The sequence below is a fragment of the Dermacentor andersoni genome, chromosome 3 (genome assembly GCF_023375885.2).
Source record: "Dermacentor andersoni chromosome 3, qqDerAnde1_hic_scaffold, whole genome shotgun sequence".
Taxonomy (NCBI): domain Eukaryota; kingdom Metazoa; phylum Arthropoda; class Arachnida; order Ixodida; family Ixodidae; genus Dermacentor; species Dermacentor andersoni.
The window spans coordinates 37477246-37621424 of record NC_092816.1 but is presented as its reverse complement, the minus strand read 5'-3'; the positions used below and the strand labels follow the sequence as shown (position 1 = coordinate 37621424).

The following is a 144179-nucleotide window of genomic DNA, read 5'->3' as shown; positions in this document are numbered from 1 at the left end:
CCTGGCCACGGCGGCCTCATATCGATGGGGACGAAATGCAAAAACACGCGTTAGTGTGGGTCAGTTTTATATACCTGGCTTCGGCTGGGGAAGGGCTGAATTCGCAAAGCTATTGGTTGGCAAAAGCTGTTTTCCATTGACCGGCCGCCTGCGCTAAATGTGCGTCCAACATTACAACTGGAGCCCGGATGCTGTTACGAATGGCGGTCGCGTAAAAAACTTTTAATGAACACAGGCGCAGATGCCAATGGTGCTTCTTCAACGCTTTGTAATAAACAATGATAGCTCATAAAAATCAAAAATACTAACGTTGACGGCCAAAATAAAATAATAAGAGGACGAAAAGAAAATTCACAGATTTACAAGTGGCAATATACACGTACACCAACTTAGTTCCACTGCATGGGCTTCGTAGTCTCGGAAACTATGGGTTCTAAGTAATATTGGTTTCTCAGCGTCACGCAGAGATGCCGAAGTAACCAGCTCGCTTAGCAGCAATATTATCTTCGCAATTATTGCTGCCTTTACGTATCGGTGGTAGCTTATTTGCTAACTACGCCCCAAACTCGAATGCGTTCTCGCGCTAACCGAAAGTTGTCTGCGAACATCAGCGCGAAAAGTATACGACTATCCTGAAAACCCTGTCGTAGTGGAATACTTTAGTGCGTCCTCAGACAGTGCGTTTATTATTTTTCGAGCACGAGCGGCGACAGCGGAGCTAACGCACGTTTCGCTTAAACAACGCTGCCTCCATAGAAAAAAAAAAGAGATAGCAAAGTAATACGAGAGAAACAGTGTAGCTAGGGTTGTCAAAGCCCGGCTCTAATCTCGCGCATCGATCGATGCCAGAGCCCCGGAATTTTCGCGCTCGATTACTCGGTGACACTAATTACCGCCCGAGCCCGACGCCGGAAAGTTGTTCCCCAGCCGGCAGAGCGATGCGCGGCGCGTGTTTTCGAAAGCATGCCTGAAGTGCTGCGAGCGGTGCCCGATTTATATTGTTTCCTCGGCACGCGCATATCACGATTCAATCACTCGTGCGGCCTTGACACGTTTCCTGCTTCCCTCCATCCGCTCGTGCGATGTACTTAGTCACGCGACACAAACGCAGCAAACAATGGACTAATTTTTTTTACTAATAAGCGTAGACTAAAGTATTAATGATTTTACTGCCGCGCCTGGGTGAACTCATCCGGGTTCCATGAAGTCTTGCAAAACGATCACTTGTTCCGTGGTTTGCTGTAGCTCAGCGATGCCGCTTTACGACCGATCTGCGTTGTGTGGCTCACCTATTTGCTGCTAGTGTTCTGTCAAAACAATAAGTGCACCGACTGAGCCACTGCCATTTGTTGAGGATTCATCATCATCATCATCACTTCTTCTGTCCCAGTGGTGCACGTTCTGCTGCCGAGCACGAGGTCATGGGTTCGATTGCTTGTCACAAACGCGCTGTATTATATACGAAAGCAGAACGTGAAACGCTGGTCCATCGGCATTAGGGTTCACGCACTGAGGAACAGCGGGTTTTGATAAATTCGACATCGCCCTGCCATCTGCTAGCCGCCTGGTTAGCTCAAATGGTAGAGGGGTTGCACCGGAAAGGCGGTGGTCCCGTGTTCAAGTCCCGGACCAGGACAAATTTTTCTTCAACTGCGAGGCTTTTTCTCGAGGAACCCCTACGAGTTTCCTTTGTAGCAATTGCCACGATTGGGTGGATATCTCATTTTCCCTTAATCAGTTACTTCTCTCCCCCTTGCGAGTTGACGCAGAACTATTACGTCAGATGCGGGATATACGTTTAGCGAAGCCGGTCGGCCCAAAAGCAAAAATTACGAGTGAAAAGCTTTGTGAATTCAGCCCCTGACTTTCAACAGCGCGATGCAGAGCAAAGCAAAGGAGCGCATGACGGAGCATTGAATGTAATTGATGTTTCTGGGAGAGCGGCTGCGTCCTGTACGTGTTGCTTTATTTTCTTCTTTGTTGGAAGTCGCGCTGTAAAATAACAACAAAAAATACGTCTGTTGTTTTACGTTAACCCAAGTATACGTCAGTCAGGACGTCAATCACTGCATTAAACTGCCACTTTGTCAGTCTGCCTTTTCTCTCTCCGTTTTGTCGAGACGTAGAGAGAGAGAGAGGAGTCTGCGTCGAAGCGGTCAAGTTGTCGAACCATGCGGAATGTCAATGTGCATAGTCGTAAGGAGCGGGAAAGCGTGATTCGCAGACGGCGGCGTGAAACAGCCGCGCCGACGACAAGGAAGACGCGCTGCCCGTGCAAAAGCATGTAATGACATTAGAAATTACAGTGCGACAGCTTGGCCTGCCATTGAACACTCCGGTACTACTGTCTTTCGGAGCGTCTGTGCTTGGGCACTCACACAGGAATGTGTGCTTCGCCTTAGAAAAATTTATTATTGAATAAAACCGATTTCATTGATGACCGTATTATTCTATTCATTCCTCCTCTATTGCCTCATTGATATATTATAGATAATTATTTTTTTTCCACTACGTAGCATGACAGTCTACTGAACCGTTTCGATTTTCCCTCGCCTAAATTCATGTAACAAAATTTTAGATTTTTACCTCCATTTTCTGAACACATAAGCAAAGTCTGCCCGACTCTTGGCCAATCCCCGCGAGTGGGTAAGCGCCAATCTCATCAAGGACATCATCATTATCATCATCATCATACGTCGAGGGTGGGAAAGCGTTCACTCGCGTCGCCACCTTGATCGGGATTGATTACGCCGCACTCGCCGGGAACACTTGACGCGCCGCGCGTTCCTAGCAGCAAGTCGGACCGCGAAGTGACTCCCCGTCGAGGTCGCTCGCTTTCGATACCCTATCTAGCCTGCTTGCCCATTTCGGTGCAGTGTGCTCTATCCAGCGCTTCGCCCGTGTATTTCCGCTTGAATGAAGATGTTTGCATGCGCGTGCTATGCTAAAGATGGGTTGCTGATTTGCGCGACAGGCGAAGCATCGATTACGATAGCAAGTTAGTAGATAGCTGAAGTAAGACAGTAAGAAGTAAGAGTAGTAGTTTTATCGGCCGTACGTACTTGTAAATATTCCCTTACTAGCTAAATTAACAAGCGTGGTGCCACGCGCGCACGAGCTAACCTGAACACATCTCCCTCGATGGCGGTGCACACGCGCTGTCAGAACGATGGAGTGAGAAAGCGCGGCAGCAGCTTTCTCCCTCAAGCGAGAGGCAGCACCCTTCGTGTTGCTTCTCGCTTCAACGCGAACTAAGCGGCGATAACACAGGGCGCACGATGCTATCAGCCATCGGCGCAATCTGTTCCCATCGCAAATCGCTTTAAAGATAGCGCCTACACAGCTGCCGCCGTCGTAGAACGCCCCCTTCGACTCCCTCACCCACCTCTGCGGTACCTTGCGTGTGACGGAAGACGGCACGCTTCCTCCACGCTTTTCTCCCGCGCGCGCTCGAGATTGAGCTAGCATCCGTGGCTCACCCTCGAAAGCTTGCACTCGCACATACAGCATACGGCGCGCGGCAAGGATATTATCGCCCTTGGACTTTATACGGAACACCACGCCGACGCAGATCGTGATGACGACTGAACAAATGCGCCTGGTGTGCCCATATTATCGCTATCCAAATAATAGGTATCAGGTCTACCACACCTGACTGAGGCCAGCTGACTTCAGAAACTGCAGCAGATGTGGGGAGGAGTGGATCATAACCACCCGGGCGCTGTGTATTAAGATCCTTCCAGTGCGCAAATGGAAGGCATGCGTGCTATAAACTGAGGCGGGAAAATATCAGATGACAATATTTGACCGCCTCAGGAGATGGCTCGAAAGCGGCTTCATGCCATTCCTGGTTTTGGTAGCAAGAAGTCTTTGGAGAGAAATAGATTGTGCGAATCTAGTAAATGCCCCCATCTTGGGGTTATCTTGGTTACAGACACTTTTGCCATCGCCAAGCACAGATTGCCAAACGACAGCATTTTCGCGCCGCGCGGGTCAACTGCGCACGATTCACAAAAAAAAGGTGCGAAGTGCTCTCATTCATCATCGCATGCTTGCGACGCGAACCGGCTGCTTTGTCGAGCCAGACTGCCCTCCCACGGTGCTTGAACATTCCCCGCCACCAAGGAGATAAGCGCATTAGACCTACTCAATCTTTCAAAACGTCCTCTGCCATCGATCTCATATCGCGCGGTTGAATAGATTGCGCGTCATCGCAACACAACGCGCATGTCGTCGCTTTCGTCATCGTATAGCAACACGCACTCTCCTCATGCCACTTCCCGCCACAGCCGTGAAGACCGAATAGATCCACTCGAGTGCCTCCAGCAGCTAACGTATTCTGCTGTTCAGCCCGATGCCACGTTTCTCAGTCTGGTCCATGGCGGTTGCCTCGCTACGCGTATGCAAATGCAATGATGTAACAAGGATTATGTCAATATGAAAGAAATTGACGTGGTGATATTTAATCCGCAGCGGTTCACTATACTGTCCATAGGGCGTCATCTGAAATAGTCATCGTTTTGCTTTGGAAGCGTTGAATTCTGTGAACCATGAAAGTAGCGCAGGTGATTTTCCGGAACGTGCTCCGACGAAAGTTCTTTCTTCGGCAGCGATGGTAGTTTTGCCTGCTTGCTTGACAAAAGCTCGGCTCAGCAGACGCGAGGTGTAGTTTATGGGGCACTGACTTTGGGCACACAAACAAACAAATAAGCAGAGAAACAAACAAAAAAGAAATAATCAAACAAAAAGACTTTTGCTGCTAGCCTGTCATCTGCCTTGTTCATATCGTTTCGGATTATTAGATAGATAGATAGATAGATAGATAGATAGATAGATAGATAGATAGATAGATAGATAGATAGATAGATAGATAGATAGATAGATAGATAGATAGATAGATAGATAGATAGCAGAAGTATTCTGCCGGTTTCTCGACCACTCGTAACGGTTGTATCAATTGGATGTGAAGTCAGTGCTACCAGTTCAATGCTTTTTGTTTGTCCCAATTTGTTTACCTCCGGCTACTCGCAGTGCTTCTTCCGCATTTAGCTGCTTCATTGAAATGGTGCTTTCTGAGACGAAGAGATTTCCGGCGATCTGAACAGGACAGATTCACGCGCAGTCACTCTTGCCGCTGCTTCTACCTGACCTGCGTCCGAGAAGCCCTCTGGAGACGCCATCACCCGGATATAAACCGCTGCATAACGCTCACGCGCTGTGTGGATCGGTGTCCTCTCAGAATGTACAGTTACCACCCTGTAACATTTATTTTATTCAACCCAATATACTTTTAACGCACCGTCATTTTCACCGGCAAAAATGCATGATGTAACGCAATACATAAGCATATAGGGAAAGAAAAATTATTGCCGAGGTCTTCGTTTCAAATACTTGCATTCATCCCCGAAATACTAATTTGGGATACCTTTTTACTGTACGCCATGCCGGGCATTCCATCAGATAGAAAGCTAATTTATTCGAGTATATGCGTCATTTCAATTCGGAGATAGTTCCAGTACACGCACAAGGCACGGGAACACAATAACGTCCAGCGCTTTGTTTTGTGATGTTTGGTATAGTTTCTCCGTTTTTTTTTTATTTTTAAACCCACTATTTGTCTGCACTCACTTCATTGCCTCGTTTGCTCCCGAACCATTCAACTCATCGTCGAAAGCCGTCACGTTATGGGCAAAGGAAGGAAAACTCTTCGGGAATCATCGTGGACGCGGATAAAACGAGAGAAGCGCAACAAGTCTCGACAGAGGATGTTCTATCAACGCGAGCTGTTTCGACCTGCATATCCGCAAGCTTCCTGCTACGCGAGCGCGCCGCTATAATTCGTCCAGCTACGCGCCCCCGCTTCGAAAGAAACAAGCTACACACTCTTCTCAGATGAGAGCGCGTATACACGTGCCGTACATTTATAAAGCGGAAAACAGGCACAACGCGGGACAAGATGCAGCAACGAGCGCGTGCTCGCGTACGCCTGCTACGGGAAATTGAATTCAGCGTCGCGCTGGCGGCGACAGATGTTGTCGCAGCCCTCTGTCGTCGTGTTCTTCCCGTCACTGTAAATGTACGGCGAGGGCCGCTCCCGTAGCAGACGCAGCCTGGCAGCTCGCACGCAAGCGCTTCTGCTGCGGCAGACAGGGATGGCGAGGGGAGGATTGCGGGAGGTTCGGGAGGGACGCAGTGCGTCTGCACCCGTGTGTAGGAAGCGCGGCCACCCGGCCAGACGAACTTACCGAAGCAAGGCGCGGTGCTCCTTATCGTCTCGTTACTTATAGGCGTTTTGTACAGGCATTTTTTTTTTGTACAGGCGTTTTGCATAGGCGTTTTGGACAGGCGTCAACGACGACTGTCCAAGTTGGGGCATCTCTCCTTTGTGCCTCTCTCACTTTCTGTTCAAGTTGTGCATACGTTCGGAATGGCGGATGACTTTGGCTTTCGTGCACCCGTCCAAACAAAACGAATGAAGTTCTTCGTCGAGATCAGGCCATGATGGGAAAACAACGGGAGTTCGCCCGGACCGCGCACCTGACTTTTTTTCTTTCCTTATTCCCTCCTTTCGTTCTCTCTCTCTCTGTGTCTTAGCCTCATTCCTCTTTCATTCCTTATTTTCTTCACTCATTCATTCTTCTTCGTTCGTTCAGCTTTCTTGGTGTTCGTTTTTGTCGCATACGTTCTTATCTTTATTCCTTCCTCGCTTCTTGTTGCAGTGTTTCCCATATTTCTTTTTCTTTTTGATTTCATTCTTTGCTTCCTTCCCTTGTTTCTCTGTTTTTTTTTTCACCCTGCGTAGCGGCTGCAGACGCAGGCTCCACCTCTCTCCGGTCTCCACTAAGCGTATAGTGGCGAGCGAAGCTGCAGTTTTCCACTTTGTGTCCTCCCGCTTTGCATTTAGTACAGTGTTATACGGACCGTTTGTTCTTGCCCTTCTTTTTCTTTTGCTCTGTCTCTCGTCTCCGTCGGGTCTGCCCTCTCTGTCGTCGTTTCTGCGAACGGCCGTCGCCGTCGCGACCTTCGCCGAATTCATCTCCCTGGCGATCTTCCACTGCAGGCGGGTCGCACTCGCCCGTCGGCGCTGCCGCTGGCGTGTCGGTATTGCCTCCCGCGTCGACCGTGCCAGGATTATGCAGCCGCGGTCTCCTCGTACTCGCTGTCGCGGAATGTGCGCGTGTAAGCTCAACTCGCGAGGAATGCCCTTCGCATGTACCCGGTTTCCTTCGCGTTGAATGCGAAGACGTTATGAAGGCGCGGTGCAAGTAGGTCAGATCGTGTGTCGCTGCTGTCACAAACACTGCACTTCTTCTTTTTTTTGTACTTTGGGGGGGGGGGGGGGGGGTGTCTTGTTTTGGTCGTAGTTGGCTCTATAAGTATCATTTGACGTATCATCGTTCCCGCTGGACAAGCGTACTAGATGGGCCGCCAGGTGAATCTGACAGGTTTTCATTAAAGGGGTTATCTCTCGTTTTCAGTTTAGTTTAGTCTTTAGTCTTTTCAGCTTAGAGCGTACCAAATTATTTGCCGACTTGAAGTCGCTTTCTCTTCCCCTAGTGCAGGATAGCAAACCGGAGGTTTTAACTCGTGTTAACCTCCCTGCCTCTCTCTCATTTGCTTCTCTCTCTTTCTCTCTCTTGCCGACTTGATATTTTCTTTTCTTTTGCTGCTTCGCTCTGAGCATAGTGCTTGTGAGCACGTAAATTTCTTTGCCAACAGGAATCTTATAGGTGTGAATATTCGTAAGGAATTTTTCCATTCCTTTATTGACATACCATATTACGTCACCTTAGCACCGATATTAAGTTAGCTGTTCTTGTTACTGTGTATTGTGCATATTTTTCTTGTCGGCTCCATATTTTTGTAAGTATGCAGTTTTGCTAACTTCAATATAACAGTCACTTCTTCGACATATAAGGCCCTGTATTGTTGCTTTCTCCTTTCTTTTCTGGAACGTTGTGATACGCATGCCTAAGACAGCGCAGATATCCTCGAAAAGTATTCAATCTGCTTTGGTAGGCAGCTCTGCGCTACAATGCTTAACTTTGGAAAGAATTATGGATGCAAAAAAATATCAAGAAAAGCAAAAAAAAAAAAAAGCATGCCGGTCGCGGTCGTGGTCTTTTCTCCAAGACGCGCACACATGCCGACAAGAAAGAGACGTTGTGTGGGCGCCGGCATCAGCGATAAAACCGCAGAGGACGTTGTTGTGGACGCTCGCGCCGTTATCTCCGCAGAGGCCGTTCTGAGGTCGTGCGGTCTTGCATGATGGTGGAGGGGTCAGGAAGCTGTGGCGAAGGAAGGCATTGTGTGTGACGCCTGTCCGGCACGGCCGGTTGCCGGATCGAGTCATGCGCAAGGCGTATCCTGTAGAGATAACCAGTCGGCGGCACTGCGCTGTGCGCATCCCCTAGACATTTGCATTCTCAAGCGAGGTCAGCGATAAGATCGCGCCATTGCGCCTTTCTTGAGGCGAAGACCGTTGACACATTCTAAACGTGGAGGGAACACTGCAGCAAGAATGAGTTGCTGCAAATGTTGCATGCAATAAATTGTTGTTGTTTTGAATTTTTCTTGCTCCGGGGATTCGGATTTGAATTAGAAATGCGTTAAATTGAATTCTAGGGCTTTACGTGACAAAAACCACCATATGAGGCACGCCATATAGTGGGAGACTCCGGAATAATTTTTGGCCAGTTCGGGTTCTGTAAGGTGCCCCCACTGCACGGGACGCGGGCGTTCTTGCATTTCGACCCCACCAAAATACGGCTGCCGTGGCCTGGATTCGATCCCGCGACCTCGTGCTTAGCAGTGCAACACTATAGGCGCTAAGCCGCCTCGGCAGGCGAATTTTAACTGCACAAAGATGTTTCACAAATAACGTAATCAGCTGAAGAGCGATAGACAACTGTGCAAGTTGGTACACGTTTTTCGTTATATTCGTGGTTACAATGCATGCTACAACAAAGGTTCATGCTTGAACAACACACCGTCAGTGCTGGTGGGTTAATTTGAACTTATGCGCGCTAACTGTACGAATTCCAAAAAAAAAGAAAGGACAGCACACAAGAGGAGACATCGAGCGCTTCGAGCGTGCGCTACCGACTGGTCTATTCTGAACGCCACAAGGTATACCTGCAATTGGACTCTGTGCGTACCGTACAATGGTGAAACCGCGAACAAATCGTTATGATTGCATAGCTTATCAAACTAGCCGCTCCTCACTAATGTGTTTCCGCTTCAGGTGCTCTTTTTACAGAATCGCGCATTTAGTTCCATATTGCTCTCGTCCGCAGTAGACGCTGTGAAGGGGCTTTAGTGCCCACTGGTCAAAGTCTCACGGTTCTTCGCAGCGTTGTTATCTCTAACATGTTCAGCCGACTAGGAAAATTCAGTAATCTGCTGATACGTGTCGCCTGAGCACGTCATGGGTTATTATGATGTCATTGGCTGTTTCAAGCGTGTAGTTGACGTTTCAGCAGGTGTGAATGGCGGGTGTGGCATGGTATTATAAAACTGATTGGTTTATCTTTATCTAAGTGTTGTCATTTTATATATAACTTTAGACATGCATGCTCGAAATACGTGTTGAAAGTCAGCGCAGTATGTATCTTATTCGTTTCGCCTTCATGAATATTGCTTTCGTTTAAATAAGAGCTAGTTAAACCAACCAACCCGCAATTTGAAGCACCAACGTGTCCTTTCTTTCTTCTTCATTTAATGGACTTTGTACTCATTGATAAATAGTACGAATTGACTAGGCCAGGCTTTGTCAAAAACTATGACGTTATTGTCGGTTGCTGCGGTATTTTGAAAGTGGTATCGCCGCCTGTCTTTCGCGTACTCGTCCTCTCTGGAATACCGAGCCTCTGCTGTCGGCCCGCAATCGGTCTCCTCTGGAGCTCACGCGGAAGAAACTGCAAGCAGCACGTCCGCCGTCCTTATAGAGTGTGCCGTTTAGTTGCTTCTAATATTCCGTCTCCTTTTTATTTGTGTGTAATGTGCAGCTTGATACTTGTTGCCGGCTCACAACGGTTTCGCGCAGACCGACCAACCACTCGCATGATGTTGAAGCTAGTGGTCGGAAGAGCAATGCGGCCTTCGTGCAGCAGACGATCGGAGGTGCAAGTGCAGGTGCGGAGTTGGCATCGTGCCGTCGTAGTCACGCGGTCAGGCCATCTACCAACACCCGCCGGCAATAATTTGTGTCGACATCGTCAAACACCGTATTCTGGGCAAACAGTACACTGCGGAAGTATAGCTGTGTGTGCAATTGATTTCTGCGGTCCTCATAAGGGACCCGCTTACTTTCACAAATGCGAAAGGTACTGGGACCGAATCCAGATGCAGCCGGAAACCTTTTCTAATTGGTCGAGATGCAAGACCGCGAATACAAGACCGCGAAAAAGGAAAAAAATCGCATGACATGCACCACTCATACCTGCTCTTCTCCCGTTAACCTTCCTATACTCGCGGATAGCTTTTCTTCGCTATGAAGCGAAAGGTACGGGGGCGGAGCTTTTGTACATGACTGTATTCGTACGCAATGCAGTCTTTGCGCGCTCGCCAACGGTTTCGGTTTCATCAACCTCGCACAACCTCTCTAGTGAAGGCAGATACAATAACTCGGTGTGAATCAATGTTTAGTCACATACGACGTGTACAAACTTCTGTCTGAACAGCCAGCCTCGCAGACTGAGTCGGAGCTCCGAAGCAGCCGTATGGCGACGCGCCACCGACGCTGCCGTCGGTAGAGCTCGCGCAGCAGTGAGCTCGCTCGCTCGTTGGTACGTGCCGATGGTTGCGATTTCCAGAGGGGCTCGCTTGGTTTCCACGCAGACGCTGGGAAAACTTTTATTGTGTGCGTCAACAGTCTTTAGTTAATAAAGTTCGTCAACGGCCTCTGGGGGGAGTTGATTGGCGGGACAGCAAGCGACGAACACTCACCAGAAGACACGGACGTCATTTTGCGTATGATGAATATGCAAAACGTGTGACGCTCTAGGGTGCACGAAAGCTCAAAAGAGCAAACTATAAGTACAATAAAATATCAATATTTGACTGGTGAATGTTACGTATTGTTTCAATTTAGGTGCTATGAAAAACAGGAAAACATTGTTTCCTATTTCCCTCGTAAGAAAACGCAAGAAAAACAGTGGGACTACTTCCAGCAGCGGTGAAAGAGGCGCGCTTAGTTTCCGTATCCTTCGCTTCATAGCCAAGTATACCTTTTGCTCTTGATATTATCTCTAACTCTCGTTCTCGTCTATTATTTTACACCGCGGCTTCTGCATTGCTGTTCTCTGGCCCTGCTTCATGGTCTTCGCCGTGGCTAGTCAGTAAAGCTGCCGTGCTTGTTTACATACAAGACCTCATCACGTGGTTCATTGGTTATAATTGCAGTCGTTTGCTTCCCTACAGTGTCCTTCCTCTGCTGTCTACGTAGACAATCAATTAAAGGGAGAAAAGGCGGATGGGATCGATGGGAAGGGGTGGGTGAGGGATGGTTTCACCCGAATTCCCTTCGTCTCCGTCCTCGCCGCGCTGTCCGTGACTTACTGGGTCCCGCTGTGTGTGTGTGTGTGTTGCTTCCAAGCACCGCTCGTTTTCCCACTGTGTACATCGTCTCCCCGCTGTTTGCTCAGCTTGTTAGCCGAGTTCGTGGCCGAGACGGCCAACGAAGATAGATAGACCAAAGAAGGATGTGACGAAAGAAGAGAGGCGAGACCAAGCCAAGAACAAGGGGAAAAAAATAATTAAGCAAGGAAAAGAGGTCGCGCGTGTACGTTTTATTGCCCATTTTCGCCCTTTTCGTCACGATAAAGCTGGCCTTTGTTATTGGTTTCCTCATGTTATTGTTGCGCCCATCCTTCGATCTCTCTCTCTCTCTCTTATCGCTGTTTATCTTTCTCTATCGCTTTTATCTCTCTTTCATCGCTCTTATATCCGCACAAGTCTGCGCCATTTCGAGGATGCCAGAAGAACTGGCTATGACATGAATAAAATGAAAAGGAATAAAAAACAGCGGCGAAACGGAGCCGTCTCCCTCTTTAACGGCGGGTCGTAAACGCCGCAATAGCTCGCAATGAGTTGGGCTGCACGGATCCCACGCACAGCGGCACAGCTTGGGAGAGCCGTTCCCGTTCAGTGCCTCCTCCCCTCCAATCTCCCTTTCTCTATCTCTACTTATATTCTATGTCCCGCTCTTTATGGGCGTTATTAGATCTCGCACTTTAGTTATGGGCACTGCTTTTAGGTCTCGGCTGTACGCTGCTTGGCGAAGGGAAAAACTGAAGAAGTGGGCAGGACCAGGCACACTCTTGGAGGCCGCAGGGGAGGGTGGGGGTCATGCCATGTCAGAGAGCACGCCCCTCTCCCCCCCCCCCCCCCCCCCCCCCCCCCGCTTCATTCCCAGGGGTGGTGTTCACTCACCATAATTTCCTACATGTTTTCATTTCTCTTATGCGCCGCACAATGTCTTTTCCGTTCGCGGTTACATTTATATTAGCTATCTGCGAGGAAAGAGTCATATCCGAGTCGCTTTAAAAGCGTCGTCGTGCAGTTTTGACGGAGTGTCCGCGGGAAAAAAATAGAAAAATAGCTACTCCATGATAGCGGATTCCGTCATCCGCTCGGGCTCTTTATAATAATACATGCGGTATATTAATGCACGATATCCGTTCCATTCTTCTGGCTGAGACATTATTCTGGCTCTGTCGTATAATAGATGAGAGGCAAGAGGGAGAGAAAGAAGGGGTCTTCAAGAAAACTAAGTCTAGCAGTTATGTTCCGGGTGAAGTGCTTCTGCGAAAGCGAGGAAGTCTTGGTAATTTATGAGCTGACCGTAGTTTTTGTTGTTTACCTCTCACGATACGTCGAAGGACAGCCGAAAGCGATCTTATGTTGTGTTAAAGAAATATTTAACTCAACCGTACTGCTGCTCCTTTTTGCCTGTAAGTTGTGCCATTTTAGTGAGGTCGTTACGTTATATATGCGAGCTTTCGCGTCGCAAAAAAAAAGAAAAGGGAGGCAGGCTAAGACAGGACTAAGGGAGAAAGAAAAAAACAAAGAAAAAGAAACCGGGCGGGCTGCGCCCGATAACAATCGTAGCTGCAAGGGCAGCGCTTTTGTGCCCTTACGGTTTTACATTGAATGATATGTTACGACTAAATTTGGTTCTTGCATCGGGGCGCAGTATTGGCGATACGGTTGATAGTTGTCGACGCACGTAAACAAAAATACGGCTGCAATATATATATATATATATATATATATATATATATATATATATATATATATATATATATATACGCTCGTTAATAATAATGTAGAGATGTTAGCATTCTGTTATTGAAAGGATGCTTGCGGTTACAATATCAAATGCTGTGTAAAGTGTAAACGTCTCCTGCATGTTTCGTTTCTTGTTCTTCCTCGCAAAAATCACCAACCTTTCATCGTCTGCGTCGTTCCTCTTTGTTCGTGTTCTATTTTTTTCCTTCGCCTTTTGATTTGGGTTCCTCCTTATTTTTCTAATACGGACAACACCGAAGCAGAGCCTGCGTTGCAGACAATACGTGTATGTCTGTAGCTTCCGTTCCCTTTCACTAAGTTCTGCTTTCTAGAGGAAAGGGCAGCTCGACGCACGAGCCTTTATACTACCTTTACTTGGACAGCAGACGCCAGACAAAACAAGGATAAAGAAAAAAATATGTGCGCCGTAGCCACCGCTGCGGCGGAGAAAGACGGCCCAGAAACGGCGATCCAGTTCCAGCAATGCGGGCGGCAGAATGGCCTTTATCATCTATAATACCGGAAGCGCCATTTTCTTTTCCCGTCTCCTCTTCAGCGCAGCCCGCATATAGGAGGAAGTACTTCCTTGGTATGACGACGTCGTTCGAACTGACAATCTCCACAACAGCGCGTCGTCGCACTATTTCTTCTCGGCGGCCATTCTCGTTTTATCGCCGTTTCCGTGGTGACCGCGCCAGCGCTCGCACTGACAACCGGTCGTTTCGATGCCGTGATTTATTATGCATGTAGCCGTCGCAGTTTTTACCTCGACGGGTGCTGCTGAGCGTGCCTCAGTTTCTCGGATGAAGGCGATGTGCACGTCTATCTATCTATCTATCTATCTATCTATCTATCTATCTATCTATCTATCTATCTATCTATCTATCTATCTATCTATCTATCTATCTATCTATCTATCTATCTATCTATCTATCTATCTATCTATCTATCTATCTATCTATCTATCTATCTAAAGCTGCAGTTCTCAATTTTTTTTTCTCCCTGCGTGCTCCTTTTCACGTGCACGTTGCGGCTTCTTTTCTGATGCGCAATCACATTATTTCCCGTCTTCGATATCAGCCTTTTTACCTAATCCGCTACAGCACGATCGCTGGGAAACATTATATGACCCTCCTGGAGATACACAAGTTACACCTGTTGTGTGGTCAAGCTAACAGCAGTGGCAGCGGTAATAGTTAAGCCAATGGCGGAAACTCGCTTTGATGAATCTTAGTGCCGTACCGGATCGCGACGCCCAACGTCCCGGCAGTTAACGGGGAAACGGAAGCCGCCGACCACACCGCTGCACGCTGTCGCTCGCGTTAAGAATGACGAAGCTCGTCGCGCGAGCTCCGTTTATGAGCGCACGCGCTGTTTGCCCGGTCAATAAAGCCAGTGACTCGCCTACTGCCCCTGAAAGAGAGTGTAGCTGTAAACGCGCTGTACTTGGCAGCTGAATCGCGGCTCCATAAAAACTGCACTGTCGTAAAACGCGATCGCTGCGACATCTTAAACCGATGTCGTTTATCAAATAACGAAATATTAAGCACGCTTTTCCCCTTGTTGCTAAGAGAGCGACCAAGGGTTATACGGTGTGCACGACAAACTGTTGTCGTGAAGCTTTGCGCGCTAGTGAGGGACTAGCAGCGCTTAAGAGCCTGTCTGTGTCACGCGTTTTGCGTTAATGTTGCCCTTAAGGATATACGTATAATGTCTAGAGTATACCCCTGCTTGGAACGAGGTCCGTCTTGCCTTCCTCGTTAGTGATCCTTTGGAGGTCACAGGTTCGACCTCCGGTCGAAGTTTTACCGTCGTCATCACTTCAGTAACCTAATCCCAATGTCGTCATACCGCCTTCGTCGTCCCATCGACGTCAGTCCTTAGTCATTCTACATTAATCATGCATGCCGCCGTCCAGTCATCATTATCGCGCGCTTGTCGTGCCATCGCCGTCATTGTTTCGTCGTGAGAAAGTCGCTATCACGCATCCGCTGTGATACCGTCGTAGTCGTGCAGTCGTGGCCTTGCCATCTTCGTCATCCTACTCTGGTAATACCATCGTCGGCACGCCACTGCCCTCATACCCTCGTCGTATTCCCACTGTTCCTGTACCTTTCTCAAGCCATCGTCGCCATTGCATTTTGTTCATACCGTCATCGCGATCCCGTCGAGGTCGTTCCTTCGCCCGTCATACACAGTCATCGTGGTACAATTAATTGTTGCCATGCCGTCGTCACGCTGTCGGTGGACAATCGTCGTAACTTCAATAACGTTATCTCATTGTCATCGTGCCGTCCTCATCATATATACCAATTCGTTGATCCATGAACGTCAATCCTCCTTCGCCATTTCACCTTAATTATGCCGTCGTCATTCAATCGCGATTATCCGCCGTTGTCGCGGAGTCGTCAAGTGGAGATCCGACCGTTTTCATTCCAGCTCATGTCATCTGTTTCTCGTCATACCGTCTCCGTCACGCCATCGTCGTACGCTCGTCATCATTTCGTGTCTTCATGTCGGAGTCGTCACTCTGACGTCATTACACCTTCGTCGTCTATTAAGAATCGTCATCGCATTGTCATGCCGGCGTAGTCACACCGCTTTTTCCATTCGTTCTCCGTCATTCTATCGTCTTCACTGCGTCGGCGTTATACAGTGGTCGTTAGGCCGCCTCGTTCATGTCCAACCTTGGCAAGGGAGTGCCGTAGCAAAGTGAAACGCCTAAGCAACGGAAGTCTCACAATGACTTCTACCGTTGTTAAATGAGCTTCTTCCAGAAATACCACGGTGTCGCAACACCGCTGGAATGCTAGTCGCATTGCCGTCGATAGTCATCGTGACATGCGTTATGCTGTAATCTTTTTTATTATTATTCGTTGCCACTCTTTCGGAATGCGTTGGCTGTACTAACAACACACGGAAACCCGGGAAGAACACGACATACGCTCAGAGTTGTTTGTGTGCCACGTTTCTCTTGCGCCTGACACGGCTGTTATAGCGGTGCTTGCTACTTTAACCCGTTTTTTTTTTTTTTTTTTCAACACAACACAACATTTGGCAACATTCGATCAGACGTCAGAGGATCCTTCGTGGACTACGCGAAGGTTGCGCGAATTGGTCGTTTCCGGAAAGCGATCGCGCGCGTGCCCCGCTGCCAATCTCGCGAGAAGGGAACGCCAGCGAGCGAGTCAGCGCTGCGTCTCACTGCGATCCTTTCGCGAGCGCGCCGGAGGTCAAGGTGGCCGGCTGAGCGAGCGTGGGGAGGCGAAGGACGCCCAACGTCCTTCTCCGTTTGGCGAAACCAAAGAAAGCGAACGAGAGATGCGCGCCGCAGCAGCTGGATCCCAGACTCCGCGCCGGCGCAGGCGCCGTAGCGAAAGCGGCTGGCGACGAGACAATCGTGGAGCAGCAGCAGCAGCACTTCGGGGGGTCCCATTACCGGGGGCGAGCCATGGAGGCTGGCAACGCGCAGAGTGCGCTATTTGAACGACGGCTTTCTATTTCCTTTTCTTGCGTGTTTTAACGTTTGAACGACGCTTGGCTCGTCGTATACTAGCGTGCGCTTTCCGCTCTCGGGCGAGCTGGCGAGATCCTGCCCGCGCGTCCAACGTTCTCACAGTGAGCACTCAGCGTGTGCTGATTGTTATATAGGGGGGGGGGGGGGGAGGGGATGAGCGGACACGAAGATTTTCCTTGAGCCTGGCGTGATTATTCCGATATATCGACCAAGCTAATATAGGGTTATACCCAGTATGCACGGAGGACTAATTATTTAGTGTCAGTAGAATCTGCGCAAAAAACGCCTGCGTGTTTACAGAGAAGCTGCTTTCGCTTATGAAGATATATATATATATATATATATATATATATATATATATATATATATATATATATATATATATATATATATATATATATATATATATATATATATATATATATATATATATATATGTATGTATTGTATATTCTTCCCTTCTTTACACAATACAGCTGGTGGAGCCTGTGAGGCTCTTTGAATAAATAAATAAATAAATATCTGAGCACTTTGAGTCCAACAACCCGAAGAAGACTTCACGGATTTGTGAGTGCGTCATCAAGGCTGCTACTGCGGTGAATGATCATTTTATGCAGGCCACATGAACCAGGCACATCAGCACTTACTCCTCATTGTTAAAATGCATTTAGATGCAGTCATTGTTAACGCAGAAGCGTGACACCATCGATATGGGGCGAGCGTCGGTAGTCTCGAACGCACCTGCGCTCTCAGCCCTGAAAAAAAAACATCGCGTTGAAAGGAGAAACTACGCATGCTTTCTTACCAGCAGGGCTCTATGTTGTATTTGCTGCGCCACAACACAGCCCGTGAGCCTCGAGGTCTCCCGTAAGCTTCCCGTGTGTTCTGTCGGCGAGGCATCGGGGGGACTTGGACTGCTGCTGCGAACCACCATGCCTCGAGAATGATTTGCACGCATCTCACACCTCGAATGTCAACGTACTATATGAGACGTTGTTGTGTGCGGAGCGTTCAATAACCCTGGTCGTTGTCGACGCGAAGGCTTGCCGTATTGGCACTTAGACGGAACGCGCGGTAGTCACCGTCGCCGCTTTCTCAGGCTTCTATCGTTTCAGAGAAAACATGGCGTATATCCTAGAGACTGCAGTAAAGAGACGCGGTCTATTTGATACGCGTGAAGCCTCGCGCTCAACCGCACAGCCTCTCGTATAATAGTCGCTCGCCTGCGCGTCGGACACCGGAAGACCTTGAAGCTAGTTCCACGGCGCGTTTGCCTTCTGGGATCGACTTGTTCGTTGGCAATGTTTAGCCGCTCGATGCGCGCAATATCCGTTCTCTTCTTCTGTCTGTTTCGAGGATATCGCTTTCACCGGACAGTGATTGGGTGAGCTGGCGGACGAAATGCGGGCCACTCCAGTGAGGCACCACGCTGCGCCAGGCTCTACCACGGTTCCTGAATGGCTGTTATGTTCTGCTGCTGAGCACGTAGTTCGGGGCTCGATTGCCGACAGCGGTCGCCGCGTTCTAGTTAGGAGTGGAATATGATGCAAAAACAGAAGTGAGCTTAGATTTTGGTGCGCGTTAAAGAACCCCGTGTTAGGTTTAGGCGCGCGTTGAAGAATCCCATGTGGCCGAACTTAATCTGGAATCCACCACTACGGCGCCACTCATAGCTCCAGTGCTGCCTTGAGATGTTGAACAGCATGAGTAGAATGCACTGAATTTTATACATTATGCATATGTGAACAGGGGAGTGAAGGACCCCGGTTGGTAGTACAGTACTTAAAGCGATGCTTTTCTTTGCGAACCTCGGTGGGTTTCGTGGCCGTGGTTGCTGCGACATGGCTGTTCTTTTGCCGATGGGTCAACCAATCACAGCGGAGTTCGCGCGTAGCGCGCACCGTTGGGTTCCTTGCACCAGGTCCAGATGACGCTCGCCTTCGCGCATCCGGGGCAGCGGCGCCGCCGGCCATGCGCAAAAAAAAAAAAGAACCAGAAAGCTCGCCTTCGTGCTTCCGCGGCTGCACGGTAATAAGGAAGCAAATACTTCTGGCGAATAAAATGGATTCGAATTATGCTACGTACGTTTGCGCATGCTGTATTTAAAACCACGATGTGTTCAAGCTGTACAACGTGTTCTCTTGCAGTCAGCAACTCCGCTTAACAAAAGGCTTGGGATTATAATGCGCGCCTGCATGTGTGTGTGTGTGTGTGTGTGTGTGTGTGTGTGTGTGTGTGTGTGTGTGTGTGTGTGTGTGTGTGTGCGTGCGTGCGTGCGTGCGTGCGTGCGTGCGTGCGTGCGTGCGTGCGTGCGTGCGTGCGTGCGTGCGTGCGTGCGTTGCACCTACCCGTCTATCGACTTATTAAGCACTCAAACAAAGCCTCGCTGTATATAGATTCTAACTCGTTGGATCTGCAGCATTTTGTGGTATTGTCGCTCGATGGCTACATTAAAATATTTCAGAAGCGACTGTACATCGCTAACCGTAATTCATTGGGCCATCGAACAGTCGAGCACACGACGAAAGAACCAACTGACGCTGTCGCATCAAGCTGTCGCATCATTCTTGAGGCCTTGTTCCAAGGCCTCAAGATCTCGCCAGAAAAATGCGCATTGGTCGCGTTTAGCCGAAAGCCAATGAGATCATACGATGTCTCTATCGACGGCCAAAGCATACCTTACGTCAGGACGCACCGATTCTTAGGCGTAATCATTGATCGTGACCTTTGCTAGAGTCCTCATGTGGCCTACCTAAAGAAGCGCCTGACGGATATCTCTAATGTGTTTAAGTTTCTTGGAGGAAATGTTTGGGGTATTTCAGTACATGCAATGATGCAGCTGTACAGGACGCTCTTTCTTGGATATTTGCGATACAGCTTGCCTGTGCTGACCAACACCTGCAGAAGTAATATCCGTATACTCGAAAGCGTCCAGGCCCAGGCACTCAGAGTGTGTATTGGATTGCCGTGGTGTTCGTCAACGGCTGAAACAATTGCCATTGCACACGATTTCCCAGCCAAGACCCCTATAGTCATGGAAGCGCTCAGAGCACACGTAAGACACCTTGCTCGAGCCCCTGCCCATCATCTAGCCTCACTTCCAGAGGATCGACCACGTGCTTCCTTTTGTGAAACAGTCCTGCCTTATCGTGCATACCTTCCATCAGGTTATACAGCTCCAGCGAAAGTTCCGTTTCCACCATGGTGCTAAGGCTCAAGCAAAGGTTCGACTAATAGTACCAAGAATACGAACAAAAGCACAACTCTCGTCTCCAGCACTCAAGCAGCTTTCACTGCTCTTGCTGTAGGAGACGTGCAACGAGCATCATCATATATATACTGACGCTTCAACCACGGTGAATGGGTCTGCAGGATCAGTGATCATTCCTGCAAAACCTTCCACCATAAAGATTCGACTATCTCACCAGACTACATCGACTGCCGGCGGATCTTGCTGCTATTCTTGTGCACTTCGTGTAATTTCTGAAGAACTACCCAAGAAATGGAGCGTGTTCACTGACTCCAAGGCTGCTCTTCATTGTTTGGTTTCTGCCTTACGCCGAGGACCCCACGAACAACTAGTTCTAGAAATCAGACTGCTGCTTCACCACCTCGTCGAGCAAGGACACGACATCAGGTTGCAGCGAATTCCAAGCCACTGTGGCATAATGGGCAATGAACATGCCGACGCAGCAGCACGATCTGCACTCGAGGAGGGCTTGCAAGACTCCATTCCATTCTCAAAAACAGACGCTGCAATGAAAATTCGTGTGCTTGCAAATGAAGCCATCAAAACATTATGGAACACACCAAGCTTAAAGCATACACGTCTACACCGACTGGACCCATCCCTTCGACTTCGACCCCCATCTGGACTCTCTCGACTCGAAACAGCAGTACTTTGCCGACTGTGGCTTGGTGTCGCCTACACAAGATCCTTCGCCTTCCGAGTCGGTATGGACGACAGCGCGGCTTGCAGACACTGCGGCGGCGAGGAGACCATCGAACACGTGCTTTGCCACTGTCCTCAATACAGCGAGCACCGGCTGTCACTAGCGACCGCGTTGGCACGCCTTGACGACAGGCCACTTTCAGAACAGTCAGTTTGGGAATGCCGACGTGAACTGTCGTCGCAGCAAAGGTCGGTCAAAGCTTTGTTGACTTTTCTACGTGACAGTGGCCTATTAGAAAGACTATAATGACCCCGTTTCGCCCCTTTTCATATTTTTTTTTCTCACGCTTTTATTTTTGTGACGCTCTTCTTTCCGTCTTTACTTCCCCTTTCCCTTCCCCTAGTGCAGGGTAGCAAACCGGTGGTTGGAAGTCTGGTTAACCTCCCTGCCTTTCTCTCATTTGCATCTCTCTCTCTACTTGGATATTTGCCCAAGACTGTACGTCCATTCAATTTTTCTTGCCCTGTTGGGAAAGCGATGGCGTTGTGCTCAATATAGCCCTAATAATCTGATATTCGTACTCCACCGCCTCTGACTACATGAAATTGTTGAATTGTATTTTGTATTTTATTTTTTTATTACAAATAATTTCATAATTAATTATTTGTTCGTTAAATAACCTCTAAGGTATTATAATCACTGTCAAGTGGTGAATCAAAAGACTGTAGCCCATTATGGAAAAGTCCCCATCCATATTTCTGTTCCTCCATACGTGCTACTTAATCTTTTTTTTCAAATTTGAAGGAAGCCCGCAAAAGCACGGGAAGAGGTCCGCGCGACTAGTCGCGACCTATCCCAATCCTACAAGCGACCGAGTGTTTGCAGAACAGTGCTCAAGATTGGTGTTCGCTTGAGCCCCAATCTGTGAACTTCCCAACAACAGTTGTCACTTTACACCCCTTCCAGCGGGCAAAATCACCCACTACGCGGGCGTTTGGTTTTTCGATGAGAGCTGCTGACGACTGTAGTAAATCGTCAAGGCGGAGATAAGAAGAAATAGGTGGCGTCCAAGTACAGCGACCAGCGCACTGCTTCCTTATAGAACAAAACACAAATCTGTAAGACGATACCTTTGCATACTGGATGCGCCGGAAGCAATCGCAGGGCCAAAAACACGTCATGGCCGCCGTGTTTCGGCCACAACCTATAAAAAAAAAACTCTACTCAGTAGGCTTGAGAAACTGTGTTAGTCATGTGGTGTTTGCGCCGGATCATACTCGCGTATCCAGCGCTTTGCTCGCTCACCTCGTGTCCCGTTTTGTGTTTTTACAGGCTGCCACTTCGGCAACCTGACGTACGAGCTGGAGGATCGATGGCGTCCCGACCTGAGTCCGCCTTTCGGCGTGCTCTACTGCGTTCGCTGTGAGTGCACCCCTGGGAGTATACACGCACGGTTTGTTTCAATTATCGCTGCGCAACTGCTGCTTCTGACATCCACGTGCAGTTTCCAATCTGCGCCTGTGGATAAACCTGTGCCCGACTAAAGGTTTTTGCATGAACAATCATACAAGCCAACGAAAAGAATGAGGGCCAGTTAAATCTGGATCTGGGCGCGCACTCTTGAATGTAGAACAGCGAACACGCAACTCCAGCCCGACGAGAGTACTTCAGTTTTGGGCCAGTCGGTGCGACACACTGCAAGTTTAACCAGCGCAAATAAGCGAGGACGCGACAACAACAGCGCTGGTCCTGTGTATACGTGTTCTTGCGCCCTCGTTTGCGTGCGCTGTGGTTAAATTTGCAGTATTGCAGCCTGACCTTTCCAATGAGAAAACCGCAGCGCGCTTATGTTTTTTATTTTCGTTTCGTTCTTGACCTGACAAAATGACTTCGCGCGAGCATGGCGCACGCTACTTCTTTTATGCTTCGTCTGAATGCCACTCATCAATGGCGGTAAAATCCGCAGAGTATAAGGCCTAAAGTTAGGTCGTCGGCAACGTTCAGCCCCGTTCGGCGACGTTCTTGCATCGCGTGAGAACTCGAGCGATTGATATCGCGCAGACTCTCAGGAGGGAGTGCTGAATTCAGACCGAGCGTGGTCTCTTCTTTGCAAGTTCGTCGTTCTGGCAGTAAAAGTGTGTTTCTTTTTTCCTATTTCGAGTAGCATGCGTTTCTTGAATATTTTTGAATAAGGGGTCGCAGCAATGCCGCACGCGCTACAAATATGCATTACCGATACTGACCCATACCGACCCAGAAAGAGGGCCTTCGGCTGGACGCAACGCAAGAGCAGTAAATATCTTTTCGTGATCATTACGGCATTGCAAATCCTGGCAGCTATTACGTCGTCGGTTGCTCTAACAATATTGCTGCATATGCACGAGAAGGTGGTGCAAGGAGACGTGAATTCTTAGAGCGACGGGTTTTTAATTTTAGTATATAAGGGGCAGGCCGCTGACCTTTCTGCGAGTAGCTGCAGAGCCGAGTTCGGACGGGTATCCGGTGACCCAGCGAAGGGCGCGAACACACACAGAGACAAATAAAAGAAACAGAGCAATATAGGAACAAACCTTTTTCTCTTCTACTAGAACCCAGCACTGAAGTCACGCTCCCGGAGAAAAAACTTCACTCGAAAATTTGATGGCGACGGTGTCGGATGCTCCGAGCAATACCTCGCGTATGACTCGGGGGTGTTACGTTTCGCCTACAACGCGCGGTAATGCCGGCGCGGATGCAACGGACGCCGGGGCTTTGTTCAAAGCGGCGGACATTTTGGCCCGTTCAACGCCGCCGCAACGCCCACCCGCCAAGCGTGTCCAGGCGTGTTTCAGTGCCACGTGTCTTCGTGTGTGCGTGTGTGTGTGTGTGCCCACGCTTGTCAAAGCGCGGCAGCCGGGGAGCGGAGCTCCCCAAGTGAGGGTTGGCGATGCGTCACTACACTCGGTTCAGCAGGTCTCTCGGCTCGACCGTGCGCGCCGTCGTGGGCTCATGCTCCGCCGTCCCGTGACCTTCATCCCGTGACCTTCATCCCGCGACCTTCCCTTTTGGACCGCGACGCCGAGAGTATAAGAGCAGCTGCCCCCGGACGCCAGGAGAGAGGCTCCGATTTGTACTGTTGAGTTACGTGCTCTCCCGTCTCTCCACTTCGGTCGACCTGACCGGCCGCTCTTTTGCTATGTTAGAATAAACAAGTTGTTCTGTTACCAGTCTTCTCTTGCTTTGCCGGGACCTTCAGATGCTTCCAGTGCCCCAGGCCGCCAGGCCAACGCTACCCTTGGGGCTTGCGACCCATTGGCAATAACGGGCGTCAGCACCGAGACCCCAACAACTCGTGCCAGCGGCGCGATTCCTACATCTGGTTGCCAGCGGTGAGATCGCGACAACGGAGGCCAGCAGCGAAGAGATGCGGTTGACTGTATGCTGAGCAGCACAACGACCATCCGGGAGCAGCGCAACGAGCCCTGTGTGATGGCTGGTTGCCTGCAGCGGAACGACTGCGCGGAAGTCTTGGCTGCAAGGTTTGGTGAGTGCGGGACTTTCTTCTTCTGAGTTTTGCCAGGCTTTTGTTAGTGTTAGAAACAGAGCTGGTAATTGTGGTTGTCGTTGCTACCGGGTTAGTTTGCGGCAAGACAATAGTAGGCAGTAGAGAAAGCAGCATTCAGAGCAGCCATGGATTTGAAGTCGTTGCGCAAACCGAAATTGCTGGAGCTTGCGAGAGAGTTGGGTCTGGATGTCTCAGACAAACTCAGAAAACCAGAACTGCTAAGGGCTATTCTTGAGTTAGAAGCTGAGGATGACGAGCTGTCGGAATGCCTTGAGACCATTGAGGAGAGGGAGACGGCAAAAAGACAGGAGCGTGAACGAAAAGAACAGAAAGAGAAAGATGAGCGCGAACTTAAAGAACAAAAAGAGAAAGAAAAAGAAGAGCGCGACCGTCAACACGCTTTGGAAATGAAGCGTCTCGAGTTAGAGATGGAACGCGCTCGTAATGGAAGTCAGGCACACGGTGCAGGAGAACGAGTATTGTTCAAAATGACTGACCTGATGCGGCCGTTTAAGCTTGGAGAGGACATTGGTTTGTTCCTGGTTAACTTTGAGCGAACGTGCGAGAAGCAGGGGTTCTCTCGGGAAACGTGGCCACAGCGCTTGCTCACTTTGCTACCCGGCGAGGCGGCCGACGTAGTCGCTCGCTTGGAGAGAGAGGAGGCAGAGGATTTCGACAAAGTGAAATCGAGTCTGCTAAAAAAGTACCGGCTGTCAGCGGAGGCGTTCCGTCGGAAGTTTCGGGAAAATGAGAAAGGCAAAAGTGAGTCATATACAGAGTTTGCGTACAGGCTTATGTCAAACATGCAGGAGTGGCTCAAAGAAGAGAAAGCGTTTGGTGACCACGAGAAAGTTCTGCAGTGTTTCGGGCTAGAACAGTTTTATAGTCGGTTACCTGAGAACGTGCGGTACTGGGTCTTGGATAGGCCAGACGTTAGTACGGTGGCTAGAGCCGCTGAGTTAGCCGAGGAGTTTGTGACGCGTCGGGCTCGTGGAGCTAAGGACGGTCAAAAGGGTGAATTTGGCTCCAAGTTTGAGAGGCCAAAGTTCACGCCCATGAGAGCAAAGGGGGACACACGTAGTTCGGATGCGAGTGAAAGCAGTCCGACCGAACGTAAGGAGACGGCGGCAACCGAAGCCGAACGCAGAAAGCGGTTCGAGACGAGGCGAGCGCGCGTGTGTTATACGTGCCAGAAGCCGGGACACTTTTCGGCGCAGTGCCCAGAAACAAAACCAAAAGTCGTGTTTTTTTCATTAGGCAGCACTAACGAGAACATGAAGCTTCTCGAGCCTTACATGCGAGACCTCCTCGTGAACGGGAAAGAGTGCCGAGTGCTTCGCGATTCCGCAGCTACAATGGATGTAGTTCACCCCTCTTACGTAGAACCCGATATGTTCACGGGCGAGTGCGCATGGATCAAGCAAGCAGTGGAAGCTCATAGCGTGTGTCTGCCGGTAGCAAAAGTGCTTATTGAAGGACCTTTCGGAGCACTTGAGACGGAGGCCGCAGTGTCATCTATGCTGCCCCCCCAGTACCCGTACCTATTTTCGAACAGGTCCGATCACCTCCTGCGCGAGAAGGGGCTTTTGTTTGGTGAGGCTAGCGTTCAGGCCTTAACCAGATCGAAGGTTCGGGAGCTCGCTGCAAAGGCGGTAGTTGCGGGGCCGACGTTGTTGAACGATGAGAAAGGGTCAGAGGCGCAGCAAGCTGGTATTCTGAGCACGCCCGAACGGGATAAAATCGAGCCTGTAGCGTTAAAGGCACCAGATACTGGAGAGGAAATTCCCGATGCGGGAAAGTTAGAAGAGCTTCCGGTCGAGCTTCCGGGACTAGGCTCAGTGACGAACAGGAAAGACACCGATCAAGTCATTAGTGACTTAATAAGTAAAGCATCGCTGTCGCCTGAGCAGAAAACCGAACTACACCAGCTCTTACAAGAGTTTCAAGGTCTGTTCTCTGAGAGGCCTGGTAGGACTTCTGTCCTTACTCATGACATAGAACTTACCTCCCCAGAGCCAGTACGATCCAAGGCGTACCAAGTGTCACCCCGCCAGAGCGATATTATGGAGGCTGAGGTAAAGAAAATGCTACAGATCGGTGTTATTGAAGCGGGTGAGAGTGATTATACCTCCCCTTTGATTTTAGTTGAGGTACCGGGCAAGGAACCTCGTCCTTGCGTCGACTACCGCAGGCTTAATTCCATCACTAAGGATCAAATTTATCCGATCCCTAACATCGAGGAGCGCCTTGAGAGAGTGAGTAGCGCTCAGTTTATTTCCACCCTAGATCTTGTCAGGGGTTATTGGCAGGTTCCACCCACAGAAGAGGCTAGTAGGTATGCGGCGTTCATTTCACCAATGGGGACATTCCGTCCTAAAGTTTTGAGTTTTGGTTTGAAGAACGCGCCATACTGCTTTTCAAGCCTCATGGATAAAGTGTTGCGGGGACAGCAAGAATTCGCTTTACCGTATCTAGACGACGTAGCGATATTCTCCGCATCCTGGCCTGAGCATATGGCGCACTTGCGGGCAGTGCTAACCCGCCTGCGCGATGCGGGCTTGACAGTCAAGGCTCCCAAGTGCCAGTTAGCACAGGCCGAGGTTGTCTACCTCGGACACGTGATTGGTCGGGGTCGACGCCGCCCCTCTGAAATAAAGGTGGCCGCTGTGCGAGACTTCCCGCAACCGCGCACGAAGACCGATATTCGGTCGTTCTTAGGTGTCGCCGGCTACTATCAGAGGTACATCCCCAGGTACTCTGATATCGCGGCTCCCTTGACGGATGCTCTAAGAAAGACAGAGCCGCAAACAGTCGTCTGGGATGAGACAAAGGAAAGAGCTTTTAGCGCCCTAAAGAGCGCCCTAACAAGCCAGCCGGTGCTACGATCGCCCGACTACACAAAAGGGTTCGTTGTTCAGTGTGATGCTAGTGAGCGAGGCATGGGCGTTGTACTGTGCCAACGGGAAAATGGAGAAGTAGAACACCCCGTCCTGTATGCTAGTCGTAAGCTGACGAGTCGTGAGCAGGCGTATAGCGCCACCGAGAAAGAGTGTGCGTGTATCGTGTGGGCCGTTCAGAAATTGTCATGTTACCTAGCCGGCTCGAGGTTTATCATTGAAACGGATCACTGCCCTCTCCAATGGCTGCAGACCATCTCTCCCAAAAATGGCCGCCTCCTGCGCTGGAGCCTCGCTTTGCAACAATATTCCTTTGAGGTGCGTTACAAAAAGGGGAGTCTCAACGGTAACGCCGATGGCTTAAGTCGAAGCCCCTAACGTGGGAATCAGCCTCAAAATTGCTTGTTACTGATGTTTTTCTTCCTGAGGCAGGATTTTTAACCTATTGCTTTTGTGTAGTGTTTCAAAGTGATGATGTGCTTTTTAGTGCAATTTTTCCGATTTGTGGACGCGTTCTGAGTGCTGCTAAACTACTGTAAGGAACTAGGCAGCAGTATAAAAGGGGAAAGAGCCTGGCAGGGCTTAGTGAGGGTTTTGCCGTGCTTGCTGACTGAGCGGTTGACTTTCGGCGTAGTTCTAACGCTTGCCGGAAACGAGAACAAAAATGTCAACTCTCCCGAAGTCACTTTGCAGTGTCCTGTGTGCACCTGAACGTGAGAACGAGGCCTTCTCTGTGCGCTGCGCTCAAGAAACGCCAAAGGACGCCCGACTTCGGTTATGAGCATCATCGAGCGACATCCCTCCGGACAGCGGATGCAGTCCCCTGACCATCGGGATCTCCTTCCCTCGGCGGGGCGGTCTGTTACGTTTCGCCTACAACGCGCGGTAATGCCGGCGCGGATGCAACGGACGACGGGGCTTTGTTCAAAGCGGCGGACATTTTGGCCCGTTCAACGCCGCCGCAACGCCCACCCGCCAAGCGTGTCCAGGCGTGTTTCAGTGCCACGTGTCTTCGTGTGTGCGTGTGTGTGTGTGTGCCCACGCTTGTCAAAGCGCGGCAGCCGGGGAGCGGAGCTCCCCAAGTGAGGGTTGGCGATGCGTCACTACACTCGGTTCAGCAGGTCTCTCGGCTCGACCGTGCGCGCCGTCGTGGGCTCATGCTCCGCCGTCCCGTGACCTTCATCCCGTGACCTTCATCCCGTGACCTTCCCTTTTGGACCGCGACGCCGAGAGTATAAGAGCAGCTGCCCCCGGACGCCAGGAGAGAGGCTCCGATTTGTACTGTTGAGTTACGTGCTCTCCCGTCTCTCCACTTCGGTCGACCTGACCGGCCGCTCTTTTGCTATGTTAGAATAAACAAGTTGTTCTGTTACCAGTCTTCTCTTGCTTTGCCGGGACCTTCAGATGCTTCCAGTGCCCCAGGCCGCCAGGCCAACGCTACCCTTGGGGCTTGCGACCCATTGGCAATAACGGGCGTCAGCACCGAGACCCCAACAACTCGTGCCAGCGGTGCGATTACGACAGGGGCAATGAGTGTGCAAGCACCGGAGAAGGTTGCGTTGCCGGAGGTGTGTTTGGACACGGCGCGCTGCCACCTTCTTTCTTTGTCACTGGAGCTACGCTATGTCACTGGAACTACGCAGTGTCCGCGTCGAACTTCTGTCTCTCGTCCCTTTTCGTGCGCTAAAAACGCAAAAGTTAGGGAATACCAACATGCCCAAAGTTACGCTCTTACGTTATAAACTTTGCTGGTTTCTTCGACGTCTGTGCGATTCTTACGTGCTGGAGACAGTTCAAGAAATAAAAGTAAAATGAGTGGCAAGAAAAGCAAAAACGATTACAAAAAGCAAATAAAAATGGAATGAAGGAAAAAAACGATGGAGGACGTCGTATATAGTAAGGGCGCGATGTTCAACCTTTTTGCTCTCAGAAAGTGACCTGATTTGGTTTTCAAATAGGGCAGCGTGCCTCAGTGGACCGGCATGCCGGGAAGAGTCGGCAGCATTTCGCTCACTTCACCCCTTCTCCTCCGATTCCCATACCAAACTCCTTTTTTTTTCAAAAACATATCGCAGAAGGAAGCACGTTGCGGGATCTCGTCCTGGTGCTTCGAAATAGCGCCAGCACTTGAACCCTTTCTGTGTCTCTATTTACTGTTTCTTTTAATATGCGATGTGCCCTCGAATTTATGTCTTCTTTTTTTAGCGTTTTCTCTTTCTGCGTCGACGAGCACTCGTGCTCTCGCTTATCGCTGTAGGAGCTCTCGCTTTTGTTGCATTTTTTTAGCCTCGATATCTCATTCCACTACCTCGCCGCCTTCACTCCTCTGTTTTTCCCAGAGCGCTGGAATCATAAGTCGTGACACATGCCGAGTTTCCTTCGAAATAATTGGACACGTGCCAAGGCTGTAACGCGCTGTGTGTTGCTGAAATGTTGCTGTTCTGCATCTCTCGCGTTGCTTTTAATCGTTTCCTGCCGCTCTAGCCTGCTCGGAATGTCGGAGCCTTCTTTTCTTTCTACATTTTCGCGGTTCTAGAAACTACATACCCGTAATTTGTTTGTTTGTTCCAGCATCGCGACCTGAATTGTTTGGCGCATGGGGACTTGTTTATAAACAGCGACTGCATGCCAGGAGTTGCTATGCTTTTCGGTCACTCATAACTAGCCTGGCCACTTCCGCCGCTCGATTTTCGCAGCCTGGTCGGTTTATGCCTCGTATATATATATATATATATATATATATATATATATACCCTTATCTTGGCTACTGACGCACAATGCGCTGTTGTCGCCTTTTTCTCTTGCCTCGTCCACAGTTGCCGTTACTTGGCCGGCTTCACTTCCTAGTTTGGCAATGTCCCCGACGACCCCTCGCTTGCTTGATGTTTATATTTTCGGTTGCTTGCGACGTGTCGCAACTGCGCCACTTTGTTTATCCGTTTCTGCGCCGTGTTGTGCACACTCCAGCAGGAGTATGTTGTTTCAGCTCGCTTGTATGGGACTTCGTCCTGGCGAAGGAAACAGCGGTTCTCCGATTCGCTTTATTAGTTTTTCTTGCTTTATTACATTTACGTTATTTTTCCTCGTTTTTTGTTAACTTAATACGTTTGTACGTGTGTAGCACACCGGTGTGCTTATAATACAGGAAAACAAGGGAGCTGTCTATATTTAAGAAATCTTGTCTTGAGATAACCGGTTCTAATGTAGCACACCTTCCGGTTTGTGTACAGTTATGGGAGAGCGAACACGCAAGAACAACACTGCTGGGATAACTGCGCTTGCTTTGGTGCATCGAAATCTCGAGCAGAAACGTTCTTTTTCTTTTTGCAGAATTTATGCTTTGTTCTTGTAGTTCTTGTTTTCGTGGAACGCCTTCACTGTTTGTAGCAGTACAAAAGTCTAACGTGACTGGAGGAAAAAAAATCTGGGGACACCTAAGCACCTCAGATGAGTTCTTAATATGCGAAAACATAATTTTCCAATGGAACGCCGCCAAGCGGTTCTTGTAAACTCGTCGCGGGCAAGCGAGCGCGTTGACACGCTTGGCGCGTTTTGATTTGGCCTTGCCAAGGCGCAGTTACAACGCGGCGCGAGCTTGCGCGGACAAGGAACGCACGGATGGCACAGGCTTCCGAGAGCGAGAGTGAGGGTGACGTGGCGTCGCAGCAATGCCCTTTCCCCTCACGCCGCACCTGGTGCGCTATTGCTACAGCTGTTCCCTTTATCCTGCTCTGCTCCGTCGGGGCTGCAAGGTAAATATACCTGGTAGTGAAGCATCCGCAGAAGCTCATACGTTCAAAACATGGCGGTTCATCCGCTGTTCGTGGGGCTTAGCGCCATCTGTGTGACGAGGGAACACTGCGGCCTTGGTTTCGCAGCCAATGGGAATTTAGGTGCCGTTTCGCTTCTACAGACGCCGGCTTTTTAATGCGAGGCCAGTACTTGATTCATTGTGCGACCGCGCCGTCATCGGGAAGCTGTGGCAAAAGAAAAAGGCGTCGCAGGCACGCAGATTCCGCCACCTTCATCTCAAAATGAAAGAAAGGCCGCCTCGCTCAGGATTCGATCCTGTGCCCCGCCGCCACCGCTCCACCGCAGAGCGCGCTAACTACTGCACCACCGCTGGATTGCGTCACCGCTGCAACAGGCGACAGTGATGAATATCTTCCGAGGATGCGCGCGTGGTTGAGCTCTGCCTGGCTGGCGATTCACTAGACGACGCTGCAGTACGTCCATGCTCGTCGTAGGAGACTTCAATCGGGACGCACGCTCAACGTCAACGTTCATCGGCGCGATGCGTGCCTATCACAACCTAACGCTCGCCTCTCTAATAGATGGAATCACAACTTCGCGAGGCACCGGAATCGACTTGGCGTTCGAGAACATGCCACGAACGGCGCACGAAGTAAGGTACGCATCCACATATACTACTCCGATCCCAAGGCTGAGCTACTGTCGATCAACTTGGACCCGCAGACGCCGTTGCCGGAGGCCATCGAGGACGACGACGAACAAGATGCGACGCGCTTGAGGTACACGTCGAACGACGACTACGACATCACCCCTAGAGTATGAGGTGGAGTTCGCCTACGAAACCAATGAAGAAATGCTGTGTCGACACCGTGGTGCCGCTCGCAATAGTACTGTCATCGCTTGGAAAAGTGGGGCGGAAAACACTCAGTGTGTGGAAAACACTCAATGCAGTGTGCGTGAAACAATGCGTTAATGGGAACGCCGAAAATGAAACTCAGCTGAGAGATCGAAATATGGCCGGTTTGTCATCTTGCGTTGAAGCGGCTTCATAAGCAGGAACATGACACTCGCAAGCACAACGCAGCAGCGCTAAACTCGGCAACATTTTGCCGCAAGACTAAACTCAGCGACACACTCAGCGACAACTAATGCTCTCGCATTTACACGTCACAAGAATTGCTTGGGTGCCCCCATAGATCTTTATCGCTGAATGAGCCATTTGACACTATCGCACAAAAAAAAAGAAACAAAGAAAAAATAAGGAAGTTGAACGCTTTTCGTTCTCACTCCCTGAGGTTTTATGTTACCGCGTACATACTGTCACGAAAATTGTCGAGTTGGGACGACAAAATAGCATAAAGAGAAGCCGGCGCTTTATTTCTATTGTTATTGTAAGCAGGGCTATTGTATTTAGTGGACGAAACGCAAAGAGAAGAGCATATCTGTCGTATCGATAAACTTCTGCAAGCTTTGTCGGTGTTACATATTTAGAGCTTGCGATTATTTGGAAAAGAATCATTAAAAAAAAGAAAAAAAACACCACGGCTGAGACAGCGCTCGACGTTCTACTGTTCGATTGTGACGCTAAAACACTTTCGCCGCTTTTATTTCTCGTGACGTTGGCGTTGCTCCATCTTACTGCCTTTTCTGGGTCAATGGCGTTCAGCGTACTAAAGCAGCGTTTGGGATCGCCCAATTATTCCTGGCAGTGGAGAACACGAAATTTTTATAGCTTTAAAGAATATACGATCTTCGCAGAGAGGTGTTGGTCAAGCTTCATGTTGACTTTTCGTGAGCAAGTGCATTAGGGAACGACTTAAAGGAACCACTTGGCAATGTATTCCTTCCTCTTACTAGCTTTATGAACGTGTGCATATTCGCACGATGAAAGAAGACTGTAGCAAGATAAAAGGCGAGAAAATGGGTCGCTCCGCTTATCAAAACGCCCGTAACCCCTGCGAGAAAGCAAGCGGTGCCAGGGAGGAGCTCTTATCGCTAAGCGAGGATAATGTATCAAACGCATGCTTGTTGTTTACTGGGAGTAGCGAGAGAAAGATAATGGAGAGCGGCGAAGACGAGTGGAAAGAGAAGAAGAAAGGAGAGAAGGCGCTTACCGCACGGAAGACAATTTCTCCGAGATATGTACAGGAAAACAGCTGGGGCTCACGTTAATGAGAGGCGAGGCTTATCGGGGAAACAGGCGGGTCGTTACCTCTCGGTGCTGCTTAAAGTGGCGAGAGAAATTTGGAAGCCTGCTGAGGGATATGAGAGAAAAGCGAAATAAAGATAACACGTGGGCCAACTTCTGGCCTTCGCACTTTCTCTTGCTGTCCAGTTGCACCGATATTCACTTTCGCTTTAGTGTAGTGCAGTTACTTTACGATCGAAGACAACGCGTTCAAAGCGTATGCGTCGTTTGCGGTGCTCATTGAACTGGCGTTCTTGCAGCCGTATTGGAGCTTTACGCTCCCTTGTGACTGCGCGAAGTACGCGCCTAATGGGAACGGACAGATTCAGTGAGAGACGCGAGGGCAAACACACACACACACACACACGCACACACACACACACACACACACACACACACACACACACACACACACACACACACACACACACACACACACACACACACACACACACGCACACGCACACACACACACACACACACACACACACATGCGCAAACTATATGCCCTATCCTGACGAAAGCCGTGCTTCGACCAAAAACGCATATAACTTGCAGAGGCGCCTAAAATGCTCGAATACAACATAGGTATCCCGTTATGGGAATATATATTAGAGCATTGTGTCGAGGATAGTGCGGCGCGCAGGCATAGGCCGCCAGCACTGCTTATTGAATTTGTGCCACCGGGCCATCATTCACGCCAGCCAGTACCGTTGCCGATATGCAAGGGGGAAGAGAACAGCGTCCGGGGTAACGGCTTTTATTTAGTTATATCAACGGCGCGACGAGGCTTAGGTTGAAGGAAAAACCACGGCCTTAAAAAAACGATAAGTGTACGGCGCGAGATGCAAGGAATATTCTGCACCACGCGTTACAGGCGTTTCGCCGCAGAAATGGGTTATGCCTGCCACGTACCGCGATTTCAACAAAACGTCAATCACTAAGAAGAAAGGCGTGAAAGAAAGAAAAACAATAACGACAAGAGAGTAGAGCTTTGTACAACAAAAACATATGAGATTCGTGAAGGCTAAGACTAAAGAGAAAGAGAGAAATCAAGATAGAGAGAGAGTGAAGCGAAAGAATTAAACGGGGGAAAATATGAAATTTGACTTATAATGAGCCGAGGTGAAAAACGGCGGGCGGAAATGAGACTGCTGCTTTCGGAACTCCAGTGGGGGGTGAGATGATCGATGGTTGAGGTGTGTGCGTGTTTGTGCGTACTTGTTATAATACGTGTACGCTCGGCGTGGATACGTGGTGGAGTGCATTTGTTAATGTTTTTGTACTGTATGTGTGTGTGTCTGCGCGTGTGAGCGTGCGTCAGAATTGGAGAGTGCGAGGTTAAGAAACAGCGGTGATTTGCAGGAGGGGCAAATGGAGGATGTTACGAAAAAAGAAAAGAAAGGAAAAAGTCAGAGAAGAGTGGTGCGATGGCTGAAGATTTATGATTAAGAGAGAGAGAGTGCGGTGGTGGGTGGACCGATCAAGCGGTTATAGCTAATTATCGGAATTCATCTAACTCCTGCCGAATGATCGCTCCCCCCTACATACGGTAATGCGCTCCCAGCGCATTACCGAAACACAAAAACGAACGCAGGGTTATTTGAGGCCTGTGTGGACGCCGTAAAAGAAACCTGAAAGTGAAGGGGGGGGGGGGGGGGTATAAATCAACGTTGTGATATATGAACTGCGTGTGGATGCGGGGTTATTGGGGCAGGAAGAGGTTAGTATGCAGGGGGCGTGTTGATAGTGTCTCTCTCCTTCTCGCTTCCCGCTGAATCGCTAGTTTCTGGGAGCATGGCGCACTGACGATTGACGATGCGACGGTGGCGAGCGGTCTTCATGGCGAAGCTAGAATACCCGAAGGAGAAGCCGCCAGGTCATCTTGAGTCTGTCGCTTACTATAGTAGTGCATTCACGTAGGATTATTATTATTATTATTATTATTATTATTATTATTATTATTAAGCACAAGAAGAACTGTTTTTAACTGTCGCTGAATCAAAAAGCAGTCGTAAGAACTCTCATTACGGACAAAAGGTTCACGTGATCGCAGCGAGTTTGTTGTCGCACGCAGATTCGGTTAATTTCTTTTTGTTCTTACCCCTGCAAATACAACACCATTCATTCTCCCGACAAATTACGTATCGACAGGTCAAGTAAATTCCCAGCAGCTGGCGCGCGATGGAAATTATGGGATTTGTTCGGGAACACGTCGAGCGGGGCGCAACAGCACATTTTACGCTGTTGGAACTCACGAGCATATGTGTGCGCCTGCTTCAATTAATATTGCTCAGAGTAAAGGGAAAGCGGGCCAAAAAGGTAAACAGTGAGAAGCAGACGACGAACAGAAGGCGAGCAGAGGACGATAATAGAGAAACTCGAGATAAATAGAGATAATAATAGAAAACTTTGGCCTTATGAGAAAGGTGAATTATGAGGGGCCAGGACTGACTCGTGAAGTTTTTCCTTACGGTCTTTTCCCATCACGGCGTTTATAAATAAGATATCTATTTTTTTTTACTAGCGATGCTTTCTATTGTATAACTTCTACACAAGCACTGTGTGCTAGATTTGTATTGCGTCCCCCATTTCTTATTGAACACTTGAAGAAGAGTGGTGCCGCAAGTTCGATTTCGAAACCAGAGTAACGCCGTTGTAGCAAATTCAGAATTTGTTCATTCTCGTTTTACTCACTAATGCTATCTCAGCGCCGCTGCGAGAATGTCCTCCTTTCGCAAGTTCATTCTGTCCAGGCGTGACTAACAGTGTGTCGTTAGTTTCGATTAGCTTATCGACGTGCTTATAGGGCCGGGTCGTGATTGCGTTCGCGTAGCTTTCGAACTGCCGTTCCGCTTGAGCGGGTCTCATTTGTAAAGCTAGCGTGGTTGCGTTATACTACTGTCTCCCGAGGCCGGTCCTTTCCGCAGAACGTGCAAGGTTACAGACGTGAGTCATTCATCACGCTCACGGACGTGGCGTGAGGGAAATCCAGCTGCCGAGGAAGACGCCGCACGGGAATCTCTCATCTGCCTGCGGAGTGTGTCGCGTTCGATGCATACACGCGATGCAATCAACCATGAAGCTCTGTGTTTGCTATAACACAGAGCTTCACACACCGCAACTACTATAACCAAAGGATGGCGCAGCCGCTGAGGTTCTAGCAGTTTAGCAAGTTCGCGCCGAAGTGGGCCTACTTGGGGGAAACCTATCTGCAAGGAAGGTGCTCGGGCTTTGTCAGTTTCTTTTTTGTCATTATATTTACTTGTTCAGATCTAACTGGGCGAGGCGATCAGAAAGCAATGCTTGGCAACGCATGCCAGAAAGGTCCAGTTTTTCTTGCACGCGTATTTTGTTGTGTTTGTTTACTTCCGCAGTTCTTTTGACGCTCGTAGTATCAATAGCTAAAAAAGAAGAAAATAATAGTGACAGGACGTCTTTTACTTTTTAATTTTATACGTTATTTGAAAGGTCCTTGATCTGGAAACCATTGAAAAAGAACATGCTAAGAATTTACTATAGTAGTCTTTTTCTGCGAATCAGGGGCCGAATTTGCAAAGCTCTTCGTTCGTAAGACGTTCTTTGGCTGGCCGTTTTCCCTAGTAATTTGTCTTGCATCGGGATTGGCCGGAATCTGCTCTTACGGACAATTCTAACGTAAGTACTTGTTTTTGGTGAATACAGTCCCAGTTTCTGTTGTTTATTTTTCTCAGGAGACGTATGTGCATGGCGTCATAATGCAGAAGGTGACCACGTGGGAACAGTACATCATGACGTTTTGGCACCCTCACTCCGGTTACGCTTGCTAATACTTCGGTGACAGCTGTGCACGGCGTTGGCGCTGCCGCTGTACGCACTCGTTGTAAATTAGCACCTGATCCGTCGGCGACGCCTAAAATATTTCGTTGCACAGGCAGTTGAATACATTGCAGCGGTCTCCTCAGGGGAAGCGTCCCAAATACATGCGATAGGTATGTTTTCGGCCAAGACAAACGGAATCCTTCGTTATACAGGTCATTTCGTTGCAAACGTATTCGGCTGTATATGAATTTAGAGCCCATGTCCGAATTTTATAATTGAATCTGAGCCGCAATGAATTCATACCCATTTCACAGTCTTGTGCTTACCTCCTCTTGTGTGACATAGGTCCTCAAGTTGCATGACAAAATGCATTGACGTGTCGGCTAACACTTATCTGTTACCGCGAAAAATATGGAGTAGCCGCTGGTACATGGTCCTGAGTCTGACACCTGCAATAAATAGTCTTCGGCTTCTTATTTTTTGCCTTTATAAGCTCGCAGGTATTAATGGTGAAGGCTGCAAACAGTGCTTCAAGTTGTTCCAGAACTCTTGTACGTGGCCAAGTCGGCATTCATGTTTGTCGCACGTGATGATATTATATGCGATGCAAAACTACACACAAAAATGAGCCATACAACTCTGTGAAGGTGGGTGACCAGCGAAGCTGGGTAGCACACGACAAAGACAGAATATTGTCTTGATCGGGGGTCATCGTGGCGAAAGGTACGCACACGCATTTATTTTGATACATTCGCGTTCATTCGTGTAATACATTCGTTGTATACATTCGTGTTTTCATTTCGCTATATACTGAGGCAAGAAATTTGAGACCGAAATCACCGCGCTGACTGGCAGTGGGCCACTGCCGTCAGCACCTTCGCAGAGGAAGGGACAGTATGGGAACGCCGGCATGATGAGCGGCCACGAAGCCAGCTGTGAAACAAGACGACGACTACTAACGCGCCAGCAGTGGTACGAGCGCGATCGCGCGGTTACGCCGAGGGGAGCCAACGGGCCAGCTGTGGTAGAAGACGAAGATTAACGGACGAGCAGCGGCACGAGCCATCGGTGATGATGCTAGTTTTTGCTCGCACACATGAAAATTTTACGGAAACCTAGTCATAAACAGCTACGCTGTAAAACATCTTATTTTTTAAGTTGTCGAGATCGCCTCTTGTATAATTTTCATAAGAACTGATCAACAGTAGACCGTCACGAGAGAGGCCTCATCGTGCAGCGAACGTTTGAACTAGTGGTGGTGTCTGTCGTGCTCCAAAAACCCCGTCTAGTTCGAATGCGCATAGCTGGGACGTCGGTCTCGTTGTTGTTGTTCTGCACAAAGAAATTGAAAAGCGTCCCTTTGCGGAAAACAGAGTGCTCAAAGCCTGGTCAAAGTCCACGTAAGCCAGATTTGCTTTAGAAGCATTTGTTAATTTTTGTTTCAAAGCATCGGGGTTGTGTTAGTACTGTAATTTACAATGTATGCATGCTGCGCGATAAGCTTGACACCGGAAACTTCTGATTTAAGTGCGCGGGATTTAACGCATGGACTACACCATCGATTTTGGTACTCTGGAGAGAGTTTTCAATTGTGGACAGCTCAGCTACGCAATAGCACTCGAAATAATTACTCACTATAATAGTTGCGTGTTAAGTCAAATAACATTCCCTTGTTTTTGTACAGTTGTACGCCCCGTCGCCAGAAACCAAAGACAGTATGTTGCTCCAATTCTCCGCGATGTTTAACTGTTTGAGCGTTGCGAAGTTAACAGTGTAATTCTTGTAAGGGAGGGCTTCCTTGTGTTGGTGCGGTCAGATTCCTGTCATATCTTCTCATCTTTAGTCGTCATCTTTTGTACCTTTCTCCTTCTCCCCAGTGCGGAGTAGCCAACTGGACAGTTAGTCTGGTTAACCACTCTTTCTGCTTTTCGTCTCTTATTTCTCTCTCTCTCTCTCTCTCTCTCTCTCTAGAATGCGCGCTTTTTCGTAAGCCGCACTTACAACGGCACCCGTTTGCTCGCCGACTTCCCGCGGTCTCTCACGAAATTCGTCGGGTAAACATTCCCGCACAGCGCACGCTAGCACGAAGGGTTTAGAGGGCTACAGAGGGCGACCGAGTTTCAACTTCTCGCGGTCGCCGTGCGGTGAGGGTTTAACGAACGCTGATTGTTCCCCCCATCGCCTCCCGCACTTGGCGACAGCTGTGCGGAGCGCCTGGAGAAGGCATGGTTCGAGCGAGTTAGCGGCCTTGTGCACATTCAAGCCGCGTGCTTTACCTGGGGCCCCGGGCAACCGCGCGGCCCCACAGCGGAGAGCCACGCAGTGCAAGTTCCGTGCAGGTGGCAGTCGAGAGAAGCCGCGTTTTCTGCAAACTTCTCCTGAACGGCCGCTCGTTTGAGATGGTGAACTTGCCAAGCAGATAAAGGTGGGGCGCTAGCTGGTTTAACGATTGTTGCAGAAGCAGCAGAATTCCTTAGACACATGGACGAGAGCGGAAACAAACACAAGGATTCGGATCGGCTCTTATAGTTGTGGTAGTCTTCGCAAGCACGTTTGTATGAAGGCTCCCTACTTTTAGTGGCTTTACTTGTTGTGGGGACATTGTACATCCGGGACTGAATGGACAAAAGCTTTTCGTTCGTAAGTTATCTGTCCCATTGGCCGGCCATCCTTGCAAAATTGTGTATCTAGTATCGCTGTTGGTTGGAATTTGCTCTTACGTTGGAATTTTTCTTCGTAAGAGAAATTTATATGATTATGAAATTATATTAAAGGAGATTATGTGAGAAAGACATAAAATTGGTGTATCCGGATAGTCAATGCCAAAGAGCACTTACTAACGAAAATATGGAAACTGAGATAAAAACTGACGTAAGTTAAAGCGGCCCAGGCTTTCGTTCTGCAGTTTCGAGGCACTTTGGGGACCTAAATCACCTGGCCCCTTAGCTACGGGCGAACTGTTGAAGCTTTCTCGCAATTTCCGCACTGCGAGAACTTCGGCGAGAGGCTGTGATATAAGCAGCACTGCACGGAACCATTCCGTGGCGAGCTATACCGAAACGCGGCCACGCATGACGGAGGCAGGTGTGGTGGTTGGCCGACCGAAGAGAGCGCCCGATGCTCGCGACGTTTACGCTGACCGGGTAAGAACGCGAGCCTGGGCGTGCAGGCTTGCCTACGCGCGCGATTAATTCGTCTGGAGTACGTCGTGCATACATACCAGCGGCACGCCTGAGCGGTGATCTATCGATCGGCCTTGTCTGCTCTGTTTCTTTGGCAAACGAGAGCGTTTACGTTATCATAGTGCCGTGGCCATCGCGTATGTGCGTTAAGGAAGAGCATAATACATGTGCACCTTAAGTACAGCTTCTCCCTGGAAGTAACGTTGCAGAAATCATACCTGTATGGGCGTGTTACGCGTCATTTGGTGCCAGGCAAAAGCTTGTAATGTTTATATGGATAGCTGCAGTACTCAGGTTATTACCGGAAATGCCTGGGCTAAGCGAGTAAAGACTAGCTTGGTTGACTGCACAAATTCTGTATTTAGTCCGTGCACCCTGTTAGTCCTGTATGCGACATTTCGTCTAATATCCGACAATCCCGCATGTCGTATGTGATCCTATATATAAATATATTTGATATGGGATCAATGAATCAATATGCAGATCCTGGGTCGTATGATTTTTTTTCCTAACGAGAGTGCTTATTGCGCTGAGAATAAACTACATGACCGAATTTAGTCCCTGCGTTTCTTGTGGCAGGAAGAGAAGTTGTCGCAACTAATCAAGCTCTGTTACGCACTAATTTAAATATAATTTATGTTCCTGTATGGCACATGAATTAGTTTGCGAACGATCGCTGTAGGGGTTGTTACGATCGGCCTGCGGGAGCTGGCGCTCTCCGGAGAAGCGACCTCCGAACCATTCCCTGCCCGCTGCGACGACTCGCTTTGCAAAGACAATGCGCCTCTTCAACAGCCCAACGGCACCGGCGTGTCTAGCCATGTTCGGAGCCGAGTATTGTTGGTCGATTCGCTGTCGCCTTCACGGTTTGCTTGGAGCGGGGGAACTCCTAGAAGGGGATGTTTTGTGGTGCTTTTCCATGGGCCCCAGAGGTCTTCACAGTCAATAAACAGACGCGGCGGCTACTGACTGCGGGGTCAGCTCTGGGATCAAGAGGCGCCTGCTCGGGTCAAGACCCCTGTCTACAAGAACCCTCCCCCTCGGTGTGTTCAGTGAAACCAAAGTGCGGAGGTGAGTGTGTGAATCCTCCACCTCAAAGGCGGCTCGACCACGATGACTCTCCTATAGGACGAAGGTTGAACGGCAGTTTTCCCTCACCTAGGGATCTAGGGAGGACAGTGTTCTTAAGCAGCCGTTTTGCGGCTGCTCAATGTGCATTCTCTTTCAGTCATGCGAGACTGTGGAAATGTAACGTTCTCCACACTTCATGTAGATATTGTAAATAAATCCCATATTCCTCGTTCTTGACGAGAACAAGTCCTCCCTTCAACAACGTCCTCAGCGTGGATGAGTCGGACGACGGCATGGGCCAGGTACCATTTATTTCATGCCCGGCCCCAACCCTTACAGGGTCTACTGAAATTTATTGTCGTTCAATGGGTCCTTCCTTCCTTGATTCATTTATTTATTCATTCCATTTAATTTATTAAGAAGATCATATCCATGTAAAATCATTTGAAGTTCTCGCTAGGTATACAGCGCTTTATAATGGTGCCTCAAGCACGCATTGCTGGGAAGGATCTGAGAGAGAAGGAGAAAAGAAAAGGGAAGTGCAATGAGGTTAGCTAGGGTGTACCCGGTTTAAACCTCATAGTGCCAAAAAGTTCAGCGCAAACGCTTTCACTTCGCACGCTGCTGCTGCAGCGATTCCTCACACCAGAGTTTTGACAGCGAGCGTCCGTCGACATCGATTGTGTGTGTCTGTGCGCGCTGACACCATGCTTGTTAATTTAGTTAGTAAGCATACCCAGTTAGCAGTATTGATGGTCTGCTACCCCACACTGGTTAAGGGGAAGCGGGTCGAAAAGGGGGAAGGAAAGGACGAACACGTGACACGAGCGAACACACGTAAAGGTGTTCGCCGCGCAATCAGAGCTGGTAGCGGAGTTAATTTGTCTTCAAACAATGCAGCAGCGCGAATGACGGTTGAGGCCACGCTCCCATTACTTTCGCTTCTACGAATGCTCGACTGTCTAGTCGGCTTAAAGGTGGGACGTAACAAAAAAGATAGTGAGGCGATAATGGAATCTAGGTTTCGGTAGAATGGCTGTTACGGTACGATAGAAAAGAACTTAGCAGGAACAATGGTGGAGGGTATGAGCACGCTGGTGCGAGGAAACAGTCGCAGTCTTGGCAATCACCGATGGCGAATGGCTTGGGCGAACGCTTGGCAAATATTGTATTTGACGCTTCAACTCGAACCTCCTTCCAATTCGGCCAGCGTGTTAGATGGCGCTGTCAGAGTTCGCACGTACACATATATACGAACGCAAGCATGCACACATGTACGGACACATGCGCACGCACGCACACACCCTCACGCGCACGGTGAGCTTGTGTGTGTCAACTCTGGCACCGCCTTCGCCCAAGCTCGCTGAAATGGAAATTGAACCAGCGCGCGCGTGCATTTGTGTGTGTGTGTGTGTGTGTGTGTGTGTGTGTGTGTGTGTGTGTGTGTGTGTGTGAGTGTGTGTGTGTGTGTGTGTGTGTGTGTGTGTGTGTGTGTGTGTGTGTGTGTGTGTGTGTGTGTGTGTGTGTGTGTGTGTGTGTGTGTGTGTGTGTGTGTGTGTGTGTGTGTGTGTGTGCGTGCGCGCGCGCGCGCCCTTGCTTGTGTGCAATTTTCCCGTAAGGCAGCGCGCAGTTCAGGCCTCTTCTTCGTCGCTAACCCTCGACACTTTGAGCTCATGGACCTTGCTGTTAGCGCCATCCCTAGCCTGCCCTTCCTTAATGCAGGATCGACAACCCGGCTACCTTGGCCTGCTTAATGCCACTGTATTTCTCATCTCATTTCTACTCTCTCTTTCTCGTTCTAGGAGGGGCCCATGCTGTATATACCCGTAGTCAAGTGGTGTTCGCAGCGCCAGTAAAACTGCGACTTGGTCGAGTTTGTAATTAATGCTTCGTATCGGATATAAAGTGTGCATTGTGGAAAATTTGTGCGTGGCGGAAAAAGCCGGACTGGCACTTTTCCAAAAGGTCTATTCTTGAACTTCGAAAAATGTGTTCCTTGAACGTATATGTTTAGGAGAGAGAATGGAAACCACTCGAGATTTGAATCCCACCGGGTGAGCAAACAACTTCACTCGCCATCGGCTTTGTCGACAGGACGTGCACAAGTCGCGCCACTGTGCTAAGACGAGAGCGCATGCGCGGACGGGAGCAGATGCAGACGCGCCGGTTCTCTCGTTGACGTCCCGACAGCGCCTCCGCTATGACGAGTCAAAGATGGCGGACTCCACTGGTGGTTCGCGGGGAATGTTTCGGTGCACTTACAGCGTTGGTTGCTGGATAACAGCATCTTTCTTTCTCTCACCCGCCGTGGTTGCTCAGTGGCTATGATGTTGGGCTGCTGAGCACGAGGTCGCGGGATCGAATCCCGGCCACGGCGGCCGCATTTCGATGGGGGTGAAATGCGAAAACACCCGTGTACTTAGATTTAGGTGCACGTTAAAGAACCCCAGGTGGTCGAAATTTCCGGAGTCCTCCACTACGGCGTGCCTCATAATCAGCAAGTGGTTTTGGCACGTAAAACCCCATAATTATATATTATTATTTCTTTCTGTCCGTTGAGTACGATGCGATCAAGTCGGTTACTGTTTGCTTTTTCTTTCGCGTTCACTGTCCTTCCGGCGACTTGGAACAAATGCGTTTTTTCTAAAAGTTGTCCTCTGCGGTGAATATCGCTGGTTATTTCGCTAGCGTGATGACGCAATTTTCCTCAGTGATCATGAGTTGAATGCACCGCGCTGAGTACAATAGCAGCAGCGGGTGTGGGCCGCTATTGACGCGTTTGGGACGAATTTAAGATGTCCTAAATTCTAGAGTGGTTGCATCAAAAAGCAGTTTGTTGTTTCTCTCCTCCAATGGCTGGACATCTTCACTACGTAGATTGACTCATTCATGTATTCAGACAACCGGTGGGAGCACAGCGCGTAGTCGTCTAAGCGTACCTTGTAATACGTAGATGCTTGCATCGTTTTTCTTTTTTTCAAATGCGCGTCGTTTGAAATAGGTGAAGGCTCAGATGAAGTGGAGTGAACGCCGGTATATTGGATCAGCACAAAAAATATTTATTAAACCCGAATGTTTGGTTCGAGATTCTTGAATGAGAGAATCCTTGAAATGCTATCGCAGTAAGTTTTTTGGGTGTGATATCATGAGAAATCAGATAGCTTTATCTCTCTTATTATTTATTTAAATTAACTTTATTTATTTATTTGTTTATTTATTTATTTATATTTCAACACGACAGGATGCAACTCACATCACCTGTTTTTGTCCTTAATTTCCGAGGTGCGTCATTTTAGAGTAAAATATGAAGCCACCTTGAGTCTAGTAATCAGCGAAACGCTAAACAATGGTAACCAAGCAAGAGAGGCCGTCGGGGCCGCAGCCATTTCTACGCTGTCGTAGAATGAATTCATCACTTTGGCGGCTCTTTATACCTGATGGCCAAAACACAAATTCGTATGTCAGGCGTCTACAGGTTATAAGCGAGTCTTTCGGCGACCCGAGCTCCCTGTTAGTAAGACATTGTGCGTTGGGCACGCTTTAGCTCAAGGCGACGAAAAAAAAAATTTAAACCCAATTCTGAACATGACAGCACTCATGGATGGGTGAAAATGTTTTTTTGAATACAGACAGGTACTGCTGCCCTTTGGCGGTTAGTTTTATTTTTATTATTATTGACAGAACCTAAAGGCCCATTCTGAGTATTACGTAAGTGGGGAGGGGGGGGTACGTAGGGCGTTACAGTGAAGAAAATGTGCAGTCGTTAAAGCGACACTAATAATACAAACCGTCATGCTTACACACAAAGAAAAATATTATAGAAAGCAGTAAACATTCGAATTCGAACGCAAGTATTATTGCAAGATAAAAAGACTACGCAGCTTTTGCACACGCGTGTCATGGAAGGTACACCCGTGAGCAAAAGTATATGTACCAGGGATTGCCCGATAAAGCCGATTTTTTCCTCTGTCTGTGAATGCAATTTGAAATTGAGCACTGCAGTCAAAACTTGGCATGGTGAACTTTCCAGTGTATTTGTCAATTTCAGTTTATGAATGTTAATTACAAGGAAATTTAGTTGTTTCGGCGACCCTGTGGTCCGTATACTTTTGCTCACGGATGTACTATCGGCGTCAAATGAAAGTTGAACAGCGGAGCGCGTGGCCCAAGCATAAGTGAAGATATAGTGCGCACCGTCCAGTCATCACCATTGACAGGCGCGCACATCCGGTTTGGCCGCACTGCGCGATCCCCCTCTATAGTGAGATAATGTCGCTCCTGTTCTGGTTCTTACATTTGAACGGGAGAAAATGAAAAATAAAAATGAAGCTAGAATATTGCAGTTTACGCCGAGTCTTATCGCACAGATCGCCGAAACAACAAGCGCTGTCGGCGCGAACAGCGGTGCGCGCTGTGCAGTCTGCACCGTCATCGCAAGGTAGATTCGCCCGCGCGGTTTGCAGCTTGCGCGCCACATTCGTTCTTTCGATCGGCAAACTTGCGCTGCGCGGTATCGCTGGCAGCCGCGACGGCGGCCGGCGTGGCGAGCGCGTTTGGCCGTTTGACATGGTTTCACTCCCAAACCCGCAGCGCTTCGCTGTTACCACAGCGTCGCAGCGTTATCGTCGTCTAGACACTATTTAAATATTGAATCTGACTGGTTATGATCACGAGCATTAAAATAAACTCGCGTGTAAGGTTGCCGAGACAGCGGTGCCATGCGCATTGTAACTGTGCCTGGAAACAAAGGTGCGCCGAAGTGAGTATGGGCCCAAATTATCATAATTAGAGAGTAAATGAAGAAAAGACCAACGAGAAAAAGATACCTTTATTGCAGGCGATTGCAGGAATCTGCAAAAGATAAGCATCGGGCATCTTAAACTACGACGAGACCTTGCCGAGGTGAAGGCACGATGGTTTCCGGGAGAAAATTTGAACGCTATTTCATGTTTAGTACTTAGTAAAGTCACCTTCAGCGGCCACAACGGCTTCCATTCTTCGAGGAAGACTGTCGAAGAGATGGGTCGCAAAGTCCGTTACCCGTAGGCGCTCCCACTTCTCTTGTATGGCGACCTGCGCGTCCTGCGAGCCGCGCTCAATTGGCCGCCGCGAGAGTGCCTTCTTCATTGCCCCCCAAACATTCTCGCATACGTTCATGTCGGCGCCTTGCGGAGGCCACTCCAAAAACATCACTCCCAGCTGTTCAAACAAGCATGCTATTGATTTGGCCATGTGGATGGGGCTGCGGTCCTGTAGGAAGAAGTAGATGCCGTCAGGGAACGGGCCGTCCAAAGCATAGGGCGCAACGACGCTCTCGATTACATCGCGATATGCGGCAGCATTGAATTTGCCCTGTAGACGAACCAGTGGTGAAAGACCGTCCTTGCATAGCGCACCCCACACGCTGACGGAGCAGCAGCCGCTGCTTGCCACACGCTGTAGGTTCCTGGGCTCATATCTGAAGAAGGATTGTAAACCGGAATTGAATGAGTTGCGGAATCTTATGTCACCGCCAGAAATAGCGAAAAATGGCAAGCTTAATAACAATTCCCTATAAAATATACCAAATCCTATTGAATATATCAAAATATGGGCTAGTTTTCGAATCGCAATAGCAATAAGTAATGCGCAGTGAATTATAGTAATCATTCAAAAACGAGAAAGCCGACATGATTAAATGGGGTGAATGTCAAACCTGGTGTTGTCAGTTCTCCAAATTCGTTGACGCTGGTCCCAGCGGGTGGAAAATGTCAATTCGTCGGAGAATAATATCACACAGTGCCAGTCTTCCGCAGTCCATGTTGCATGGTCTTCGGCAAACACAAGTCTTCTGTGCTTATTGGCTTCTGCGAGCGCAGGCTTTCGCGACGGCACCCGGCTTCGCAGGCCAGCCTCGTGCAGTCGACGTCTGATTGTTGATGTGCTGGCGGACAGGTTCAAGCTGTCTTTGATCTCTCGAGATGTAAGGAACGGGGCGTCTTCCGCAGCTTTTATGACAAGTAAGTCCTTATCGCTGTCGGTCACCCGCTGCCTGTGTCCACGGGGAAGGTTCCAGAGGCGTCCATCATCACGGAATGCCTGGCACATTCTGTTAACTGTAGGCAAACAGCGATTCGTAATACTGGCAATCTCACGCTGATGCACTTGGTGCCGGTAAAGAGAAACAATTCGCGCTCTCTCTTCGGACGAAACACCCGGCCTTTCCAGTTCACTTGACGCAGGTAGATCTCCGTATTGTCTTAAGGGTGGAGAAACAGTACTGATCGCTACAGACAGGCTAATCAGAAAGACATATCGTTGGACATAAACTACAGCCCGGTGATATTTACTGATTCTTTGTCTCATGCACCATGCCGATAACGCTGCGACGCTGTGGTAAAAGCGAAGCGCTGCGGGTTTGGGAGTGAAACCATGTCAAACGGCCAAACGCGCTCGCCACGCCGGCCGCCGTCGCGGCTGCCAGCGATACCGCGCAGCGCAAGTTTGCCGATCGAAAGAACGAATGTGGCGCGCAAGCTGCAAACCGCGCGGGCGAATCTACCTTGCGATGACGGTGCAGACTGCACAACGCGCACCGCTGTTCGCGCCGACAGCGCTTGTTGTTTCGGCGATCTGTGCGATAAGACTCGGCGTAAACTGCAATATTCTAGCTGCATTTTTATTTTTAATTTTCTCCCGTTCAAATGTAAGAACCAGCACAGGAGCGACATTATCTCACTATAGAGGGGGATCGCGCAGTGCGGCCAAACCGGATGCGCGCGCCTGTCAATGGTGATGACTGGACGGCGCGCACTATATCTTCACTTATGCTTGGGCCACGCGCTCCACTGTTCAACTTTCATTTGACGCCGATAGTACATCTCGGAGACAACGTCAGGTGGTAAATTATTCCAATGACGCACGGCGAGAGATTGCGGTGAGTGATTCCTAAGAATAGTAGGTGTGAACCGAGCTTGAACATTAAAATTGTGGTCTAGGCGTGTAAAAAAAAAAAAATGCGATGGGCAGGCAGGGAACAAAGTGAAGAAGTGTATAGAGGGCGGGGATTCATGGATTGAGTTAGAAGTGCATAAACAACAATGTACTCCGATGTTACTCCGGTAGAGAGTTGACGATTATCTTTCTATGGTGTGACTATACCCGCTTGGTCGCGTCCACTGCTGGAAAAGCCACATGCGGCTATGCAGCGGTGAGCCCGTTATGAGCTTGCGTAGCAGCTTCCTCAAGGCTGCTCGTTCATGCCACGTGAGCTGCACGAAGTGGTTCTCATCGATTAATACGCCACGCGCTTCACAAGTTGCTGTTGTCCCCCGCAGAAAGAATCGACATTATTTTCGCCCTAATTTGTCCTCACCACTAGCGAACAGTTCTTCCACGTTCGAGAAATGTAATATACGTGCGTCCAGCCCTTGCGAAATTCATTTTAGAAATACCATTTTGCTTCTAGTTACGTTATACTGGCATCAATGAACTTTGTGACGAGAATAAATTGAATATGTCACGCGTAAGTTCATTAAAAAGAATGGAGTTCCTGGCAGGAGAGCGCGCTCCGTGAGAGGAGAGAAACGACCGCATGAATTCTGGCAACTGTGTCCTGACAACGTAACTCCTTAAAGGATGTTACACATTCAGAAAGGGTTTATACTTCCTCTACTCTTTGTGAAAGACACTACATGCGCCGATATCCTCACAAGAACATTTGAAATCCGTGCTGTGGCAGGTATTGGCCCCGTCACACCGAGTTCTAACCATGAGTCCAATGTATTCTGTTGCATTATGGCTTTACCGCTATACGCACGTTTTCACTTCGGTGGGACGGTAACGGCCATCGTTAGCATTATGACACCGTATGTCACGTGGCACCAGCGCCTGCCTGTACGTTTGTGCAGGCTCCTTATGCGCATGACAGGCAAAGAGCAGTGGCGGAGTTTGAACGCTAACATGTTTATTTAAGACCTCGAAGAATGGAAATGAAATATCGTGCCGGGGTTGATGAAATGGCATGCTTCTTCAGGCGTTGGCTGAGATATGCGATATACTCAATGAAGCATCCCTCCCCCCTCACATCCCCCACGCACACACACTCACATACACCACATACTCACATACAGACGTGCGCGCGCATACGCACGCATGTGCACCCATGATACACGCACAGACTCACGAATACAGACACGCGCCACAGACAGACAGACGAACGCAAATACAAATAGACACGTGGGCCGGCGGACCCACATACACACGCTAAAGTCTATTCCCAAAGTCTCATTACGCCTTTAATTTGAAGAATGCTGGAAGCGATTTCGTTTGGATCTCAAAGCGCCATATTTCTACAGTTTTTCACGGGGCTTGAATACGATGTGTACAATATGTACACAAGCATGAGCAGCGGATGTCGACTGTTGGTACCTATTCCATATATCTATACACGGTCGAGTGCTTGAAAACGCCGGAGGTGTTGGAAAAAGGGAGGGAATATCCCCGTGCAAACAGGGTAGTATATACCTATAGAGCTTCACTTCAATAGCGTTTGCTTGCCATCGGCTATTTGAGAGTCGCCGCTGAGAGGTTTCTGAAACTGGCGTGTCTGTTTGCGTGATATCCCTTTCTTTAATACTTTGGCCGGCGGGCAAACCGCTTTTCCTCGTTTTCTTTTTTCTTTTTCTCTTCAAAGAAACATTCACACAGTTCTCCGGTGTTCCCTAAGGATATGTGATTCTCATTGATTGGGCTCCATTTCAAACGACATCGAAGAGGGGGACTTTTTCACGCTTACGCGGCCTGTAATAACCGCGAAGTTTCCTTCGAAAATTGCTAGAGAAAACTCAGGCACTACGGGAGCTGCAGGCATCAAGGTTTAGCTAGCTTTACGTGTTGAGAGACGGATTTCTCTCAATATTGACCTAGTCGCTTCAAACGGCTTCGGAACTTTGCAAACCGGTAATTTTAACAATACGTTGTTATAAATGCAACAATTCGAAACGATTATGCATGCGCGCTAGAACTTATTGCCTTCGTGTGTTTAGTAAACAGATTTTTTTTTTAATTTATACAGATGAAGCGTAATAAATAACAGGAGACGACAAAACAGTTTCAGGCCACTAGCACGAAAACAGAGACAAATCAATTTACTATCTACGATTACTATGGTGCCTCAACAATCGCACGCCGCAATTATGTCTAGTTATTTTCTTTCTTTTTTGCTGAAAAATTGGTGCATTTCCCTTTTCCAGCACGCGTTGCCCTCGCCACAGGGAATGCGAAAAAAAAGCGACGACATCAAAAACGACAATGATCTGTGGTTTGACGCTGCTCTGTGTGTTATATGCACTGAGGTTTACTGAGCTCAAGTTCCTGACCGTCCTCCCTCACGATACCGATCGCAAACGTGCCTAGTCATGCGGAGCGTGCGCATAGGGAACATATCGAGGCCGCCATAGCGTTCTACACTCAGCAGACTGCAAAAATGCGAGCGATCTCGATCCCCTTATCTTTAGCACCACTGTAAAAGCTGAGAATCGGACACCTATATAGCATACGCGATGTCAGGTGACTAATCGCTGAAAAGATGGGAGTCTAAGCCAACGACGTAACAACCGCTCCATTCCACCTGCTCCAACCTCTTTCTCCCAAATGGTACTTCCAAAAATATTGATTTCAGAAAGTGTACGCGCATTTGATGAAGGAAACTTTATTTACTTACTGGTAAAGCAACATCATAGGTGATCGTAAATGGGAAAATTCTGCACAACAACACTTATAGATAAAACTACGAAGGGGAAGTCTATTGGAATACGTAATTTGTTTACAGATAATTCTCATTACGACACAACAATGCACATCTCATTATCACGTCATTTCGTGAGCGTCAAATCAAATATATTATAGCATCATGTAGCTTCTGATTCCTTGATCTACTGAATTCGAAAAGCATATTTAGCGCCAGCAAACAAGGACGGAAGGGACAAGACACCACAATGCAGTTAGTTCATTGAGTCCTGAGTTCACTGGTAAGGTCATTGGTAATACTGAGTTCATTGGTAAACCGGTAACGACAGGCACAGGTTACCGTGACTTGGAAAAGCGTGTACACTACTCAAAAAAAAGAAGGCCACCGGTGATGATGTGATCACCACCGGTGGCATCTACGGATAAATTGTACTCGCACCCATTCTAGTATGATCATCGCAGTTTTTGTGCCTATCTGTGATACTGTTATGAGAATATTTCCTCAACACTTGCATATCCGCAATACCTATAGGGGCTGGGATTCAATAAATTCGTGAAAAAAACGTGTTTTTCAGTCTAGCGTCTGCGCAGCGTGAAGTTACGTGGTCCCATTTGTGCGTGAAATTTTTGACGAGGTACTGAGCTCGCGTGACAATGCTCCAGCAAGAGCATTACTCTATACCACTGCGAGAGATGAAAGAGAGAAGGCAGGAAAGGTAACCAGAAACTCGTTTGGTTGGCTACCCCACATTCTAGGACGGGAAAGGGGAATAGAAAGACGAGACAGAGAGAGGAGTGGGAGGATGGAAAGACGCGGTGAGTTCGTGCACGCGCACGGAGGGCCTCGCCAAGTCAAAGGCGTTCACACAGACCAGTCGCCCTCAAGAAAGACAAAAGTGCCTTCCCCGCTTTGTACGCCGATGAGTGACGGCAGAAGGTCTTAAAGTGAGAACGCGATGGCCAAACTAATAAATAATTAGTTAAGGAAGGAAAGAAGGAATGACTTAGTGGTACCAGCTTAACTTTTGGAGTTATGCATATCGGTTTCGTGTGCACATACGTTAATTGCTTTCATGCGTTCTATGTCACCTGACTTTTTCGTTTCATAAGCCAACAAACAAAGACACCAAGGACCACAGAGGGGAAATTACTTGTAGTTAATAATTCAATTGATGACCATTTCCTTTACTACATAAATTACAATTTCTTTAATTCAGTACAATAAAGTACAAGAAATTTCAATTTAAGTACAAGTAATTTCCCCTGTCTTGTCCTTGGTGTCTTCGTTTGTTTGCTTCTTGTGATATGATTAAAAAATCGGGCCCCTCTGTTAACCCCCTTTCATCTCGTTCCTGTCTAGCGCGTGCATTTTAGTACCCTGACTGCATCTTTTCTTTTATTTCGCTGGACTTCGTTTGTATTAGCATGTATTTTGCTCTTGGGTTTACGTGTATTTTAATGCATCAGCATTCTTTGGCGAGTAGCCCAGCCCCTTCACGCGACAACTGTAATGCCTTGTATCTGCGCAACAATGCGTAATTTGAAAACTGAAGACGGTTAGTCATTAAATTAGTGTAAATGTAGATGATTGGTAGCTTTATAAGCAATAAGGAACAAGTTAAAGAAAACATAAAATAAAAAGAGAATACCCATAACGATACATAGTTCAGGACAACATTCATTTGGGCTAGATGGTGCATACTTGAATTAGGAAGGAACAGCGCCAACTAAGACGATCACAAGTGGGGAGAACGACACAGGACAAGCGCCAACTTCATCTATCATACGATACATAGGGCTCCTTATACTCCTGCGATATATATATATAGCGATATATATAGCTCCTGCGATACATAGGGCCCCTTAAAAATGCATGGGGAAACTTATAGGAGGGGCGGGTCAACTTGAAATTTGGGGGTGAGCCAACTTGAATTTTGGGGTTAGGCCAACTTAAATTTGGGCTTGGGCCAACTTGAAATTTGGGCTGAGCCATCCGAAATTTGGCGGTATGCTTACGCATACTTCGACAGTTTCAGTGGAATTGCTGCACTCTTTTTGTATTACCACGTGTGGTCAAACATTCCTGAAAAGAAAGAGCAGAGCTTGAGAAAGGCGGGAAAACGAAGAAAGAGAGAAAAAAAAAGACGCCGACTAACAATTTCATGTGTTATATTTAGCGCCGCTGTACTAAATAAAAGGAGAACACGTTAAAAAGAAAGAGAGAAGATAAAGAGACTGTTACCTGATGAACTATTGCTACGGAACAGCCGCCACAGTGTGGCTGCACTGAGGAGGACGAAGACGACGTGTGTGCCGGTTTGATATAGCGTCGCCATTTTGGCCTCCGTGAGCTTACCTGTAAATAAGTTGTAAATAGTATTCGGCTTCAGCTTCACGTAACATTAATTTGGTGGAGGTGCTGGGTATCTTAACTATGATGGATATGATATTAGTTCTCATCAGAATGCATCTACGAAATGTTCTCGTCTGATCATTTCGGTGTTCGGGGGCTCCGCACTGTCCTGCTTAAGCAACTACCGTTGCGCTAACACAGCTTAATGCAAGGACGTGCGTATCTTGTGGCTCTTGCGTAACGAGAATGAGGTTAAAAGATTGCATACCACACACGAAAAGGAGTATCCACAAAATTCGGTATTGCAGCTAAAACATTACGAGCACGCACTGTTTCTACGCATCACTGACGGAGCCAAACCTACGCTCACCGCTAACATATGTTATCCCGATAAGCCCCCTGCTTTGCTCTGGCTAGTCAGCAAATGTAAGTTGCATATCTAATTTCCCTTATGAAGACCGCTAATGCAAAAACTCATAAACAATAATTTTTTCAAGATTCCTCCATATCCTTTATAACATCAACACCATGCGCAAGGCAAATGTGCCGGAAACTATATGTTCGCTTGTCAGTATGGTCAGCAAAGGGAATCGTTTGCTAAAGGCGCATGTAACTAAAACGTAATACTTAGGGAGCCTATACATGCATTTCTGGGCTCCCTAGTAATAATATTGACATGCATACTTCTTTATTTTTATCCTGCGACAGCATTCAGCGGCGACCAAAAGGTTATCGCTCAGCGCAAGACGCGCCTTTCTGTGCCCGAAGTTTCTCAAGTGTCATCGATGGTTCCCTCTGTTGTCTATGTGGTCGCCGAGCCTCGCTTAATAAAATTCTGTGCGCGGTGGGAATACTGGCGTACATTCTAGAACCTACGTGATCACCAACGATTACGCTGGAAGGTTCATTGAGTCATGTAGAAAGAGCCGATGTGCCTGATTCACAGATCAGATTTCGACTATCGTCGACTGTGCTCACCACTATCGTTGTCACTCAAGTGCCATTTGTTTTTGTGGGCATAGACACGCCCAATAAAAACTCAGTGCCCTTTTACTCTGTGAAGAATGACGACCAGCGAAGCTGTGCGTGTGGGCCTCTTAATAGGGAACTGCACCTCCGCCCCCGGTCGGCCCGGCATTACACTATTTTCGGTATCGCCGCACGTATGGGGAGTGCTTCGTTGGGGAATGCTTTCGTTACCACGAGAAAATCGTCGTTTTTTATAGGCCTCGGAAAAAAAATGATTTACCACTACAAATAATATTCCAGCACACATTGCAGCGTAGCATACTGTACATAATGAAATGCTCTTTCCGAAAACATACGTTGCCAAAAAGAAATATTAGGTAAAGCATAAAAATTCTATAGAGAGAGAGGGAGAGAGAATGAAGAGGAAAGGCAGGGAGGTTAACCAGATATGAGTCTCCGGTTTGCTACCCTACACTGGGGATGGGGGATAGGGGTTAGAAAGATGACAGAGAGGAAAACGCTAAAAAAAAGAAAAGAAAAAAGAACACGCACACGTGGAGACACACACACAAAAAGCGTTCCAGTTACAGTCGTTCACACAGGCCGGTTGATCGCAAAAAGCGCAATAGCGCTTGCACGGCCTTCTTCTGTGACGGTAGGTCCTTTCGATGTTGTAGAATTCTTGTTTCGGATAGCGGTTGGTCGTCTAGTTGGTCAAGTTCGTGGCGAAAGCATGCCCTCTGTGGACTGTACTGTGGGCAGGCGCACAGAATATGGCCAATTGATTCTTCATGGCCGCAGTGGTCAGGTTGGGCTGTCGGTCATCCCTATGCGGAATGCATAGGCTTTCGTAAATGCAACGCCCAACCAAAGTCGATATAAAAGCGTGGCGTCTCTACGGCGAAGCTGTGATAGCGCTCGAAGACTTAGTGTGGAATCGAGTCAGTACAGTCACGTATTTCTTGAATGTGGCTCATTTCATTGCGACGCGGTGCACTGCCGAGCAAGTAGGCGGAGCTTCCGTGCTGCGTCAGTTCTAGAAAGAGGAATTGGGACGTGGCGCTCCTCAGTATGGGCTGAGCGGGCAGCGTGATCCTCCCATTCATTGCCGATAATCCCGCAGTGACTTGGAAGCCACTGAAAGGTTATTTCATGGCCTGCATCACTTATATGTTGTAACGTCTCTGTAATATGGAATATTAGTTGTTCGTGCGGTCCGCGTCGTAAAGGTGACAGTAGAGACTGCAGTGCCGCCTTCGAATCGCAGAATATTGTCCACTTGTGTGGTGGTTCATCACCAATGTGATGAAGGGCAGTAAAGAGCGCTGCGAGCTCTGCTGCCGTCGATGTTGTTGCGTGGGTCGTCTTAAATTTGATTGTTGTAGCTTTCGCTGGTATGACGATTGCCGCCGCGGAGCTGCTTGGAAGGACAGATCCATCAGTGTAGATATGCGTAGAGTCACGGTAGTTCACGTACAAATATAGTAGCGTGAGCTGTCTAAGGGATGGCGATGACAGATCAGCTTTTTTCGAGATACCAGGTATTGTGAGGTTGATTTTTGGCTGAGCGAGGCACCATGGAGGAATCGAAGGTCTCACCGCCGGAGTGAAACAAGCTGGCAAAGATTCATCATATGCGGTTATCGTTTGGCTGAAAGATGTGTGTGGTCTGTCCGCTGTTAGGGAGGCCAAGTGCTGACGAGGAGTCCTGGCCAGATGACTTATATGGGTCCTGAGTACTTCAATTTCAATGTGGGTCCTGACAAGGTGGTCTCCAGCGATTGCTATCGTAGCCACTGTTGAAACACTCTGAGGCAGGCCTAGACAGATCCGGAGCACTTGACCCTGAAGACTTTGTATTGTGCGTAGATTTGTTTTACCTGTGTTGTTTATTGCTGGCAAACTGTATCACAGAAATCCTAGAAAAAGCACCCTGTACAGTTGCAACATGGCTCTTGGCGACATTCCCCAGGTCTTGCCAGCGAAAAACTTGAACAGGTGACAGATGCCTGTCAACCGTTTTTTCACGTATGATACGTGTGGGCTGCATGACAAGTCCCTGTCGATTATGACACCTAGAAACTTGTACGATCGCACCCGTCGTATTATTTGGCCATTTATCATTACACTGTAGTTTGTCATGGGTTTGCGCGTAAATGGCATTAGTGCGCATTTCTCGGAGGAAATTTCCAGGCCTCGATTACGGAGTGAGATAGCAGTTTGTGTGGCGGCTCTCTGAATTCTCGCTCGCAACTGTAGGCGTGTTACTGCAGACTTCCATATGCAGATGTCATCCGCGTACATTGATAGCCTGACTGTAGTTGGCACGTGCTCAAGGAGAGCAATTAGTGTTAGATTAAATAACACAGGGCTAAGTACACCACCCTGGGGGACGCCGCGGTAGCTATAATGTAGACAAGTATGGCCTTCCTCGGTGCTTACAAAAAAGGATCGCATTGATAGATAGCTCCGTATCCATTAAAACATCTGACCACCCACTCCTACCTCTGCGAGAGCAGAGAGGATGGCTTCATGCGTAATGTTGTCATACGCCCCTTTAACGTCGAGGAATAAAGAAGCGCAGAGACGCTTACGGCATTTCTCATGTTGAATGTAGGTGACCAGGTCGACGACGTTATCGATCGATGATCGACCACATCGAAAGCCCGCCATGGCATCTGGGTAGGTGTTGTGGTACTCCAAGTACCACTCCAGGCGTCCTAGGACCATCTTCTCCATTACTTTGCCCACACAGCTCGCCAAAGCGATCGGGCAATATGATGAGAGTTCCAACGGTGACTTGCCAGGCTTCAGCAGTGGAACAAGGCGACTTGTCTTCCAGGTTGTTGGTAGTGTGCCATCTCTCCAAGATTCATTGTACACCTCAAGGAGAACTCCTCTCGCTCGCTCCCCCAGGTGACACAGAGCTCGGTAGGAAATTCCATCAGGTCCTGGCGCTGATGTGCGGCTACACAAAGCTAATGCTGCCTTAAGTTCGTGGATTGAGAAAGGTAGATCCCTACGGTGATCATATGGTGGCGGACAGCTACTCGAAGGCGATGGAATGTTGGTAGCTGTGAGTTGGCCGGATAATCTGGCGCAGAAATCCTCTGCCACGTCAATCTCCGATTTCTTTTGAGAGAGGGCAAGCGCCTTGAATGGGAATCGCTGTACGGGGAGTGTCCGGAGACCGCGTACCGTTCTCCATAGTTGCGATAAAGGCTTGCGTGGATCTAGCGACTCATAGAAGGCAGTCCAACGTTGCGATTCGAGCTTGTCTAACCGGCGCTGTATCTTCTTTTGCGTGCGCCTGGCGGTCCGTTAATTGGCCATTGTCTTCGTACGTCGGTACCTTCGTTTAGCACGTCGTCGCATTGCTCGAAGTCGTTCTAGTTCCACATCAAATACATTCAGTTTCGAAGAGCATGTGAGGGTACGCATAGTGTCTTGCACCGCGCTCTTGATTGCCTCTTCCAAGTCGAAAGATGGATTGGCGTCGCAGTGTTCTTCCCTAATAGACTGAAATTTAGGCCAGTCCACTCTTTGGATCGTATCCCTTATTTTGGAAGGGGACAATCCTCTGATCTTTATGTACGTGGGGATATGGTCGCTTCCATGCGTCTCTATGTCCGCAAACCACCCTGCACGTCTGACAAGGCTTCGTGAGACGAAAGCCAAGTCAAGATACCAGAGCTTTGCCTCTTGCGTTGATCATCGGACTTCCCCAGAGTGTATGATGGGCGTTGAAATCTCCAATGATGACTGTTACGTTTCGCCTACAACGCGCGGTAATGCCGGCGCGGATGCAACGGACGCCGGGGCTTCGTTCAAAGCGGCGGACATTTTGGCCCGTTCGACGCCGCCGCAACGCCTCCCCGCCAAGCGTGTCCAGGCGTGTTTCAGTGCCACGTGTCTTCGTGCGTGCGTGTGTGTGTGTGTGCCCACGCTTGTCAAAGCGCGGCAGCCGGGGAGCGGAGCTCCCCAAGTGAGGTGCCAGGAGGTCTGTCCGTCGGCGGGTTGGCGATGCGTCACTACACTCGGTTCAGCATGTCTCTCGGCTCGACCGTGCGCGCCGTCGTGGGCTCATGCTCCGCCGTCGCGTGGGCTCATCCCGTGACCTTCCTTCTGGCCCGCGACGCGGAGAGTATAAGAGCAGCTGCCCCCGGACGCCAGGAGAGAGGCTCCGATTTCGTCTGTTGAGTTACGTGCTCTCCCGTCTCTCCACTTCGGTCGACCTGACCGGCCGCTCTTTTGCTATGTTAGAATAAACAAGTTGTTCTGTTACCAGTCTTCTCATGCTTTGCCGGGACCTTCGGATGCTTCCAGTGCCCCAGGCCGCCAGGCCAACGCTACCCTTGGGGCTTGCGACCCATTCGCAATAACGGGCGTCAGCACCGAGACCCCAACAACTGATTGCCAGCGGTGAGATCGCGACAACGGAGGCCAGCAGCGAAGAGATGCGGTTGACTGTATGCTGAGCAGCACAACGACCATCCGGGAGCAGTGCAACGAGCCCTGTGTGATGACTGGTTGCCTGCAGCGGAACGACTGCGCTGAATTCTTGGCTGCGAGGTTTGGTGAGTGCGGGACTTTCTTCTTCTGAGTTTTGCCAGGCTTTTGTTAGTGTCAGAAACAGAGCTGGTAATTGTGGTTGTCGTTGCTGCCGGGTTAGTTTGCGGCAAGACAATAGTAGGCAGTAGAGAAAGCAGCATTCAGAGCAGCCATGGATTTGAAGTCGTTGCGCAAACCGAAATTGCTGGAGCTTGCAAGAGAGTTGGGTCTGGATGTCTCAGACAAACTCAGAAAACCAGAACTGCTAAGGGCTATTCTTGAGTTAGAAGCTGAGGATGACGAGCTGTCGGAATGCCTTGAGACCATTGAGGAGAGGGAGCGTGAACTTAAAGAACAGAAAGAGAAAGATGAGCGCGAACTTAAAGAGCAAAAAGAGAAACAGGAGCGCGAACTTAAAGAGCAAAAAGAGAAAGAAAAAGAAGAGCGCGACCGTCAACACGCTTTGGAAATGAAGCGTCTCGAGTTAGAGATGGAACGCGCTCGTAATGGAAGTCAGGCACACGGTGCAGGAGAACGAGTATTGTTCAAAATGACTGACCTGATGCGGCCGTTTAAGCTTGGAGAGGACATTGGTTTGTTCCTGGTTAACTTTGAGCGAACGTGCGAGAAGCAGGGGTTCTCTCGGGAAACGTGGCCACAGCGCTTGCTCACTTTGCTACCCGGCGAGGCGGCCGACGTAGTCGCTCGCTTGGAGAGAGAGGAGGCAGAGGATTTCGACAAAGTGAAATCGAGTCTGCTAAAAAAGTACCGGCTGTTAGCGGAGGCGTTCCGTCGGAAGTTTCGGGAAAACGAGAAAGGCAGAAGTGAGTCATATACAGAGTTTGCGTACAGGCTTATGTCAAACATGCAGGAGTGGCTCAAAGAAGAGAAAGCGTTTGGTGACCACGAGAAAGTTCTGCAGTGTTTCGGGCTAGAACAGTTTTATAGTCGGTTACCTGAGAACGTGCGGTACTGGGTCTTGGATAGGCCAGACGTTAGTACGGTGGCTAGAGCCGCTGAGTTAGCCGAGGAGTTTGTGACGCGTCGGGCTCGCGGAGCTAAGGACGGTCAAAAGGGTGAATTTGGCTCCAAGTTTGAGAGGCCGAAGTTCACACCCATGAGAGCAAAGGGGGACACACGTAGTTCGGATGCGAGTGAAAGCAGTCCGACCGAACGTACGGAGACGGCGGCAACCGAAGCCGAACGCAGAAAGCGGTTCGAGACGAGGCAAGCGCGCGTTTGTTATACGTGCCAGAAGCCGGGTCACTTTTCGGCGCAGTGTCCAGAAACAAAAACAAAAGTCGTGTTTTTGTCTTTATGCAGCACTGACGAGAACATGAAGCTTCTCGAGCCTTACATGCGAGACCTCCTCGTGAACGGGAAAGAGTGCCGAGTGCTTCGCGATTCCGCAGCTACAATGGATGTAGTTCACCCCTCTTACGTAGAACCCGATATGTTCACGGGCGAGTGCGCATGGATCAAGCAAGCAGTGGAAGCTCATAGCGTGTGTCTGCCGGTAGCAAAAGTGCTTATTGAAGGACCTTTCGGAGCACTTGAGACGGAGGCCGCAGTGTCATCTATGCTGCCCCCCCAGTACCCGTACCTATTTTCGAACAGGTCCGATCACCTCCTGCGCGAGAAGGGGCTTTTGTTTGGTGAGGCTAGCGTTCAGGCCTTAACCAGATCGAAGGTTCGGGAGCTCGCTGCAAAGGCGGTAGTTGCGGGGCCGACGTTGTTGAACGATGAAAAAGGGTCAGAGGCGCAGCAAGCTGGTATTCAGAGCACGCCCGAACTGAATAAAATTGAGCCTGTAGCGTTAAAGGCACCAGATACTGGAGAGGAAAATCCCGACACGGGAAAGTTAGAAGAGCTATCTACAGATTTGCTCATCGCGCCTACGTCAGACGGACTTAACAGGTTGCTAAAAGTCAGCCGGTCGGCTTTGATAGCCGAGCAAAAGAAGGATGGCAGCCTAGAAAACATACGCTGCATTATCAAGGAAGGTATCGCCAAGAAAAATGCTCGCTTTGTGGAAAGAGGTGGGGTCCTGTACCGAAAGTATCTAGACCGCAGGGGAGTGGAGTTCGATCAGCTGATCGTGCCTCAATGCTATCGTCAGGATCTGTTGCGCTTGTCGCATGGGGGTTCGTGGTCCGGACACCTAGGAGTTAAGAAAACTAAGGACCGCGCCGCATGCGGCTACGGGGTTTTCGCCAGCTGAACTGGTGTACGGTCGCTCGCTGCGATCTCCGCTTCGCATGCTTCGAGAATCATGGGAAGGCAGGGGCGACGACCCAGTCGTGGTAGAGTACGTGCTTAAGCTCCTCGAACGCTTAAGAAGGGCACAGGAGTTGTCAGGTGAAGCAATGGCAGAGGCCCAGCAGAGGGCCAAGGTTTATTATGATCGGACAGCCAGGGCCCGTCGTTTTGAGGTGGGCGATGAGGTCATGATATTGCGCACATCGCTAAAGAACAAACTCGACGTGCAGTGGGAGGGCCCAGCACGGTTTGTTCAAAAACTGTCGGACGTTAACTACGTGGTGAGTCTGCCAGGAAAGCGGAAAGCACAGCAAGTTTACCACTGTAATCTGCTCAAACCCTATAAGCAACGGGAAGCAGTGGTGTGCATGATGGTAAACGTGCCCGAAGAGCTTCCGGTCGAGCTTCCAGGACTAGGCTCAGTGACGAACAGGAAAGACACCGATCAAGTCATTAGTGACTTAATAAGTAAAGCATCGCTGTCGCCTGAGCAGAAAACCGAACTACACCAGCTCTTACAAGAGTTTCAAGGTCTGTTCTCTGAGAGGCCTGGTAGGACTTCTGTCCTTACTCATGACATAGAACTTACCTCCCCAGAGCCAGTACGATCCAAGGCGTACCGGGTGTCACCCCGCCAGAGCGATATTATGGAGGCTGAGGTAACGAAAATGCTACAGCTCGGTGTTATTGAAGCGGGTGAGAGTGATTATACCTCCCCTTTGATTTTAGTTGAGGTACCGGGCAAGGAACCTCGTCCTTGCGTCGACTACCGCAGGCTTAATTCCATCACTAAGGATCAAATTTATCCGATCCCTAACATCGAGGAGCGCCTTGAGAGAGTGAGTAGCGCTCAGTTTATTTCCACCCTAGATCTTGTCAGGGGTTATTGGCAGGTTCCACTTACAGAAGAGGCTAGTAGGTATGCGGCGTTCATTTCACCAATGGGGACATTCCGTCCTAAAGTTTTGAGTTTTGGTTTGAAGAACGCGCCATACTGCTTTTCAAGCCTCATGGATAAAGTGTTGCGGGGACAGCAAGAATTCGCTTTACCGTATCTAGACGACGTAGCGATATTCTCCGCATCCTGGCCTGAGCATATGGCGCACTTGCGGGCAGTGCTAACCCGCCTGCGCGATGCGGGCTTGACAGTCAAGGCTCCCAAGTGCCAGTTAGCACAGGCCGAGGTTGTCTACCTCGGACACGTGATTGGTCGGGGTCGTCGCCGCCCCTCTGAAATAAAGGTGGCCGCTGTGCGAGACTTCCCGCAACCGCGCACGAAGACCGATATTCGGTCGTTCTTAGGTGTCGCCGGCTACTATCAGAGGTACATCCCCAGGTACTCTGATATCGCGGCTCCCCTAACGGATGCTCTAAGAAAGACAGAGCCGCAAACAGTCGTCTGGGATGAGACAAAGGAAAGAGCTTTTAGCGCCCTAAAGAGCGCCCTAACAAGCCAGCCTGTGCTACGATCGCCCGACTACACAAAAGGGTTCGTTGTTCAGTGTGATGCTAGTGAGCGAGGCATGGGCGTTGTACTGTGCCAACGGGAAAATGGAGAAGTAGAACACCCCGTCCTGTATGCTAGTCGTAAGCTGACGAGTCGTGAGCAGGCGTATAGCGTCACCGAGAAAGAGTGTGCGTGTATCGTGTGGGCCGTTCAGAAATTGTCATGTTACCTAGCCGGCTCGAGGTTTATCATTGAAACGGATCACTGCCCTCTCCAATGGCTGCAGACCATCTCTCCCAAAAATGGCCGCCTCCTGCGCTGGAGCCTCGCTTTGCAACAATATTCCTTTGAGGTACGTTACAAAAAGGGGAGTCTCAACGGTAACGCCGATGGCTTAAGTCGAAGCCCCTAACGTGGGAATCAGCCTCAAAATTGCTTGTTACGGATGTTTTTCTTCCTGAGCCAGGATTTTTTTTAACTTATTGCTTTTGTGTAGTGTTTCAAAGTGATGATGTGCTTTCTAGTGCAATTTTCCGATTTGTGGACGCGTTCTGAGTGCTGCTAAACTACTGTAAGGAACTAGGCAGCAGTATAAAAGGGGAAAGAGCCTGGCAGGGCTTAGTGAGGGTTGTGCCGTGCTTGCTGACTGAGCGGTTGACTTTCGGCGTAGTTCTAACGCTTGCCGGAAACGAGAACAAAAATGTCAACTCTCCCAAAGTCACTTTGCAGTGTCCTGTGTGAACCTGAACGTGAGAACGAGGCCTTCTCTGTGCGCTGCGCTCAAGAAACGCCAAAGGACGCCCGACTTCGGTTATGAGCATCATCGAGCGACATCCCTCCGGACAGCGGATGCAGTCCCCTGACCATCGGGATCTCCTTCCCCCGGCGGGGCGGTCTGTTACGTTTCGCCTACAACGCGCGGTAATGCCGGCGCGGATGCAACGGACGCCGGGGCTTCGTTCAAAGCGGCGGACATTTTGGCCCGTTCGACGCCGCCGCAACGCCTCCCCGCCAAGCGTGTCCAGGCGTGTTTCAGTGCCACGTGTCTTCGTGCGTGCGTGTGTGTGTGTGTGCCCACGCTTGTCAAAGCGCGGCAGCCGGGGAGCGGAGCTCCCCAAGTGAGGTGCCAGGAGGTCTGTCCGTCGGCGGGTTGGCGATGCGTCACTACACTCGGTTCAGCATGTCTCTCGGCTCGACCGTGCGCGCCGTCGTGGGCTCATGCTCCGCCGTCGCGTGGGCTCATCCCGTGACCTTCCTTCTGGCCCGCGACGCGGAGAGTATAAGAGCAGCTGCCCCCGGACGCCAGGAGAGAGGCTCCGATTTCGTCTGTTGAGTTACGTGCTCTCCCGTCTCTCCACTTCGGTCGACCTGACCGGCCGCTTTTTTGCTATGTTAGAATAAACAAGTTGTTCTGTTACCAGTCTTCTCATGCTTTGCCGGGACCTTCGGATGCTTCCAGTGCCCCAGGCCGCCAGGCCAACGCTACCCTTGGGGCTTGCGACCCATTCGCAATAACGGGCGTCAGCACCGAGACCCCAACATGACCCAGGGATTGGAAGTTGAGGAAAGGATGTCTTGTAGTCTTTTGTAATCAAATCGACTTGACGGAGATAGGTAAGCGCCCACAAAAGTAAAGGCCAAATTCTTTTTCCTTACGTTTAGGCATATATATTGATTATTGTCATTAGGTGGTACAGGCTGATGAGTGTAGGTGAGGTCACGGCGAATAAACACCAAAACCTTACTGTTTTCATAAACAGTTGACGACATAAACGATTCGTATCCAGAAAGCCTGATTGTGTTCGATAAGTTCGGCTCGCAAATGACGATAATGGGAAACATATTGCCGTACACGAAGCGACGGAAATCCGAAAGGCGCGCTCTGAGTCCGCGCGCATTCCACTGAAAAATAGTTGCTTGTCGGACCACTTCCCTAAACGACCGTGGCTGTGGAGCCATGATTTATTCAAGGGTTGCAAGCACCGGACTCAGAGCGTCCAGTACTTGAAGCGCACTTCTGGCAGACGGTGTGTGCATGTCGCTTAGCAACACGCGAATGGCATTCATTAAAGGCCTAATAAGTGCTATCAATTGCTCATCTGTTTTCCGCGACTCCTCGGATACAGTACCTTGCTGTACTGGGGGCGGCTTCTTCTGCGGCTCTTCTGGCGGTCGTGTACGCGGAAGTGGCGGCCATTCCTTTGTGGAGAGAGATCTGGCAGTTTTCTCCCTTCCAACACCGGTGTTCGGAGTGCTGGAAGCTTCCGCTGATGATGCTGCTTGACGAGTTGACTTTTCCTGAAAGCTTGATGTTTTCCGTCGTGAAGACCTTCGACGGTGACGTCGTCTTCGCCGTACTTTCACAGCGGCCTCTTTGTAGGTAGAGTTGTCTCTCACCATTTGTTTAAGAATGGTGATCTCTTTCTTGATCTGGGGACAGCCTTTGGAAGAGGCGCAGTGATCACCCTGACAGTTAGGACACTTCAACGTGGTTGCGCTGCAGTTGTCTTCTGAGTGGGGTTCGGCACATGGAGGGCACACGGCCGAATTTCTGCAGACACCCTTCACATGGCCAATCTTCTGACAATTGAAGCATTGCATTGCTCTTGGAATAAATGGTCGAACCTGGTGGCGAAAGTGGCCGACCTTCACGTAGGGTGGAAGGCAGTCGCCTTTGAACGTTAGTCTCACACAACGTGTGTTGCAGAGGCGACAAACATGCACAATGACGTTGTGTTCACTTGCTGGTTTTATGAGAACTGGGAGGTCTGCATTAGGAATTTCATTGTCAATGTCATAGATGACTCTTGTTATTGTGGCACCATTCGTTGGCACGATGGATCGGACCTTGATGTTTCCCAGCTGCGTTACATGTTGTAATATGGTCAGCGCGCTCGGGTTCATCACATCGATTGCCAGGATGTTTCGCCTAGTATTTATCCTGACATCCTTGATCTCCTAGATACACGAAGAGTGCTTGCCTGTTAAGGACGCGCAGGTTGTCGGTAGCGTTCTGTGGCACAAACAGGATGGAGTGAGGTCATCGTTGTGGTGCTGTTTTCACAATGTGCGAGCTGGACGCCGAAGATGAGTTGATAATTCTTCGTTTGGCCTTGCGGTACTGGACAAGTCGAAAGCTGTCTTCCGAGGACTCGTCACCTGATGCGGAGTACAGCTCTGTACTCTCCTGGTGTGATGTGGTGTACTCTCCTGGTGTGTAGCTCCTGGTGTGACTGCGCATGGCGCTGGCGCGCCAGCCCTATTAGGCCCTATCTTAATAGCGATCTGCGATAGGTACAGAGCCTAGCAGCGCCGGCGGCTTATTGCTTCGTATGCGCTGTGTCCTCGTCGCTTAGTTCACGTCGAAGCGAACGGCATCACAAAGGTCAGTTCGCTCGCTCCCGCTGCCGCTCTTATTCACGCCAGCCTTTTGACAGCGAGTGTCCAGGGTCATCGAGGGACATTTGTTTATGGTTACCTGTGAGCACGTCACACCACGCTTGTTACTTTATTAGTAAGTGAATGTCTACAAGCTTATAAATCAGTGTCTGGGATAGAGCATAATGTTAATGCAATATCGGAAGCAACGACGGGACCAAAACCGAAATGCGCTATAACACTTGGATTCACATCGCTCAGCGAGAAGCTTTATTTACGGTACGCATACTTATGTCCTACCGTTTTTCTTGGGTGAGGATATCGGTACACAGATACATAAGAACAGTTGCTTGCACTCCGGTCTTTCTCACTGGCAACACAGCAATGCAACAAACTTGAGGTACACCATTCATGGGCGACTAGCACGGACGTGACGTCCTCGCTCGAACAATGGCTCATGTTGCCATTGCTACGCGGTTCTTTCAAGCATTACACCGGCCGTTCTCAGCATGTACTCACAAGGACATAAAATTCGAATTTCCCGCACTGAAGAACACAAGCCATGGTCACGCAGCACGAAAACACAGTCCGAACCTGAGCCGACATGACGAGTCAGTGAGCAGCTTCGAGGTATACCTAAGCCTTTTTCCGCACTTGAAAAGCTTCAAAACGTTGCTCTTGCATTCATCAGGATGGGGAGGTTTGAGGGTACATCCCCTGTTAAAAACTCCCAAGTGGGTTTATTTTCGTTTACATTGCATAAGACCAATAAAACCAGTATCCTTACTTGTATAGCTGTCTACTAATTTGCTGTCGCAGTCGATGCTTCGCCTTTCGGGCGAAACTGATAATTCTTTTCGCTTCATGTTTTTTCAGTTGGGGGCACGTCAAAGTAAAACAAATAAAGTAAATGAAAGCAAAGACAAAGGTAGGAAACTTTTCCTACCCGCGCCCTAGTTTCTATGGTATCGAGTTGCTGGAAATTTCTGCAGAGTTATCACAGACGATATCTCTGTGTTGTGGCTGAAATGGTAGATGCTAAATTCCACAATTATTATTATTATTATTATTTATTATTTCTTCTGTCACATCGTTGACGCGAACTGACTTTTTTTTTGTTCTACGTAATACTATGCATTTAATAGTATGCTATACGTCCACTTTACAGGTAAATTAATAGTGGGTTTCATTTATGTAAGCGTCACTACAACATGCACAACAACGGGTAAAATCATGCATAACAGGAAAACGTGTCCTACATCGTGTTGCACTCCACTTTGAAATTGTCTTTGAACAACAGCGTTCTTCATAAACACGCGAACGAATGCTTCGCCTGAACGAATTTCGACAAGGCGTGGGATCCGCATAACTTCTTGCTTCAATAGAAACCTCTTTCGCAACAGGAAAAAAAAAAAAGCATGCGCGTTATTAGGAGAAATCATTCCTTTTCTCCCCACCCCCGCGATCCTTATAACCGTCTCCCACACGCGCAGAAACGAAGAGGGGAATAAATATCGTCGAAAAAAAATTAAAAAATAACTGCGTTTATTCACTTGAGTGAAATAACTTTTGAAGTCACGCCTTTCTGCGAGACCTTTCCACCCATAGCTCACCCAATTGAGCTCCTTAAGAGGAAGCTTTAGCTCGGGTGCTCCTGTCTAAATACATGTAAAAAGAGAATTCGTTTTTCTTGACAACCGCAGCACCAAATTTGACGGAGTTTGTTGCATTTAAAAGAAAAACTTAAAATCTAGTGACTGTTGGTTTCGTATTTTCGATTTAGGTCGTCAATGTTTTATTAAAAATTGGCAAACATCGCAACTTTTCCGAAAACGAAACTATCAAGTTTACAACTCTGTAACTCAGCACGAATAGGCGATATCGCAATTCTGTGAATTGTACCTAATAGCACATCTAAAGCGGACAAATCTGACATGTTATATATGAATATCAAAAAATTTATTAATATGTAATTACAACTTTTGCAGAACCCTCGCAAACAACGTAACAAACTCATGTAAGATGTAAAATGACATACAAAATTTGTCCACTTTGAATGATCTAATGGATGCCGTTTACAGAACCGCGATATCTGTTTTTGATCGAGCTATTAGTTTGTAAACTTCGTGCTTCTATTTTTTTCAAACTTCTGAATTTTTGTAAATCTCTTTAACAAAATTCAAGCCCTAAATCGAAATTCCGCTTCCAACAGTCACTAGAATTTAACTTTCTCTTTCAAATGCCACAAATTTCATTAAAATCGGTCCAGAGGCTATCTCAGAAAAACGTTTATGCGTTTTTACATGTATTTTAATAGGCCACGTCGGAGTTGGGCCCGAGCTAAAGCTTCCTCTTAAGAGGAAGCTTTAGACAGGGCATTTGTAACTTTGTAGACAGGGCATTTGTATCATATAGCAGCAAAGAACTTGCAAGATCCTGTCGTTGCAAACGTTTTTTAGTGACAAGAACTGGTTTAGTGCGTGCACAGATTAAGAGCAGAAGTGTGACGCAGATGAGAAAACATCGCTACACATGTGGTGCGTTTCCCGTGAAGCTCACACTTCAATGTTCTTTCTTTCTTTCTTTTCACCTCTGTTTGCTTTTCTCTCTTACTGCGTTTACGTCTTCGTTCCGGCCACCGTTCTCTTTTTTTTTTCTTCGCGGTACAGTACGGTGAAAATGAAGTACTTTCACCGATTTTCTTTATTCACTTAATCATCCTTGTTTTTCTCTTTCGTTATTTTCTCTTTTTATTTTTCACTCTTTCCTTCTTACCTCTTTCTTTCTTTCCCAATTCCTTTCTCGTTTCATACCTACCTTACTAAATTCCGACCGGACCTCAGTGAATTATTGCGTTTTTTTTCTGTTTTCCTTATCATCTTTTGCATAAGTGAGTTGCGGATAAGTCGCTCTTTATAAGCTACAATTAGGGGGAAGCGAGATGATGTCAGATCGTTAGGTTTGATGTCCCGATGCTGCGCAGTATATAGGTTAGCAGAAAAGCCGTAACCAAGCGCTCCGCATTAATTTTGACCGCCTGGGTTGCTTTAACGAGCTTGCGCCTAAATCAAGGTACACTAGCGTTTTCGCATTTCAACATGCATCCAGATACAGCCGCCGCGGTGCGGTAACCGAACTCGTGACCTCGTGCTCAGCTACATACCTCCATATAGCTTCGTTTACGCGGACTCGACGTCGACTCGACTCGACACGACGAAAGGTAGACTCGACTCGACGAAAGGTCGAGTCGCAACGCGATTCGATGCAGCCAGACTTGACCCCGTTTACACGCATCTTGATCCGTCGCGTTAGCACTGCGGCTATGGCGTTGCGCCACGGAGCTGGAGGTGGCGAGTTCGACTAGAAGGGGCCGGAATACAAAAAAGCATTTCTGTACCGTGCACGTTAAAGAACCTCAGGTGGTTGCGTAACTGTAACTTTGTGGACAGGGCATTTGTATCATATAGCAGCAAAGAACTTGCAAGATCCTGTCGTTGCAAACGTTTTTTAGTGACAAGAACTGGTTTAGTGCGTGCACAGATTAAGAGCAGAAGTGTGACGCAGATGAGAAAACATCGTCTGCTTTTTCTTCTGCTCTCATAAATTGCGTCATCAACGCAGACATCAAGGCAGACATGAGCCTCGCGCCCAAGAACACACACGCACCCTTAATTGTACCGTCCCAGGTTGCGCCTTAGTGACGCCGGATCACCGTTTCATGTTCCATTAACTTCCACCGTTCACTTTTGCGCTCACTATCTTATTCTCGTTGTTTTGGGGCGTAATTGAGGTTACTAACTTCTCGCTCGAGTGGCTGCCGCAGACGGCCGTCTGTCCCACGGGACACCTTATGCCTTTTGGTAATATGGCCCCACTTTTATTTCTTTTTGTTTTCATTCTCAATGTGTTTGTCTAGTTCTTCTTCCGGGGAAATGACGCAGAAAGATTTCCCAGGGTGATTGCTGCTTGGGGTGATTTTAATTAGCCCACCTAATTAAGGCCGCTTTGTCTCCAACGCGTTTGCCATTAGCCGACGCTCATTGTGCGTAGACCGCGCGCCACAGCTTTGTTTAAGACGTAACTTCTGCCACCGCGCGCTACGTGACGGCGCTGTGTGCAGTTGCTGTCGTGCCATAGAGATTCCTACGAAAATCGCTAGAGGGGACTCGGGCGCTAGTGGCTACGGGAGCATGAAGAACGGTGGTTCAGCCAGCATGCATGAAGGATGGACAGAACAAGGGTTTACCCGAATTTCATCGTTCTATTTTCGAGCGACTTTGTGACTTCGCAAACTGGGTCATTTTAAAGATAATCTTGCGTTATGAAAGCGACGATTCGCTATGATTATGCACGTGCACCTGCAGTGATTATGCACATCCTTGGGAAAGTTCTTGGTAAGCAAGAATTTAGAATGACCTTTGTAGCGAAGAGAGGGAGAGAGATAGATGAGAGAAATGGAAAAGCAGGGAAGTTAGCCGCAAGGAAAATCCGGTTGGCCACCCTACACTGCGGTGTGGGAGAGGCGGACGTAGAACGATAAGAATGAGAGAGAGAGAGAGAGAGAGAGAAAGAGAGAGAGAGAAAGAGAGAGAGCACGCACACAATCATTGCAGTTCACATTTCAGTTCAACAGGATGACAAGTGGTTCTGGCACTGACAGACGTGCAGCGAGCAAGATTCGCCGCCTCCCTATGGCGCCCGGCGAATGAGCGACGAATTTTGGACGTGAATCTGACGCGTTTTAAGCGAACCTCCTTCAAGTTTGGCGCGCAAGATTGATTGATTGATTGATTGATTTTAACGTCCCAGCAGAACACCGGTGACATGGAGACACCGTAAACTTGAGAGCAGCGCAGAGCGGAGGGTTGGGCGGTTTCGCAGGCGCTGTTAACTTTTTTGAATTGGACGCTTTTTTTTTCTTTTTTTGCAAGTTCTCGAATTCTCGTCTCTATTGCTTTCTGTTCTTTCTTCATCCTCTCCGTCAGTTGTTCTCCTTGGTCCGGACTCGCTCACAGCCCCAATCGTTTAAAGCAGAACACCACCAACTACACCGCCGTCCCACGTAATAAACCATAGGTTGCGTCACACGAAAGCATTTACGTAACCGAACGGATGTGGCCGTCCTGACGAGTTCTGAAGCGGACAGAGCCAAAGTCCCCGAAGCGGAAGCCTTTCTTTCAAGCGTTGCCCCACGGTGTGGCGGTGTACGCTCCGTCCGGTCGCCCGGTGGTCCCTTCACACCGGCTTCACACCGAACTCTTTGTTGTTGGCCGCTGCCAGTGGCCGCGCGGTCGCCTGTACAGCTCCTGTCGTTCTCGCGCTTGCATTCTCACGCCGATAAATCTTTCGCCGCCTGGTGGTGGTGGTGGGTGAATTCCTAGAACAAAAAGAGAAAAAAAAATACTGGTGACGAGGCCGCTCATGTAAAGAGGCAATGCCCAGGGTGGAAAGCGAAGGCGAGCAACAAAGCAATTTAAATAAAAAAATGCAAAGACAAAGGCCCCTTGAAAGGTGGGTAGTATTGTTGAGACACTCCGTCCTGCGAAGGTGGTCTTCACGTGACGCCGCGTGTTCCCTTTTTTTTTTCTTTACCTTACTTTCTCATTTTCTTTTTTTTATTTTTGTGCGTGTGTGTGTGTTTCGCCTGAGTTTCTACGCGACATAACGTCGAAAGAAAATTGCAGGTAAGCATGAAGGTTTGTTTCATGTATACATACTATACTGCAACGGAGACTTATTAAGCCTATGACCCATCGTTCAAGCCTTCAGGTTGGTCAGTTCTCCTCGTTCTCACGTACAACTTCACAGAGTATTTTTGCTCCATGACACGTATACAACGAAGACGGCGAGCATCCGGTGCGGTCGCAGGAGCAGAACGATTGGAACTCTGGACATTGTCTCCATAATATTGCCCTTCATGTGCAAGTGATGGCCGGCGTAATAGCTACCACGGCCAGAGTATATCCGGAGGGAGATTTCTTCCACGTGAGAAAGATTGTAGGAGGGAGACCATACACGCGGGGGGAAGTGGGGGGGTGTCAGCTGCAAAGTATAGGGCTGAGTTTGGTCAGTCCTTACATACCACATTCATTAACTCAATCATTAAAAGCTTTCTACACGACACGTACCCATTATCCTCTGCTCGTCTTGCGGAGAGCAGACGACCAGGACACGGACTTGTGCTCACGAAACTGTGAAGAAGTAGGATGCGATCTCGTAAGCGAAGAAATTGAAATTCATGAACAAACACTTGCGACTTGTAAGCTGCGGCGCTATATGGAACGCGCGTCCGCAATAAGAAATTCTACGCAGTATTACTAGAAGAGAGATGCATCGCCTCTTGTGGTTTTTCTTCCTGGAGAGGCGTTTTACACACAAACGTAGACGCGTCGCCGGCTGCACAGTAAGCTAAATCAGATACGCATCTGATCGACCTACTGCGCCATCTTTAAAGTACAAAGAAAGAAAGAAAGAAAGAAAGAAAGAAAGAAATAAAGAAAGAAAGAAACAGATGAATAAACACTAATGTCGATACTATTACTTTTTTATTACTATTATTAAGTAGCATACTATTACTGCTTCTTTAACGTGATGGAGTTAAGGGCCCCAAGTCGCAATATATCCGGTGTTGGTGTCGGACGTCGTTCTTTATCACATTCAAGCGGGCTGTGCACGCAACTGAGGAACGCACTGCAGATTGGTTCCATCGCGCGCTTCGATGGAGCTTGCGCTAGCGGTAGTTTTCACGATGCTGCACATTTGAAGGGTAGCAGAGGAATGCAGGCTTCCCCTGCTCGTGAGTGAAAGTGAGTAAACAAGCGATAAGATAAGAATGTACACTCTAAAAACAGTTGCGCCCTTAGGAATGTATATTTGCCACACAACAATAATTGTCATCTGTCTTGCCCGCATTTCCTTTCTTTAACGCTTCGAGCCCGGTACTTCCAAGTCGCTAGCGGGGTGCGCGTTATCAGCATGACAGAGCATTCCCTGCAGGAGAGTAACGAGCGCAGAGTTTTCAAGGAAGGAAAAGCAAGCAAGACAGACGACGATTATCGTTGTGTGGCAAATATACAACCCAAAGGGTGGAACTGTTTTTTAGAGCGTAGAAGCGACGCGAGACGCGTCCAGAGGCTCAAATCTCTATACCAAAGGCTGGAGGCACAGAGATATGAGTATGCACAAATGGAGGAGGCCGGAGAGGGTCGCGCCACGCAAGGAGTAAGAAGGAATGAGGACACGTTCGTTGCTGCCCTGCGGGGGTTTCGGCATCCGAGCGACGGGGTGGGGGATGAGATTTATAGAATGGCTCCGGAGAAAACAGTCACAAACCCTAACAGCGACGATGCGTTCAGCGGCGGGAATGTAAGGGGTGAAACAAAACACCGCTGGTGGCGGCCTCCCCCGCTTTTCAAAAAAGCGCCGACGTTTCCTTGCCTTTGTTTGCTCTTTTTCTTTTTTCTTCATCTTCTTTGTGTATATATATTGAAAGCTGGCAGCGCCCTGCCGTGCGAAAGGCTGTCTCGGTAGCCGCCTACTACGGTGCGTCGTCCTCCGGGTTTAGGAAACTTGCGCTACGCAGGCATTGCACTGCAAGAGGCCAGCGTTCCGTGCGTATGTGTGAGTGTGCATTCGCGTGGCAGGGCGTGGGTGATTGGCTGTGCGGGCAAAAGGCCATTGACTGCGTTGTATTGTGTTGCGAAGAACGGTCAAATACGCGAGTAATCGTAATTGAGAAAAGAAAGGCGCGTCACCCAAAGTCGATGCGAAAGAAGACAAGCTTAACGTACGTGGTATGTCTATTTGTTAATATGTGCTAGAACTGGAGCCTTAAATTTGATGCAATGTTTCATAATTGCATAATATTTTGGCATTATTTCGCGTCGACATTAGTTGACACGCCGCTCTGAGTCCTTCTAGCGTAAAATCATTTTTTGTGTGTGTGTGTGTGAATACGGGCCCAGAATAAGTAAAGCAGCGCCGCTCTCATTTACGTCGTCAAGTAAGTGTTTCGATCACATATGTATCCGGGGCTTTAATACGGGAGGTTTTGAGCGGGCAGAGCGCTGTGCGATTGCACGGAAGACAAACGACGTGGAAACTGTTTTGCACAGGGGCTATAAAAAATAGACATAAAAGAAAACTTTAGACTTGAATCTGATAGCTTTTACTGCATTTAAATGTGCACCCCTCCAAGCCCTTAGAATTTTACAACAATGCCTGCTCTGTAATTCTAAGGTACCGTGGCCGCATTAACGAAACATTTCGGTCATACGTAATTTTTACCTTTCGCTGGCCAAGCTAATAATCACTCGAGTATCAGAGTTGCTTGCTACTTGATTTTCTGAACAATTCTAGCCTAAAAACACTTTATTATTTGTGAATACGGTCTTAAGCCTCATGGGCGAAAGCAAATATATAGCTTGCACTGCATTGATTGATTGATTGATTGATTGATTGATTGATTGATTGATTGATTGATTGATTGATTGATTGATTGATTGATTGATTGATTGATTGATTGCACGCCACTACCCCGAGTGGTAGGGGAGACTACACTGTTTGGGGATCCCAGGGATCCAGAACGCTATTGTGCTTCTCTCTTCCTCCAGCTCTGAAACGACGGGTAGTGTATTTCCCGGTTTATTTATATCTTAATTTAGAACATTTTTTACTTGTTATTATTTTTCAAAAATTAAGCTTCAAGCTACCATTCATGTATAATCGTGAGATGGACTTTTTCTTCCCCAGGAGCACATATCCCGCCTGAAGTGGTACCGAGTCAACTTTTAAGGCTTCAAATATCGTGCGAGCTCCGCTTTTCTTTTTTATTTATCCATTGTCCTGTCAAGGGCATTAAGATGAGACGTGACTGCATCTTTTATTGCCTTTAACTGCAACTAGTTACCGCTCTACGAAATCGCTCGTCCATTCAGATTTTGTACACTTACCTACACCACTGTGGCTTTAGCCACGGCGTTCTGCTGCCGAGCACGAGGTTGCCGGTACGATTCCTTGTCGCGGCGTGACCGCGTTTGCTCGTCATTGCACCACAATACTCGTGCACCGAGAATTCGGCGCAGCGTCGAAGAAACCTGCCTGGTGCAAACTAATCATAAAAAAATTGGAGGACGCTTAAGCTTCGCCTTCAAGAGTGGGACGCGACAGCGTTCCCGTCGACCCGCCAAGGGGTGTAAGACAATGGGCTACGGCCCAGCGATCACTTACGAGGCGCCCCGCAAAGGACCCGGTGAGCGTCGAGCAACGCAGCGTTCGGCGCGGCAACGAAACGTGCGCCTGAGCAAGCGGAACGAACCAAAGAACTCGGTGTCTCGGAGGGGGAAACGATGCGCGCCATCACCCGTGAGGGAGCAAGGAGAAACATCGTCAGGGGAGAGGGTGTCCGGGCCGCGACGCGCATCGCACCTGTCCCCGCACAACCCCAATGCGCGCGTGGCGCGCCACCTGTCGGGGCAGCGCCGTACATTGAGAGGAGGGGGTCTTCTGTGCTTGCCGCAAGATGGCTCTGCGTGTGCGGAAAGCGCAGAAGAAATGTAGCGGAAAAGCACTTCGCTACTTGTGTAACTGCGACTTCTGTAAGTTACATGTTGATAATTACCGATATACACCGCAGTATAACTTTCTACGGCTCGTTTCTAAGGCAACACCGCATTCACTAGAGGCGCTTTTGTACCGCTTTGAAGCATCGAACTCGTGGCTGAGTGGTAGCGCTTCCGTCTCACACTCCGGAGACCCTGGTTCGATTCCCACCCAGCCCATCTTGCAAGTCGTTTTTTATTCATGAAGTGCCTGCCGGGATTTATCGCTCACGGCCAACGTCGCGGACACCGACGCCGACGACACCGGCTTTTCTGCGACACGACCTCCTTAACGCTGTCGCGTTGAAACGTCCATCGCAATGTGCCAAGGAAAGCTGTGGCATACACATTTTCACTTCGTGCTTTGCTTATGAACAAGTTACCCGCCAAAGGAACCGTCAGCTAGCGGTAGCCTGACTTATCACCCTGTGCCTTGAACGCCACAATTCGTCACGCCGTCCGTCCCACTCATGCGTAGCCGGCTGTCACGCGAGCACAGTCATCACGTAGGTGACCAAAGTATTTCGCGGAACAAAAAAAGGAGCAAACAGCACCTAAAGTGCGTTGCACTTAAGTTACTTCTAGCTAACGACCAGCCGGAAAAAAAGGATTGGGGACGCGTCGGGACAACTTCTCACTATGTTATCTGGTCGATAAAGCGTCTCTATCCGTGCTTCGTGCGAACGCGATAATTACGCTGGCATGCATGAAAACATCAGCGAGGTAAGGCAGATAAAACACGCACCAAGACCCAAATTCGCGACGCCATTAGGTATCACGAAGTGTTTTTGATCAATTTAATTTGATTGTGAGGTCTAACGCCCTGAAATCGCACACTTGGTTGCTAGGGACGCCGTAGCGGGTGTCTCCGGATTGATTTTGACCGCCTGGAGTTCTTCAACACGCACATAAATATGAGTATGCGAGCATTTCGCCCCCATCAAAATGCAACCGCGGGGAACGGGCATAGAATATTTTCTATCCTTGCGTTTTCGCTAGGTTTTTTTCTGTAACTTGACATGTTTGCCGAATTGTACAACGATGCTGTAATTTTCACATAATATGCACGTGTTTTGTTTCACAAGATCCCCCCATGACAGTTTCATAACTCTGGAACCTCCGAATGTAGTCAGCGTCATTATTCATTCTATTTTATGTACGCAAAAAAAGGCAGTAAAACACGAACTCCGACCGCGACCTTAAATTTTTCCCAGGGGACGTACGACCACGACCTTTTGCCCAGGGGACGTATTCTGCGACGATCATTTGCGCGATACTATCGCCTTCGCGTCACCTAGTGCTCAACCAGCCAATCACCGCGCGCCTGACGGCGATACTATCGCCGAAAGTGATCGTCGCAGGACGACGCACGCCCATGTACCCGTGTGCTCGCGCGATGTAGCTTAAAATGCCGGGGGCTGTACATCACGTTTCCGTCAGCTGTAGTTTCAAACCCGGTGCCACATACTTTGCTGAAACAAAGCGCGTGCGCAACCTTTGCACCCGCGTTTCAATTCCTGATGTTCATATTTTTTTTTTTTTGCTTGACCACCCGTTCTTTCTCGCCTTTGCTCTTCAGACGTCGACTGGCCGCATTCCAGCCCGTGTAGATCTTGGCTACTTCGCGTATACTCCTGGCTGGTAAGCCTGTGAATAACAAAACAAAACAACAATCGAGGCTGTGTAAAAGCGTGCAGACGGGGTTATATTTCACGCCGTCAAGATGCCCAGGCGGTCGCTCTCGTTTAAAGCCGTCCCGAGAGAAGGTGAGCATGGCAAGAGAAAAAAATATGTATATAATCGAGAAGAAGCCTGCATGCGTCGGCCGCAATAAGTTCTGCCGCCTTTCTGAGGCCCGAGAACGCCGCCTGGAGTTTCTTTCCTTCCGCAGTTCCCTTTTGTTTCAAGAACGTGTAGCACCGACCAGAGCCTCCGGAACCGAGCTGCGTTTTCTCGATAAATATTTTCTAACAGTCCTAGCAGGGCGGCCCGCAGGTATACTTACATAGAGATCCTCTACTGCGTGCCCACCGTGGGACCAGTTATGCAGCTGAACACGACTTAGTGAGCATGCGCCGGTGGGCTCTCTTTTCCTACTTGAAGGCGCGGAATTCCGAAAAACGGTGCTCGAAAATTCTTTCTCTTGAACTCAGCGCATATACGAGTTAGACCTTTGGAGAGAGAGCGAGAGGAAAAACGGGGACGTGCGCATTTGCGTCGGACACTTTCACGAGCCGAGAATCGTAGGTAGAGGTAATAGGAGCTGAAAATATGTGAGGCATTAAGTATATAACATTTTCTTTTCGATGCTTTTTTGTCCCCCAGCCATCGTTTGTCACAAAACGCTGTGGGTACTTGCATTCGCTGTCCGCTTGGGAAAGTGCCCTGCTGTTTCATTTTCACCTCTCCTGCTCTAACTTCACATATCGTGCTCCACAACATCTACGTTTCTTTTTCTTCTTTATTTACATCTCTTGCACCCCGCCCCCCCCCCCCCTTTTTTTTTCTTCGCGTTCGCCCTCTCTTGTCTCCTTGATTACCTCTCACTTGCTTTATATCTTGCATAGCCCCGACAATAAACTCGATTTTCATTCTGACCATGCACTTGTACACGGCCAGTGCGAGAAAAGAAAGGTGTCACGTACACAATACTCGAAATGAATATACGTCTCCCATTATTTGCAGTTGCAGTAAAGAGAAGTTGCCGGTGACACTTACTGGCGCGCACTTTTTGCTCTCGTGCACCTAAAAATTACGTAGGAATGGGAGAAGGGGGGAGGAGGCGGGCACTCTATTTCAACGGGCTTCCTGCGTATGCGTTACGCAGGGGGTGCGAGTTTCAGGAATATATCTCATGTACTGCATGCAGCCTAGCGCGTTATGCAAATCCAAGTCTTCTCAGGGACAGCTGCGATTACATCTGCAGAACTGTGTGCCAGATGACGGTCTCGTTCCTCCCGAGGTTTATACGCTTGCAGTTCTGCTGCTCTCCTCATTTTTGGCTAGACTCTTGGACAAGCGTAGTCTTGAGAGGAGTGGACCGCAGCCGGAGATGGTCATTTTTCTTTGGAGGAGTGCGCGATAGCTATGAGGAAAGTACGCAACACCGTCGGCGGTGCGGAGACCCGAAAGATTCATTCGCCTGTCGCTAAAGACCGGTTGAGCGCGACGAAAATATACGCACGGAGTCACTGATGTCCTGTTACTTTCTTGAGAGAGCAACGGTTTGGCGAAGGGTTCGTAAAATTTGGCGACCAAACTCTGTTTGCTGGCACCTGGTTTATGGCATGACCGAGAGTGCCGTTAGAACAGCACGTTTAGGTGATGCTCCGACGTTCAGAACCCCCCCCCCCCCCAACCCTCTCCCCAGGATAATGTGAAGTGGAGGCGGAATAGCGAAGGGGAGTTGTGGTCTCATCGTGGAAACTCATGAAGGCTTGTGGCAGTTTTAAGTTTTAAACGAAAATTTGTCGGCGTCTCCATGGATACGCAGTTGTGCACGTATTCACTTCATTCCGTCTTGCATAAAGCTGCGTTTCTTTTCACCTGCATCTATTTCGTATAAACATTTTCCGGAGCAGGCCTCTCTGTGGCGATGAGTCACGCTTACATTTGTGTTGCTTTTTGGGACTATCGTCAGTTCATCGCAGTATTGATAGCGACATGCGAGGGTTCGCGCTTGCGAGAACGTCTCAGCTACGTAGCAGCTGGGCTTCAGATACACGCTACAGCAATTTTCTGGGCATGAGAACGCTTCTTAAGAGACCTGTGTAGAGGCGTCTCCTGCAAAACGATCGACCACTCCGACGGTGTTGTGCAGAGACATAATTAATACGGCGCATATGGGAGAAGTTACCATGGATGCCCCTCCAAACCTCAACGCGAAGGCCCACCGAGTCGCGCGAGAACTAACCCACCGCGGCACGGACAATGACGGCCCAACACCCCGCAACCCCCGGGGAAGGGGGAAGGACTGCGGCGGAGGAGATGGAGAAGACGGAGGAGACGACGACGACGAAGAAGCAATAAAAGATGACAGGGACAGACTGGTCACGTACCACGACATACTGACACACTACACGAAACAAAGAGAAGCGTACCCACAACCCCACAAACAACTCGACAGGTCTCAAGAAACAGATTGGAGAAGATTGCAAACCAGAACGTTCCGAAACCCAGTACACTTAAACAGAATAAATTCAACACAATATCCAGACGCAAGGTGCAAGCTCTGCAAACACGAACACGCAGACATGGCACACATCTTGTGGAAGTGCACACAGATCAGTTCAGTATACGTAGAGGACAAGATAGAACCGGACCTTCTCGAGGAGCGATGGCTAAGCGCTCTGACTAGCTCAGAACTACACGACCAATTATGGGCTATCCAGCGGGCCCGGGCAGCGGTGGAAAGGCTATGCCTCACCGCACACAATGCCCGGGTGGCCTGAGCCCGGGCTGGCAACCTCGCAGGTACTTTTTCCATTAAAGTTTTTTCCGTCCGTCCGTCCTTTTCAATTATCTCTCGGCTCGCGCAGTGGTAATGAGATCCGTTGGAATGTACGCTGGTAAGGCATGTCTTTCAGGTGGCCCTTGCGAAGATTAGCCCGTTAATCAACGCTACCTACAGTCCTCTGTCTCTAACAACATATAGGAAATGGCTTCCCAAAGAAATTTCTATACATTCAGGATGATACGTATAGATTTCAGGTTTCCCCGTACGTTTGCTTTTCTAATTTATATACCGCACAAGATTTTCCAGCGACCTCATTCGCCTACGTTCGAATGCAATGTAGCCATTATTTATAGAAAGCAGTTCGCTAGCTAAAGTTGAAGGCTAGACGTGTTGGTGCAGCATACCATCGTTGTTCCTTCTTATTGCGGTGTGGAACGCAGCCATAAGGATCATGCGACGAGGGCGTCTTGGTATTGGTGGATGGTCCTTGTTCTAATTTTTTCTTTCCGTATTCTTACCTTTTGAGCACCTTCTTGTATTTATTCCACTGGTAAGGGAATAATAAATCGACAGTTGCAAGTAGCGCTCCGTTGTGTGTGTGTTTCACTTCTGTGCGTCCCGTGAAAATGTTGCGCAGTGCCACATCTAGGATTCACTAGCGCACTCAAACAACGTTGCCGTAATCAGTGAAATCGTGGGGAGGTATTGTAGGAATCGCAAAACACCGCCGTCACCAGTTTGTTTGTTCTTTCATCCCTTCTGTTTTACAAAGCATGCGCTCACAGCAAAGCCAGCCTCCTTGCAATTCTGTGCAAGGGATGTTTCCTTCGTTTCATTACGAATGCTTCCCTGTTGCTACGAGCTGTGGCTTACTGTGCGCTTTGAGCCAAAACCAATCATAATGGTGCTGTAGGTATTGAACTGTGGAGAACTACGTGACGTTGCACTGCGGCTCAGCGTGCAACGGCACGCTGAGCCGCAGTGCTAGTACGCGGCCTAAGTGTGCTAGCAACGGCCTCCGAGTGTAGCCGGAGGCCGCGTGCTAGCACACTTAGCCAACACACGCCGCTCGAGGACCGAAGTGATAAGCGACAACGAAAGGCCGAAGTTGTGTTAACAGTGTTGCGTCAGCAGTGGACGTATAGATGCACCCTCCGCGAAAGAGAACCACCTCGCGCGAAGCAGGCTTTATTACTCCCGAAAATCTCTTCGTTTGGTGACGTCATGGCCGCCTCATCGACGATTCTTTCTGCGGATGGTCAACATTGGCGTGTACCCTGGACACGTGGGTGTTTGCGTTTCATTTTGGGAGTTTCTCGTCTTAGTTTTATGTACCGCATTTGCCGTTTGTGAGTAACGTAACAAGCGTTACAACATGCCTCCTCCCTCCTGGCAGCCGGCCACGAGACAGTAGTCGCCGCCGACAGGTCACGAACTTGGCGCTAATTAAGAGAAGAGACGCTCACCGCGGCGAAGTGCGCTTTTTTTTTCTTTTTTGTTCTCACCGAAGCAATTATTCAGCGCGGTGAATCATCAGTAAGCGGCGCGCGTCGAAAACTTTGGATGGCGAAATGGGGAAAAAAGAAAAAGAAAAAGAAAGTGAAAAAGAGGAAGTAACAGGCACATACCTGCATACATCGTTGGCAGAGTCATCCTAAAAGTGAGTGACCTCTATTTTCGTTTGGTGGGGTTTGTTGCTCATCTCTGCCCTGGCTGGCCTATTAATTAGGCGCACAAGTTCGCGCACAAGAGGTGTACATCAGCGCTTCCGCATAGAGCACAAGCGCCATGTCCTGGGTTAGCAGTGGGTATACCGTGAGAGACATACTTATTAAGAGGAAGCTTCCTCTGAAGCTTTAGCTCGGGCCCAACTCCGACGCGGCCTATTCAAATACATGTAAAACGCAAAAATGTTTTTCTGAGATAACTCCTGGACCGATCGACTTGAATGAAATTTGTTGCATTTGAAATAGAAAGTTTAGTTCTAGGGACTGTTGGAAGCGGAATTTCGATTTAGGGCCTGAGTTTTGTTAAAAGAATTTTCAAAAATTCAACAGTTTGAGAAAAAAAATATACAAGCGCGAAGTTTACAAATTCACGTTAAAAAATCTCAGGTGGTCAAAACTATCCCGGAGCCCTCACTATATGTGCCGGGCCTCATTATGAGATCGAGGTTGAATTACATGTCTACGTCGCAATTTTGTTTGCTTTAATGTCTTTCCTTTCTGTTTCCCATTACTCACCCTGTCTACGTGTACGTCCGCATGGACGCACATAAAGAGCCTCGCACTTCCACAAAAGGCAGCAAAAGTCCCAAGTTACTCTCTATGTCGTTTGTCTCGGCGCATTCCGAAGCGGCGTCACGCCGACCAAGAGGACACCGCAGGCAGCGTTGAAGAAGGAGATGAACAACCGGACGAAGCGCCGCAAAGTGCGAGGTGGAGGGGGAGGTCGGTTCTCTCTGAGAGTACTGCATGCAAGGTGTCGCCTTCCCGGTGCGACTTCACGCCGCGCAAGCGAACAACCGACGGCGACCAGTCAAGCAATCTCCGCAGTACGTGAGCCGTCTAGCAGCCAGGGCCAGCAGCCTCCGGCGCAAGACTTTATCGTCGTGGAGGCCTGTGGCTCACCAGTGTGTGGGGGGGAGAGATGGTCGAAGGTGAGTTGAAGACGGGAGGGGGCTTCGATATGTGGTGCGTAAACAAGCAAGGCTGTGAGACCAACGTTATATAGTGCTGCCCTCTCGGGGACAGCTGCTTTGCTCTTTCTTTTCACCAGGCTTGTGCAAAGCCAGTGCCGCCGCTGAGTACCTATAGCTCCTGGGAAAAAAGAAACAAAACCGTAACGGAAGCAGGACAGCAAGCCACAGGGGCAGGCGCGTATGCCGGCGTGTGCAGTACCTGCACGCTGCTGTGTGTGCGTGCGTGTACACTATGGTGGCGTTGTCTGCGCTGCTGGCGATGCGGTTGGCACATCACCGACGAATTTCTCACGCGCTGGGTGGCGGCAGACACAGCGGTGGCACCTTGAGTACGCCCACTGCCCACTGCGGTCCCCCCCCCTCTCATCGCACCTCCTCGTTCACTGTCTCCCTCGTCGGCATACCACCGCCGAGTCACAGGGCTGACTGGGACATGGTCTACCGAGAAGGTGAGTACCAGAAAGAGCGGGTGGAGGACAGCGCGCTGGTGCGACCCGTTATTAATAGCCCGCTTTACAGCCAGCTTTAGACATTGCTTTTTTCTCTTTTTTTCTATCTCTTCCTATACGGCTGGCCTTTTACGCCTTGCTGCATTCCCTCCTACGTCTCTTTGCTTCTTCTCTCCGAGGCCGACTCGACGTCAGCAGCATTCTTTTGTCGTCGGTGGGCTTTTCTCTTGCATATTCCTTTGATGGGTCACGCGCGGCCTTCGGCCACAACTGCTTGCTCGAGGTGTGCATTCAGTTCCTCGGGCTCTAGCTTCATATTCGGTCGACATTGCTGTAAGCTACAGGCGTGTCCAGGATGTGGTGACTGCGCGCAGCTCACGGTTGCCGGTGAAATGCTGCTCATCAATGTTATCCTGTTATAGGGGTGGTACTTTCAGCGCTTCTGATTCGGTTTCGAAAGGAGGTCAAGAGCAAAAAAGCAGCTTCGGGCGAGCTTGCTTGTATGCATCTAGAAGGTACCGTGGTACCTTTGTGAAGTCACGCCCCTTCTGTAGTTTTATCAACTAAGTATTTTCATCGCTTATCTCATAACCTGAAAAAGATGGCGAGCAGGCACAGTGGGCCGATCGTTCTTTCTGCCCCGCGCAAGATGACTGGGCTTTGCCCCAGAATCTCTTAGGAAAAGAAGAAAGAACCCGGAGGTTGCGGCAAAAAAGCACGTTCGGGGATATTTGAAATGCGCGATCGGCGTTGTCCACTAGATTCCGCTGCCTTGTGGAAAGTCGTATGTAGGGCAAACCGGACCGTGTGTTAACCATCGCGCAAGGGAACGTGAGCTTTCAACTAAAAATAAAGCAAATGCGCATTTGCCTGCGCATTGTCGAGCATGCATGTGCGTTCCGGGTTTCCGAGAAATTAACCTCTTGGATAAAAGCCAAGATACTGCTGCCAGTGAGCTGACGAAAGAATGCCATAAATCTCTAAGATGGAAAGCTTGCGCAAGTGGCACATCTGTTTCTTTAATGGATAGTGAGAAGTGGTTCTCTTTTTCGTGCGTGGCTTGCTTTAATTTGTGGCTGTGCCAATGCGATGAAATGCTTCATGCATGTGTGATGAAGACCATATATTGACGAGCGACGAAGAATAAAGGTAGTTAAAAGTGTTGAATTTCGCGCAGTACATTTATTTTCTCGCAGTATGAACCAACTCGCCCAACAACAAGTTTTGTTGAAGTAGGATGTCACTCTTTGAACATTGTTTTTGTTTATTGGTACATTGGTAATCAAAGACGCTCGTCTTTCAACGGCCCACTCCGTTAATATATTGGCATGTGTAGGTGTAGTACCACGCGCGGTCAAGCATCTCCGAAAGGAAACAGGAGAGTCTGACAAAGGGGGAAGGAAAGGAAGAAAGAGAGAAAAAAGAACGCCGACTAAAAGTGTAATGTGTTTTATAGGGCACCGCTGCAATAAATACAAACAGAACACATCAAAAAGAAAGAAAGAAGGCTGTTACCTGATGAAATATGTTAACTCTACTAGTTATGCTATGGGAATGCTAACAAACGCTTAGTACTTGTGAAGAGCGTGAGAAATCGCTTATGCAGCTTTGGTTTGGTGAATTAGTAGTTCTCATTTCCATACATCTGCAAAAGGTGTTTGTCTAATCATTTATACGTTCGGAGACTCCGCCCTCTCGCCCCTGGTATGTGCGTAACTCGTGCCTTTTATTAAAAATTTACATACCACACACGCACAGGGATGCTTATTTCGTGACATTGTGCATTCGCAGAATTCGGTATTGCGACGCAAACTTTTGCCATCCGACTACTATTCGCACATGGAGCCAATGATAGACTGCCTGCTAACATAACGATATCTTGCAAAGCCCCCGCACTTGCTCTGCATGGCTAGTCTGCGAATTTCGTCTTCATATCTAATTTGAATTATAAACAACCTTAATCTAATAACATAAAGAAAGTAACGTTTATTATTCCTTCATATCCTTTAATGTAAAAACTCCGCAAGCAGGGCAAGTGTGACTGAAACTGTACGTTTCGACGCAAAACGTCTATCAGTAGGGGCAGCACAGGGGGGTCACTTGCTAAAACTGCATGTAACGGAAACGTAATACTCAGGGAGCCTGCACATGTATTTCTTGGCTTGCTAGTCATACTACTGACACGCATACTTCTTTGTTTTTATCCGGTGACCGCCTCAACGCAAGGCGCGCCTCTCTGTACCGGAAGTTTCTCAAATCTTATCGGTGGTTCTAAGTGTTGTCTATGTTGTCGCCGAGCCACGTATAATCAAATTATGTGCGCGACGGGAATACTTGTGTACGTCCGTCCTAGAACTTACGTGAGGTTCAGTGAGCCATGCAGAAATATTAGATGCGTGTGATTTTCAGATGAAATTTCGGCGATCGTCGACGGTGCTCGCCGCTATCGTTGTGCTGTATGCAAGATGACTCTGTGTTATGACTGAAACGGTAGATGCCGCACGCTATTATTATTATTATTATTATTATTATTATTATTATTATTATTATTATTATTATTATTATTATTATTATTATTATTAAAGAAATATACACTTGAAAAAGGAATAAGAAAGCAAGGAACGGGCTAGCAAACTGTCAATGGAAAGGGCACAGAAACAGAAATAATACATAGTAACACGGGAAACAATGATTGAATAAAATTACAGTTCTCGAAAAGCAAAGTAGAACAATGACAAAGAATAGAGTGTGGTAGTAGGAACAGAAAAAAAAGGAGCTGCAGGTCGCGTTACTGAAAGAACGTCAAAAAGCGTAGGAGAAATAGTGTTAGGGCGTACAAAGAATGCAAAAGCGGGCAAAAGAACTGAAAAGTGTTACGAGACAGTCTCAGTTTTCGTGTATCCAAAACCGATTGATGACGCTATATTTAAAAGTTCCTAATAGATATTGAGCGTCTTCGCAAATGTTGACAAATACAGCTAAACATTAAGTGCCCCGAGCAGCATATCTCAGCAGCGTATCTCAGCCACTCTCCGATACTTCCTGCCTAATTCTTGTTTATCTTCATTTCCCGTCTTGTCCCTTTAGCAATTACGGGCACACTCCAGGCGCATTCCTGGCGCCGTCGCCATGATGTGCAGATAGATAAGTCAGGTAGCAGATATATACTTCATTGGAGAGAGTGCGTATGTAGTTTAGGGTTTAATCAGCGCTTCTGTTTGTCCATTTCCAGTCTGCTCTGTATTCGCGCTGTTATTTTCTTCAAAAGACGTGAAGCCTGCTGCGCCCACTTTGCCCGTTGCAATAAGTCAAAATTTACGGGACTCAAAGGCGTAACCAGGATAAATGGTATTGCAGGCAATAGCTGTGTGTGTCTCACGAGGCTGATGTTCCCCATACGTGTACTGTCGCTCCCGCAGTCATCAGGCGGCGACCCTATTCGGTTCTGTACCTCGAAACTGTTACCAGGCTACGTGCACGCATGAGCAACATCAGCCTCACGAGCCTGATGTTCATCATACGGAGCTCTTTTTCGTGTGTGTGTGTGTGTGTGTGTGTGTTTGTGTGTGTTTGTGTTTGTGTGTGTGTGTGTGTGTGTTTGTGTGTGTGTGTGTTTGTGTGTGTGTGTGTTTGTTTGTGTTTGTGTGTGTGTGTGTGTGTTGTGGTTGGGGGGTTACGGGTTACGCTACTGACCCTATCTCTACAGGATCATAAATGATGATGACATTTTAGAGGCGAGGATAGCACAAGGAGGTTAAAGAAAAACTGCTATAGTGGAGAGAGCTCTCGTCAGGTGAGGTCGCCGCGTCGCCATCTTGAGGGGGGGCAAAGGAACGCCAGTCTCCGCAGCTTGCGTGTTTCGGATCGCCATATCTTGCCGTGCTGGGTGATGCGCGTATCCCAAAATGTGCTAGCGCGCTCGGGTGCTTTTAGGAAATTTGGCGGGCAAGCAATTGGCATGTTAGCGTATCCTTCTACCCGCCGTGGTTGCTCAGTGGCTATGGTGTTGGGCTGCTGAGCACGAGGTCGCGGGATCGAATCCCGGCCACGGCGGCCGCATTTTGATGGGGGCGAAATGCGAAAACACCCGTGTACTTAGATTAAGGTGCACGTTAAAGAACCTCAGGTGGTCGAAATTTCCGGAGTCCTCCACTACGGCGTGCCTCAAAATCAGAAAGTGGTTTTGGCACGTAAAACCCCATAATGTAATGTAGCGTATCCTTCTCATTTAAATAATCTTGCAGGTTAGAATGACATTGCTCTAGAATAAAGGAAAATTTTGTATTTCAGGCTAAAAGGAAACGGCCGCCACTAAAGTTTCGAGGCCCTCCATGCAAAGAGGATGCTAAAGCACTGGCGACACCTCACCATAATGAGGATAATAATGAATACTTATGTTTGTAGCATGTACTGCTATTTCTCGTGCGACATTTTCAGTTGGTAATTGCTTTTTTTCTCTCACAGCTTTCATGATAGATGAATTTCTACACTGCGTCAAAGAAGGTGAAATCAACGCTAACTACTACGCGAATTTTTTTTTTTTCTACTGCAGCTGCACATTGATGCTGATAAAATGGTAAAATGCCCCAGTATCGGATATATGCAATCCGGAGACTTCTAATATGGCTCGCCTCATAGCCCACAGTGTTGAATTAATTAGCACTTGAAAATGCGTTAAGCAAATAAAAACCGCTGATAAAGTAGGCGAACAGCGAAGCGTAGCTCTTGGCAGGCCACTTCTTGCCCCCCGCAAATGGCTACCGCCGGCTTCACACTTTCCCAAATTTACATATATTATGCAAAATGTTCCCAAGTCAATACAGGGACACATGCCCGTGGTGTGGGTGGCGCAATACCTACACTTTATCACATCACATGGGAGTGCGATACGAATAAGGCATTCCACAAAATAGAAGATCTGAGTGTGGAGCAGTGGGAGAGCGTGCTCTCCAGCGGCAACCCTAGCCTCCAACGGAGGCTGGTGGATCATGCCCGACGAGCAGCCACGCTCAGTGGTGCCCTAGAATAGGGGCGCCAACCATGCAGGCCGGAGATCGTCATCAACCAATAGAAGATGAAGACATCCGGCCTGACCGCTGAATTACTCTTTCTAGAGCAATAAAGTTTCCTTCCTCCTCCTCCTCTTTCTCACACGAGCCCATAGGCCAGTGTGCGCGACTTCCACTCCAGTAGTTTTTTTCTTTACAGCCCCTTGGGAAGGCCTGCCTGCAATATCCTTAACTGAGAGAGAGAAGTGGTTCTTGTAGGGAAAGGAGGAAACGCTGGCACTATCTTTTGCAACCCTTACGGGAGCACGGCTCAGCGCCAGCTAGATGCCTCAACAAGATCTTCGCCACTATTTCTCGGAAGGAATTTCCGGCAACGCAAGCACAGCAAGGCGCTTTCTCATTTATTGTGCAGGCAAACCATTTGCAGGCATATATGTGAAGGTGATAAAGCTCTAAAAGAGGAAAGTTGTCTCTCCTTTCTTTCTTTCGCTGTTTCTTTCTTTTGTTTCTTTCACCGCGTCCTTTGGAAACGAGCTGCTGTTCGCATCTCTCGCACACTTGCCTCACCGAGTATACGGACGGGTTGGCTGCAGCTACAAAATTCTGGCGACTTCGCAGAAACGCACGTGGCGCCCCCGAGCCAACACTGTGCACGATCCCGCATAGCTGAACGTGCTCATCGCTTTACGGCTGACCCAGATTCTTTCGGAAGAGCCGACTGAGCGCAAACATCAGCGTGGGATTTCTCCGGCAGCGGCAACTTTGTTATTTCTACACCGAAAGCTGTGTATGACAAATATTCCGTAGTGTTTTCGGCGTCCGTCAGAAGAAATAAATCATCACATGGGCCGATCCTGGTGACAGTGCAGAAGGGGTCCAAGCTCAATGGCACACACTCCTGTGGGCTTGGGGACAGGTAACGCGCCCTTGAACTACCGTTGTCACACGTGGGACGCAAGGACGTCCCAGGCACAAGGGTAAGAACGTAGTTGTTTTCGGCGTCCAGCAACAGAAACGGACTTAACAATTTCTAACTAACCCAGATGGGTGAAGTGTGATGGCGCAGATGTCAAGATGTGGAACAGATTAGAACGCTCGCCGTGAACAATAGCGTGATGTCAAGATTGTCGCAGTATATAAGCAGGAGAGGCATTGGCGCTAAAAACAGCTGCGTTATCGGTGTGGCGGACACGTATAATGCTTACACCCGAAGAACAACATGCGTACGCGGAGCGCCGGAGGGAACAGCACCGAGAATGTAAGCGGCGCCGGCGCTAAACGACCACCGACGAAGAACGTTCCCGCGATGCTGAACGAAAACGACAATCTCGAATCCGGGCACCTCCGAAAGAGAACGACCTCATACTTGCAACGCAAAAAAATGACAACCATTCCACTCTGTGAAGACGGAATGTCCGATGACGTTTCAGAGTTGACGACAGTCAAAGCTCTGAAACGAAAGGCAAAGTGCTTTCGCTGCTACTCTGTGAAGGTGGAATGGCAGCGAAAGCACTTTGCTTTTCAGAGCTGTGACTGTCGTCAGCTTTCGCTGCCATTCCATCTTTACAGAGTGGAATGGTTATCACCTCCACCACCCCCCACCCCCCCACCTTCGACACGCCTGCACACGTTCTGTATATAAACGATATATAATACATTGCGGATTGAGACAGAACGCTCACAGACCACAACATAGACGGAAACGTATGTATTTGTTTGGCAAAAAGCGATATAATTTATGACGGCACCTCATACTCGCCTCAGCGAAGTAGAGGAACTCGAAGAACAGATCACGTTGACGCGTGACCTGCTTTTCTTATTCCTTGCCGCGAAATGTGAAACACTTCGGTGGTGACGTGCATGCGAATGCGCGGCAGTTTGTACTGACGTTTTATCAGCCAGCTGCTTCATACAGCTGTAGATGGCTCCAGTGTCATCTTCGGGGAAAGAGAGAGATAGGGCTCCTAACCCCTGAGCATATGAACTAAGTTTATCTGAAGGCAGCGATGTGCAAAATTTTCGGGAAATTGTGAAATGCCTGCGGCGGCCGAAGATCAACATTCTCTCGTCGCTGAGTTTCTCACGCTAATTTGATGTAGTGTTTGCCATGAACTGTTCTCTGGAAACGTTGCAGCAGGCGAGCCATCCTCGTCAAAACCAACATCTGACGGTCGCCCGAGAAGTGGCTTGTTTGAACAGCTCTGCTATTGAGGGCTTCGAAGAATCGCCCTTGGCGTGCCATTCATGAGTCACAAGACGCAATCCTGCCACTCAAGGAGTGCCGTCTGCTTATAGGGCGTGCCAAGAAAAACTACGGACAGACGTGCGAGTAGTGCCGAACTTAGATGAGGCATAGATATATCTGCTTCCATCTGGCAAGTGACTGAGGTAACAGCGCATTCGCATGTGCTTTCCGGTTCGTCACGGGTCTCTGCTGACAAATGGCAGATAGGACGGCATTTCGAGATATTCGGGCCCGCAAATTTGAGCTTACATCCGGTGATCAGTGGGCTTTTCTTCAGACTGTAGGCTTGTTTGCTGTTTCTGTAACATTCGTTACTTGTTACTTTTATCGTGCGCATTTGTATTGGAAATAAACATAAGTAGAGTGAAAGAGTGATGCCTAGTCCACGTGTCTGGGTGATACCAAGAAAGGGCCAAGAATCTCGATCGCGAGAACAGACAGAAACGAAGAGCCACTTTGTCGACGGGTGAAGATACGACGACCACTGGACATGGACGCCACACACGAGCCCAGACTCGCACAGTAATTTCCGCCTCTTCTCGCCGTTCTTCGGGTCCATTTAGCCGCCGCCACCTTCTTATGTCAAACGCAGGCTGCTACAAAAACGAGTGAAACACTCGTGGCCAGTGAGCGCACCTCATTATATCCTAGCGCAAGATGCCGTTGTATCGTATACGCCAAGGTCTGAATTAAACAACGCTCAAGCTGGCTGTTGGTCGAGTAAAGAGTGGCAAAACTACCAAACGCTCCTCCGCCGACAAAGACACAGGGGAGAATTCAGGGTTAATCCCGACTTCGTCTCCAAGACGCTCGGAGAGCGTTGCCTCCCGCTGCATAAGGTAAGGGCGAAGGTGAGAGGACGCTGGGCTTTTTCTCCGTCCGGTGAGGGTTGCCTGGACGCCTCTCAAATTGACAGCGTGGCCACCTGTGGGACGTAAGTGGGATGCCGTCTGTCGCGCCGTCTGGTGGGTGCGATTGGTGTAATTGGTCTCTTCTGTCGCATGTCTCGACAGGTCGAGTGCTGTTTCCCCTCAATCTCTCTCCCGCCATTTCCGTGACCGTTAATTTGTCCCCTTTGCTCAAGTCTATCGTTTCTTTCTTTCTTTCCTTCTGCTTTTCTTTTTTTTTCTTTCTCTCTCCTTTTTTTTGATTTGATTGTCGCACAGCTCCCAAATGCTTCATAGTCGTTTACTGTCGGTTAAGTGCCAGCCACTTTCATAGCAATGTCTGTTTAGATGGGGGAAGGCCAAGGAATCGTTCGTTACTTTATTTATGTTTTGCTCTTGCTTTACTTCTTTCATTATCTCTTAATCACACCTAGTGCTTCGTCGCGCGCCCTATGCTTGTGTAAAGTAGTGCGTATGAATTAAATATGTAAAGGACATAAGCAGAAATCAATTAGCTTTGTCTAGACGCGCCCGTATTCTAGTCGTGAAGAAACCAAAGAGACCCGCTCGTTTTACTTCTTTCGTCTTCATTTACAATGAATTATAAGGTGCTTTTTTTCTTTGGCGGGTGTAAGACTGTATTTGTGCATATGATGCAGGAACGTCTCAATCTGTGAAAACCGCGTTTTATATTTGTCGTAGCCACAGGTCGATTCTCGTTCTTTTTTATTGCTGCTCTTTGGCATTCTTCCGAATGGCTCGAGTCAGCCTTCAGTGACTTGCGTATATATTTTTTTCTCTTATTACTGTTGCCTCTTTAAGCTTCACGCGCACCTGGCATTGAACAACACTGAAAACACAGCGTAAAAATCATCAGTCACCTTCGAACTCTTGTTATAATTATGAAATGCCTTTTTCTGTAGTTTCACACACACACACAAAAAAAAAATAAACGTTAAAAAGGAAATTATCGCTGTGACTGTTCCACTGAAAGCTAATAACAACTTCTAGACAGTATAGAAAAAAATATCGCAACCCAGATGCACACGTACGGGCTAGTTAAATCTTTTCCGTGAAAGGGAGAGGAAGTAGGAAACCGCGGCGACTCCCTAACCGTGCTCTCCACGCTACCGATGGAGCAGTAAAGCTGTACCTTTTACACAACATGAACACAACCGAGATCAATGCCGATTTCATTGCGCGCCAGACTGTGTTGTATACTTAAAAATTCATGGAGGTTTGCAAGGACACATTACTTGGATATACGAAGCCAGAGAGCCCCGTGACATCAATAGTGTCTCATAAAGGGGCCCTGAAACACATTTAGAAGTAACAAGACATTGCCAAATCTTTAACGAGACTCCTTTGAGCATGTATACCAAACATTATTGCGCTGTATGCATCAGGGCACCTACAATATTGTGTCAAGAGCAGTGAAAATTCGATTGCTCTCACTTCCGCACTGTCGTTATGTAGCGGCATCGGAAGCAACTGGACCCACAACAGCTATTGGCTGACGTCGTAGTCGCGAGAACAGTCTCAGTTATTTGATTTAAATAAACGACAAAAATATTCGCGTCTGTAACCTCGAGAAGATGCAAAAACAGTTTTATCATTGCATACTGCCGGTCTAAACACGACCGTACGGCGTTGCTGCGTTTGAAAGCGCGTGGTCTCCGAGATGAAAAGCGTAGCGTAGATACTGCGACCACCACGAGCTGCCGCCGCGAGTCGGTCACGCTGGGCGCACCTTAGGGTGCGGCCAGCGTGACATTGCTTCGAAAACCCCTTAAACTTCGTAAAGTAGCGGCACGCTTCGAAGAATGCCGCCTCCTCCTCGCGCGCTCTGGCCGAGGCCGGCCCTAAAGAGATTCTAAAGAAGGAGATGGAAATATGTGGTTAAGAGGCCGACGCCGCGTCGCTATTGGCGTAATAGCATCACGCGTGCCCTCGCGCCGTGCATCAGTGCCATTTTTGCTCGAGAAGCGTCTACGGAGTGGCGAGGAGCGCATGTTCGCGCCGTTGCTACGCTCGAGCAGTGTAGGCGGCGCCACGGTCGAGGAGGGAGCGTGAAAGAGAGGAGAAACGAGGAGGAGGAGATTGTCGCTACTTTACGACGTTTAAGGGGTTTTAATTGCTTCCCTGCGCCCCCTTGCCATCTCGCCTACGTCGGTCCGAGTGCGCTACGGTATATCACAAGAGAGAGGAGGCCGCTGATAGGCCCGATAAGTATACGCTTAACTTTGTTTGAGCTTTAAGGATTCCAATTTTTTCTTCTTTTTTTGCGGCAGGAGACTTGTGAGATGACGTAATGTGATAGTGACGTCATTCTATGATTGCTTAGTAAAGTGTTTCAGGGCCCTTTTAAAAGGAGTAGCAAGCATTCAGCCTATACGCATTTGTATTCAAGCCGCGCGATTCATTTGTTATTCCGTACTAACCGCCAGACTGCTACTAAGCGCCACAGAACACGCGAACAGACGAATACACCGCATTACCCAATATCCACGCTGACTAGACCAAACTATTACAGCGACGCATGCGCGCTTAACGCACGGCTAACGTGTTATGCAGTGTAGCGTTGGTGGAGGCGCGGTAATAGCGTCATTTAGCTCATGCAAATAAACGCCTGATGGTGTACTCGGACGTTGGGACACATTTCTGGCACCATCTTCGGAACAACCAAGCAACGCTTCTCGTGCCAGCGACCACGTCGAGCGCGGTATTTCTTTGTTCCTTTTGCCAAGGGCGCCAATTCTTCTGACGCCTTCGTTTCACGAACGTACTTGGCGTGCTAAAGGAAGTCCCGCTTTATCGTCCCCGTGACCCCTAAGCTCAATATCGAGCAGTGTAGTCGAGCGCATAATCGCGTATGAAAACCAGTACGTTTCTATATTATCAATGAGAAAACTGCAGGAATGTTATGTTTATGGGAGCATACGAGTCTTCTAGAAGATGAAGCGTCAGGCGTCTCCCATCAAAACATTATTGTTGTTGTTCCTTATCTATATTACAGGTCTTGGATTATCGCTCACGAATACGCGTTCCTTTCTGTGCTTTTGTCCCCATCTCTGTGGTCAACAGCCCCCCTCCCCTCTTATTTCAATTTTCAGTTTCCTACAAGAAATGGATGTCAGCTGCTGTTTTTACGCTGTGCGCTTCGGCTAGAGGTTAACGCGAGTGAGGTTAATATCCAGAGTATTCAGTAAACAAATTACGGTAGGCGATGACGTCATTAGGTGTTCGTTATCGAGCGAAAGAGGAACTATGAGCAACGATACACATGCATGTATAACTTTGCCACTGCAGTCAACAAAGCGCTTCGTAGTGAGGGCTCTTGCCCGAGGCTTACGAGAGGTCAAACTACCAACAAGCGGATTCAGCGTCGAGAGTTAGTAAAGATAAAGAAGAGCTAGAGAGCGAGAGTGCGTGCAGTGGCAGAACACGATGAAACCTTGCCCAGAACGCCGTGTGAACTACGAGCGTTAGGCCTGACTGTTCGCCGCTATGGGCGCAGAAAATGCGGTAATGCTGATGATAGGCAATCCCTTCGCGGTACCGACCTCAGGCACCAACCAGCGCGCTCTTTGTGTCCACGGGGCACTTATCTCTCGGCGGCGCTGTCCTGCTTCTATTCGTGGCTTTCCCGCGTTTGCCGTTATCGCTGCGCGCGTGCGCACGCGAGGCACTTCAAAATGTCGTTAGGCAAAACGAGGCTCGTGGGATTCCACGCCGGTTCTCCCTGGGGTAGGCTTAGCTGCTGTCGCCGTTAGCTCTTCTCCAATCTGCACTTCTACTGGGGTTTTTCGACGACACTCGTCTACGCTGCATGTCTTACCTTCTCGCACTGTGAGAGGAAGTTTTACAAGACGAAAAATCAAAATAAATGCAGAAAGCTTTATTTGCTTGTGCCAGTCGTGCTTGTGTACATAGTCGCTGTGACTTGTGAAAAGCTTACGCTCCCAGAAGCTTTTTTTCCTATTCTTCTTCGAGCAGACGACAGCCGTTATCCGGGGGTGTTATCAAGTGGGCTGTATGTACTACGCAGTCCCCTCAGGCATCAGGGCTTTCCTGTTAGAACGGGATACGGAAAGCAGCAGTCGAGGACCTAGCGCATATGTAGAGCCACGGAGATTGCACGTTCGCTGAAGAACTTTGCTGCTTAAAGAAGCGGCGTTAAGTTGGTGTAATATTCATGCGTTCGTAGACGCAATCTTCTCTTTGGCTGCACTGGTTTCGCATGAAAGAGAATAGTACATATGCAGGGATGCTGCGGATCCTTGCTGCTTTCCTTCTGTTTCATAGCGAGTTTAATACAACATGGCGAACATACTGCAAACTGATTGTGTCGTGAGGATCGCGTGTTGGCTCAGCGGCGGAAATGGACTCGAAGAATGGCTCTACGAATAGAAAAATAAGATGTTGGCTTCGCACTTTTTCAGCTTTAATCTTGGCGTGCTTTACTCGTTACAGTATATATGTTCTTGGCCCCGGCGCAGTTCTCGCTTGTGCGTAAGCAAGAAATTTTCATCAAGAAAATGGAACGTGATTACGATAAATTCATGCTCTCCGTTGCCATCCCATATGTTTGTTGATTACTAGAAGCTTTTTTATAACGTTGTTGCCCAAAAGTGCATCCGACATTTCGACGACAAACACCGGGCAAACAAATAAAAACCTACATAAATATGTTGTTTACATCAAACGTCCTTATTACACGCACCGCGGAGCACTGCTGATCGATGGGTACCGAGATGCCATATACCACGACAAAGGTATGTGGATATCGCGAAATTGGAAAGTAAACGCTACCGCTGTATAGCTGTATATTTGCGTGTTATAGTTTGATTTCATTTTTCTCACGGTGGTTCTTTAATTTAACTGGGCGTTGTATATGAATGCATCCAAGATTTCAATGACGGACATCGTGCAAACAAATTATGAATAAAAAAAGATGTTATGCAGATAGAGCGCAGATGTTAGAATCTTTGTGAAGCGAAACTCTATTGGTGATAGAAATATTGTTCTACTTTTGTGGCCTTATATCAAACGCGTGTTTCCGAGTTTCTGCGCAACATTGCAATTACGTTAAATATCATTTGGAGTGAGCTCTGACTCATTTGGTTGTGAATATTTATTTCGCGAAGAAGATGTGACTTATCACTAGGGGTACGCCATAGCGTGATTCCATGGGGGATTCCTATTGTGAAGAAGGTGTACGTAGAACAGTGAGGCGAAGCCAATGAGCGGTAAAGGAGGAAACGTAAAGGTGGAAGTTGGATGGCGTTGATACCGTGTTCAAACACGTGATCCGTTTCGGTCCCCTAAGATATGTGCAAGGACCTTACGCTCAGCGAAGCCAGTTTAGGCCGTAACGACGTCATCGCACTCAGACGAGGCACGTACCTGGCTGCAAGTACTCACTGGGGCGAGTATTGTATCGTAGGCAAAATTTACAAGATAATAATAATCGAGAATCAAAGGGGACGTACTGAAGAAGTTGTTGATTATAATTACCTCGCCTATCACATCGTCACGTTCAAGTGAACAAAGTTAAGGCCCTCCGTGTATTGTGGAACGTAGATGTCCATTCTGTAAAGACTGGCCAAGAATAGGCGCACATTCAGGGCAACTTCTGAAGGCTCAAATCATAAATGATCAAGATAGTCGAAGAAACCTTTGAATATAATATGAAATTTCTTTAGGAGGTGAACGCAGTTTAGCAATACTCACGAGCCCACACTCACCCTTTAGGTTTTACATAAAAATTTAATGCGCGTACTCGCACTTCTTTGAAGGTTAGCATAGATGAGTAGTGTTCGGCGCCCATATAAGCTTCGCATATGTATCCGCAAACATATTTGTCCAGATACTAATCGACCCAACCAGCAGCCGCGAAAAACCCAGGAGAGTAGACAAAGGAAGCCTCGCTTTATAAGGAGCTGTCTCACTACACAAAACAAAGGGTACTGCCGATCAGCCAGTATACAGATGATATACGACGGAAAAAGTATTTGAAAATCGGAAAAGTAGGAGAAAGAAGAATATTATGAAACCATGTCAGTCTTGTAACTTGAAATTTATGCACTAGTTTATCGCCATGCCACTATCATTGATCAAAAGACGACTGCTAATTTCACGCAAGAAGGGGCGCTGCCGATCAATCAGTACCCAGTTGTCAAAGGACGAGAAAAGCTTGCGGAAACGACTAAACGAAAAAAAAAAACAACAACGCGACAGAACTATCGAACATGATTGTAAAAGTCAGCAATTGCTTTATTGTGTAACGCGCTGCTTAACCTCTTGCTATCAGTTAATCACGAAACCTTATGAGCTCGTCAACAAACATACGTAGCAACAACCTCGCAGCCAGCCACAATGCCCAATGATATCATGATAACAGTATATCCCGTGTTAAAAGCAGTACCCGAGCTTGACCTCCCCACTATCTCTAGTAGACCGGACCGGAAACGATATAGCGCTTTCGACTCCAGTCCGGACGTGGCCTACGACGTGCACAGGGGCGGTATTCTGTAAGAGTCCTCCTAGTGGACTGTCCATTTCAGCCACTGAGGATTGGATGCAGCTGTACGAAAGGGGAGGAGACGAGCGGCCCTAGCCAATCAGCAGCGGCTGAAATGGACAGTACACTAGGTGGACTGTTACAGAATAACCACCCAGGCGTCTGCCGCGACTGGGGCGCTGGCAGCTGACAGGCACTCTCTTTTAAAAATAAATGACCTTATGACGCGATCCAGTCAGTTGCCTCGCTGGCCTCTTCCTCCAACCCTGCTATTTATTTCGCCGCTCTTTACTGTCCTCCTTGTTCGTGTTACCTTCTCTGGGTTTTTATTGCGCGAGATCGGCCAAAGCCTATCCAAAGTGGGCGAACAAGTTAAAGAGAGCTTTCGCTTTAGTGAATCTACAGCCTTCTAACTTGAAAGTTTACGCGGTATAGCTTTTTTTCGTAACTGGCGTCACTATATTCCGTCATCTTCATCTGGGACACTACCCGTTTGCGCCTTTAGGCCTCGCATCATGAAGGCGACATTCGTTCTCAACGACGGCCTATAAGAACGTGGCATGTAAAACGCTGCTAAAGGCTCGCTCACTCTCAGCCGACGCCGACACCGATTTCGGTCTGCCGACTATAGGCGACAACGTTTTTTTTTTCCCTTCGTGTCGGTGCCTCTGTCACACTGTACCGATGCCGAGTTCTCCGGGAGCCGTCGGCAGATTGTCGGCGTCGGTACAGTGTGACAGAGGCGCCGACACGAAGGAAAAAAAACAAAACGGGGTCGCCGACAGTCGGCAGACCGAAATCGGTGTAGGCGTCGGCTGAGAGTGAGCGAGCCTCTTGCAGCAGCAGCTGAAAGACACGCTGCAGAGCAGGATGAGGACATCACGGCCAACGCGGAGCGCCATCTGAGCCTGTGCTTGTGTTCGTGCTGCAGCTCTTCTAAGCGGCGTTCACTATATACTGTAAGTGCGCTTTCCTACACACTACAGGCCGATCGTATATAAAGGGGTAAAAGAGAGGCCATAAACTCAGCAAGACTATAGGGACCATCACGTTTCTTTGTGTGGACACAGGGGATTTCTCAGCCGTTCTAAGCTCTTTCTTAGTTATTCGCTGTTTCTCTTTCTCTACCTTCGTTCCACCGCACGTCACGCGACCGTTAAGGCGTGAAGACGATGCCGGTTCTTTTTACTTGTTTCGACGGTCTTGTTCCAGCAAGGCCCTTGTTTTCCGGATCTTGCCTCTCCTTAGCTCGCTGTACGCGTGAAAGCACGCCGCTGTTGTGGCCTCAGGGCTTGTTCGAACGGGAGTAAAAGTCGGGGACACAAGCTAAATGTGTAACAAAAGAAAAAATAATAAAGTGAAAGGAAAACGTGGGTTGGAAGGTAGGGATTGGAGAGGCTGTCCTCAGACTGCGACAAACACTTAGTGTTTATAGAAAAGCGCCCCCTCCAAGGCTGTGCGACGCTGCAATAAGGTTCTCGGCGGTAAAGTAGGCCGAGAAGAGGAAGCGGCCTTCAGTTTTTGCTTAGTGTGCTTAGTATTGTTTTTGTAATCGTATAGTTCATTTACGCGATATATTGGGCTCTGTTTGTACAGCATATCGGCGGAAGCGAGGGAAGGAGGAAATATTTTACGGTTATAGGAATGGGATGGGGGGGAAGCGAGAGGGTGTAGGCCTAATACCAAAGTGTCCCTTCTGTTTCACCTATTTGCTTTGCATGCGTCATAAATATTGACTCCTATCGCGTGTTCGTCTGCACCATTTAGGTGTTTGTACTCCTGGGCCTGTTTAGACAGTGCCCATCAATTTTTTTTTTTTGGTTTTTGATCGTTTCTAATTTCTGGAATGGATAACAGCGCCATCTATAGCGTTCTTAGTACCCATGTTGGCTCGTCTATTATTGTAGACTACTAAGGGGGATGTGCGAGCGACTATAATACAGGTGGATGGATTTCATCACTTTTGCTCAGTGCGAAGTGTTTAATTTCTTGAATTGATGCCAGCCGATTGAGCGCTCGTAATAATTATTCGTAAAATGCATCAGGCTATTGTTCTTTTTTTCTCTGCAAAGTGACACGCACCAACTGCGGAGGATTGTCCAAAAATTGGGCGGTTTGCAAAAGAAATGATTAAAGGAAGTTTAGGAGACGTAGAAAAGTTTTTTATTGGTGCAAGATGTGCTATTGCGCCCTATGTATAGTGGGAATAGCGGCTACGCTTCTTTTTTCTTTTTTCCTAATAGAAGCAACAGAAAAAGAAGAGGTAGTCGCTGAACGTGAAAACATTATTGAATGCGATCTGTCATCCGAGAAGAAAAACGAAGTCAAAGAAAGATAACGAAAAGAATTTGTACGAGTAGATTAGATCGAACACGCGCTCAGCGTGAACGTCCAGTAGGTATTCATTGGTTAAAATTGCGCAAAATAAAACACACAAAGCAGCTTTCTTAGGCCGCAACGGGCAGCGCTTTTATTGCGCATTGCACTCGCTATTCTACAGCTACCGATCTTTCCTGTGGTTATCTTGGAAACGAACATCGCCAAGTCAAGCCACAATGGCGTGCAGATCGGAGGGTGATTTGTTTTCACTGCGCTGTTGTTTGCATGAGCTCGGCTTGTTCTCCCGACATGTATTTGTAATGACAGTGACACGGAATCGTGTTTGTCGCTTGATGGATGTTTTCTTCAAGCTTGCAAATCAGTTCTGCGGAGGTCCGCAAGGTGGAGGAATAATCGCGAAAGGAGAAATTGCCATCCATTCGACTGTAGCATGAAGCTAGAGGGGAAAATTTCCTAAATGAAGAAAAATTTATCTTGCTCCGGATCGAAAACGGAAGCAGCCACAGAAATAGTGCATAGGGGAACTGCGGTGCAGTCTTATTATGGACATAACTTTCGTTCTCCCTCTGCCCGGCAACAAGTATTAATACGAACCTATGTATTGTAATCGTGCTCCTAAGAAGAACCAGATGTGCGTAGACATCGAAAGCAGACGACGGTGCTTTTGACGGTACGATCGGATTGCACTTTTGCTTGCCTCGCATCTCGTTTGTTGTTGTTGTTGTTCATGATGATGATCTTGATGTTACTCGGTGACTTGGCGCTATCCACTCTGGGGGAATGACCATGAATAGGGAGGTGCAAAGGTTAAAAAAAACGCTAACTTTGAGGAATATAAGTTAAATCCGTGCTTGAACTGAAACTTATGAAAACTTAAACTTACATGATAGAGATGTGAACTCTACTGTATCTTGATATTACAGAATATTAAATTTGAATTCAGGTTGTCTTTATTCTAATTTCTTCTTATCTGCCACTTTCGTTGCCACTTACATAGCGAAGAACGTTTAGGGAACACACCTAGTTTTCTCGATCTCAGTGACGTGGAGCAAAAAAACAAGAGAGCTGACAGCTTTGGCTTGGCTTTGTGACTACGGATATGGCTAAGCCACTGCGGTGGATCGGCCATGAATCGGGCGGCAGTATGTAAACAGGGAAGAATGCTTAAATAGAATTTTGCAATTTATGAATGGGATGACAGCGCTCGTGCGTGAAATTACGTACCTTAATTTCTTCCTCCTCGTCTCTGCTAGCGCTGTTTTTGTCAAGTGTGAACGTGCACCGACTTGCTCAAGTTCCTCTGCTACCGGTAGTAGAGGAAGCGCACCGGCATGGCGGCCTAATGAGTCGTCACGTGACATGGGGTTCACGCACCTTTGAGCCCCTCTCTCGATGCGTTCGCTATTTTTTTTCTTGGTGGGTGTCGCGGTATTCGGTGAGCGACGGTGTTTTTCACCTGATCGGAATAAGGCTACATTTTTTTGCTTTTGTGTCCCTTTCGTTCACTCCTTCCTTTCTTCCCTAGTTCATTTCCTTGCTTTCTTTATTATTATTATTATTATTATTATTATTATTATTATTATTATTATTATTATTATTATTATTATTATTCCGCCAGCATGTCGCATCCTCTGCGGCAAAAGCATCGCCTCCCACACTCTCACGTGGTTCCCCGCTCACATGGGATCCATCATGGGAGGCCCCACAAACCTCAACGAGCTGGCCCGCTCCAAGGAGCGAGGTCTCGCTTTCCGAAACCGTGAAGAACTCCAACGCCGGCCCGCAATGGTGGAGAACAGAGATCAACCGGCCACATACAATAAAATTACGCAGCACATTTATCTCGGCAAGAGAGACTTTCCCCTTCCTCACAAGAACTTAAATAGAGCGCAGGCATTGGTTCTCAGATTATTGCAAAGAGGCTCGTATCCCAGCCCGGCTTTATTGCACAAGCTTTATCCCGACACTTTTGCCACTAGTTCTTGCAGGCATTGCAATGACTTAGCTAGCCTAGACCATATGCTCTGGCATTGCCCCTCGTTGCGAGGCACAGAACAAATCAGTGAGGACAAGTGGCTCTCCGCTATCAAGAGCCCCGATGCCGGGGCGCAACTATGGGCTGTCCAGAGGGCCCACGATGCGGCGGTCGGGCATGGCCTGACTGTCTCAGCGTGGGAGCAGCCCGCAGCCCGTTGAGTCGCGTAGCTCAGGACCTTCATTAAAGTTTTGCATCCATCGATCCATACGCCAATACAATTATTCTGGGTATTTCGGTGGAAGCCTAGTAATACCTCCGTTTTCTGTTTACGTCCTCCTCGTTGCGAGGAAAAACGATATTCCAGGCGAGGTTGCTCGCGCGGAGTTTTTTCTTCGTATTTTCCTCCGATTGCTCCGCATCGTTTGATTGTTCGTTTCTTTCTTTCTTTCTTTCCTTCTTTCTTTCTTTCTTCCTTTCTTTCTTTCTTTCTTTCTTTCTTTTTCTCTTTCTTTCTTTCTTTCTTTCGTGATTACTTTCTGTCTGTATTCTCACTCGTGGATGCTTGTACACCACGCCTCCGCTGAGGCGGTAAAGTCCCTCGTCGCTGTGTGTTCGGTCGACTGCGACGCCGATCGAACGAGAGAGGAAGCCAGACTGTGGCATGGTGGGGAGGCATTCTCGGAGACGGGGAAAAGTTAAGAAATGAAGGCACAAGAAGTGAGTAGGAATGTGGGACGAAGGTTAGCGAGAAGACGGAAGATGAAGCGACTGGAGATGCGATACACGGGAAGGCATCGCTGCATCGAGGCGCACAGCAAGCGGCGCTTATTGAAGATGAGACCATGTTCTCCGCGTAAAAAGAAAAAAAAAAGAAGAAAAGAAGAAGAAGAAGGGACGCCTAGCCTGTGCAGGGACGAGAGGATACAGGTGAAGCAGTGTGAGCTGATGAAATGAGCGGATAAGGCGACAAATATGAGGAAGAGCAAGCAGCGAGCGTACTACAGAAGTAGAGCTGCTGGGGAATCCGGAGGTCCTCAGAAAGAAAGAAAGAAAGAGAGAAAGAAAGAAAGAAAGAAAGAAAGAAAGAAAGGAAGGAAGGAGGGAAGAAAAAGAAAGAAAGAAATGGCGTAGCAGCGGTGAACAGATAGCACCTTGAATGATTTTCGAGAGGCAAGCTTTTTTCACTTCCTTCCGCGCTTTAGTGAAAAGGCGAAGGCCGGCGGACCTAAAGAAAGGCCCGATTTTGTTTTGGCACTTAACGGGGACGGTGCCTTACTGGGCCGGAGCCCTTCTAGCGCGAAGCTGACACCGAAGTGCTCCATCGTAGTATTTTATACTGTTCTTATTTATTTTGACTTGTTCTACGGTTTGTTCAATTTTTTTTCTACGGGTTTGGAGCGGAAAGCAACAAATGAAGGGAACTTGGAGTTTGGAAGGGGTGCGGCCGGACACGAAGGTAGGTCCCTATTTTCGCTCAGTGTTTTGGAGGAAAGCGGCCGACAGTTTTAATTTTTATCGACACTTTTCAATGTTCTGGTAGATAAAGCCACTGGTTTTCCTATGATTTTTTAAATTTCCTTTTGCGGTTAGCTGCTTGGAGATTGATGACGATGCTGACAGCTATGAAAAAATCTCCGGGTGGTGGAGCTGACATATAGGAATTGGATAAAGGTATTGCGCACTTGATGGCATCGGCTGACTGCGGTCTGTACTTGGGCTCTTCCGATCACCTGGTCAGATAACTAGTTGTAAACTCTTTGCGGTTGTTGATGTGTGGAATGTGCGCTTCAAATAATACAGACCTTTTTGCGCAACCCCGTCGCGAGCCGCTCTGCTCCTGCGTTTTAACTCGCAGCATTGTTTCTCGTCGTCGGCGGGTCGTGATAGCCGGGGCGATTGAGCTTTCCGACTCTCTCACACCTTCGATTTCATCACGTTGTGCCATTTTCACCTCGTTAGCGGATGAAATGCCGGTGTTGCGGCATGCCTACGAGGGGGGGGGGGGGGGGGGGGTTGGAGGCAGACCCTAAGGATCTCACTATAACGTTATCCTTGTCGTAATTTCCAGGCTTAGTTTCCTAAACACAGTGAGAGGAAAAAGTTTCCACGCATGCGCATAGTAATTGCGAATAGTTGCATCTAAGAAGCAATATTTTGTTTGAACATCACATATAACCATGGGAATCCACAAGTGCGAAGTCTTGCGCAAATCCGTGCAATGCTCATCATACCCAATATATCATATTGACCGGAAATAAAGACGGGGACAGAGGGAGAGAACACATAAACACAGTTGAAAGTTACGGCCCGTGCTGTTTATGTGTTCTCTCCCTCTGTCCCCGTCTTTATTTGCGGTCAATATGATATGCTGTAAATACCAGCTAGGCCAAAGTGAAGTTCTTCTGATTCATTATACCCAAGCTGCGTAAACCATCATACTTATGCAGCCTCCCGTAGGACGCACTATCCCCAGATCTCCCTGAAGTAATGTTTCATAGCAGATGCTATGGCGTGTCCCGTGCTTATTTTTTTTCTTTTGAAAAGAAACAAAGCGGCGCCTTCCTGCTTAAAGGGACACGCACGACCTAAACCGAAGCCGTGCACAGCTTCAGACTAGTTACAACTGCTAGAAAGCAGGTGTCCCCGCGCATTTGCTAAATTTGGCGAGACTCGGTGTGAAGTAGCGATACGGGGTCGGCGCGGGTGGAAGGACGTCGCGCTGCAGCCTCCCCCCTCTGCATAGCTGCACTGTGTCTCGCTCGTCGTTAGCACGGCGCGTGGGCGAGCGCCCGAGCTCGTCGGACACGTTCCGCTGGCAGCGACGGCCTATTAACGCCGCGTTCATCATCCCTCCCTGCCCACATACGCGCATGCTCTCTCTCTCTCTCTCTCTATCTCTCTCTTTCGAGCTGTTGAGTCCGCGTTTGGTTTAGTCGCGTACCACACGTTTTCTGTGGGTATCTCTGCTCGCGGGACGGGCATGTGTCTGTCTGGGAGACGTCCCTGTCGTGAAGGACGCGCGCGCGGCTATTTGTCTTGCCGACCTGTCAACTGCTGGTTAAGTTCCAGGATGAGAATAGAGGGCCTCTTTCGCGGCACCGCCGGTGGCACCAAGAAGACATGAGACGTGTTTCGCGCAAGCCGCGAGTCTATGGCGCCACCGCTACAAGATGACTGTGTGGGGAGCTTGTACACGGGATCTCTCTGGGGGAAGATGAATGCTCTTTACGGGCCAGTAGACGTGAAACTGTGAGCCGATTTGGGTCAAAGGTCGTGCTCGTTCCTCCGGAGAGTTCAGGCATGCAATCCTCGAGCAGGAACAGAAGGCCCACAAAGAATTGACATTTATTAAACACATGACTGCATGCGTTGATGTCGCGGCTACCACCGTCGAGCCTATATGCTTGAACGCGCTACTCCCGACTCTTCTTCCACCGCGGTACTCTGTGAGTACTGTCCACTACAATAGTCTTGTATTGGCGCCGTCAATATGGGCGCCGTTCATGAAAGTACCGTAGAATCAGTGGGCATGACACACCACTTGCACTGACTCATTCATTGGTCAATGCACCAGTATTGCACTGACTTTGGCATTGGCCGATGTACTTTGCACAAAAGAGGCAGGTAAGCTTTGTATTAGCGTTGCTAATATGGGTGCCGTCCATGAGAGTACCGTAGTATGAGTGGGCATGTCACACCAATTGTACTGGCTCATTGAGTGGCCACTGCAGCAGTATTGCACTGGCTGTGGCGTTGGTCGATCTACTTTACAAAAAGGGGCAGGTTAGCTTTGTATTCGCGTCGCCAGTATGGCCGTCGTTCATAAGAGTACCGAAGCATGAATGGGCATGTCATACCAACTGCACTGACTCATTGAGTTGCCAATGTGCCAGTATTGCACTGGCTGAGGCACTGGCCGATGTGCCTTGCAAAAAGAGGCTGTTTCTGCTTTAAGTGCAACCTGATAGAAACCTTACGCAGTGAAAGCGTATTTTAAAACACCACAAACGGTTTATCCACATCTACGTCCCCATGCAACATTACTGCGCTTAATAATCAAGTAAAAAAAATCGCTGCTGTTTGTCCTGGTACTGCGCTGACTCTTGAGACTGGGTCCATGCACCTTGGAGCAGCGCACTTGACAGCGGCCTGTGGCGGTTTCGCTTCGTTCTCTTAAGGGGCCTTAGGTATCTGCATCGTGCTCAGCTTTCCCGCGTACTTGGCGCAGAGAAGCAGTGGGTGATCATACACGGAGACTGCTTACTAGCCCATTCAAGCACCTGACATGAATTGTCTACTTGTGTGCAGTTCTTTGCAAGGTACTTAATGATTAGCGCTGTACGTGCACCCGTGGGTGTCCTTATCCTAGCTTAGTGTCATGTAGTTTCGGTATGGAGTCCACCGACTCCGTTAATATGAATCATTCAGGAGTAGCTTAAACAAAGGCTTTCTTTTTCTTTCTTTTTGTTTCAAGCTGTTTCCAGTGCGGCAAGCATTCAGACAAACTGTCGGTAGTTTTAGCCTTTCTGCTGACGGGTTACCGTTTGCAAAACAGCGAAGACACGGCCGGTAGCAGAAGCGCTGGTGGTGCCATCTTGTGACGGTGTGTTCTAGCACTACACGCTATAACTGTTACTCTGCAGCGTAAGGGTTCTGGCCGAAAAAGAAAAATATAAGAGACCATATACCTTCATAATGACAATGTTGCTGACGAAGGATTTATGGCTGCAGCTAAGAAGAAGATATTGGGTCCAAGCAATAGCACTTCTGCGAGTTCTTGTTAAAATCAGGGTTAGACGATGTTGCCGCCAGTACTAGTGCTCGAATCTATGTTTCTATATATTAAAGCGACAGCGTTAAATGCCTCGCGGCGGAAAAGAAATCCGGTGTCGGCGTCCGACGTCGCTTCGCGATAATTCCTTCCTATTGCAACCACGCGGGCCCTCCGAGTGGCGCAGAAGCGTTACTGAAATAATTGAATGGCTCAAAGTAAAATGCGTCAGAAAAAATATAAAGTACCACATAAACACAACCTACAGACATGATAGCGTCGGATTGATATTGGAATATTCCAAAAAACAAAATTATGTTGCGCGGGAACTCAAGCACAAACCCCCTTTCCAGCGTTTCTACCGTTCATAGAGCGGCGTGGCCTGCTCTCTTCCTTGCAACACCGCCATCCATATGGTGCTCGTCTCCGTGCATCTGCAAGAAAGCTGTGGGTGCCGGGAAGTGTGAAAAGCAGTCAGGGATCTTTGAATGCTATCCAATTCCACTCTTGAAGGCCAAGCTTTTATTGCGTAAACCGCAAACAGTAATACGTACGTGGATGGGCTAGAACTCTCTCACGAAAAGGCGGGCTATAACCGGTGGAGAGTTCTGTTTCGTTATAATCGGATTGCTGCGCAGAGTGCGAGGTAGAAAAGCTTGGGCTATCCCCATTTCTCGCTTTTGTGAAGCGTGCTTCTCCCCATTAATGGTAACTTCTAGGAGAAGCCGACCGTTGGCTTTGTTTGTGATAACCATTATCGTTCGTTCGATAACCCGTTTATTTATTAGTGCGATAGCAAGTATACGGACACTGCAGGCACATCTCGGCCGTCGTCGTCACTGTCGGCGTCGGCGTGATATTCCGTATAAAGTCCAAGGGTGATAAGATCGTCGCCGCGCCGTATGGGCGAGTGAAAGCGTGCGAGGGCGAGCTGACAATGGCGGCTCGACTTCGCGAGCCCAAGGGAGGAAAGCGGGGACGAAGCGCGCCGTCTTTCGTCGCGCGCTAAGCACCGTGGATGGAGGAGGGGGGGGGGGGGGGGCGTTCTACTCCGGCGGTTACTCATCAAAAAACGCTAGTCGTTAAAAGCATCGCTGATCAATGGAGCAAGTTTAAACAATTACGTTGCCTCTAAGCAATCACTGATTAGGAAACGTACTGGGCAGAAAGAAAATAGAGTACCGTTTTCACAATGATGAAATCACTATTATCTGTTTAAAAAAAACGTAATTGTACTTCGCACTCGATCCAAGGGTCGAGGTAAATTACTACAGATTTCCGAAATTCCGATGAACAAATGCGTTAGGACAGGACAGAACACAACTCAATCAAAGTTGGATCTGTTAGACAGAGATTGCGTGCCAACCTAATAAGCAAACTGGAACCGAGGTGCTAATGTTTCTTGCTTTTTTTAATTACTTGCTGCCACCCTCACGTTGCGATTCATTTCGCAAAACACGATATGCTCAAGCGCAGTAAATTCACTGAAACATAGAAAACAAAAACAGGCTTCTCGGCTTATTGTGGATATACTCGGAACAAGAAAAGGCTAGTACAGACATCGCTTTTTTAGAATAAATGTTGGTAAAATTCACCGAACCAAAAACTAAAATAAATAAAGAGTGCCAGCTTAGAATTTACAACGGAAAAGCCGAAGAGAGCCAAGGATGCACACACGCGAGACAGATAGCCACTACGAAGACTACACAGCGGTTGTAGGACTGACACAAGCGTCGGAAGACATGCAGGTACGCTTGCTACTGTACTGCATGGGCCTGGAGGCCCACCCGCTTCTTGAGACATTCTCGCTCGACGCTTAGTCACTCGCTCCATACCAAGCCGTTACAGGCATTTCGCATTTTATTCTCTCTTTACTTGGCCAGGTAATGCAGGGGCCATCGATTTGCACGTGTAGCTTTGTGCTTCTGCGTCCCTCTTTTTTCTCTCTGCCTCTACGTTTTTCAATTCTCCACTCATTACCGAGTTGGTAGTGTCGCTTCACCCTGGGGTCCATTTCTTTAATTAGGAGAGAGGCCTGGCTCGCGGACCTTCCTGAGTAAACGAGAGACGAAGCGCAATGGGGCGCAGAAAGCCAAAGCGGTGGAATAGAAAACAAATGAATAAATGAATGAATGAATAAATAAATAAATAAATAAATAAATAAATAAATAAATAAATAAATAAAGTGACCGGATGTTTTCAGCAGCGTATTGGTCCGCGATCCGTGAGAACAAGGCAGCGGCAGGCTTGGTGAGGGCTGCTGAAGGTGGCGCGGCGTCGGCTAATGGAGAGCGTGGGATTCAGAAAGTTGGTATCGCGCTGTATGAGGTGTTGTGACGACTGGACGCGGGCCCCTTCGCTCGGATATCGTTGGAACAACCGTGATTGGGAATTTGTTGTATTTGCGATAAAACAGCGCGGCGAATCCGGCCCTCGTTGACTGCGTTGACAGACTATCGCGCACGACTGCACCGATTTAACAGGCGGTGTAGGCGGCCTGCGCGGCGATTAGAAGGAGTCCTCGAGTATAAACAGAGCGGGATAATCAAATCTCGAAAGCGTCTGCTTTTTCATTAAATTTTGCCTTTAATGTATATAAAAAGATTCTGCGCGCTCGTGCGAGGCCTCCAGCATGTGGGCCAAATCGTGTTGCCTAGGCGTGTTCACATTGCGCGAGGCTTTGTATTATACATCCAGTTACCTTTTTAGTTTCTCCTCACTCCTTTGGGGAGTTGAGGAATTTAATTTTCTCTCGGCTAACACCTACGAGGACGTGACCTACTTTCGTAGAGCCAGGAGGTCCATTTGCATTAAAACTGTATCGAGTGATCGAGTGCCGCTATTCTATCTGACGCATTCTAATGAAACGCTTCCCACCTGTATGGTTGCGTGAGTGGCAATAAATAAATAAATAAATAAATAAATAAATAAATAAATAAATAAATAAATAAATGGTGAGACTCGTGACGGTTACTTGAGCCTTATCGTTTTCTCTCTCTTACAACATTGCACTTTTCTAAAGGGAAGGAACTCTATTCATAAAAAACAAAGGGTGCTTCCCTACTTCACTAGCCACCTAATGAGATGAGCAGCCTGATCGTTTGCATCAGTTTCATTTAGGAACGCAGCCTTTAGGAGTAAAACGTTCTGTCCACGGGGCAGTGGATTTTTGATTGTGCTACTTTGTTTTGATTCCATTGGTCTTGTCTTTCTTATCGTACGTATTAGGGGTAAACTCCTCCTCTGAATAACTCGGCATATTGGCTATTTGTTTTGATGTTTGATTGGATACTTTGTTTTGCCATTCATCACTTCATCCTTAGTCTCCAATCTGTTTTGTTTGCGCTATAGGTAAAGATGCAATCGCACCGACTCGCTCAGCTACCTACGCTTCTTCAATTCACCACTTTTGCGACATTGCCCAGCCCGTATTACTAATGGCAGATTTTTAATATATGCTAAACGAATGTTGTCCAAGTTAGCCGAGGGTTGCAACTATTGCGGTGGGGATAGAGTGTAAAAAAAGAGAAGAAAGAAATGCATAAGAATTTAAAGATTACGCACGCGTTAAAAAACCACTCATGGGGGAAATTAAGCCAACGTCCTCCACTGCGACGTCTCCGGCAGCCTATAATTGTTGACTTGGCACATTCATCTATCAATAAAACATAGTGCATAAATATAAATAGTTAGATACATTTTTACAGATTAGGATCTCGTAATTCAATTGTTTGAAAGGCACTCATGCTAAAGGAAAAACCAATTAGATAATTTACGTTCTCATCAATTATTTAAATATGTTTCCGAACCCTCCACCGAAGAGTGTAGTCTCTGGAATTTCGCTTTAACCAAATCTCTGAAAGTAAAATAATAACAAGAATAACAAAAACGTGATGAAGGAACCCTTCCTTCCTATTCATTGTGCGAAGCATGTCTGAAGTCGTTGTCGCCGGTTCGCGAATGTTACGATACACGCGCCGAGTAAAAAAATAAAAGAAAGGCGGTGTAGACAGCCGTACGCGTACACACACACACACACACACACGCACACGCACACGCACACGCACACACACACACACACACACACACACACACACACACACACACACACACACACACACACACACACACACACACACATATATATATATATATATATATATATATATATATATATATATATATATATACATACACATATATGCATCAAAGCGGCCTTAAAGGGGCCTGATATTCCTTATGTAGGACGCAGCACGTCCGAGCCGCACAATTTAAGCGATGTTCCTTTCATCTGCTGTGCATCGCGCTTCTGAATCGGACGACACTGCCTACTTCTGCGTATGGTGCCACCAAAAAAGGCGTTGCGCGAAGTAAGCGAAGCCAAACACGAGTTTTATACGGCGGTAACGTATTATGGCGCACAGTGAACGGGCGGGTTAGGTGACGCGGAAGAATGTCGAAAAAAAGAAAGAAATATCTTCGCAGACACTGCAGGGAATATTTCGGGGTGTCTAACACGACAGCACGTGCCTGGTGCGTCCCACGAGCGAAGAAGGCAAGAAAGGTAAAACGAAAATAATCCTAGAAGGAATGAACGAGTGAACTGAAAGGGAAGAAAATAGTAGGGGAAAAGGGGAAGGAAATAAAGGCAGGAAGCAAGAACGAACCTACATGCAGACTCAGCGCGAAATCATACACTTCACTCGGGGCTGCCCTGTCAGATATAAGCCGTGCCAAAGCAGGCGACAATAGCGGGCTCTGCATCGCCATAGACGAACAAACGCAAATAAAAGGGAGAACGAGAAAAAGCAACCTCAGTTCGACGCTTGCCGCTAGGACACACGCATTGTGTAGCTTTTGTACGGAGCATGTGGCCTAGCCGAAACACCAATCGAGCGAAACGTTAAAGAAAAAAAAATATGTTCTACAACAACGGCAACAACAACAAAAACAAATATATTGCGTAGAGAGAGATCGACGGAGGCGTGCTACATGTAGGATATAAAGTCTGCCCATCAAAAGCCGATAAATAAGTACGTTGAAGCCTGTCGATCAAAAGCATGTGAGGGAGAGAAAGAAAGAAAACTAAGGGAAAATTACAATACACATGAAACTGGATGACGTAATATCAACCAGCGCTGCCACCGGGGCTTGCAAAAAGCTCTCGACTGAAGCAAGGCGTATAAAGCACGCGCGTATTAAATCTCCTTCAACAGAAGAAAGCAATACTGAGAAAACTGAACGCTGAAACCCGAAGCAGCATAGCAAGAGACAGCGGCTGGCGAACAATGGAAAGTACAAGAGAGGGCGAGAGCAAGGCTGTGTGCTCGCGACAGGCAGCAATATGATGCTGCAAGGCAGCTGGAGACAGGCTTAGGAAGAGAGGCAGGTCACGAACTTGCGTTCGCGGCAACTTACATCGCCGTACAGGCGCTGCTCTGCAATATATATATATATATATATATATATATATATATATATATATATATATATATATATATATATATATATATATATATATATATATATATATATATATATATATATATATATGTATATGTATATTGCTGCTGTATCATTTTTCGACAGCACACAAAGAAAGCGAAGTGTGCTTTATCATATCACTATGTGCTTGTTTGCAAAGAGGAGGAACTAAGCGAAAGTAAATACAGGGGCAAGAACCGCCTGCGTGTTGTAAACTGGGGAAATAAGGTTGTAGAAGCACGTTCATGCCACTATGCAAGCTGCGTGATGCGACGAATATTGCCGGCAAGTGTCTGACACAGCGGGTGCCCTTTGAAGGGGATTTGCAGTTTATGTTAAAGCGGAGAAAAGTGAACCGGCGACAAAACGGTATTTAAACCTTTAGTTGGAGCGACCAACTATAGGTTGCCGTCGCCGCAGAATCTCGCACCGGCATAGAGGTACTGTCTCGCAGGTTGAGGTTTTTATTGCAGTAGAAATTATATCGACAATCCAGGCGCATTTCTTCCGCCGCTGTCGCTGTGAGAGAGAGAAGAGACAGAGGAATGGGGAAAGGCAGGGAGGCTAACCAGAGGTGAATATCCGGTTTGCTACCCTACGCTGAGGAAAGAGGGAAGGGGAAGGTAAAGTGATAACAAAGTCTAAGTGCGATAAAATTGTCGTCGCGTACCGTATGTTGTATGTGCGAGTGAAAGCGTGAGAGGGTAAGCCGGCGATCGCGACTGAAATCTCGTGCACCTGACAGACGAAAGCGGGGAGGAAGCGCGCCGTCTTCCGTGGCGTGCAAGGTTTCGGGGGGAGGGTAGGGATGCGAGGGGGCGTTCTAGTCCGGGCAGCCGGGGTGGCGTATTTGCAATTGCTAGTAGGTATTACGGGGCGTTCCGTTTCTCGCGGCGCTCGACGTTTCTGCACAGGCGCGAGTAAGAGCGCGTGCGCGAGAGATAATATGGGGGCCTTTGCTGCCTGAATATGTGACTGCCTAGGCACTACGGAAGAGGTTTCTTAGCGCATGTTGCATACGTTTGTCACCTAGACATGCCGGCTTTGTGAAGTGCGATCGAGTTTGTTTACGCTCCGCCGCTGGCTGCCCGCGTGGTGAGGTAGTGGGCACGGACGCCCCATTTGGTGATCGCTATGTTTGAAGGTGCAAGGTTCTGACTGGCGTTGTATAAGTCGCGGGTCGCTTTTTTCGTGCCGGCGATAGATTTCGTTTTTTGCTAGCACTGCTCCAGGAGGGAACATGTAACTAGCAAACGGTGGCCTCAGGAGAGTAGCTGATGTTATAACAAAGCAGGCGGCGCAGGATCTCCAGGGCACTAAAGGGATGGTGGGGGGATCAAAGCTGGAAGCAGGGCGGCCCGTGGGTTGGGGCCGCGGAGGCCGAAGCTTGCCAGGGGGTGTTCGCAGAAAAAATTGGCTGTCCGCGACATCGGACAGCCGATGCTATACACCCCTGACACACGCAGGCCTCGGCGAGCAGCAAACTGTGGACCAGTCCGGGTTCCAGCTTTGATGTCCCCGTTGCCACTTTGGTGTCCTGAAGACGCCGCCAATAATGCGAAACAATGACACGTTGTTTGAAGTAGTAAAAAACACGACTGAATAAATATAATTACGTCCAGTCACCAACTTGCGACGCTAAGTTCAGCACTACCGCGCCCCGTGGCTTCTGCCGGCACGCCTATAGGGACAAACGCATACAACACACGCTAAGAAACTCCTCCGTAGTACCTAGACGGAGTGAAATTCAAGGAGTGAAAACCCCACGTATCCTCTCTCGCACCCGCTCTTAATCGCGCATGCGCGCACACGTCCGCCGTCTCCGCAAGTGCCACGCCCCGCTGTACCTACTATCAAATGGAAATGCGCGTCCGGGTGGCTGCGCGCGCCTGGGCGGGCCACTGTTTCTTGAAAGCCATCTGCGACGAGCGCAGTGTATGCTCTGTTCTGTGTTGTCACTCACTCGCTCCGCACCCAGCATTCACAAATACGCACGGACACCCTCACGCACCACCACACGCTCGCATACGCACGCACACCTGCAGAAATCCACAGACCCGCAAGCCTTTACGTTATTTGTATTTACCACTTTGTGCATTTGTAGAGGAAAACTAGAGTTGGCTCCATGCTCAAGTCATCTTTTTATCAGAATATGCGCTTGCATCACTGCACGAACTAACTCATAGCAGACGAAGGCACCGAAAAATCACAGCGCATGTACAATACGCGGTGGCCAGCATCGCGGCGCCATATTGCGCGTGTACGGAAGTGGCGGCTCGCAGTTGATTTCGTCTGGACGCGGGGAGTGGAGGCTCATCAGAGCGCGTCTTGGCCATTAGGTTCATTAGGAGCGGCGCGCCTTTGCAGAAGTTCCGCGTTGCATGCATATTTGAGAAGAGCCGGCACGCCGGGACCGCGGGGTCGCGTGCCTAATGACCGGGAACCCGCGATCTTCGCTGTCGCGGCGTGCAGCTGTTAATCGAAAACCTGATGCAGCAAAGCGTACGAGCGAGAGAGTGGTGTTGCGAACTGAAATGTGCGGTGACTCGTTCTCCGCACATGCGCGCGGCTCCAGTTTTAGTTTCCCTCGCCCTGCGTGTCAAGGTCGACCGATTGCCAAGGTCGGCCGCCGGAATGTTGTCCGTTTCGCTAATTCCCTGCACTGTTGGCGATGCTAGAGCTGGCGTGAACGTGTGAGTGAGTGAGTCAGTGAATGAATGAATGGATTAGTCAATCAATATGGGAATGAATCGATGAAAGAGCGAGTAAAGACGTTAGTAAATGAGTGATTGAGTGAGTGAGTGAGTGAGTGAGTGAGTGAGTGAGTGAGTGAGTGAGTGAGTGAGTGAGTGAGTGAGTGAGTGAGTGAGTGAGTGAGTGAGTGAGTGAGTGAGTGAGTGAGTGAGTGAGTGAGTGAGTGAGTGCATGAATTTATGAAGAATTGAGTGATTGGCCAAGTGGGCAACGTAATGAGTGTTACGTGCGCGAATCACAGATTGAAAGTTTGACAGGTGGAGCTGCTGTTATCGGTCTCCTTAGTTTTGCAGGGTAATTACGCCAGAATTACCCAGGTTATCTTTGCAGTGCTGTCTATCACCAATTGATGAATGAGGGGAGCCTTCACACCGGTACCTCTACCGGTAAGGCTACAGCATATGCTGTCGTCATTTGAAGCATCTCCAGTGCTTAGAGGGAAATTGGAAATACGTAATACCAGAAGAAAAGACAACACAGGACAGGGAGCTAGTACTCTGTTGCCTTTCCTGTCCTAGTTTCTACTCCTGTTATTTCATGTATCTCCCTAATAGCTGGAAGTACGTCAAATCTAAAAATTCCATCTAGCCGAGCTCTCTGTCGTCGCTTGGCGCTGTGCACTGGACATTCATTTCTTTGGGGTTCTTTTCGTGTAGGAAAGTCGCAAATGCTTTTCAGCTAACACGGCGGCCACAAGTTGGCCGCCATCGTGATGACCCAAGCAACCTCTCTTAAGAGGAAGCTTTAGCTCGGGCCCAACTCCGACGCGGCCTATTCAAATACATGTAAAACGCAAAAACGTTTTTATGAGATAACCCCTGGACCGATTTTGATGAAATTTGTTGCATTTCAAAGAGAAAGTTAAATTCTAGTGACTGTTGCAAGCGGAATTTCGATTTAGGGCTTGAATTTTCTTAAATCGATTTTGAAATATTTGACCGTTTGAAAAAAATGGAAGCACGAAGTTTACAAATTCATAGCTCCGCATCAAGAACTGATATCGCGGTTCTGTAAACGGCATCCATTAGATCATTCAAAGCGGACAAATTCAGTATGTCATTTTACATCTTATGTGAATTTGTTACGTCGGTTACAACGGTTTCGCAAAAGTTGTATTTGCCTATGATTAAATTTTTTTTATATTCATGTGTAACACATCAATTTTGTCCGCTTTAGATGTACTATTAGACGCAATTCACAGAATCGTATTATCATGTTTAGTGGTTGAGTTACAGAGTTGTAAACTTGATAGTTTCGTTTTTTGAAAATTTTCGATTTTTTGGAATTTTTAATAAAAAATTCACAACCTAACTCAAAAATTCGAAACCAACAGTCACTAGATTTTAAGTTTGTCTTTTAAATGCAACAAACCTCGTCAAAGTTCGTGCAGTGGTTGCCGAGAAAAACGAATTCTCCTTTTACATGTATTTAGATAGGAGCACTCGAGCTAAAGCTTCCTCTTAAGTGAGCCAAGGGGGGTATGCTTAAGCAGGAAGTTCTACCTCAGGAATTGGTATATATATATATATATATATATATATATATATATATATGTATATAAATCGTTTAGCTCGGCAACTACTGAACACCATTTAATAAGCGTTGTCGCATTTTAAAGCAAGCGAGCTACCTCTACCGTTGTAGAAGAAATTAGTCATAAACTTAGACTTAGTCAAGAGTCAAGACAATCATACATAATCATTAACGTACCGATACCACGACATCATTATAAGGCATGCCGAATAGTGGGGGACTACGGATGAATTTCCACCACCTGTGGTTCTTTAACGTGCACGCAGTGCAGGATACATGGAAACGAATGATGTCACAAGTCTGTAAACTGTACCGGCTGATACGTGTAAAGCATTGTGCATCGCTCTCAGTTATGTACCATTAATTTTTGAGTACGACCTTTGCAAAACTCTGCGTAAACGCTTTAACAATTTCACCTAATCAGCTGTCAATGAATTATTTCACATCTGTCAGTTTCAGATACGCTAACGGTTGCAGTTTACAGAGGGCGTTATTTTCTGTACGTGGAGCAGAATTGCAGATTTTTTAACTTTGTCCTTTAGGGTACTTCAAGCTTACTGAATTTCAGCGTTCACTGTGATGTCCTTGAAGCACTACATCAAGATTCTGCTTCCAACAGCCGCAGGCATATAGCTTTCCCTCTCAAATGCAGAAATTATATTCAAATAGATTATAGTGGCTGCCAAACTAGAGGAATTGCGCATTTCGCACGCATTTGTATAGGGAAATCAGAGCTGGCTCCATGCTCAAGTTTTTTTATCGAGATATGCGCTTTTGCTTACTACGACGTCCAGCGCAAATTTCTCCGGACTGCGTTGCTCCAATAAAAACAGAAATTGCTATATAATTATGTGTTAGTCACTGTACATTTGCAAAAGCCGTCGACCGGCTTTACGCGTGCAGGTATAGCTTTCCTTTTTTTCTTAATGTAGGCACGGCGAACGCCAGTAGGGCAATGTACAGACAATGCACTCTCGCTTGTAAATATGGTGGGGAAGAAGGGAGGGGGGTGGGTGGCTGTGGTGGAGGACGTATTCCGTTCTTTCTATATAGGCTAAGAGAACTATAACGCAAAGAAATGTAAGTAAAGCACGGACGTCAACCAGACGAGCGTCCGGTTTGCTACCCTACACTCTGAGGAAGGGAAAGGAGTAACAACAAAAGAGGGGGAGGGTGAACACTACATATATGCTGGAGGATGCACAGGAGCACTAAGACCGGCTCCTCAGTCCGGCACACTTCAAGAACTCGACTTCTGCACGCATAGCTTTTTGCAGGTGTAACGCACGCGACCATGGTCCGAGCATCAAAGTGGTTTCGAGTCCAGCACAGACGAAGAGTGGTGGATGGCGTAGACATTGTCTGCACACATCGTGTCTACGCAACGCAGACAACGAACCTTGCTTGCACAGCGAGCGCGCTTGTGGGGCCGCACAGCGCGGAGGAGCTTGGCGCGAGAGAGGCGCCGGGTAGCCTACCGACCGACACTTGCATAACACGCGCGCGTGCTCGTGTATGTGCGTGCGCAAGGCCGGCGCGTAATAATTAAAAAACCTGGCTTGGCCCGACTTGGGGACGGGACTGTAAAAAACGCGTATATGCAAATGCGCGCGTACGGCCGCCGTCGGTTTAGACAGCTTTGTGTGTCTACGCAGACAGGCTGTCTCGTCCGCCCGCGTGTAAGGCGAGTGTGTACACGTGGAGTCTGCATGCATCTGTCGGCGTGGGCCGACCGACGATGCCGATGGTCTGCGAGGAGGCAACGTTGTCATATGCGGGTCTTCCGCCTTGCCGCAGTAAATGTGTGCACCGTTTTCAATGTGTGCACCGTTTGCGAACAAACCTTTCACTCGTCCTCGTACGTGTGAATGGCCCACGTTCTGTCGGTGCATTGACCTCGGCTACACCGATAAATCTTCTCGTTACAAACTCGCCGGGTACCGAACCCGCGACCTCGCGCTCAGCAGCGCAGAGTACGTAGCCACTGAGACAATGCGGCGGGTATGATGGCTTCCCCGCCTAACTCACAATAGCTTCCTCACGCTTGCTTTGCATTCCGCAAGGCTGTACGTTTCTTCAGTGATGCAGAATAAAAAAAAGCTGATGCTGCTCTTTTCCTTTTTTGTTTCTTTCTGAGGAAATCAGCACTGCAGAACCAGAAGGAAAAGCTAGGCAGAGGGGGAAATGTAAATTAGGTTTCAGGTGGCTGTTATCTAAATAGGTACCCCGTCCAGTGTGCGGGCTGCTTATCCTAAGTCTCCCGCTGGGTCTTTCGCCACCTGTGAAAAAAGGCTTCTCCTCGCTTCGCTCGCACGAGCTCTGCTAGTGGTGTGCACACCGCCTTTTTGAGCTCCCGCCTCCGAGAAAGCCGTGTCGGTCACGTCCGTGCCCTGACTGAAGATAGTGGGCGTCTTTAGAAAGAAAGAAGCATAGCTGTAAAAATGTTCACGGCGTTCCGTGCTGACCGAGGTGTTTGATGCTCACGCAATGACTTGCGTTATGTTGGTTGCGTATGCTTTGTTGTCTCTGTTATTTTTAACCTTCGCGTATTGTTGCTCGGTAGGGAGGAAAAGCGATTCGGGGTCACGTGCGCGAAATTTTCGGGTCTCAAGCGAATACTTCTTGTAAGTGTGGATATCGAGTTGCACGTCGCGGGATATTGCGAAACTACAAGCTTGCTTTTGCTGGATGTTTCCGGACATACGCATTTAAAAGGATAAACCAGTGCAAGACCCAGTGGTGTGATGCTTGAATTGCGTCACCCTCTGCGATTGTGTTTTGCGATATAACGTGATTTATCTGGTCTATTGTGACAGGGTTATAGGCTCGATGGCGCTGGCGGTTCCCACACGGGTGCGTTTGTATAAATTACTTGCACAAGAGGTCCATATAGGGCATGCATTGGCGAATGGAGCAATTACAATGGGACTACAATTATACTCGATCTAACGAAACTCGATTTTACGAAATTCCCGATCTAAAGAAGAAATTTCCATCCCTTGCCAAGCACCCCTAAGGTTCAGTGTTGTTATTAACCCGAATTAATTAAACTAGCTTGCGTTAAAACCGATTTAACGAAGCTTTTCCAGAAATAAATGAGTAAAAAAAGCTGTGATTTCTTTCTAATTTCGACAAAGACAGTTTTTTCTTCGAGCGTGCTTTCTAATGCTATCGGGTTAAAACATCTAGGCACCCTAGTCATGGCCCTAGCTTTATTTTGACGAAGCTGCACGCCGCTCCCGTGCACGGAACAACGGACTCAGCAGTCGCTAGCGTTCTCACGTACCAGATTGCGCTAGGGGTGGTGGTATTTGGCCCCCCTTGCGGAAATTTCACACGCGCAGGCATGGGTTAACGGCAAATACCATGCCGAGGTACCTTTTGGGTGTCGCGTTGCAATTTCAGATTTCGAAGGACTGAAAAATTCCTTACTCGATTTTCCAAACTTCCCTATTTAACGAAAAAATTCGAACGTAGTCACCAATTCATTAAATTGGGTTTCAGCTGTATGACTAAAAATTGTGTACATTAGTAAGGATAATATGTTGCTTTCCTTCTTCTTCTTGTCATAATTATTTATTATTATTATTATTATTATTATTATTATTATTATTATTATTATTATTATTATTATTATTATTATTATTATTGTTGTTGTTGTTGTTGTTGTTGTTTGTGATAACGGTGGCAATGGCACAGAGCTTCGCTTAGGGTGTCTTTCTGGAACGACCTTAAACGTACAATGGGAAAAGACATATTAGATTCATAAACCTGTCGTAAGCTAGAATTTAGTTTTTCATAAGAACCGCCCGCAAACGGATGCTTCGTACTTCCGAGGGGCGTGAGAAGAAGCTTGTCCAGCTTCACTGTCTTTGGTATATCAGATGCTCAAATTATGATACACCTGCAGAGCCTTTTTCTTTTCTTTCTTTTCTTTGTCTTCACGGCAGTCACTCTGAGGCAGCCCTCTTTCGTTTCGTATGTAGTAGTTTATCCCAACAAAAGATGATACGAACATTTTGAGTCACAATGACTGGACAACAGCACCAGCCGACAACACAGGCAAAGAATTGACCATTCCATTCCCGTCACGTTCTCACAAAAATATCCGAATCTATACGGCCTCACTAACGTATTGCTACTTCGACCAATAAAAATAATAAAACAATAAGGTTATACAGTTACTGAATGAGGTATGTGGTTTCACTTCAATGCGCATGTCTTATATCCCACCGAACAGGCATAAAGGAGCGCGAGAAAGCTGAGCTGACATCGCCAACTCTCTTCCTTAAAGTGAAGTTTATTTGTACAGAAATACTTTAACCAAGATAGTTGAAATACATACTAGTGAATATTGCGTCTTTGTTTCCTACACTAGCTATTGCGACAAGCTGGTATATTTAACGGTATGTCTTAGTCCAGAAACCTTACCATGTTTCGCAGGTTACATAGTTCTTGTGTACCTCTGCATTAAATACAAATAATAATGTAAAGGAATTCCTAAAGCAGGCGGCATATTATTATGGCAATATCGGGAATACCATTCTATCACATCTTGAAGAACGGCGTGCGCCATGGCTTCAGAAGCTGCTCTTCTCCACTGGTGTCGACTGGTTCAGTCAATTATTTCGCTTAATTCTCCCTAATAGAGAGTTCTAGCACATCCAGTAATCGAGTAAATGCAAGTGAACTGGGCGTTTTACCGGATGAGTGGAGGCACAAACATGAACGGCCTGCACGGTGGAGCCACCTGGTGACGCAGTGCTCAACTAGACAAGCACAGCTAATATTGCACTACAGCCACGTGTATTCTACTTGTTTGCCGGTCAAAAATTTCGGGCGCGACGCAGACATTGCGCTAGCTCGAACAGCGAATACGTGTTTGGTCATGTCCCACACACATGCTACGGAAACACGTTTCGATATTTATATGTTTCCTGCAACCTGTACTGGCTGATTCCTTGAGGAAATATTTAATAAGAAATATTTTTTTTGCATTGCTGCCATAATCATCTTTCTTTCTTTTTCAAACGATTTTTAAATCACATGCAAGACAGTCGTGTCAACTGAGATCTTGTCAGGCCGGGGAACAAATTGACCGTTGTCGTCCACGAAACGTGGTCGCTGGCGGTCTCTAACACCGCAGCAATAACTAAAGCCACTGTACTTAGTTGTCGCTGTACTTAGTTCTGATCAGATTGCTGGTGGGCCATGGTGAGTTCCATTCATTTAACTTTTACTTAAGTTGAGTGTTCGAAAAACATGGAAAGGCCTTTGCGCGAAGAAGCACCAAAAATTACCGTGATGCGTTCGTCAACCCACTAAGACACTTGTATTTCAGATTGATTACTTCTAGCCGTTATGGATCTCAAGGCTTTGATCTTTTGTAGTGCATTATTTGGGTAGCTTTTGGTGTTGATGGCTCTTAAGCCCTGTACTTCCATTCATCTGTTTTCTTCCTAAGCTATGTGAAGCACTCTCTCTTGCCATTTCTTTATGTGCAAGGTGCAAGTATGTTTGAAATAAATAAATGAGAATAAATGAAAAGAAAAAACATGCCGTTGTTCTGTTGGCTCTCACGCCTTGCAGACAAGCGCCGATGATCTGTGCCCTAATAGCCCTGCGGAGCAATAGATGAAAGACGCGCCTGGGCTGAAATTGAACGAAATCCTTATTCAGGCGGACGTGCGCCTTTACAACGAACGCCTCTACAGCGAAATGTCCTGTATAATAAAGGATCGATTATGCGGCGGATGAATTCCTATGTTTATTGCGTATTGCGAACGCCTTTACAACGAATTCGCCTGCACAACGAAAGAACTTTGCGTCCCCCGAAAGCTAATCGTTGGCTCTACAACGAACGGCACCGTAGCGGTTCCGCCGGTACTCTCCGCAGTCGTCACCGAAGTGCGGTCTATACTCTAGCGCTTACGGCAGCGCGCTAACTACGCACTTGACGGGCGTGAGTCCGACGTCCCAGTTAGTCCTGTGGCATTATTTCAGGAATCGCTTGTAGCGCATCAGCGGCCACGACGGCTGTCGAATACGTCACATTTAACGACGACGGGACGATGTAATCGTAACTGACTGCCGACGACGTTTTCAACGCCACTTGTGTGTTGGAAAAGACGCGACCTATCTACGAAGGCAACAGTGACGAACATCCTGCAAACGAACCATGAACTTAGGCGCAAAGAATATGCGATAGCAATATTCGACGACGATCCGCGGCTTTACCCGTCGTCGCTTTTCGCCTGTCGCTGCTGAGCGTACTGTGAACCTCTCTACACTAAGGTTGTCAAGTGCTGTGGCATTCTGTCAGACAAACTGTGAGCATAAATGATTAGCCGTTTGTTTCTCCGAGTCTCTCGCGAATGTGCGTTAATGGTGTTCTTTTATCGAACTCACGTGATTAGCCTGCTCTGTTGTTAGCGGTACGGTGCGCTAGTTTTACAAGGAAGTGACCTGCCCTCAGGAAGGATTTTGTGCAGGTCCCGAGCACTTCCGTTATACGCGCGTTTGATTTAATCGGCTTTCTTTTTTTTCTTTCTTTGCATTCTTACGCAGAGTTCAGTGCGCTGCTCACTGGTCGCGGTTCGTACCCCACCGTGGCTACGACCGTCGCGGCTGTCGGCTACCTGACGTACATCAAGAAGGACCTTCACATCGGCGTCTACCACAACAGGTGCAATGCGTTTGGCGACTTCCGCCGTTGCTCTTTGCTTTGTGTGTCCCTGCCATCTTTTCAGCTTCATCTTAGAACACCGCAGCGGTCCCATCAATAATCTGACAGGCGTGGACGTCTTGACCTAAGCTGTTGCGAAAGATAGATAGACGAATAAAAGGCAGGCAGCTTACCCAGGACTTCGTTTGGACCTTACAGTGAGGAAGAGGAAGACAGAGAGACTGATGAAAAGGAAGGAGAAAAGGATTTATAAAGAAAAATATGCCTTAAATGGAAGTATATTTGGTTGCCTTTCTTGGACGGATGCGTAGGGGGAAAGAGTGAAAAAAAGAGTTTAAGCACTGCGAAGACAGCAAAAAACAGATGCTGTCTGGGAATAATAACACGCTGTGTTATACGTTGCTGTCGTGTTAGCCGTGAACCTGAAGAAGTGCAGCAGCGCATTGTGAACAAACTGGTAGCGCACTAACTAAAATAAATCGCTTCACTAAATTCTGATACGATGCTATCGTAGCGATGATGTGCTTCCCTGCAGCGCCTTCTGGCCAAGAGAGAGAGAGCGAGAGAAGGGAAGAAGGAAAGGCAGGGAGGTTAACCAGACTGAGTCCAGTTTGCTACCCTACACGTGGGGAGGGGAATGGGGAGTGAAAGAGAGAGAGAGAGAACTTAGGTGTAGGATGTCTATAGTCGGGCACTCAAGTCTGTTGCCTTCAGGTAGTGAAAAAGCGCTCGAACTGCTTTCTGCGCTAATGAACTGTGAGGCCAGGCTCCCAAGATCTTCGAGGTGACTGATGGTCTCTTCACACTTGCACTTAGCGTACATTGGTGAATCCGCCATTCCAATACGATAGCTGTAGGAGTTGGTGAATGCTACTCCTACCCACAGCCGACACAGCAGTGTGGCGTCACGTCGTGGAAGATTCGCTGGTAATTTAAGTTTCAGTGATGGGTCGAGGCTGTATAAACGACACTTAGAGTTCTGTGGTGTATGCCAGTAACTTAACGTGATGGTACGAGCGAGACTACGAAGCTCTCTTGCAGGGTCGACTCTGGATAAAGGTATAAGGAGTGTCGGTGAGCCAGCCTGGGCACGTCGGGCAGCGTCATCGGCGAGGTGATTACCAACGATGCCACAATGTCCGGGCAGCCACTGAAATATGATATCATGTCCTCGTTCAGAAGCGCAATGGCAGGTTTCGTTGATTTGTGACACCAGCTGTTCATAATTGCCACGTCGTAAACTTCGCAAGCTCTGGAGGGCTGCTTTCGAGTCACAAAATATTGCCCATTTATTGGGCGATTCTTTTTCAACCCAACAGTTTCCTCCAAAGCGTATGAATTCGACGCAGAAATCGCAAGCCACGTTGAAGCGGGCTATGAACGATGCACGGAATATTCTCGTACAGTCGTGCAAACGAAGCCGTCGTAACCACTGGCCTCGACGTGCTGCCATCCCTTCGACCTACCCGATTCTTGGCCAATCCCCCAGAATGGGTACGTGCCAGTATATCCCATGGATCTAAATATACATCTAAGCTATTCTGGTGACCTTCGCTGTTCTATACAGAGTGTATAATTGTGCCTTTACGGCATTTCCTCAATTACGCATAATCTGGCTGTTGTTTCCAGTGTAATTATTGCTTTACTTGCGCAAAATTCTAAAGTAGTCTGGAAGAGCGAACTGCTTCCTTGCTGCAAGATGGCGACTGGATCAATTTATAACTTTGGGGAGTTTCTGAACGAGCCAACTGGAGATCTCGTCCTCACGTGTGTGGTGCCAGACACAACGTGTTCCGACCAAGTATGAAATTGCGTTATCCGGCGTGGTGGTAGGGTCCCCTGGGTTGCATTGAATACGTTTGTACTGTCCAGGCCATCGACATCGAAGCTGATGCTGGCCAGAGACTGTGCCAGTATCACAGGTTTGGGAAAGCATGACGTACATATGGCGACAGTTGTAGCTGCAGTCGGAGTCGACATGTCCTCACCGGCAGTTGTGACGTAGATGGACCGTCGCACAACTGTGACGAAGGGCAAACACGCAAAAATATTTTGTCGTTTAGCATGATATACGAATAGTCACAAATGGGAAAAGTCTGCACTGAGGGACCGGAGAGAAAGAGGTAGTAGGACCAGAACAAGTCAGAGAGAGAGAGAGAGAGAGACATCGCACATGTATACATGCGCCCATCCACCTTTACGTTGAAAATATCGTCGTCCCGGCAACGCCAAGCTGCCAAGCTTCGGCGGAGTCTAGACGGAATTGGTATGCAATGCAAAGAGGCCAGGCGGTCGTGCTTCGCGCGGTTACAGTCGGCTGCCGTCCATCGTGTTGATGACTCGTTTCACACAGACAACGTGACGTCTCTTGCAGACACACGCGCGGAGATTTCTTTGTTGTTTTTCATTTACCTATATCTGCGCTTCACGGCAGAAATTATGCCTGCGTGCCGTCTTCATGAGCTGACCGGCTAGAATAGAGTAAGAGAATGCGTACTTCGAAAAAAAAAGACAAAAAAAGAACACCTCTGATGGCTGATTCGAGACATAGCCACTCGTTTTGCTCTTCGCCTGCCGTCCGTGATATTAACTGTGAGTATTCATTTGTCCGCACGGGTCGTTACGAACCACCTCTCCCGATACCAAATGGTCGGTGAATGCGAGCCTAGGTCCCCGAGTCTGTCCCGACCGATCTGGCTATCGCAATATTGCGCGGCGTAGCGAGATCGAATGCAGACAGCGAGCTGCTCCAATAAACCGGACGACTCGGTGATGGCTTTCGATCCAAGCAGGCTGGTTGGCGCGGTGTTGGGGCGCATAACGTCGTTAACTGGGCCGGGGTCCTTAAGAGCAGAGGGTGTGGGCACCTATAACGATCGGCGTCGGGTTGAAGGAAGCCTCGGCAACCGTCTCCGAGACATCAGAATCGATATTGCTCCCGCATTTCTTTTCTTGTGACCACGCTCCATATATGTAGCGCTGTCGGGAACGGAACCTTGACGAGCAAGCTTTCGGTCATCGGTGATATTATGAAAGGCAGGCTTGCAAATATGGCTAGAGAAGGACCACACAAACGTCGACGATCAACTCAAAGGTCTTTCTCCTTGCGTCCGTGTTTTCACGTCTGCCTTTCCGCACCATGAGTTCCTGCGAACTTGATGAAATTTCAATCGTTTTAAGTTTACATTGCTTCGTCCTGTATAAGGGGCGTTGTCTTCAACTTTGCATATTGGTACGCGGGAGGTTATGACTTCAGGAAAGTCCGGGGACCGTGAGGTCACGAACACCATCCAGTAGCGGTCGTTATGACTTTATGCCGAAGGAAATATAAAACATAAAGGAAAGAAATATGCACCTCAGGCTTTTCAAACTTAAGACCGCCACTTCAGGAAGTCAACGCTCATTCATGCTGCGCCTTTAAGTGCTACTTTCTTTGCTGTTATTATTATTCTGATTAGCCAACTTCGGGCATTGTTTGTTGCCCTGACGGAGGCGATTTGCCCTTGTCTAGAGGTTTGCTTCAGGTGGAGGCTTCTCTACTTCGTTCTCTCTTTAACAACAAAAAAAAAGTTAACTTGGAACTCAATATAATCTCGCAGTAGGCCTTCAACTCTGCGTGTAAGTCGTCAGTGAAAACCTGCAAAATATGACGAGCGTTTTTGTATATTTTCTTTGTCTTCCCAGCAATTAGGCGAAATTCTATGGCTGTCAAACGGCTGTTCAGTCGCACGACTTGTTACCGTCATCTTTTCGGACAAACGTCGAATCGATCGTAATCTGTAAAAAGGACGCACTGAGACGAAGGAGAAGCGCACGCCACTCGATTATCTTGTTTCGTAGAGCGTACGTAGCAGACCATGACATTAAAGAGACGCCAAAAATACACGCATACAAAAGGTGTGAAAGCCTTTGCCTTTGTGACGGTTCGAAAAAAAAAAAAAAGAACTTTGCACGAGAAAAATAATAGAGCAAGGTAGCCCGTCGTGCTGCATCTTGGCTCGTTTGTTTCCTTACCGCATATTTCGGAAAAGCTTCCCGTTACCCGTGGTATTCGAGAGATCGTACGCTTCCAATGTTTACCTTTCTCTGCTTCGGTTAGAAAACCAGGCTTCTGCTTAATGGAAGCTGCGCTATCGCATAAAACGATTGCAAAAAACACGTAGATATTACTCCAGCTCACATATAATCTTTGTTGCTTATCCTGCGAAGCGCAAAATCTGGACAGCTTTGTGTTTGTTACCCTACGTCTGCGGCGCCCTTCCATATACAGCTTTAGTGCGAAGTTTGCAGACTGACTGGAGAAAACGTCAGTTTCTTTCATATTGTACTAAAAGGAAAACTCCCGAGCCGTCAGGAAGAAGGGCACAATTGTTTCTTTACGATCCCGTGTTTACTGCTATGGCCAACCCCAACCTGAGATACCCGCTGACCCTGCGGGGATAGCGAGCCAAGTCTGAGGCGAAATGGAAAACGGATTTTTCTATGGTGTCTGGAGTCTCTTCTTTCAGTTATCGTAGTAGGCGAATAACAATAAACGTAGGCAGGGTATATATAACACGCAAGTACTCGCACGCAGACACATACATATATACAGAGAGAGAGAGAGAGGAGTGGGGTCTAATGGGAACTTCGAAGGTATACTTGGGGTACGACAAATACGGAACTCAGGCTATATGGCAGCCTATGCGTTTCACAGCACGACGTGCGTACCTTCCGGCGACAGTTTTCTTAATGCGTCAAGACGCACAGGAACGTGCAGAAAAAAAAAAGAAAAAAAAAAGAAATAACGAGTAAAAATTACTTTCAAGTTGTCTACCTAGTAGGGACGTGATAATACCCAGAGTTTTGAATACGAATAGATCAGTATTTGCTATTTGATTCGTAATCATTTCGAAAATTCACTGCCCACAATTGTCAAATGTATTTTTTGCCAATATTTAAGAGGTAATAACGCTTATTGGAGTTACAAGGTAGGGAGAATGATGGTAACGATGACAGTTACGAACGATTCCGCTGCAAAAGAGCACGCGCTTGCCGCGCAGGGGCACCAGTTATTTTAAATCCGTATTATTGGTAACCGTGTCATTATTAAGGCCTATATAGCTACGACACTTGGTCAAATGACTTAGTGATGATGGCGCAATGATGTGTCTTTTTATTATCAATAAATTCATAGGGTTAACGCTTAGGGCGCATTAAAATGTACGTTGCTGAAGAAAACGGCGGCGATTCTGTACGAGGCGTTTAAGCGATGCTATGTGTATTGCGGTGTGACGACCTATTCGACTTGAGAGCCACCAATCGGAAGTTTCGAAAAAATTAACCTATTAGACACACAAACTCATTGCACACTCTTGAACATGTTGCATGGCGAAGAACGAACACGTCCGTAACGAAAACACATATCGTGCCTACTTAACTTTCATTAACCGCCAGACATCATTATATCATCGATGTCGCCGTCAGACTGGACATTCGTTCTTCGATGACACACGATCTCCTTACCGCTTAACCGCTTCTTGCATACATCTTTCCGTATCCCAGTCATGTGGTTGTCGAGTGCTTCGCAATTAAACTTTATTTGAATATGGGCTTTTCGCTTCTTAAGTGGCTGTACCATAGAATAACCTTCAACTCTGAAGCGCTAATTGGAATTTCATCACATAGCCTACACGCTGTCACATTAAAGTGGCTGGCGTTCATTATGCATGGTAATCTTCCCTACATAGCCGGAACGCATACTTACAACGTTTCGTGCGGATTATCACATGAAGTTTTCTTAATAAGAACTATTAGAAAACTCCTGGGGCTGAATTTCTAAACTTTCTTTCCTAAGTTGCCCTTGGCCGTCCCAGCATGTTCATCATTGCAATTGGCTGTCGTCTGCTTTTACGAGCAGTTCTACCCTAATAACATTTGCGCGCAAACGGCTCAATTGAGCAACTGCTGTCCGATGTCGGTAATCGCAAGGCTTCAATAACACGCTAATTAAAGATGAAGCATGAATTGATCGTACGTGAGAGGTGTTTCTCGAATAAGTGACCTGGTTGTATCCCCTGTGAAATCTCCTTGTAAAACAAATTGTCATACCATTTCCGTGAAATCTTACGCTCTCGTTGAAGTGGCCCATCACGCGGGCATGTGACGTGTTTGCCGCGAACATTCACAATTCAGTACGTATACCGCGTAGACACGTTTCGGATTTCTCTTCCAAGAAGAAACGACAGTACCTGACTGTGACAGACCCGCGTCCACTATTTGCATACTCGAGGTCTCAAGGTTTAAGGAGCGAACGGAACTTAAGAACACGACGTAAGTTTTGGTTACTTGCTCTGTTTCCGCTTTAAACTATGAATATATTTGAACGCTTGCTCAGCTGTGCACGTTTATTCTTGTTGCATGGTTCTTCTCTGTTTCTTTCTTTATTCCCCCCTTTCTCCCCCATCGGCTTTACGGTTGTATTTACGATCACACAGAGGGTGCTTTCCTTATGAACATATATATAGCTTCTTAATGCTCATTTCTCTAACGTAGATGCCATTCATTGTATATACATATGCAATGGCCTTCAACGTTTATGCTTGAAAACATGTTGTTGGTACGTGACTACGAGAATACTTGGGGACTGCTTGAAAAGACGGAACAAAATTAGACAACACGATTGCAGCTCAGACTCCAATTTATGGCACCCTACTGTGTAAACCCACACCGGCGTGCGCGTTCACATAATCACTGGAAATAGTTTACCCCAGCATATTAGATATCGGGGAAAAAAAACAGTACCGTTAAACACTGTTTCAGACACCTTCTTTGCGCTCTCCTTGCTCAAGAAGTAAAAAGAAGACAGTAGTCCATCGTGGTGTTTGGCAATTCGACGTCCCGAAATTAGCTTCAGAACTTTTATTTTTAACTGCCCCAGGAAATAAAGTAAGCTAAGCCCAAAGCTGGAGTAGTTTCCTTGGAAAATTCATTAGGGCTGAAAGCCATTCGGTAGCGTATATATATATATATATAGAAGCTGCCGAAGGTAGCGAAGGTTGTGGGATCATTCCCCACCTGCGGCAGGTTGTTTTTCAAGTTGTTTTTTTCATCCACTTTCATTTCCATTACATTATCGTTTCTTTATTTCATTTAGTAAGCAAAAGTAATTTCCCCTATGTTGTCCTTGGTGACAGTGTTTATTGTGGGCTTCTTATGATATGAATAATAAAGATCGGGCCCCTCGGTTAACTCCCTTTCTTTTCGTTTATATATATATATATATATATATATATATATATATATATATATATATATATATATATATATATATATATATATAACTTTATTTGACAGGAAGAGATCTTAAGGAGGAGGGCTGGTCGGAGCGCCCAGTCCAGGGCCCCACTGACCTCTGCGGCCTGCCTGACCTGGCTAATTATGGGACTTTTGTCCTGCCAAGTTTTTCCCGAGCTGTGCCTCCCACTACTCTATTGTGTCATTGCTATGTGGCCTATGATTGCGCTTAGTGCACTCCCAGGTTGCATGTATTAGGGTGGGTAATGCGCCGCACCAAGGGCAGTTGGCCCTAAAGCGAGTGGGATACATAGACAAAGAGAAAAATGGAGGGAATCTAACAGTTGCGCGAGACACGTCGTCGTGATCTTGCCCGTAGAATGCTTTTTCGGATAGATGACGCCGAGAAATATCCCAGGGCACCACCTCAGACTTGTGGGAAATTTCTAGCTAGGAGAAATCTAGCTAGGAAAACATAAAGATAAAAAGCTAAATCTAAATCTAGCTAGGAAAACGTAACGTAGCTAACACTCAACAATCTAGCTTCCCTACTGTTCTAAACAGAACAACCACAACATGAAGCCTAGAGAGTCAAAGTAAGAACCAAGCACTCACCGCAGACACAGCACTCCCTCGCAAAGCCCATCTCACGGCTGTCAGCTGACGGAAACGGCCGCCTCCTTGCGCGAGGGCTTACACACACACACACACACACACACACACACACACACACACACACACACACACACACACACACACACACACACACACGCACACACGCACACACACACACGCACGCACACACACACACACGCACACGCACACACGCACGCACGCACGCACACACATACGCACGCACACGCACACACACGCACACACAGGTTTACGGAGCACGCCGCCGTCCGACTGTCTTCACAGAACTCGGGGCTTACTTCAAGGACGGTGCGTGGGAAGGGGTCTCCCTCGATGTTCCCGCGGCCCTTCCCCGCTCGCGGCAGACGAGGGCGGCGGCCGCGGGTGCAGGCACAAAGCCTGCTTCGTCGAACTAGGCTCCAGCGACGGAGAGTTGAGGACGCGCGTATTGTTCTCGACACACAGTCGACTTAGTCACGCCGTGGCTAGAGATGTGCGGCAACGCCCCAGGAAAAGTTGACGCCCGCGGTAGCAACTGACTGGCAAAACTTGCACGTCAGCGGGCAATAGGTAAGTGGACCCGTACCTATACACATAACACCTGCAAAACTCGCGACAGTGCGAAATTGTGCAAAACAATCATGCGGCCTTACAATCGCGATGCTCCGAATGAAGTCCAAGGGCGATAACATCGTCCCCGTGTGCCGTATGCTGTATGTGCGAGTGACATCGTGCGAGGGTGAGGCGACGGTAGAGGCTCAATCTCGCAGGCGTAAGGGGGGGAATGCGGGGAGCAAGCGTGCAGTCTTCCGTCACGCGCAAGGCACCGCGGGGGGCATTCTACCCTGGCGGCTGCGGCTAATGGCGCGGTCGCGCGTGCTTTACCTTGAAACCGATCTGCGATGGGGACAGATTGCGAGCGCTGATAGCTTCGTGTGCGCTGTCTTTTGGCCGCGTAGTTCTCGTTGAAGTGAGAGCCAGCACGAAGGTCGATTTGCTCGCTGCTGCTGCCGCGCTTCCTCACTCCAGCGGCTTCACGGTGCTTTTGTGCCGTTATCGAGGGAGGTGCGATCACGTCTGCATTTGCGCGCTTGACACGATGCTTGCTAATGTAGTTACTAATCTAACCTTGAAAAGTTTATACAGCCGATAAAATTGCCATCCTTACCTCAGAAAGCTGTTTAGTAATTTTGCTATCGCAATCGATACATCGCCTTTCGGGCGGAACTGCGACTTCTCTTTCTTTTGATACCGGCTTCGTAAACCCCAGCGATTGAGCTCCCTTGCGCTCTGTAGTTCCGACTTACCGATGTTTTATTGAATCTCAAGAATTGGTTCCGTTTTTACATGTCTTTTTGTGTGTGCATGCATGTGCTTAGCACGTCCTCACGCTCCAATCTGTGTCCTCGCTCACATAGTTCTTCTTTCCCCCCCATTTCGCTGCGTTCATGTTCGTGTGCTTCATTCGTCACGCCTTCTAGACTCCGTGAATATATGTTAGCGCGGAAGAGAAAAAAGATATGTTAGCGCGAAAGAGAAAGAGGACAGGACACATGCGCTTACCACAGCGCACGTGTTTTGGCGCTTTCTGTTTCATTTCACTATTCATTTCAATTCAGAAATCTAGTAACAACTCGCCCAAACAACCACTTTCCAACCTTCTCGCGTGTGCCCCGCATCAACATTCGTTACTAGGACAGTACGCTGGCAAGGACCTTTGGGCGAATGCACCTGGAAAAGCCCAAGTCTCCAAGCTCATCATGGACGAAAGCTCCTACAACTACATCAAGGACTTCCTCACGGACAGGACCGCCGAGCTACGAGCAGGCGACCTACAGACGCAAGAGAAGAAGCTCTGGAGCACCGGCACACCGCAGGGATCTGTCATTTCGCCGACGCTATTCAACCTGGTAATGACCGGAGTGGCCGAGAAGCTCGCGGACATCGAAGACGTCAGGCACACCATCTACGCGTACGATATCGCGCATTGGGTGACCGGTGGCAGTGATGCTTACATCGATGGCACGCTGCAAGTCGACGAACACGACCCGCCTTTTACAACTCTTTCGGGATACACAACACGCTCGAAGAAATAGCCGAAGCGCAACGGACCTCTCAACTGGAGTAGCTGTTCACGACCGAAGCCGGGATGAAGATACTGGACGACCTGGCAATAGGACGCTCGAGCGAGGCGGAGATGAAGCTCCCCGTCACCGAAGAGATCCGACGCCAGACAGGAATCGACCCCATACCCTAGAACATGAATCAAGAGTTCAACAAGGTAACAAGAGCGGCGAGTGCTAAGGCTCTCATCGACCTGCACCCCAACGACGATCACGCTCGGTACGTGGACGCGGCCGAATACCAACGGAATGCCTTCGCAGCGGTCGTCATAGAGGCGTCAACCGGCGCCACGAGGACGGCAGCGAGCGTGAGAAGCGCCGGAGCGGAACAAGCGGAGGAGGTAGCCATCGCCCTGGCCATCGCCGACGCAGACTGCCACACGGTGCTGAGTGACTCAAGGCAGGCGGTGCAAAACTTCGCCAAAGGCCAAAACTTCGCCAACGGCCGACGCGTACTGCGAGCCGCCACACTGCAAGACAGAAAAGCAAGACAAATGGTTCCCGGCGCCCGCGGCTGACGCATCAGAACGCAAATGAGACGGCACACGCGAGCGCTAACCAACCGCGCCCCGGCGATAGACCGTCCGACGTGGTTCGGAGCCAAGGATTGCATGGCGGACTACAACGACATCACGAAGACCTACCGCCTGGCTCGCAGGACTCTCCCACCCCCGCACCCGAGGCTGTGTCGAGCGGAGACGGTACTACTGAGACAGCTCCACACCGGATCGCTACCGAGCCCGGGACTGATGCATCGCGTGTACCCCAAAACATACCAGACAGATAAGTGCAGTCTACCGGAGGGAGACGGCAGATTACACGCACATCTTGTGGGACAGCATTAAAAATCGAGTTGAAGCAAGATCAAGAACGATCCCACCGCGGCTCGAGGCAGCCGCGAAGAGCTACGACCAAGAACAATAGCTCTGGGCCGTCCATCAGGTCCTCGGAGCGCTCGAAAGGCAGGGACCTAGCGAGCCGGCAACGGCGAGCGGAGACTTGCAACGAGTAATGGCAACGTCGTAGATGACGTAGGCCCTCGTCGGGGCGCGCGAGCGGCCAACTGCAACCACAAAAAAAGTTTGCTCCAATCCAATCCAATGGAAAAGCCGTATAATTGCTAATTACTGTCGCAATTATATTAAAGTATACCAAATGATAAAAATAAATATCTATATATACAGGCTGCAGCAATCGCACCGCTAGTTTCCGAATTATGCGACCGCACATTTTGAATGGTATGATTGTGGCGTCTCAACATCAGCACACGAGCGCGTCGCAGGCAACCTTGCACTCTCAGTTCTCGTTAGTACAGTTTCTGTAGCTCGTATCTATAGCAAACTTGCAATTTCGTGCACGCTGTGACGCGCTCGCGAACGCTTGGCACGCCTCGAGTGTAGATACCTCCAAATTCGGCGAAGTCTGCCTATATTGCTATAATGTAATGCGAGACCGATGGTGGGATCTAACCTGTCCCTTTTAGCACAGCAGCCAAATGCTATAACTATTCGCACACGATCGCAGGCATACTCCCCTCGTGCCAAAGTCACGCGTTGAAGAGCCTGGGGTGTGCGCCACGAGCCATTTTTTCGCATTTTTCCATCGTGACAGCTTGCTATTTGAAAAGCTGTTAGGCTGCTCTGCCTAGGAAGTTGGCCCACGTTTTTCGTCCGACGAATACCTACAAAGTGGGCAAATCAATAAACGCAAAAACAAAAACGTAATGGTTCGACAGTGGTTGCCGGTAGCGATTGGCTAACCTTTATGGTAATTTATTTTGTATCAGCAATAGACAGTACAGTCTGTCTTGTTTGGAAAACTCGGAACGCATTGCATCGCGATGCGGCGAGCGCTGGAGTCGCGCGGCGGCAGCAGCTCGGGCAGGCGCAAACGCTTGCGGGGCGGTGTCGTGATCAGCGTGCGTCGTCTGTTGACGACGCTGTTGATGTCGACGCCCGGAGATCGGGGCGGCCACTCTAGGAGAGTGACGGCGCGCTCTTTAAGCAATTCTTGCACAACACGAGCAGTGCCCCGGCACCTTCGAACGATGAACTTACCCTGCACATTTGAGCGATGAACTTACCTTCGAGGCGCATCAGTGGGCGTCGAACAACGCTTAGTAAAGAATACCGGCGCATTTCACGTAGTAACAATGAGGTCGGCCCACTGTCCCTGACAGTAGCACGTTTCCCGACAATGCGGCCAGCGCGCGGCCCGCAGCAGACGACGCCGTTCAAGACCCCGCCCCTGCAGCACCTGGGCCTGCGCGATCTGCTACGCTGCTGCTGCCGCCTGACTCAAGCGCTCGCCCCATCGCGATGCAATGCGCTCCGAGTTTTCCCCTGAGTGTGAAACAGAGCGTACATGTTCTTTTCAAGCGTAAATGAGATAAAGGGCTTATGCAACATGTATAACTTCATTGCGCCACTTCAGTTTTTTTGCAATTATTACGATGTAACGAGTATGCTGGAAAACAATTTACGTATATAACCTGAGAAACTATCTACGTTATATAGAATAGTATGTCGGGACACCTACCGTACCTATCGGCTCCAAGCGCAGTTACTCAATCTAAGACTGTTATTGAAACTTAAAACTTTTATTCAATGAATTGAGAGTTTGCAGGCCAAGAATTGCCCGCTACATAGGTGGAGTCCTTAGTGTGGCTACCCGCGCCCTTTGAGACTCCAGCGCCGAGCAATTGAGTAGGGCTGCCTCTCTAGCGGGGGAAGGGTTGGGGGAAAGGGGCGGATTCATCTGACATGCCCACACCATGTGAAAGTTATCGGAGACTTCCCCACAGTGAGAGCATCGCCCATCAACTTTCGGGTCAAAATGTTTTGCTATTGCAGGACATAACAGGGTGATTGTCCGCAGGCGCCGCAGGGTTCGTTTATCGGCCTTTCTCAGGCCCTTAGCAGGGACCGGGGAAAGCCGATCACGTTCGTAATAGTCTGCCAGAATTTCCCTGAACCGCAGAAGCGGTTGTCTAATCTCTGAGCAGGAAGAGTCTGGTTGAGGTGCCCGGTGGATAAGCGCTCGGGCGGCCGCGTCCGCAGCCTCGTTACCTCTAACGCCCTGGTGGCCGGAGTACAAATAATGCGTTTGGGTGAGGGGTCAGATTCCCTCACGGCTCGCTTTAAAATGCGGTAGGCTAATGGTGATACCTCGCCCGCCAGGTACTGCTCACAGGCTCTGCGCGAATCTGTGATGATTACCTTCGAATTCGAGTCCGAGGCGGCAAGTGCTATGGCAACCTCCTCGGCCTGCGCGGAGTTGAAAGCGCGGTAGGAAAGCTCGTCAACTCTTTGGTCCTGGTGAACTACGGCAGCCGTGTAGAATCCAGTGGGCGACGGCCCTGCCACATCAGCGTATTATACAACCTGCTTTAATCCATATAGGTGTTCGAGGGCCCGAGTGCGCGCCTTTCGTCTGCCTTCATGTGTCTGCGTGTCCATGTTGCGCGGGAGTCGAGGAACCCAGAGCTCGTGACGCCAGGGCTCCGGGAGCCTGCATGTCTCCGCTGGAATGCACTCGTGTTGTATGTGCAAGCGGTCTAGCAGGTGGCGCCCGCACACCGTCTGCGAGAGTCGCGTGCTTTGGTTCACAAGGTGGGCCTGCTTCAACTGCTGGTAGGAGTTAAGCACACCTAGAGCCATCAACTTAGCGTTGCAGGTAGCCACCGGGAGGTCCAAAGCTCGCTTTGTAATCTTTCTTATGATGGCGTCGATGCGTTCATCGTGTTTCTTTGTAGTGCGAAGGTAGGTTACGAGTATAGGATCCTGCTGGTTACGAAGGCATGGGCGAGCCGAAGCGCGTCTCTGCCCCGCAACCCGCCGCGTTTGTTGGAAATGCGGTGGATCATACGTCCGACCTGTTCGCCTACGCGTTTGAGTTTGTCGATAGTGGATTCCGGGCTGAGTCTGTGATGAATGAACAGACCCAGGATCCGGATTTCCTTGACCTCTCTAATAGGACCTCCCATCAGAAAGAGATGCAAACTCGTGTTGTCTTTGGGATTGGTTCTGGTGTGAAGAAGTTCCGATTTCGCCGGAGTGCATTGGAGACCACAGTGGATAGCATAGCTATCGACGATGGAGGTGGCCTGCTGGAGGTGGTCCTCCATTTCCCAACGCTCCCTTCAGTAGTCCAAACTGTTATGTCATTCGCGTAAATTGCGTGACGGATGCCTTCCACCCGGGCCAATTGTTGTGGAAGCTGCATCATGGCAATATTGAAAAGTAGTGGCGACAAGACCGCTCTCCGTGTTCCCATGGTGTATGGGCCATATTCTCCATCTTCGATCTTAAGGAGGGCCTGACGCTTTGAGAGGAAATCTCTAACGTAGACGAATGTCTTGTGCCCGTAATCTGTGGTGCTCAGATTTGCCAGGATGCTGCCGTGGCGAACGTTGCCCCCCTAAGATCGAGGGCAAGGATGGCTTTGTCGTTGAGGCGCATGGCCATGGGTCGTATTATGTCGCGATGTAGTAGGAGGAGGACGTCCTGTGCATACATATGCGGGAGGAAACCAAACATACTGTCTGCAAAGAGGCCCTTAGCTTTTATGTACGGGGAGAGGCGATCCCGATCCATCTTCTCCATAAGTTTGCCCGCACACGAAGTCAGTGAGATGGGCCTTAGGTTGTAGGTATTTACGGTCTTACCTGGCTTAGGAATGAAACTGACCAAGGAGGTCTTCCAATCGGGAGGCAGTGGACGCCCGTCCCAGATCTCATTAATGTACTCTAGCAAGTGAAGGCAGGCCGAGTCCGGAAGATTCACCAATAGTTTCACTGGTATGTGACGCCGGCCCGCAGCCGCACCTCTGCGCACCTTAGCTAAAGCCGCCCTAAGGTCCGGTAATGTAAAATAGGCATCAAGGTCTGAATTAGGCTTGCCGCGTACTCGTACTCGGTGCCAATTGGGTCCTATTTGCAATAGAGACACGTCTCACACAGCGTGTCCGCGAGTTGAGCTGTCGTGCCTTGGTACCCGTGCAAAGCCCGCAGAAGTTGTCGTTGCGTCTCCCCTCTCGTCTGAGTGGGGTCAATGAGGCTGCGAAAGAGACGCCACGTCCCTCTCGAGCTCATTTGACGCGCTGCCAAATTGCTCTTTTCCATCCAATTGGAGTCCGTGAACTGGGCAGCATACGCTGCGGCTTGCTCCGTGAGTTCGATAATGCGAGCCTTAAGCTTCCGATTCAGCTTTTGTTTCTTCCACCATTCGGTAAGGCTTCGGCGCGCCTCCCACAGGTGCATTAGGTGATTGTCCACTGCGGGAATGTCTTCGGAAGTCTGAACTCTCGTAACGCGTTGTTGCTGTATTGTGTGCAATTGCTTTGCCCACTCAGCGTAACCGCCTGAAAAGAGCGCGGGAGGTACCTCCTGCATTCTGAACTTATGCCAATCGGTCAATGTGGCCTCGCCCTACTTTTTGCGAGCTGCCTTTGCCAGAAGAGTGATCCGGAGAAGGCAGTGATCGCTACCAAGACAGTCCCCCAGGTTCTCCCAGGCGGCATCTTTAGCGTTCTTAGCGAGAGATAGGTCAGGGCATGTGTCACGCGTTAACGAATTGCCCACGTGTGTGGGCCATGCCGGATCCATGAGAAGCGTGAGACGAAATGTGGAGATTAACTCCGCCAGTTTGCGTTCTCTGGCCTTCGCAAATCGGTATCCCCAATGAAGGCTGGGAGCGTTGAAGTCCCCAACAATTACGAGAGGATCCTTGTCAGCCGATTTGAGCGCGCGGTAGAAGATTTCGTTGAAAGTTACGCGCTGCTTCTGCGGAGGGCAGTAAATATTAAGAATATGTATTGACGGGTAATGGCGCTTAAGTGGCAGGACCTTGACCATGGTGTATTCCTGTTCAATCTCCAAGTCGCGGTCGACCGGGACTGCGGTGTATGCCTTGTTCACCAGGATACGCGTTGTAAGACATCCCTGAAACGAGCTATACCCAGGGAATTTAACTTTCCCGCCGGGTTCCTCTAGAGCCAGGACCGCCGGCACGGAACCGAAGGACTGCAGGTAGAGCTGGAGGTGCGACCATTTTTTCCAGCTCCGAAAACCTCTGCAGTTCTACTGGATGATCTCGAATTTCTTTTCTACGGCTTTATTATAGGCTTTCCGCTGGGGTCGGCTAGCCATAGTGAATGTTGCTTTTAATTTTGAGGGGCATGCCCACTCCACGAAGGCGATGGCGCCTCAGAAAGAGGCACCACGACCTCCGGGGAGGCGGCAGCCGGACTGCGTTCCTGGGAGCCTATGGTCTGACGAGTGACCACCTTTCGCCTACGCGAATCCGGTCGCGGGCAACGAAAGCGAGAGCGGCTGTTCCTAAATTGGACGCTAGCCCGTTCCTGTACGGTGGACAGGACAGAGTCAATCACGGCTGGAGTTATGCTCTGCACAATGTGCGGGAGCTGCTGTTCCCAGAGTTCCCGGAAGGAAGTCCTGATGTCTGTTAAAATTTTACCTGGCATGTCCGCAATTCTGCGTTCTAAATTTTCCAAACGGTGCTCCATAATGGGCATGCGCTCGACTGTTGTGCTGTCCGAGCACTGCGAGTCGCTAGATAGTCCTAAAGTGACCGAGGCCCTGTCGTGTTGTTCTGCCACCTCAGCTTGCTGCATGGGCTCCGAAGGCCCGTCCTGTGCCCGAGGCTCCGTAAGCCTGGCCAATTTTGCTTCTAGCTCTTGTGTTTTGTTAGCAGCGGCAGACAGCCACCGGCCGCAACTCGGGTATGCAACAAGCACCGAGGCGAGGAAGATTTCTGCTAGGGCGCCGGGACTGCGATGTTCTGTGAGTAACAGAAAACGCGTACTGAGACGCTCGCCCGCGCCCGCTGCCCGGCTAATGTCATGACGGTTTGGTCTATCAAATTGTTGACGCTAGATACTGGAAAGTTCACTGGAACGGAAACTTAGTGGTAAGACGCACATTAAAGAAAGGCATGGCATATGGTCATCATTAATGCACTGGATTACGAAAAAATTGGCAGTGGTTTAGCTCAGCTACGTCAGGATATACGTAGCGTAAATGTATGGTTATGTTTGGTTAATTTTCCAGTCGTTTGCGCCGACTGGCAGCGGCTCGACTCTCGTTAACCTCCATGTCGAGCGCGCTGCATCAAGCGTCTCTCCCGCGCATCTATACGCACGGTGCGCCCTGCTCGCGCATGCGCAGTGCCGCGCGGCGCCGCAATCGTAAATGCACGTTGCCCGACGTTATCGGCGCGCGGGCGAGCGTCGTTAAGGGCCGTTTATAGTCCGACGTAACGTCCGCGCGCGCGCGCGCGCGCGCACGCTACTTCACGTCGGCGAAAACGACCCCTCTATAGTCGGGCGCACCGGCGCAGCCAACGTAACCGGCGCCTTCCGACGCGCCCCGACGGGCCCGGCGCCGATATGACTCCTGAGCCATTCGCGCGTCAAAGTCGGCGGAACTCTGGCACCACAATGCATTGCGCGCGAAGAAAAAGGCGCCAACGCAACTTCGCAGACGGGTTTTGCGGACGGTGCGCGACTTGGTGAACCTTCTGCGCGTGCTCCGAAAATAGCAGCCTACGGCGCGCGCGTTGAAGTATAGAGGGGATGGCATCACGGCTGGCGCAGCGCAACCGACGTAGCGTGACTGACCGCGAACGACGTTCGCCCGCGCGCCGATAACGTCGGACTGTGAACGGGCCTTAAACGGGCCTTTAGACGCCGTGGGCGTCGAATCGCGTTGGCCTGGTTGGCCGCGTCTGGTTACGTTGGCGGCGCCAGTGCGTCGAACCATGGCTCTCGCCAACGTGACGTAACGTGTGCGTGCGTTCACGCTACGTCAGACTATATTTATGCCTTAAATGACTCAGCGGGCGCACACGGCGCCGGCGTGTCTGCGCAGACTGCGCTTCAATTCGCCTGCGCCTCCTATCTTTCGCAGTCTCCGCAGACACGCCGGCGCCCTCTCAATATCGAGAGGGTGTTGCGCAGCTGCGCCTCTCGTGACGTCATGCGGCTCTCGCGCATGCGCAGTATGGCAGTCGCAGAAGCACGCGAAGCTCGGCTGCAACCCGCCTAGTGTAGCTTTACGCTACAAAAGAAGCAGCGAGAAATCGCACGCTGAGAAGACCGATAAACATACAGCGCGACGCAACTTGCGAAATAATAATAAAACGTGCAAGAAGTTAAAAGAAAAAAAATATTGAATCATCGCGACGGCTCATAGCAGTCGCCGTAGGAGTTGAGGTCGCTGTAACGAAAACATTTTTGAAAAGTTCTGATAGCGTCCACGCAACAATGGTTGCTTCTGTACTGTAAAATGCCCATATTCTGCGGCCTAAAGCTCATGGCAGGGTGCGTAAACGCGCACGCAGCGAAAGCGAAAGTGTGCGCGGACATGCATGCAGACGCCCAGTCGGTCGCTGCGAACTCGTGCGATCGCTGGATTGAGACCTCATTCTGTTATACTCCATTTAGTTATACAGACAGCCCACTATAAGCGCATATTTCACATTGTTTGCTCACAGCGTTTGCCTATACGTTTCACGCAAGAAGGTGTTTCGGGAGACTCCATCGCGGCGACCGAGCACAGTGGCGTTCACGCACGTATTCCGTAAAGAGATAGCGCCTGTAAACGATTCTGCGCTTCCAGTTTGCCCAAGATTATATCGACAGTCAAAAACTTCCCTCGTTTTGACAGTACTTACATAAATGTCCAGGAGGGTTACCGCGTGGTGTTTCTATTGAACGCCCTCAGCGAGACCTATGAGGAGCGCGCCGTGGTGGTGACTCGTACTACGCAAGGGAGGCGCTTCGGACAGATGGCGACTCCGTGAGTCCTCGTCCCGAATTCACTACGCATTTAATTTGTTCTGTTTGTATGAACTCGGAGTGCACTTACTCTATTCGAATTGTAGCAGAACTCCTCTCAAGGAAGTCAGGAAGTGCTATTGCGTCAAGGGGAGTCAAGAACACTCCTTTCTTGCACGCACAAGCACACAAGAAAGCGCTTCCCTCTGTGTGCACTTTGTTCGCTGTTTGCATCTGTTAGCGCGGAAAGGTATGGTATGCATTTCCAACCCGTTCTTAAACATGTGAGCTCACCAGTAAAGGTGATTCAATAACTTTGAAATATGCGCGAAAAAGTTTGAAATGTTGGCTCGTTGATTTGCGGTACATACACTGCATCGCAACTGGTGTCTTGAAAATGAGCGACGCAGTGTAGAGTAGAGACACATTGACTCTTGATTTGTTGCGCTATTTCATGATATTGGAGATGCTGTCAACTTCCTTGGCCTGCTTTACCACAACATTAGATTGTCAAACGAAGACTTAAATGAGGTGAAGAAGTGAGGAAGTAAAAACTAACCCACCTACCTACCCCATGGTTGTTTTTTGTATAGTCTAAGAAAAGGGAAGTCGTGGCGGTTCCGTTATGCGGGAATAAGTAATTGACGCACATTTAACTGCTTCTGCTAGAGTTCCCGTACGCTATTAAAACAATTTGCATAATTTTGGGCTTATTGGGTCCCACAACAATAATCGTCATCTGTATTACCCGTGTTTCTTTTCGTTAGCGCTGCGCGCCCAGTACTTCCAGGTCACGAACGGCATACGCATTATCAGCATGACACAGCATTCTCTACAGACAAATGACGAGCGCAGACGTGTCGAGAAAGGAAACGCAAGCAAGGCAGATGACGATTACTGTTGTGGGACAAGATACGCCCCAAAGGGCGCAAACTTTTTCAAGAGTGTATGCTTCCAAATGGGGTACGTTAAGCTACCATTAGGCGATAGCAGAGGAAAGTCGTTTTAGCAGCGAGAGAGATTACTCTTCCAAGCTGCGTTAAAAATGTAACACGCACCTACTCGTAAAAAAAGCAGTGGCTGGAACTCCATTTCTTCTTATGGGTACGTAGACGTCCAAACTTCGTGTTCTCCCATTTCGTACTATTGTAGCTTTGTTTTTGTCTGCCTGGAGCACCGCTGCTTTTTAGTAAAACGGGAAGGCGACTCAGCACAACCTAACACTCGCGATAACTTTGTCTATTCGTTTATGACTCGTTGTAAGCCTGTAGTGGAGAATTCAGAGGGCTGTTGCAATGTAAGCGTCCCGAAACAATAGCAAAGAGTATGATCGGGGCTGCGATCCTATCGTTTCTTGACAGTGCACTTAATTCGCCGCGTGTCCAAGATGTGTTGAGTGTCGGGAGGACTACGAAATAAAGAGAATGTGACTCACCGAGAAGAGCGCACGGAGAGTCGATCGATGAAGCTGGCTTAGATTTCCGTTTATGTTCGATTTCGGAAGGAATCGATTGTTGTTCAGACGCGGTCGCCTTATGCAGCCGAGTCGACTCCCTTGCGTGCGTTGGTTTACATTTAATGTTGACTTGTGACGGTGTTGTTACTTGCGTGTTTACTTCTTTTATGCCTCCGGTTTTACAGTTTCACGTAGCAAGGACGATTCGCTAGAAGAGAAATAGACGACAGAAAGTGAGAAAGGCAAGGGGGCTAGTCGTAGCTACTAGAGCTGCTATTATGACTCTAGTGGTCATTCACCGTGTCGGTCTGCCTCAGACGAATGGCGGTAGTGATGGGCTTCTTTTTAGCCAAATGAAATACCGCAAAATCCGGCACATGATATCTGATTATAATTAGAAGTCTCGATTTAGAACCATGAAATGGCACGAAAGCAAACATAAATAAAACCGCTTCTTGCTCGAATAAAAGCGCCTTCTTTTTGATGATGTCACGTTGCCGACATCAATGAGGCGACCTCTTGGGTTAGGATTTCCCAGTCAACTCTTTGTCATTTGGGAACGCCGATAAGCATAAACGAAAGGGACTGACTGCTGCCTTAACGCCACTCCAGCCATTTTCACACTCGGGCAATATTCCTACTTTCGGGAACGTTAAAGAA

At 48.5% G+C, this 144179-nt stretch overlaps 1 pseudogene; it reads right to left on the bottom strand.

Moving 5' to 3' along the window:
• Positions 1-46086: 46086 nt before the first annotated feature.
• Positions 46087-139900, bottom strand: LOC126520712 (uncharacterized; annotated as a pseudogene).
• Between the last annotated feature and the right edge of the window lie 4279 nt (positions 139901-144179).